We start from the raw sequence: 111093 nt of genomic DNA, 5'->3' as shown, positions 1-111093 counted from the left end.
CAACCTAACTGGAACATTTTTAGAAAAAAACTATATATATATTATATTACATATTACATATTACTTATATAACAATATAAGTAGGTACTAAACTAAAAGCTTGCTCTCTTCGATTTTTTTAATTCAGTATTTATTTATTTTTTTAATATACAATATTCTTGTTTATTCGATCATCAGATACATATTATCTAAAATTATGTATTATATTATAATAATGCTATGTTAACAGTTATGTTAAAAAAATTAAGCACACAATTCTTTCGTGAATATTTAATTTTTTTTCATACAATAAAAATATCGTCAATATACCAAGTGAATCTCGGAAGCAGATAAATGTTACATCATTTTCAACATTTTTTTTTATTTATTACTTTCCTATATAGGTATTATTTCGTTTGATGATCTCACACGTTTAATTATAAATTTTATACATTTCGCGAAATATCCTGTAAAATTAAACGAAATTTAGAAATATTTCAATTATATTTTTGTAACTAATATCTAAGTAAATAAGTAGATAGCAATTTTTTTATGCGTTCGTCATGTAGATAAACTGTATTTTTAATTATATCATACGCCTAATAATTTTTAGATAGGTATTAAAAATTAATCTATTATATAAATATTTTTTCTTCTTTTAGTATTGAATTATCCAGTTTTTTTTTTTTTTTTTGCTCAACTCCAAAATACAATTTAAATTAAAAAAATGTTTTGCATTTTAAATATAAAGAACCTATTGTATATTAAAGTTTTAAGATTTTTTCGTTTGCTCGAAAAATGTTATCAGTCTTAAATCCTATATTACTTCTCTACTCTACGAGTTTAACAATGTTATATAGATGACTGATATTGTCACGACTATTATTTACGATTTTCCAACATCTGTTTTACTTTTATCGTTTCTAAAAGGTAGAACCACTGTGTTATGGTTCATGCCATTATACCATTTCATGTTTATCAATGGCTGAATTAAAATTACAAAATAATAATAAATTACTTATAATACACGTATATTATCAGTATTCATCGCTAAATGAATATATTTTTTTTTTGAGAAATCGAGGATTAAAATATATTATTGTCATTTATTAAATGTTATAATACATTTTAATAACAATTATATTGATTAAAATGAAAAAAGTTATTTTAATAATTTAACGATAATCATTTACCAGTTATTACTAATTTTTGTGTATGTGTTTGGAGGGGATGATTGCTCCCTTGACATTATATAGTAGCGATAAGTATATCATTTTGTGCTCTAATTTATCGTATATTACTATCATAAATAATTTTTAAATTCATTATGCTTAAATATTATTTATGGTGTGCATTTTATATAATTATTAACATGAGTAATTAAAATATTTATTTTGTATTGGTATAATTAAACTCACACACATTATAATATAAATAGAACTAACTAAATATATATTGTTCAATAATTTTACATTTCTAAAGAACTTAAGAACTGCTTTGTGCTAATTACGTCACGTAATGATTAATTATCGTTCAAATATTTGAATGGTAAAAAGACCTCCGCCACTATATTTTTAGACACAATAATATGTTAAATATAATTGTTATATTTGCCCTCTTTCTTCCAAGGGTTAAAAAAAAAATAATAATTACACCACTAATTTTAATAATTTTAACATATTATATAAAAATATATCTATTAAATTAATATAACATTGTTTTCACGGATAGAGAGCGCACTAAGTTAGTTAAACAACTGATTCTGAAAGTAATTTCAGTAGTCCGTGTGATATCGCTTATAACATAGCCCGTCGCCTAAGTGCGTAACCATAATAACTTTAATCGTGGGCGCAGGGTATATTGTAAAGCGCTATTGGGCATTGTTTGCGATGTTGAAAAAATTTTTGTGCAGGTGGAAATACATTTTTATATTGTTGCTAATGTTATAACGATAATATTACGGATGAGGAGGTTAGTGAAATGGCTCGAAAATTATATTTTTCAAATATCAAAAACCACCAATGTCATAATTTTGTGGGAATTATGTATTTTAGTGAAGTGATTTTCAAATTTTAAATATTACATGTTAAATTATTTTACCAATTTTATGTATTACCTATTTCTCGAAAGTCTATTAGGTACCTTTTTGATACTTGCTTACACCAAAAATAGACATAGTTTCCATGTACTTGTAAGTTGTATGATTTAGACGATTTAGTATTATGTATATTGTACCACTATTTAGTATTTATATGGGTTATAAATATAGGTAATATTATAATAGGTAGCGGGCCTTGGTTTCTTTAGATTCAATTAGAGTAATTCCACCGATAATTATTTTACAAATCGTCAGCTTTCTACTCATGGTACTGGTATTTTGTATTCATATTTGAAGTACAATATTAGTTTGAAAGTGTACCTAATATATAACGTAATGTTTATATTATTCAAATATACAGAAACATTATGGTAAGTACCTATATGTATAATATATATTATATATTATATATAATAAATAAAATATTTAGAAATGGTTTTTTATTATTTTAGATATTTGACGTAGTTTTAAAAATAATGTGTTTTCGTTATTTCTATGTCTTATCTATGCTCAAGATATATGAACTCAGACTCATGGAAATGAAATAATAAGTAATCGTTTAAATATTATTTAACAAATACAGCATACCTAACCTTTAATCATAGAAATAGTTTGCTGTTTAAGGGCTACATAATATGTATATCATTTCGGTTTTAGACACAGTAATTTATTTAACGTAAGTAGATAAGATAAAAATAAAAAACACTAATTTTATTAATCAATTTTTGAAACCCATACCTATTATCATAATATAAAACAGAGATATTTTTCTTATGATTATTCTACGTTTTCACTTTTCGACACATGTTTTTTCAAATTTAATATCCGGAGTAGAATAGTTTTTTTGAAACGTGATTGTATAAATATTTAAATAACGGTTTATTTATTATTTATACTCGCTTAGATTTTATTCAAAATAAATAAAATGTTATGGATACCGATATATCAAGCATATTATTGTATGTCTTCACGTATCTAAATTATAGATGTTAATGTTATAACTTGTTGGTTTAATATAATATAATATTAAATTTATACTTAAAATTCTATTGTTTTAATTACCTATAAATAAATCAAAACAAGTCTAAATAGGTATCTTAAAAACTGCATAGAGAAAAAAAATTATTTTTAAAGTAACTGTAGATAATGTCGCAATTATCAAATATTAATATTTTTCGATTTAAAATTTAAAAAAATACTTAAAATTATTTAACAAGGAATCGTTGATTCACGAGTGAATATAAATATCGAGATAAATTCAACTTCAGACACACATAAAAAATATTTAAGGAATTATGTTCAATTTATTTTATAATTATTGTAAAAAAACTTGTATTCAATTTTAAAACTTAAAGAATCAATACTTTACATCTTATAATTAAAAAATAATAATAATTAGAAAATGCTGGTGATTTTCAGATTTTGAAAGAATTTTAATTGTAAACAACTATAAAAAATATTGTAAGAATATAATTTTGTTATTTTTTAATTGATATATAAACATTATAAACAACTTAGCCATAAATCCTTTAATAGCAAAAATAAAATACAAAATACCTATAAATACCATTAAAAGAACCAACAAATTTAATGAAAAATATTTCATAATATTAAGTAAAAGATAGTGTTATGAAAATTCTGTGAAAATTTTAAGTTTTTCTTTTATTAGTTATAATAAAAAGACGAAATCAAGTTTGTTGAAACCGATAAATTGTATAGCGTGAATTTTTACATTCCCATTTTTTCTAAATATTTTTATTTATTATTTTTTAAATACTAGAAATTTTTACTTTTGGCTCTCAAAGTACTAAATAGATCCAATTTCCTATCAGAAAATATTCTCTAAGTTAAAAATAAAACATTTTGAGAGTTTTAAAATATGGGGAAAATACAAAAAACCACACACAATTTTAAAAATGTACACTATATATTATGTAATTTCATAGTATGAACTAAAATTGTGATTAAAAAAATGAACTAAGATGTATTTGAAAAATTCCAAACCAATAACCCTTTTTCAAACGTATTATGGATTAACATTGTAATATAACGAAGTCTTAAAAAATAAAACAAAATGTAATCATGTGAAAATCTAAAATAAGCAATCAGTTTATTATGGTTTATGGAATATAATATATTATACATCCGTCATTCATATGAGTATAATATATAGTATATTGATGATTGTAATAATCTAACTGTTAAAAAAACTAAAAAAACTTCTGTATAATTCAAAAAAACCTAATCAATCCAGCCACAACACTCGTATATTATATTTCGATTCGTACTAAAATAAATTTAGTGAAAATCAGTACATGGTCACTGGTCGTAAATTTCATCGTTTTTTACTATAGATATAAAAACGAATACCAAAAAATGGACCTTTAAAAAAAAAATACTGTGGCAATTAACTGCAAAATAAAAAAAAAATGCGTCATTGTAAACCCAATAGAATCCAATCTGATTGCTCGGAATCTAATAAATATACCACGTCCACTGGATTTGCAGAATTCCGGCAGAATGACGTGGTTAAACGAAGTATAGACGATATAATGCGGCGAGGTACGCCAGTCGATCAATAAATGTGATAATATTATTATGACGTAATAACTACATTTTTGTGTAATAATATATCGGCGAGATTATTTATACACCTTCGTCGCTTTCCGTCCATTCCGTTTGTGCAATTGGCAAATAATATACACATTGTTGTAATACCTACCAACAGATTCCTATCGGTCCATAAGTCTAACACTAAACAAATATTAGAGATGTAAGTGCAATAAATTGACAGGGAAAATTTTTTTTACTACTTAAAATGTGAATTCTTTAAATTAGCTGTAATTGATTATATAATTTATGAAACAACTTTTGGCGGATGACATAAACTACCACCAAATACTTGTATCAAAATTGTTTTATGAATATTAACTAATTATGGTGTACTAATAATGATTACCAGTTGCTACTAATTATTACCTACTGATTATAATTTAAATACTTCGATAAAAACACTTACCTTGTTTTTGTCTCATATAAACTATAAATAAAATAGTAGTAAAGGGTTCGAACCAAGTTTCGCGTTTTCACAAATTTGTCATAATTGTTTTCAAGTAAGTTTTCCAAATTTTAACTAATAAATACCCCATTTTCCAGTCGATTTGTCGAATTAAAAGATTAAAAGTATAGTATCGATCAACATATTATGTATAAATGTACTGTATGATTAACAAGTATATACAACGATACAACGTAAAACAAAACTTTAATTGTTATTTTTAATATTTTCCTCCCTTTTTAAGAGAAGTATTCAACAAATAAATATACCCGTATATAATAATATTACATAATATTGATGCAACTTAGTAGTTTGATGATGTTTTACTGGCCGAAATTAAAATCAACATAAATATATTAGCCTAAAATAGGATATTTTAATATTAAATAAACAAATTCTTACCTACATCTAAAAACACCATCAACATTTTGAACACATAAATAAGTATAAATAGTTTGTATTGTTTATAAATTTAATTTAACCTTTTTAATTAAAGTAATAGAATAAATTGTTGATGAAATTCAATATACCTACATATTATATAAGTATAAAATACGACACTGTAAAATACAAATAAGAATTAAAACTGATATTTTTTTTAAACTTTCTTATAATTTGAAGATTCAATGCGAAAAAAAATATTCTATAAATATTTTATATAATAGCTATATCCATTGGCATACTCACGAGGGTAGAATTGTTGTCAATACAATAAATTGTTTTCTTACGTTATATTTTTATTTTATAAAAAAAACTACAGTGAACGATCACATGAATTTTCCATCACAGAAAATCTCGATAGTTATTTTTACTGCCAAGTTCAAATTATTAGAGTATTAGATGAATTGAATAAACAAATAAATAAGAAAATTTAATATAAGAAATTGCTATTTACTATTAATTAAAATTATGTAATAATATTTTAGATATCTTTATTTTTACAAAACATCGCTGTTGGTTTGTCACCCAGTAACTTCATATATCATCTACTAGGTAAAAAAGTTGTTTTTTAAAACATTAATGTTTACAAGTATATTAGTTAAAATATCCTCTTGCGTAGGTACTTTGTTGTATAATCGCTTGTCGCGTGATAAACTTCCACAACAAAGGCGTGAAAAATCACAGAATACTTCTGCTGTGCATATTATGTAAGTGTTTATAATATATTGCTTATGAGTTATGACGATTTGATAACTAAAGTATTTCTTTTAAGCTTATGTTAAGGGTTTTTTAGGATGGACAAAAAAAGGAAACAACGAATACCTTTTGGTTACAGAGTTTTATTTTTATCATTAATTATTTTCATATATTTATGCGACCGTTTTTTATTTTTTTTTTATTTTTTTTTTTGTTCATAATTTAAATTTTTTAACAAAATTTACAATATACCTAAATAATGCTTGATACACCTAGCATAATCACTGGTATATTTACACATAATATAGTGCAACACTTATGTACCACTTAAAGGTTACAAGTCTACGGAAAAAAAATTCCTACCAAAATATCTTTAATATGCAAATAAATATGAGCAGAAGGTAGTAATATTATATTATAATAATACAATTTATAACAAATTATGTATGTATCTAAAATTATACCAAAATTAATTTTGTTTTTTAAAATCGTAACATAGATAATTTCCTTTCCCTGCACTCAAGATTTAATAAGTATTTTTCATATAAAAAAACATGATGTTCATCGTCTGTATCTTATTGATGAATACTATTAACTATTAAAAAGAAACGAAGATTATTTGTTTATAAAGCTATATAAGGAATGTTTTGAATGGAGCTTGATTTTAAAATATCAATCATAGATTAGTTTAACCATTATTATTTGAAATTTAGAATAAAAACCTTATTTCTTTACTTAGATTTATGATCAGTTTATCAGTTGGATAAAATATACCCTAATTAGAGCTCAGACTTATATGTATTAAAAAAAAACCAAAATATGTAAATATATATATAACAAAAAAATGCTTTATATGTGATAAAAAATAAAAATATAGAAGGTTATAAAAGTTAAAAAAAAAAAACTAAAAATCACTTTATAAATAACAAAAAAATAAGACAATTATTATAAAATTAAAAATTATTCTTTTTGATCTTGAAAGCAATATGATACCATATACATATTTAACATTTCGAAATTGAATGTTTTACGATTTTTAACATTGATTTATACAAACTAAAGGAACGTTTAACTCCGGTAATTGGTGCAAATTTCATTTTTACAATGACCAAAACAGTAAGTTTTATTTAAATTAAATTACCTAGTTACATTTAAAAAACGTATTTACATATAAATCTGAGCCCTAATCCTGACATATTATACTTTCCTAGAATATAATTAATTCATCTATGAAACAACGCGTTTCGTACAAAATACCTCTCATGAAGATTTTACAAGATTTGTCCTTTTTATACGTATATTATTGTTATAAAAAGGTAATGCTATTTACATGCAACAAACCATTTTTAGTAGCCTAGCACACTCCGCGTGAACAAAAATTTTAGTCCAGTAATATCAACTGCGTGCAGAAACTTGTATAATATTCTTGTCGTGACATATGAGTTTAAACACAAATTAATAGAAACCAATTTTAAAAGAATAAAAAAGTCAACTGTATAATTAAAATTGTCTCCAAAAAGTCAATATTTATAGTTTTTTTCTTCCAAAAATTAGTAAAAATTAAATGATTATCATAGCTGGTAGTTGTAAGAAATGCATCATCTTAGTTTTAAAATTTAATTCTGAAACTAAATTTATCTAACGACCAGAAATCATTATTTTATTTAAATTAATTTAGTGTTTGAATTTTTGCAGGTGTATTTTAAATTATTTTAGTGTTACATATTATTATTACATTTTTAAAATAAAAATTATGGCAGAAAAAACTAAAAAAAAGTTGACGTTAAACAATGATTCAAATTCATATTTCAAATAAGCTATATTGATTATGAGAAATGTATATATTTTTTAATAAATGACAATAGAAGTAAATAAAAAAAAAAAATTACCAATAAAAATATGTCAGTTATTTGCATTTTGAAAGCACGATTAAAATACGACTTGTTAGTTGTCACAAAGTTATAAATCGATATTTCAAGCATGGCGTGAAATGTAGTAACTCTGAATAAAGCTATACAATATGGCGTGTGCATATTTTCGGAGAATACTTTTAGTCCAATAGTAAAACTTAAAAGACTCTTTCAGTGCTTATTTAAAATTGAACGTTTTTTAAACCGTGAACAGAAAATTTTTAAATTCCTTAGAAAGAGTTCAAAAAAATGATGAAGAATAACAAAATAAAAATCCTGTGAAAAGATTCTAAGTCCATGCATATTCGACGTAATCTTGATTATTTTTGGATAAAGTACGGGTTACACTCAGAATCGTTTTGCAAATACGACAATTTATCATTGAAGTTAAATGTATAATAAACATACTATGAGGTTCCTTCTATAGCAGTATCTCTATTTTATTTTTACAAACCTAATTCGAATCGAATCCTTTTCAACGCCCGATACGCGTACGATTCAAATAATTATAACAAATGAACAAATGCGTAAATCGTATCTGCAGCTAAAACGACGGAACACAGTAGTTTTAGAACTTATGTATGCCATGATTTATTTTCATTCAAACTTTGTATTAAAATCAACATACGATTTCGTACACAAAGTGCCGGAATTACAAGTCTAAGAACGGCGGACAGTCTCAGTGGACAATAACTAATGACAATGATTTATGTCCTGACTTAACTTAAATAAATATATATTTATTACATGAATACATTTGGATATAACATGGAAATTATACAGCTAGTGTACAATACCTTGTTAAATTCTATTACTTGTGATAATATGATAATTATCTTATAGTAATATACCTAGTATAATAATTTATATGACTTTATATGGTATAAAGTAAAAATAATAATTCATCATAAGAAAATTAACAAGAGAATTTGATTTATGATCCAAATGAAAAAATCAAAAACTCCAAAATCTAAAGGTAATGCATTTAAGACCATATCAAGAGTACGTACCATCATGAAGAGTCACCAGATATAGAAAATATAGGATTATACCGGCATTGCACGTTGTCACTAAAGCAATTTCTGTAAGAATAGAATATTTTTTTATTTCAATTTTCAATTGGATTATACTACTTATTAACTTCTGTGATTAATTTTATTATTTCATTATTAAACGGTGTCTACTTAACATATTATAATAATGGTCATTTCTTAGTAAACTTTTAGTTTATTGCATTATTAAAGTTTCTATACAATTTTGAGTTTATTTTAAAGGATAATTTTAAGTATTAGAGATTATTAAATTATAGATATAATTAATCATACATTACAATGGTATATAGGTACCTAGGTATTTTTTTTAAATTAGATAAACAATAAGACATTAATTAGGCAAGTATAAAAATACATTTAAATGTATATTTACAGTTGAAATTCTTAAAAAGTGAATTTTAATATTGATACTTTAGAAAAAGTATTTATTTTTTATTTTTTTTTTTAGAAAATATACAATGCAACCTTACAAAATAATTAAATATGGCAAGAAAATAAAATATAACAATTTTTAAGTAACCCTTTGTTGGTACTTCAACTATAAATTTATAAATGTTAATACTTTTACATTTTTATTTGTATGTTTATTAATTTATACATTATGACACCAGATTCTCATGTCGCTTTGGCCAATTTCCCGAATTTGTTATTGTATTAAAGTTTAGGAGGATTATATTTAATCTTTGTTTTGAAACTGGTTTATTTATGAGAAACAATTATTATTGTATTTTAGGAGTTATTTATACAAAAAACTGGTACAAGATGCTCTTAAAGGACAAAGACACTTAAAATATAATGATCTTGCCAAAGCTGTGGAAGAAAATGAAAATATGGATTTCCTTAGAGGTAAATTTATTTTCATTTATGTTTTATAAGTAATTTTTTCACAATAATGAATTGTAGATACTAAAAATGAGGGTTTTATTTAGATTATCCTAATTATAAATTTTTATAAAAAGTGAAACCAAGTTGACGTTTTATTACTTATAAAAATGAAAAGGGATGCATGGGAGGTCAAACAGTAGTTTTTTCAGATTTTAAAATTGTTTAGCATGCAGTATTTTATAATTACATGACCATTCAAATCTGTAAAAAATGTATCCGTAATTTGCCAGTTAATGATTCCTGTTCTATAATTAAAAAAACAAATGCACGTTTGTCTGAAACTTCAAGGCGTTTAGACTACTGAATCAATTGACTCCTAATTTTTGTACATAATATTCTATTCATTGAGATTTTGGATGTTTTCTTAGCTATGTTGAGCTCAATACTTTTAAGATAATTCACTCATGAATTTCATTTTAGCATTATTTTCTACCCATATACACCAGTGTTTAAGCTTTGTGAAGGCCAATGTTATTGCTATAAATAAGTGGTGTAATATACAATAAATAGACTTTTCTTGATATTTCTTAAAAAAAGTTTTGAATATTTTATGAACATTTTACTTAATGTGTGATATCTTACTGCTTTTATTCCGAGCTTTATTTTGTTATGTATTGTCATTAAACGGCCTTACTGTAGTCAATTACCGGGATACTGGTAGGTTCCTGGTGATATAACTTAGGATTGTCATTGGCCTGACAACTATATTACATAATTTTTTTATAATAATTAGGTAGTTTTTACTTTTTAAAACACTAAAAAAAATATATTAGTATATCTAATACATTTTGCCAGCCTGAATGTTTATCTTTTGGTGATGGTTAGATTCTGGTTTTAGCAATATCATATCACTTACATTATGATTTACTTATATAATATTTTATGTTTACACAATTATGTTTTATTGTTATAATAGTTGATGCTTAAATATGCTATAATAATAAGCTTTACAATTAAAATATAAAATTAATTAACATGAGAATATACCTATTTTGTTTTCTAGAGGTTTTACCAAAAAAAATTACCATGGCTGAATACTATAAATTGGTTGGCAAGGAATCCTCAGAAGTTGGCGAGGACAATGATAACGGTTTCAAACAGCACATTCTTCAACATCTTCAATGTTATCAGACAATTGATATATATTTTATTCAGTTGTATAATTTATACAGTTAACTAACAGTATATTGTTTTATTTTTTTTTTTTTTTTTAATTTTTCCATTTATAAATCATTGTATAAGTATTTTAATATTAAAGTATTAATTTTAAGTTACTAATCGTGAATGTTTTTTTCTCTAAATCGTTTTACAAATACCAGTTTTGAGTTGTTTTCCATATACTTTGATAGTAAATCATGATCATGCTTTAACTTTCCATCACAACTCAACCAATACGTTTTCCATATTCGTCTCCAACTGGTTTTTGCTCTTTCATCAGCTCTTTTTAAATGTAATGTAATTTTTCTTAGAATGCTGTTTTTCAAGTCTGCCACTTTTGCTCCATTCTTCTGTACCTAAAAATATCAGTGATCATAAATTATAAAATGCAATTTTTTTTACCTAAACACAAGAATGGTAGATCAGAACTGCGAAGTATCCACATACCGCACTCCTTTTCTATTATTTAAACTTTAAATGATAGGTACCTATTTATAAAGTTATATTTTATAAACTATTCGTCCGAATTTCGATTTTTATGTTTTTAAATACTCCAAAAATAGTTTTTTTTTTTAAAAGTTGTTTCATTTTGCCTGTAAATTAAACGAAAAAAAACATATTTTCAAAAACTTTAATAAGATTTTAAAATAATGAGTATTTTAGATTAAATAATCGTCCTGTTCATTATATATATATATTTATATGGTTTCCAATGTCCATTACTGGTTATAAAAATAAAATAATCACCGTTAGGGTTACTGCAGCTTTAGATACAATTGATTTTTTTATACCTAAAAATTGATCTTATTTTTCTTTTGTATACCTATCTCGTGTATCAAAAATGAAAAGTATTAATATTTTATATCCAGCGCGACGGTAGTGGTGCGAAGCTAAGTAAAAAAAAAAAAAGAAAAAGTGTAGTAGCCACGAACGTATAATAACAGGAGCAAAAGCTTTACCATTGAAACACTGTCTTAATTTATGTTTATCCATTTTCCAGCCGACCAGCCCTGTAGGGAAAACGGCTGAACATATAAAGTCGTAAAGGGTATCAATCGATCAGAAATATTGCGCAGATGGGAATAGAGGGTTTCGCAAACAGATATGTTAGATGGTTCATAAGTTATAACCAAAATTGTTCAATTACTTTTAAGATCGATTTTGCGCACGTAACGAAATATATATTATGTCCCCCGATCCGTCGCTTATCCATTCCCTCTACTCTCATCGCAACGGTGGTGGAGGCGACGGCACGGTCTCTCGGATATCGGTGAAAATAATAATAATATAATAATATATAAGAATATAAAATATAATGTATAATAATAATAATTATATATTTATATATAATATAATAATATTATAATGCCAATGATGCTAACTGAATTATTATTACTAGGTACCTAATATAGTAGTATGTAATATGCTAATATGCATATTATGTAATAATAATAATAATAATAATATTTATTTGCAAAAATAGGTATAAAATACACAAAATACAAGCTCGGTAAGCAATATGCAACACTCCCTATAAGCATAGCTTGAAATGGGAGAGTAGAGTTTAGTTTAAAGTTAGTTTTACATGTTATTAGGTCATAGAAGGATAAAAAGAATATAACATTAGTAATAAATTTACGAAATAAGTAATAATAATTTGAACAAAAATAAGTATTTGCTTAAATATTACCAAAGTCTAGAGTATACAAAAAAAATTTTAATTCCTTAACATTATTAAAGTTAAATAAATTTATATTCAATTTTTTACACAAATTTTGTCCTACCATTAGTGTACCTTGCGAACCAAAAGTAGTATTACTACTTGAAACAATATTTATGTTGCTTTTATATCTAGTACTTTAATTATGATTCACTTTGGTCAATAAATGCCTATGTTTATATACTAGCAATAATACATTAATAAAAAATATTTTATTAAAGTATTGTACGTCCAATTCATTAAAGACAAGCTTAGTACTAAAGGATTTTGGTTTTGGATGTTCTTTTATTTATGTAGAAATCGAGACATAGTGTATTTGGTATCTTAGTTGTAGAGACATAAATAATAGTAACTGCGCCAAGCTAAGTAAAATTATTATTTACACTCAATAAATATACATAGTACATTAAATACAAACAGTTATAAATACATCTACATTAATGAACTTATGAAATTACTTAGCAAATTTTTGATATCACAGCATTAATAATTTAAGTGATTTTTTTTACTTAGCGATATTTTTACACGGAGTCTTTTTGATGAGATACGTTATTAATTATGAAAAATACTATAGTGGTTACTTATTTGTATTTATTTAAGTAAACTTCTACGTCTGCCAAATAATTAAACAATTTGTTGACTAAGTATTTAACATTACAATTGATCTTATTTGTCGTCATAAGTATTTTTAATATTATAAAATGGCATTTTACTTTGATTCCATATTATATCTGCACGTTTTTTAAAGATTTAATCATTACTAAATTTATTTTTTTTGAACTTGCCTTTTTTTTACTCGGAGTTATTACGAAGTGTTTTTGGTGTGATTTAAAAACGTGAATATTAAATTTAATATTGCATAGAAATTTAAATAACAATTTTAGATCATTGCTAAATTTCTTACTATTAAATTAACTGTGACAATGTGTACCTATGTACCTAACAACGGTTAATATTAAGATTGAGTTATAATACTACTTTTAAAAACTATAAATGAAGAAAACGATTGTGAACTTTTTCTATGCATTGAATATATGGTTATTTAAGTATGAAGACCTAACAACTGAATTATTATATTCAAGACTCAAGGACAGAAATAAAAATTTTTAATGTATTATGGTTTGTAAAAACCTTAAAATTTATTGTAATGAAGCTTAATATTAAAAAAAAAAGTATTGATAATATATTATATACTACATAGTTGGTGTTAATTAAAAGAAAAATTTAATTCGAAGAAAGGTAACACTAATATAAGAAAACGTCATCTCTATGTAATAACTAACGAGTGATTGACAATATTATAGTTGTGGTGTATTTGACTACGCGAACTCGAGAATGTTATTCTTCGCACTCTTAAAAATATTAAGGTCGCATCAAATTAACTGAAATATTGAAATCGTCTTGTTATAATATGTATTTAAGTTAATATAGAACCACAGATGTATTATAAGTAGAACAGTGGTGGTGCTCAATCTGTGAAGGTTAGGTGATTTCGTTACGAAATCTAAAATAAAATATGGAAATTTTACAATCTAATACCAATCTATTAACGTGCAATAGTTAAGAATGTTATACGTATATATAGATAAAACTAAATAACTATATTAACTAACTTGTATATTTTAATCTAAGTATATAATACAATATACATACCCAATTTTAATGTTATATCTGAAAACTATTATAAGAATTCATACTATCTACTGTCTACAATAATTTGGTTGATTTACAAATTTTTATTGATTATTCGACCTAATGGTCTGTAATTGCATTATGCACATTGCACATATTTAAAAATATGTCTACATTCTGATGAATATTTATTTCTGTATTTATTACTAGTTAATTATATAAATTACCTATATTAATACCTATTTGACAAAGAAATCATAGTAAACATTTGAATTTATGTTTTGACTTACCTATATAAGCAAATGCACATAATACCTATATTATATGTTATACATACATTTACACACATTCACTTCACAACTAGCAGTGAATTAGAGTGTTTACTTACCTACTTCTCTAATTTCATATCACGAACAATAATTACTAAATTCACAAATAAATATTAAATCGATGTTTGGTACATCGCCAGTTTTCCTCTTCATATCTGAAATAATAAAATATACTCTAATTACATATTATAATTTTATGACTGTAGCAAAGGCAAATCTTTTCTTATCCTTATCGGGAATATTCTAGCAATATTTCGAATAATATGTTTGGCAGCTTCTATTTTATTAGGATGAGTTGGCCTATAATTTCTAAGATGAAAATATTAATAGTATCATAAAAATAAATAATAAATGTACAAACTGAACATTGCGTATTTATTATCTATTAGTTATTTCATTAAGTTTTTTACTTTTTTGAATAACAACATACTTTTCAATTTTATGTTTTGAATCAGAGTATTTTTTAGAGTATTTTAATACAACAACTTGAAATTCAAAAAGTATAGCTTATGTATGTATTTATGAGTATTTAAAGTTTAGTAAACAGAGAAATATAGACCAACATTTTGTGGGGTATTTCCTTACCTCTCCACTATGCTTACAAAAACTTTAAATAGTGATCTCATATAATATTACTCATTCGATTTTCAAAATTGTTCCATTGATTATTCTTAAGAATATTATATCAAAAATGGATGCCATTTAAAAAAGTAGAAACTTAAAAACATTAAAATTATAAATTTTCTTCTTAAATATTATTTTATTTTAACTGGAAGCTGCAGTATAAAAAAAAAAATAAAAAAAATAAAAAATTATTAATTATGTATAAAAAATTGTTTTCAAAAACATTAGATAATAGATTATGGAATATGAGTGTTGTTTGATAAAAGAATCGCCATATGTATTATGAAACTGAAAAAATACAAATAACAAGCGCAGGTTTCGTTTTCCCGTTCGACACTTATATAATATAATAGTAGAGGTATATTAAGCCACTCTACGCGAATTTTGTCCCCCAAAACAAGACGCACGTAGAAAATCTATAATATAACATTTATTCTACAATTATTTTAGGTACAGAAATCGAACGTTTTATATTAGTATATATTATATATAATATTTAAAAAATAAATAATATGGTTTGAACTTTTAACGCGCTACATTTCGACCTTGACGTGCGCATTAAGCATACAATACCATAGGTATAGTGTTTGCAGAATGTGTCTGAATGAATTGACTAGGTATATCTAAATGATCAATACAGTTAAATCTTCCAAATACGTGCTCCATATTCATATAATATAGTATCGATGTACATTGTACATATATCGTTCGATCACCGCATATATGTCGGCGAATTTACAGTCATATAAGTGTATAACGAATATATAATATAAATTATTATGCGTTCGTCCGTGCAATGTCAGCAACACGGTATTATTATGAAGACCGAAATCGTACGGTGTCGAAGCCTGTATGTACTAACAGGTGACTGGCGAGTAGCGACAAACAAAAGGTATATTATTAAATAATGATATTGTTTTGTGTATGACACGTAACTCTCCTCTAGGCTCTAATTGACAAAACATGTCGTCTATACCTGCATAACCACACGCTAAGAACATTGGCACTGGTTGCGATATATTTATAATTAATAATACACCATTTTCATTTTCACCGGCCCACATGCCAAGCGATTTAATTATTTGATTTTCGGCCGATTGATTATTTTATTTTATAGCACCATCAAGCATCGCGTGGGGAACGATGTGCGAAACTGCAGATCCGTCGTCGTCGTGCACGCTGTCAGGACTGGGGAACGGCAATGTCATCGCGATCAATCACGAACGACTCAAAGACTTGACGGACGAAGTGTTCAACGAGGTTCTGAAAAAAAACAGCGTATTGTGAGACATTACCGAACAACGTGACATTGGGAGAAGTCTATTTACAAATCGCAGTCGAACACGACCGAACGATAACCGTGCACATGGAACGTTTTGACGGCATTTTCATCCCGATCGTTGTCAGTATAATATATTATTAATGTAACATAAAGGTCTCGAAATTGACAAAAATAAATATCGTGTTTAGGTAAAAAATTGCATTTTATAATTTATGATCACTGATATTTTTAGGTACAGAAGAATGGAGCAAAAGTGGCAGACTTGAAAAACAGCATTCTAAGAAAAATTACATTACATTTAAAAAGAGCTGATGAAAGAGCAAAAACCAGTTGGAGACGAATATGGAAAACGTATTGGTTGAGTTGTGATGGAAAGTTAAAGCATGATCATGATTTACTATCAAAGTATATGGAAAACAACTCAAAACTGGTATTTGTAAAACGATTTAGAGAAAAAAACATTCACGATTAGTAACTTAAAATTAATACTTTAATATTAAAATACTTATACAATGATTTATAAATGGAAAAATTAAAAAAAAAAAAAATAAAACAATGTATACTGTTAGTTAACTGTATAAATTATACAACTGAATAAAATATATATCAATTGTCTGATAACATTGAAGATGTTGAAGAATGTGCTGTTTGAGAACCGTTATCATTGTCCTCGCCAACTTCTGAGGATTCCTTGCCAACCAATTTATAGTATTCAGCCATGGTAATTTTTTTTGGTAAAACCTCTAGAAAACAAAATAGGTATATTCTCATGTTAATTAATTTTATATTTTAATTGTAAAGCTTATTTATTATAGCATATTTTAAGCATCAACTATTATAACAATAAAACATAATTGTGTAAACATAAAATATTATATAAGTAAATCATAATGTAAGTGATATGATATTGCTAAAACCAGAATCTAACCATCACCAAAAGATAAACATTCAGGCTGGCAAAATGTATTAGATATACTAATATATTTTTTTTAAGTGTTAAAAAAGTAAAAACTACCTAATTATTATAAAAAAATTATGTAATATAGTTGTCAGGCCAATGACAATCCTAAGTTATATCACCAGGAACCTACCAGTATCCCGGTAATTGACTACAGTAAGGCCGTTTAATGACAATACATAACAAAATAAAGCTCGGATTAAAAGCAGTAAGATATCACACATTAAGTAAAATGTTCATAAAATATTCAAAACTTTTTTTAAGAAATATCAAGAAAAGTCTATTTATTGTATATTTACACCACTTATTTATAGCAATAACATTGGCCTTCACAAAGCTTAAACACTGGTGTATATGGGTAGAAAAATAATGCTAAAATGAAATTCATGAGTGAATTATCTTAAAAGTATTGAGCTCAACATAGCTAAGAAAACATCCAAAATCTCAATGAATAGAATATTATGTACAAAAATTAGGAGTCAATTGATTCAGTAGTCTAAACGCCTTGAAGTTTCAGACAAACGTGCATTTGTTTTTTTAATTATAGAACAGGAATCATTAACTGGCAAATTACGGATACATTTTTTACAGATTTGAATGGTCATGTAATTATAAAATACTGCATGCTAAACAATTTTAAAATCTGAAAAAACTACTGTTTGACCTCCCATGCATCCCTTTTCATTTTTATAAGTAATAAAACGTCAACTTTGGTTTCACTTTTTATAAAAATTATAATTAGGATAATCTAAATAAAACCCTCATTTTTAGTATCTACAATTCATTATTGTGAAAAAATTACTTATAAAACATAAATGAAAATAAAATTTACCTCTAAGGAAATCCATATTTTCATTTTCTTCCACAGCTTTGGCAAGATCATTATATTTTAAGTGTCTTTGTCCTTTAAGAGCATCTTGTACCAGTTTTTGTATAAATAACTCCTAAAATACAATAAATAATTGTTTCTCATAAATAAACCAGTTTCAAAACAAAGATTAAATATAATCCTAAACTTTAATACAATAACAAATTCGGGAAATTGGCCAAAGCGACATGAGAATCTGGTGTCATAATGTATAAATTAATAAACATACAAATAAAAATGTAAAAGTATTAACATTTATAAATTTTATAGTTGAAGTACCAACAAAGGGTTACTTAAAAATTGTTATATTTTATTTTCTTGCCATATTCTAATTATTTTGTAAGGTTGCATTGTATATTTTCTAAAAAAAAAAATAAAAAATAAATACTTTTTCTAAAGTATCAATATTAAAATTCACTTTTTAAGAATTTCAACTGTAAATATACATTTAAATGTATTTTTATACTTGCCTAATTTAATGTCTTATTGTTTATCTAATTTAAAAATAATACCTAGGTACCTATATACCATTGTAATGTATGATTAATTATATCTATAATTTAATAATACTCTAATACTTAAAATTATCCTTTAAAATAAACTCAAAATTGTATAGAAACTTTAATAATGCAATAAACTAAAAGTTTAACTAAGAAATGACCATTATTATAATATGTTAAGTAGACACCGTTATAATAATGAAATAATAAAATTAATCACAGAAGTTAATAAGTAGTATAATCCAATTGAAATATTGAAATAAAAATATTCTATTCTTACAGTTGCTTTAGTGACAACGTGCAATGCCGGTAATCCTATATTTTCTATATCTGGTGTACTCTTCATGATGGTACGTACTCTTGATATGGGTAAATGCATACCTTTAGATTTTGGAGTTTTTGATTTATTTTCATTTGGATCATTTTGGTCTGTACTAGTACTGGGATCTAAAATAAAATACATATTTAATGCAAAAAAAAAAAAATGTTATATAAATACAAAAGTAGTACTCACTGTTCAAAGCTGACATAATTAATGATTTAAAACAACTTTAAGTACTCAGAATTAGTAAATAAAAACTAGTATGAATTTTGATAAACGATTGTTTTTGAAAATGTTTTCAAGTAATAGCAAGTAACAATCTTTAAAAGTTCAAAATTGTATGCTTAGACGTACAGTAATGATGCAGCTTTATAATGGTCATAAACTTAATGAATGAACTATAACCTACATAAGATATGATGTAATAAGTTTATAACCACGTTTTCCTTATTTCATCCAAACGCTCATGTTTTGTTTACACAAATTGATAACAACGGTCGTTCAATATCAGAATAATAATAAATGATAACACCGATATATTATCAGAGAGAATATAGAATAAGGGTACGTTATTATCATGAATATTAGAGTAAAGACACCGATCTATACAAATTAAAGTGGCCCCTGATGTATAACATCCGCCAGAGAGCGCTGCAGAACTCAGTTATAATGTTGTAACATTAGAAGCATAGGAAATTATGTGATATTTTGTTATTTTGTCCTAAACTATTCAATTTGTGAACAAATATTATAAAATATAATTCAAAGAACAGATTTATTTTAATAAGAACAATATAAATTTACACTAAAAGATATTTAATATATTAATTATTTGAAATAATATTAATGTATCTAAGACTAAGTACTTAAATTTATTTTTTCCTAATATATGATTTTATTATATAATGTATTATTTTATTTAATCTTTTTCTTATTTATATATAACTTGGTTACAAATTTATAATGATCTATAATGTTTTAATTGTTGATCATTTATAATTACTAAAGAAGAAAATTTAGTCCAAACAATAGCGTGATAAAAATAATACAAACATCATAACTACATTTATTTTTCAAAACCAAAAGCATGGCAATTTTTGACATGTTTTGATATAAAATATAGTAAACATTATCATAATACTATACTACTATGATAATTATTTTATAAATTCTATTTATATTAACACCAAATATTTGTTTACCTTAAATCAATATACCATGTTGTAAATTCATGTTTTCTGATTATATATCTGTAAAAAATATTTAAATTGCAAAGAAAAATGCATGATTACTTTTTATATTAAGCCATTAATAATGCATTTGCAATTAACATATAATACAGGGTGCGGCATAAGTCGGTTCCCCAATTAACACAACAAATTAAATATGTATATTGTATATAGATTTATTAGATATTATAATAATAAATTAATTATTAATAACAATAATAATCAGTTTTTCGATAACAAAACAGCGGGAACCGACTTATGCCGCACCCTGTATAACTCTAAATGGTTTTAAAGAAAAACATATAAATATTAAATACTTAACATAAACTGAAAAAAAAATAGAATTTTTAAGTTTAAATATAAACATAAGAAAAGTATTTTTTATATATTTGAATAAAAAGGTTAAAATAAAGTATTTAAAACAACATAATAATAATAATTATCCAAATACTCACGTTTAATTCTAGTAATTAAAATGTATTGTGAAGAATCGTTAATTATAATCACATTAAATGCCTCACAAGTTACTACTATATTTTAATTTGTTTTATAATGAAAGTAATATTTACAATATTCCATCATAAACGTATCTGCCGGTATTTTTATGTTGGTTTAATAATAATGATGAGTGTATGCGCCCAACTAGAGGGGCTACCCGAAGGACCACTCCGCGACGTCCGAGAGCGAATAAAATAATAAGAGTGAATGGGGGGCGTGGATAGGCAACTTCATATACCCGATGCCTTGTTATAACCAGGTAGGCAATCTGAGGTGCACTATGACAACGACGTCATGGACAGGAGAGGATACACAAGGGAAATAGGATATGTCAATTTAGTTATTAGGGAGGAGCTCTGTGGGCGATTCGATTTGGTGTAATGACCACAGAGCTTACATGACTAGGCAAAACAATTAAAAACTACTTAAAATTAAGCGGAGTCTGGAGGCAGTGGGCAACACTCGAGGAACCTGATGATCTGCCGACCTGAGCGGCCTCCCATACACCGCCGCGAGTGCTGTCGGTCTTACGCGGATGTGAGCAACACGATGATCAGCCGGAGGTGTCCTACGTGATGTTGGTGACGACACCAGAACAACTAACCAAGACAACTAACGTAGACAGATATGCCGTATGTAGGAATGTAGGACTAACCTTCAGTGAGAGTCGGCGTGGCGACAAGTCGGGTGGTGAATAAAATAATAACGCACCAATGTTTGGACGCCTGATTGGCAAAAAAGAGTATAATAAATTCGAGCCGCACTGGCAACGAATAACAATAAAAATACAAGTATAATAATATAACACGTTTTGATAATATTGCGCTCAATGCGACTTAATAAAAAATATTCCAAAAAAACAGAAAAAAGACGCCAATCGCTACAGTAGCGGGCGAACCGAAAAAATTTCGTACGACACAGACAAAAGTAATTACGACAGAGAGAAAAAATAATAATAATAAAGGGCGTTGACCGCAAAATAATAACAATAATAATAATAATAATAATGATATAAAACAAAAGATAATAAAACATATGTGACCAAAGACCGACCAATAATCTTTCACCAGAAAATAATATAATACAAAGAGAATAAATAACAATAATATTATAATAATTACACAACTACATAAATGGAGTGGTGGATGGAGAGGAAGGAAGGTAATTACGATGTTGTCATCGCTCAGACCACCATCCCGCGATAACACATTGATTAGCGCGAACAATGAGTATTATTTTATTAATATAAATAATTTATCACCAAAACCCAACCAAGCACCAACAAGTTGCTTCATCTAATAAATTTCAGATTCTCAAATTAAGATTTCAACTTAAAATGTATTTAATAAAATTAAAAATATTTTAATTGTTATAGGTAAAATTGTATAAACTATATTGAAATACAAAATATTTTACATCACTAAAAAAAAAAACTATTAATTCTACATGACAGAATTATATATTAAAATATGTTAATATGTTTTAGGACAATAATTACATTGGCACCCGGTTTCCTTAGTAATTAATTGATTAAAATATACATATACAGTCATACAGATGTCCTATAAGTCCCGTATCACCCTTATATCTCCATGGGAAATCTATATATTTAAACGCAGTTTTTTTTACAATACTAAATATGGAAATTCTGATTGAATGACATAAAATAAATTTTTTTTTTTTAAATTCAAAAATTCAAAAAAAAATTTTTATGCATTTAAGATTTTTCAATTTTTCAAAAAAAAAAAAAAATATTAAAATTGAATACAAATTGACCAAGTTAGAGCAAGTTATGTTTTTAAATAATTGTAATAAAAAAATCAATATAAATATAATATAATTAAATATATTGATTTTCCATGGAGATATTAAGGGTGATACGGGACTTATGGGACATACTGTATATTAAAATAAAATCATAATATATTACAAAGTTAAATTTAAAACCTAAAAGGAAATTCTATTATACCAGGATGTTCTTCTGCGGATACAAGATCAACCACAAGTCTGAAAAATAATTTATTATTATTAGTGATTAAATTAAAAATATTACTGACGCATAAAAAATATCCATGCATGAGCAATTTTAAACATTATTTATTTAAATGTATATAAAAAAATTAAGTTATTAAAAATAATTTAATGAGTTTTAAAAATAATACATAATTTTTTTTTTTATTATTATTTTGAAATATGATAACTAAAAATATCATACATTTTTAAACTAATAACACAAATAATTTAATTTTAAAATATTATTAAATTAATTATTAAATCCTAATTCATAGAGCATTTAAGTATGTATAACTACATAATTTATTAAATATTTTAATATTTACTTAAGAGCTTTCCCACTGCCTGAATTTGAATTAAAACTTATTTCTTCAGGATGTGACATTAGATGATCAATCAACCACTTCAATCTTTTTCTTACTTGCTAAAAATGTAAAAACAATGATAGTATTATAATTATATTAATTCATTAATGATTAATATACACATTCAGCAATGTTTCTCGTGTAAAATATTATATTAAATGAGTCACTATTAATTATTTGTAAGTATTAATATTGGTTTATCAAATACTGTAGTGTTTTTCTAAATAAATAATTAAATTATTATTTAGGATTTTAAAAATTTACTTAGAAAACAAATAAAAAGGTTATACGATAATAAATAATCACAGAATTACTATTATTTGTATATTTGTCTATCGAATATCAGTTAAATTTACTTTTGGCTCAGTCTTTGCCTTCCTTATTTTTCAATTATCATACTACATCAGAAGCTAGTTCATACAGATTGGCTATATTATATTATGCCCCATCTTGAATATACATCCATGACACAAAACTATAATATAATATACCAAAATAATTAATTATAATATATTAGTTAAAAATATGCATTTGAATAAAAATTATTGTTAAAACCGTCAAATTTAATAAAACTGATGTACCAAACAATTAATAAATAAACTCAATATTAAAATATTTTTGATTGATACCCAATAATAAAATACAAATTAATGTGTTAGATTCATTAATGTAGTATAATTATTAAATCTACAAAATAATTAATAATTGAAAATTATATAATCACCTTAATAAAAACTGCTATTCTATTAGAACAAGTGAAATTTATTTGAGGGTTAAGACTAAAAGTAACTTGGTCAGTTTTTTCACCAGTTATTTTGAGACTTTTTGCAAACAGCACCACAGGAAATGGATAAATCATAGTGGTATCATGCAAAAATATTGAAGTGGTCTTTAGTTTTGTGTGGTATAGTAATAAAGGGCTCTCATAGTAACAATCAATTGAATTCACAGACTTGGGATGAATTTCCACTTTTCCATCTTCAGCAGTAATAAATTTAGAAAATTTATGACCATTTGTTTTAATCTCGGGACTTTAAAATAACAATTATTAGTTTAGAAGTTATATATTATATTGTTTTAAAAACATTTTTTAATTGATTAATTTTACTTACTAAGAAACAGCAATATTGGGACACAAACCAGCAGTTAGAACACATTTCAAAAGCTTAATATTATTTGAATTCTGATTGTACTCAAAAGCTGTATAGGTGGGCGTTTTGATAAATCCAAGATCACATAAATATTTAGCGTATTGAGATTTTAATTCATGCAACATGTTCATTGTATTCAACATTAGGAAATTTTCTTTACAAAACTCCCATGCTTTATTTTCTCGTTTTGCTAATAAAAATTTACTCATAACTCTTGTGACCATAAGATGATCACTTTGATGTCCTTCATCCATTTTTTTTTTAATTTCACAGCATTGATATTCCTTGTTTGTCTAAATAATAAAAAATATTATTAACATACAAGAAAAAATAGAACCAAATAATGTAATTAATAAATTACTTACTGGCATGACAAAAGGATCTTTAAAATTTAAACTAGCAGCAATTGTCATTATTGGACTCAAGCAACTAAACATTGCACCTAAGATAATCATTTTACCTTCAAGTGGCCCGATTGGTAATTTTGCTAGATGAAAACCTAATGGAGTCAAATTTTCTTTTTCGTCTAAAGCATTCAAGTCTATCAATAGCTACAAAACAAATAGTTATTATGGTACATTTAATAGAGTAAAATAAACTATAACATACTTTTAAAGCTACTTCGAGAGTTTTGGTTTCTGGTGGATTCATTACTTTCTCCAAGAACGGTGTTACCATACCAACTTGTAATATTTTAGCTTGAAGTATTACTTCTTCTAAGCTTGTCCGCATCATTTCAGGTAATACATAATCACTAAATGATCTTTCACGCCCTCTTGTATATAAATGATAACAAATACCAGGTCTCACACGACCTGCTCTGCCCCGACGTTGTCTAGAATTAGCTAAGCTCACCCATTCTTCATTAAGAGTTCCAATGTTGTTTTCTGCATCAAATCCTTTCAACTTCATCCGACCATTATTAATTACATAAACTACATCATCTATAGTAACTGAAGTTTCTGCTATGTTTGTGGATAATATGATCTTACGAACACCTATTATAATTCTAAAATTATACACAAATATACTTAAAGAATTTAAATAATTAAAGCTTACCCGGAGGTGGTGATTCAAAAACAAATTTTTGAGATACAGTAGGTAACATGGAATGCAAAGGAATTAATATATATCGAGCTGCAAAATAAAAAATAGGTAATATATACACATAATTGAATAAAAATAAACTTTAATTCTAAATTTATACAACATTATACTTTACATGTATTTCCAAAGCCTTTATCTTTTAAAATTTTAGTCAGTTTTGATATTTGGTCCCATCCCGAAAGAAACACAAGTATTGCACCATAATCTTTATTATTACAAATGTAATAAATGAGTTCTAAAATTAATTCATAATCTGTGTCTTCAGACATTGGATTTTCCAACCAATTTAATAATGATAAAGGAAATTTATTGAATCTCCTCATTTCACTACAAAATATTTATTATTAAAATATTAACATTGGTTATCTCTTCACAATTAATATACATATAAATACACATCTTCCAAAAGTATACTTACTTTACATAAGGAATTACAAAATCACTAAATGGATCACCAAGCTTTGTTTTGCGAGATTTTTGTGTTTGTTTTTTAGGAAAATATCTAAACCTATAATCAGCAATAATTATCTTACAAATAAATAAAATTATCATGTATTAGCAATTATACAAAATATGAACTAACTTATTTAATGTGTAGATATCTTCTAAGTATAGTTCTTCAACTGGATATGTGAATCCAGGTACATTCAAAGATGGACAATCATTATAATACTTAGAAAATACTGCAGAATTTAATGTTGCACTCATTAATATAACTTTAATATCAGGTCTCTGCATAAATAATATTAAAAAAAAATAATAATAAAATAATTTAAACAAATACCATGCACACAATAATATAATAAACAGATTTATTTAATTACAACAGGTATGATGCTCTTGAGAATAGTTAAAGTAAAATCACTAATGGTATCACGTTCATGTATTTCATCAATAATAATATGTGAATAACAATTTAAAGCTGAATCTCTTTGAATATGTTGAAGTAAAATACCAGTGGTACAAAACAGTATAGATCCATATTCACGTTCCAGTTTTCTAAAATATAATAAATCAATCTACAATTTACTTAACATTATAACCCTGTATCTTAAAAAATAAAGCATTTATAAGTTAATATCTTAGTATTTCACATCTTAGATAAAAATATAATAATATGCTTTATAAAATGTATCATACTTTTCCAGTTTGATTTGATAACCAACACTTGCTTCTCCTACATGCTCAGCTCTTTCATCAGCAACACGTTCAGCCACTGATATAACGCTGATTCTTCTTGGTTGAGTACAAACAATTCTACATGTTGAACCACGGTCAGACATAATAGCATCATCAAGAATGAATTGGGCCATTTGAGTAGTTTTACCACAGCCTATGTAGGATTAAAAAAAAAAAAGAAAAAAAAATTATAATTAAATTTTACACGATGACTGTGTATATTTTTTTGTAAGTTTTCACCCAGTGCACATGTCACTTTTATAAAAATAACACAAATATTTTTTCATGTATGATCATACATTCAAATAGCGTATAAATACATATTTTAAAATGTACGTTTAATAACGCTAAATAATAATAAAATAACATTCAGCAACGTGTATAAACCATTTATTTAAATATACATTGGATGCCAAATAGCGTCAGTACACAGCTAACGTATTAATAAGTAAGTATTGATACTTGATAGTATTAATCTGTTATATTTTATAAATTATAATTCGTAAAAAAGACAATTAACGTAAATTCATATAAAAAAATAAATAGTTATTATAATAATTACCTACCTGTTTCGCCACTTATCAGTATAACTTGATTCTTATGAATCAGTTCTAAAATTTCATCTTTTTTGCTATAAAAAGGCAGTTTCTTTCTGATTTCACACATAGATCTATACTTGACAGTTTCACGTTTATTTTCAAGTTCATTTCTCAAATATGCATTTTTTGATTCATCATTTTGAAGCTTCTAAAATTTATAAATTAGGTAAATATAAATTTTTTTAAATAACCAAAAATATATATATATAACTTATAATACATATTAAAATGTAGAGCACTAATTAAAAGTATAATATTCATTAGTTAATTTCCTATCTAAATTGAATATATTTTTTTATAATTAATCAAATTCTAATAACTGGTACAGTGTCACAGTAGTAATATGAAAGTTCTAATAGGACACTACACACGTATGCATTGTTTTTGTCTTACAAAGACTTAACATAGCAAATGTTCCCATTAGATATACAATTTAAAATTTTAAAATTAAGAGGACGCCACACTGGTCATTTTCAGCCGTAAAAGCATGTCCACGGAATTTTAAAATAACGGCATCAAAAAGTGGTTTTAGAGTAAAAATACCTATAACGAAATTTATAGAAAACAATATTTAGGAGAGAACCTGATTTATGTTATTTTTAAATATTACGTATTCAAAAAGTAAGAGTTAATGTTAAATAAAATGTTTTTGTTCCTTTAATTACGAACTGTATATTTAGATTAATACAAAACCCAAACCATAAGATTCCCTCCAAAATATTGTTCTCTACAAATTTTATAATACCTAGGTATTTTTACTCTAAATCACTTTTTGATGTCATTTTTTTGTGGATATGTTTACGTCGTTACATTTAATTGCTATTAATTGCCATCATGACATTGTGCTACTGGGCGTTGTGACAGCGATCGCGGTTTCCTCCACTACGTCAAAAAGTTAATTTCAATCACGGCTGTCTGGTGCGGTCGTGTGTCGATTATCGACGATGAGCCGACAACAGTAGCTACCAAAAATAGTTCATGCCAATTAAGGTAAATATTAATTTTATTATGTAATAATATATATACAATAATAATAAAATACATAATACATATTATATTATTATTATAATATAATCGTAACTAGCAATATGAATTGTTAGCGACTTAGCATTATATGTATAACTGAAAAATAACTGCAAATGTAGGTTAGGTTATCTAAAATGTGGTGGTGAAAAAACATACCTTTGCACCACCAGAAATTATTGAAATTGTATACCTATAAATTATAATATTATTTTCAAAAGCAAAACAAAATATAGGTATCTTTTAAATTTTTTTTTTTTATGTACCTATTATACCTAAATAAAGGTCATAATAAAGGTATAATAATTTATATATATAAATAGGTATAACATTGTAATTTTCGTGCATGTATTATACCTTATTAATTAAATTATTATCTCTATTTATAATCTAAAATTGTAAAACCATTATAGATAATTAAATTATCTATGGTAACCATAGAGTTCTATCTTATTATGTCGGGATGTATTTTATAGTGTCACAGAATATGACGTTATTACTTATTTTATGGTATTCTATTTTTCTCAACATTGTACATGCCATAATGTGTTATCCCTGGATCATTGTTCATTAATTTCTCAAAATTCAAATATCAGATGACAGCAAGTGGTATTGAACATTTTTAATATTAACTTATAGATCATATATACGTTTGAAGTTTACAATACATTTAGTCGTTTGATTTATGTTAATTATTCTTCAGACTTATATTTTTGTGCCAGTTGGTTTTATTCAAAATGAGTGAACCAAAAAAAAGAAAAACAATCCAAGATTTTTTTTAAAACAGTCTAGTGATAATAAGTTATTCAAAATATTCAAAATTTAAAAAAATTAAATAATTTATATTCATATAAAATATTAAGTAATATAATAAATCAAGTAGAGCAAGAGCATAATAAATTATCTCAGAATCTTATTCCTAGTTCCAGTTCTCAAGATGCTGGTAAGAACTTAATAAAAATAAATCTAAACATGAAATTAATGTTTCATATAGGTACTCCTTTTAAGTTTTTATATTTTGAATATTTGTTTTTTTTTCTAGAATAATTAAAAGTAAAATAACTGAATAATGAATACAATTGAAAATATTATAATACATTAATATCTATATGATGTAGCTTATCATGTAAAATCTAGTTAATGGAATTAAAAATGTTTTTTAATTAATCATATACTTAAATTCTTAATGTAGAGCTAAGATTAAATTTTTATGTTGCATTAATTAATTATACATATAATGTGTATACTACGTGTGTTAATTTTGTTGTTTTGTATATAATATTTTTGTGCATAGGTAGTTTTATTGTACAATATTATGAGGTATTTTGTGTATGTTTCACTGTTTAAATGGTCTAAAAGTATGTTCAGTAAGGTATATTTAACCATATACTGATTTATCAAATTGTTGATGTTTTGTAACCTGTTAATACCTAAAATATAGTTGTAATATCTATTGTATAAACCTATTAATTAAGAATAACTAGGTAATCAATAAAAAAGTAAATACTGTCATAAGTCATTCTCATTGTAGTTAAAAAAAAAAAAATCAAAAATCGTTAGTCACAATTTTTTTTTATAAGTGTTTGAAGTTCAAATTTTAACGAAATATTTCAAATTCACGAAAATTTACAAATAATTTTGTAGTTGAAAATTCATAAAACTTTTTGTATTTATATCTAAGGTTAAGGTTAGGTTAGGTAAGATTGATAAAAAAAAATATAACATTAAATTAAAATAATTAATTAAAAAAAATAAATAAATAATTAAATAATTAATTTTAATAATATTTAATATTTTGACCCTATGTTTTCCATAGATTTTTCTTCAATAAATTTAGAGAGAACTCGAAGCGTCATTACAGGAAAAATGTTATATCTAAGCGTTTGAATATAAAGTTTATAAGAAATTGCATAGCAATAACAATTTATGCTCAAACGATTCAAAAAGTATAAGTCGTAGATAATTGAAAATTTCCCCAGTTATTTAGAGTCATTTTTTTTACATAATTTAATTTTCAAAATATTACACTTATTTTAATGCTCTTTATAGGCATTTGAAATATTTGTTTTTGTTTATTGTTTTTTTATAAACATCGATAAAAATTTTTTGGGCCGAATCAAAATACTTGAAAATTTAATACAAAGTTCCTTATAAGTTAGTCTTATAATGATTAAAAAATTATAAGAATACAAAGGCACAATTTTTTTTTATTAACATTTGAAATTCAAATATTGACAAAAATTTGTCAAAATCATGAATATTTACAAATTATTTTGTAGTTTTGTAGGTATAATTCATAAAAATTGTTGTATAAGTAGCTCAGAGTTGAAGATTTAATACAAGATTTTCAATAAGCTTGGCTTACAAAGAACTTAAATTTTGGTGTATTCAAGCCATTAAAACATAAACCACTTTTGTCACCAACCACTATAAATTATATCCTAGGCAGTAGGCTGACAAATCATTTCTGATCAGAATTGTTTTTCGTATACAATGATACTTATCATTACATTCAAATTTAAGACATCCATTATAGTGACCTACTATACAGCCCAGCATTACTCACTTGACTACTCTTTTTTAAAAGTTCATATTTTTAATTTTTAATACATTTTAAAATATTCATAATTTGTTTAAAATTAAAATATAAAAACTAATATTTTTATTTTTTTTATTTTTGACAATAGATTAATTTTATTTGGTTTATTCTAGTATAAAAAATAACAGGATGAAATGGGTTATTTAGAATGCATAATTTTTAATACAGTGTTTTGTAAGATGAAGATAAAATGTAATCTATAACGAGAACATTATTGAGCTTATTATGTTAGTGATGTGAAATCAGTATTTCTTAGATAATATCCCTAACTTACAATATATTTTACTACAAACTAAAGTTTTTTGAACATTTTTTCTTAGAAAATTAAAATGCAAAATTTTTACTCTATTGTGGCCTTTGAAACAATTTGTAAATACTTTTACTCCTTGATATTAAAAGGATAGTCATATACAACACTTAGTCCTAAATCATTATATTAAAATAAGTTAGATTTATATGTTATGAGTACTATGATAATCACAAAAAAATTACATACAGTCAACTCTCGATAACTCGAAATTCTCAATATCTCGAATAATTAATATTCCCTTCCAAATAACAATAACACTTAATGTTAAAATAATTTTGTTAACTCGAAAATTAATTTGATAAATTTTCGATATCTCAAATTTAGTACTAAAAATAGTTTATCAAGGCGATTATTTTTCATTTATGACTTGTTTTGTAAAACCTGACCATTAGAGTTAACTAAATATTTGTAACTTATACCTTGGTAACTTCATACAACAGATTTCAGTTTAGTTTTATGTCGCCTGTTTGTTTAATCATTTGTTGTGTGTATAACAGTGTTGATACAATGGTTATTATGGTTCAAAATTAACAACATTATCACTTCTAGAAAAATGAACTTGCTTAACATTATAGAAAAATGCGAAAAGAAAAACCCTAAAATAGCCAAAGATTTTGTAATTCCAGCAAGTACGTTGTCTACAATACTAAAAAAATAAAGATGTTATTTTAAAAATCTATAATTTAAAGTTAATAAGTTAACAAATTAAATTTTTAACTTTATTTAAACCCGGCAACTTAGAAAAAAATGAAACTAAGAGAATACTCTGATATAGAATTCTATTTATTAAAATGGGTTCAACAATGTCTTGATAGAAAAATGAGAATGTAAGAAAAATTTTTTATTTTTTTTTATTTCTTAAATGTAAAAATTATTTAAAAATAAAAACATACTTTTTAAAAGTTTTTGATAACTCGAAATGTTTGGAATTTTTTTTCCCCTCTTGAATTTCGAGTTATCGAGAGTCAACTGTAAAATTTTACGCAAAGCCTATGGCTGATTCTATATATTATGTAAAAAATTTCAGAGATTCTATTACTAACTGTAATCAAATAAACTCTGGCAGCCACATAGTAATCAATATGACATATATTAAATTAAATATTACATTGTTTAAAATTTTGAAACATACCATATTACTTTGAATAGACGCGACAAGATTTTTTTCCATGGATCCAGTAATGTTATCTAAAAATTTTCTTTTGAAATTTGAATCTTCCAGTTTTTTATATCTATCAATTATGTACTCAGCATTTTCATCTACATCTTCATCTTTTAATGTCAAAAGATTTAAAGCCCTATAATTTCATTAATTCATAAGTAATAACAATTGAATTATTTAACAAAAACTACATTAAGCACTAAGCAAGCTTACTTATGATTGCTGTGAACTTTTTTATTCAGTTTTGAATTTGATATAACAGACGGTTTAATATTTTCATCAATAATTGGCATTTCTTCTTCAAGTTGTTGAAATTGCATTTCCATACGACTAATTTCTTCAATTCCTAACTTAATAAACTAAAAAAAAAAATAATTTCTTAAATTCAATTTTATTTTTACTAAGTATTACAATTAGCTACGACAATTAGGTATTAGAGAGAAACATAAGGGAACATTAATAATAATAAATATAAGTTATACAAGAAAATAAAGAGGAGAATATTAAACTAAATTAAAAAGCATGTATGGTTAAAAAATGATGATCTATCAAGTATGATATTTTTGGTGTCAAAAGGAATAATAGATGATAACAATGTTATGACAAACTAGAGCAGGTGGTAAGATTAGAAATATCATAAACCATAACGTCATTGTAGAGTGTACAGAGAAATATACTAAAACTTCAGCTTCAAAAGTTTAATCATTTTTAATAAAAACTTACACATTTTCCTTTTTCTTTTTGTTGTTTTTTCTTTATGGATTTTTGCCATAAGCGATTATATTCTTTATGCCACATATCTAATTCATGACCTGTTAAACCAGGAGGTGGCTTGATTTTAGGTCTTGTCATATCAATTATTTCTTTATCCTCTATCATACTTGCTTGTTTACGAGCATGCCATGAGTCTATAATAATTAAATAATATAATATAAAAATGTAATACAGGTAATCAATTAAAATTATATTATACCAATATTTCTTCCTTTCAAATTAGGAGGATGAAATGATCTTGAATTTTGTTCATCATTCATATTTGACGGCCCACTATTGTCCAAAAAGAAATCATCATCATCATCACCACGATTACTTTTAGATTGCTGTCTAGGTACTTTATTTTTATCTAAAATATCAAATAATAGTACTTGCAAAAAATAAATTATATATATATTATCCTTATAGTATTATTTTTCAGTTATATTGCTGAACATAGGTAATTGTAACTAAAAATAATTTGTAATGTTCGTATAGATTAGCGTTTCCTAAACTTTTTCTCTGCTGAGCCCCTTAAAAATAGTAAAAATTATTGCTATTTTCGTTTTTATACAATATACTATATAGTATATAGTATTTTTAATTTACGTCCATGGACCCCCTCTGGTATACGTGTGGACCAAAGTTTGAGAAACGCTGTTATAGATTATTAAAAGCCTAATAGTAATAAATCAAAATTTCAATATACCTACTATACCTAACTAGAATATTACCAACCAGAGTAATAGTTTATATAACACAATCTTAATAAACATAGAGATTTAGTTTATGTTCTAAAGAAGAAAAACCTTATATAATTTTGTAAAGTAAATATTGAATAATTATTAACTTGCATGAAATTGAAATGTTTATTATTACAATAATTAAAAATTAAATTGAAATCATTACAAAGATAAACATTAACACGAGGAACTATCCAATATTACCTTTAGGTCCAGTTTTCTTATTAATTTTAAAAGGTTTCATTGGCTGCATGATGATGTAAATGTTTAACAGTCAATTATTTTGTTATTATTATTATTATTATATGAGTAGTTTTAATAGTATAATCACATTTTCTGGTACAAACAGTTAATAATTACAATTCATTTTAACATCTAAGAATAGACAATAGTTAATAAAGTTCCACCAGTAGTTTAACGTTAAGCAAACTGTATACTGTGTATATTCACTGTATACTAAACTTAGGTATATATTAAAATAAATAAGAAACTATTAAACATTAAACAATAGATAAAGTTAAGAGATCAAAAATGTTCTTTGTTCTTCCTATCTCCAACGATCTATATAATAAAACGCCAAGTAGTTCGCCCGTTTCTCGATTGGGGGGGCTCTTGCTGTACTAAGCGCAGTTCCGAAAACTGAAAAAAGACTTCGCTGTGGTCGCTGCGGCCTGTCGTAATCAAAACGATAACATTGTGGCGATACGACCGATACGTCCTAACGTACACCGTCACATGTTTCACCCCGCCTTAGCACCGGCACTGTTGGGCGTTGGTTATGCAGCCTCACGGATTCGGTCATAGTCGTGAACGGTCGAAAACGTTATAAGAAAACGTCACTTTTCCGCCGTCCTGTTTTCCCGCTCATTAACTCATTTTGTATCAGTTGACACTTTGACAATTTGTTATGAAGTAATATCGTTTTGTTTCTTCGCGCGTTTTAAAGCATTTGGTAAAAAAAATCAAATCTTTGGTTTAGATGTAATGATATAAGTACTATTAAAGAGAGGTGACTTTGTGGTGGTAAAGAACAAAATGTATTGATGTAAGATATTGGTGAAATAGCATGAAAAACATTTCGTCGAATTACGTATAAAAAAATAATAAACACATCTTTTAGTATTATAAAGATTGTGATATCATAAAATTAAAGGCAAGTAAATTGATTTTAAATATCTACATTTATTTTGTTTCAATAAATTATTCACTTGGCTAGAAATCATTTTGAGTTGAAATGTCAATTATAATATTTTACATTTTTATGAAATTTTAACGTCTTTTGTTTATTTAGTTTTCGTGATATAGTGTACATTTCATGTAAAATATAATATATTAATATATATATATATATACATATATATAATAATTTCTTGTCAATTAATTTATTATTCAAACAAAATATGTGTGCTTAAATCAATAATACCTAGCATTTAGTTATGACTATCACACCTTTATGGTGCTTAAAGGTCTGATTTTTTTTTTACTTAGCTGTTTTTTTCCATGTTGTTTGACAAAGTCGAAACTTTTATTGTGGTATCCACGGGTATTCATATTAGTATTAATATATTTCAAAACGTTATCTCACAGACATTCGCCACTTCGCCAGTCAAAATTATGAACAACAAATGAGCTACATTGATTGGTTCAATGGTTGTTGTGATATAAATAAATAAATGGTAAGAATATTTGAAAGTGTATTTTTATTGATTTGATAGTTTATTATAAATGATATTATTCTGTTGATTATAGGCCTATAATAGTATTGATCTTATAATATGAACATACCACATACGAGGACTTGGATGGCACCGGGTCTTATCCGAACTCACTAGATATGTTTAATTTCTTCCTTATTATTATTATGTTTTTTTTTGGCTTAACATTTTTAATACCTACATGTTTTGTATTTATTATAGGATATCAGAGCACGTAGCAATATCGATGTTTACTAGGACAATACAGTTTTTGATTCAATAAATTATTGTAACATATATGTACCTATTTATATTGTTTTGTTATTCTCGTTTGCTTAACCTTTAGTCTTTACATATATCTTCGACCATGGGTTGGGTTGTTTCTAGACTATATTTGTACCAAACAGTACAATGTTCGTGTACTTTGATTTGGGTATCCGGTATATATTATAAAAATACATACATATATATTGGGTGTGTAAATAGGAAAACCTATAGGTGAATTGGTGAGTATTTAAAGTGTATGTTGCTTTGAGAAACGTTAACAGTGTATTTTGTAGTTGGATTTATATGATTTGTGTATTGAATAATATATAATATATAAATCATAAAGGAATCATCTGTACTTAATCAATGGATCGTGATCTTCCTATATATTCATATATAGATATATATAATTAACACAGTAATAACATTTTATATTTTTTTACTTCAAATTATGCAAATTCTATTAAACATTAATTCTGCTGTCAATGTTAGGACATATTTATTTTTTTATTATGCAACATTTAATATCATGTAGGGAAATAAATTTGGTAAACTCAAGTACCTATTGTATATTTCACCCATAGTATAGTTATATAATATATAGATAAGAAACCCAGACAAATACACAAAAATTATACATAACATTTTTCTGTGTTAAGATTTATATTATATATTATTTTGAATATAAGTACTTAATTATGTATAATTCTACATTTTTAAACTTTTGAAAAAATGTAATAAATTATAATTTATATTGTTATATCATTAAAAAAATAAGCACCTTCCTAATGAAACACAAATACACAATATTATATATTGTATTAATACAGGGGTTCCCAATCTTTTTCGACTCCGGCATCCTTAGTCATTTTCTAAAAATCCAGAGGTACCCTATAGACTACTTTCATTTTATTTAGCAGTGCATAAGTATAAACAAAAGTAGTAAGATGTAGGTATATAGTATATTCACATATTATATTTCATAAAACAATATTTTACATTGAAAATTAACTATATATTTTTATTTTTTAATATTATTGCATAAATAATATAATAAAAATATATTTCAATTAATTTTGTGGAACTCTTAATAAAGTTTGCGGCATCCCGGTTGGGAATCTGTATTAATACTAAGAAAAAGTATATAAGACTGGAGTAATATTTTTAAATACGGCGCTATATTTATATAGATCATGTATTCATGTATGAGCGTTACAATATTTAATTGTTTAAATAAATTTGTTACAATAAAATAGTGTATATTCTATAGATAGTAGTTTAACATTTAACATAACATTATAGTAGGTACACAGTAACATTCTTTAATGTTTTATTGTTTATATATTATTCAAAAATTTGACGTAAGGTTAGTGAATAAATTTTGAATAACTTAGGTGAGTAAATACATTGCACTGCATAGCAGACTGCAGACAAACACACAAACAAATAATTTAGATACATTTTTCTGAGATTGAATTTATGTTTTATTAATTAAAAATACACTATAAATGTTTTAGTTTCCTATATATTACTAGGCTATTCATGAGCGGATATAAATATAAAAAACCTGATAAACAATTAAATGCAAATGCTATTGCCTACATTTTTTTTTATCAATGATGAGTTTTTTGAAATAACTTATTGTTAATATTTAATAAATATATTCATTATTCATACATTTTATTCTATTAAATATTTTAGTATAATTATACAAGATTTATATATGTTTAGTAGATGACAGATGTATAAATCATTAAGGAATTATTCGTAGATACATAATTTATTATGAATTAAATATTTAATAAACTGTGGTCTTTTAATATGGGTTATCATTTGAAAATCAAAAGTTGGTAGTGGTTTACCTAATAAATATGAGGGTGAAAATAATAAACAATTATATAAATCTAGAACAGCGTAGATCTAAAATTTTGAAAAAAGTGAATACTTTTTGAGTTGATGAGTTTTACGCTTAAGAAGACGTCATATCCGTATGTGGTAAGTGTTGTCTCCGTCTTACACACGTACGGCATAAAAAAAAATGCGTTTACGTAGATTGAATAGAATTCGCTCAATTTTTGTTTTAGAGAAAATATACCTATAATAAAATTGGATTGTGGCAATATTTCTATGGGAAAGACACTGCGGTTTTTTCCATTATTATCAATATAACGTTCATTATAATATCCTTTAGAAATAGTGAAAATGTGAACATTTGTAAATGACCTTTAACTTTTAAAAATTTTAATTTTTTTTTTTTAAAATGCAGAGTATAGCCCTCAGAAATATTGTTACAATTCAAATTTATAATTAGTATATATTTACTCTAGAAACAAAATTGAGCGAGCTCTACTCAGTCTGCAAACGCGTTACGCATTAGTTAGGTTACGCGTTAGTGCGTTACGCAAACTGCTGTAACGCGTTTTTTCTATACGTGTGTAAGACGGAGACAACACATGCGAATATGATGATATCCTCTTAATGAACCACTCTGTATATCCTATATGAATAACATGACAAAAACATATTATGTTTTAATAATGCAAATGCTATTAAACAATATTTCTGCTGTCAACATTGGGTTATATTTCTTTTGATATTAAGCAACATTTTAACATCATGTAAGGAGATAAATTTGGTAGGTAAACTCAAGTACCTATTGTATATTTCACACATAGTATAATTTTATAATATAGGTGATAAATCCAGACAAATACATTAAATTATATGCAACATTTTTCTGTATTAAACTGTATAGGTATATACTATATATATATTGCATATAGGTAAAATTCTACAGTTTCAAATTTTTGATAAAGTTTTATTAAATTATATTTTAATATAATTTTCATTCGCATTTTCTCGGTCACCTGTTGGTCAACCGAACATTTCACATAGAAGTCAATTTGTTCTCCGACGAATTCTACAATAGAAACAGTTTTTCATTTTCCAAGAAGTTCTTATTTAAAATTTTAAAATTTTAATTTAAAATTTTCGACAGAATAAAATTATACAACTGCAGTAAAATATACAAACAAAAATATAGCTAAAAAATAAATATATTAATTTATTGAAATACATCAGTAATAAACTGATTGTCATATAACATGTATAATTGAAATTAAAATTTAAGTTATTTATTTATTTTTGGCGTACATCAATCATTATTTTAGTAATACAATTTATAATCCTCATTCAATGGTAGAAATATGTGTATTATTATATACTACGACTACATATTGTTTTAAAATTTTCGAATATAAATGATTGGCGAACGTACCTAAATATAGTATATTGTACCATAAGATTGTATATCTTATAAACTTCGGTTTTTTTCGGAAATGTAATATTTTAATATTCTTTAATTTTTTCATATTTTCCGAAGTTTTGGGAAAAAAACGGTTTTTTTCCGATATTTTCCCAAAATTTTCTGGAAATTTTCCGGCATTTTGATCCCTAAATATAATAAAGCAACACATACCACTAAGTCCCGCGCACGCTTATGACATCACCTGAACAAGGTCACAGCCCACAGGGTTAAAAGACACACTAACTGCATAAATATTAATGGACTATTAGATTATTAAGATTATAGACCGAATATTTTGGTTTCCTAACAACAATTATATTACAAACAATTCTTCCAAGTTCTAATTAACTTTTATTCAAAAATTTGGAAATTGTGCATTGCAACAACAATATTTAAGAAGAATTAATCTTCTCCGTTACTGGGCTGTGTATGATATTTATTTTTTTTCTGGATATAATATAATGATATTATTATTTTGGAGGGAAAGACTTCCATAAATTATCTAGTATCTACGTTTTTTGTAAGCAAAATGAATGTTATCGTAAAATTTTTACAACCGTTATCAAAGGGAAGAACGACACGTCTGCGCAACAATAACGACGCATCTTATTGTATCTTGAAATCGGGTTATCTCGCGTCTCACACTGATACACTGCGTTGGTTTGTTTTGCCGTAGTCTCTATTGACTATAATTGTCTCTAGTCTGCAGTTAGGTCTCATTACAGTGCGCCGTACGACGTCGTTTATGCACTCTAAGTTTCGACATTATTGTAAGTATGACATTTTAAGCGTTTAGATCGTCCTGTACGCACACACATTTACGCATATGACATTAACACTATAATATTGTTTAGTGGATGCAGTTGTGGCGCACTAACGTACATCATAACCTCTAACCTTTCTCCATCGGGGTCTCGAACATTTTTGCTCTTTAAACGTAAAGTTTCTTCAGCCTAATAATGTCTCAGCCTTCGATTGTTCTCGAACACATAAAGCCAACACAAGCCCAAATAGCTAAGTTTATTAACAAGTAAGTATAGATTTTCTAAACATAAAATACAGCATGTTCGTATTAATCCTATTATATACCATGTATAACAAAATTATGTTGTCGAACTTAAAAAGCTAAATATCAACAAGCGGAAATATTGAAATTTACTCGCAAGTGAGTATACATTTTCAAAACATAATATGCAGCATGTTTTAATAGGACTAATACGGTCAAAGTCTTCATATTTTCGTTTTCTTATTGATAAGGGGCTATCCAAAAATCAACGTGCAATATGTTACAACTTACAATTCAATAATTACGAGTACCTCACTCTTCAGTGATTTTTTTAACCAAGTAAATTATTCTCTTATAATTTGTCAACTTTCAACCGTTTTCGTTCAGTATTGTTCTATAATAGTAGTTCTTAACCTTTTTCGAATGATGGAACACATAATATTTTATAAGGTTTTCGCGCAACACACCGTAAAATAAAACAGTAATTATATTATTTTTTTAATATACTAAACAATAAATGTGTAGCATAAAACAGTTTGTAAATATGTTAGCAAAACGTCTTATATCTTTGTATTTTGTTTTAAAAGACAAAATGTTAAAAGAATGAAGCTAGGAATACTAAATAAAAATTTTTTTCACTGATTTTAAAATTTTTTTGGAACACTTATACCAAGTCCACGGAACACTGGTTTAGAACCACTGTTCTATAAGTTTCTGTAACAACATGGAGAAATATAATTTTATCTTTTGCCACCTATGAGGTGTGAAGTGTAATTTTTTTTTTTTTGTGAACCGATAGAAATGGCACAGGTCAAATTCATCGTCAGTTGTATATTGTGTACAGTTATACAATTATTATATATTTCAGAAAATCTTGTTGAAAGATTTGTCATGTGCTATACTTGGGACAGTTTTGAAATTTAAGCTTGCATAACTTCTAAACCAAGATAGCTACAATCTTGAATTTGATATCAAAAGTTTACTCTTTGACACCTTTATGGTTTTAAAAATTTTAGTGCTACCTAATTATATATTTTTATTTTTGTCCCAAGTTGTATTCAGGGTGCTACAACTTAGACCAGTCTACTAAGAATGCTTAAAAATCATGTTTCCAATACCAATTACAACTTGGGACAAATACAGGGCTATCCCAAAATTAACCTTTTTTTCTATTTTTTTTTTCATAGTTGAGTTATTTGAATTAATAATAACTATAAATATTTATTATTTTAACGAGTGGGGTTAGTAAAACAAAAAAAAGTTCACCTAATAAAGTATAATAATTTATAATATGTAATTCTTATTTGGCAATCATTAAACAATTGAATGCAACTTAAAAATAAATGGCATACATTTTTGAATATTCTCTATTTAAACAGATGACTAAATTTTCTTTTCATACAGAAATTTTGTCTAATTTGTATGTTTTTTAGATTCTGAACGAAGTGATGAATGTATTGATTTTACAATGTGTGTTTTTTTTTTTTTTTTTTTTGTTTTTTTTTTTTGTGTCTGTGTACAGCATAACTAGTCGAAATAATGCTCCAATTTCAAAGTATGGGGGTGGTTTCCGATGTAAAAGTGAATATCCTTGGTGCATTATAGAGGTAAAAAGTTAACATTTTCCAACAGTTTTCAAAAAAATCGAGAAAAACAAAAAAAAAATGACGGAAAAACGGCAATTTTTAAGCAAAACCAGTTTTCGACCAAATCGATTTTTTTTTATGGTTGTAATTCAAAAACTAATCACTGAAAATACTTGAAATTTTCACCAAATGTTAATGTCAGTGGTATCCGTATATAGTTAAATTTTCAAAAAATTTTGACTTTTTTTGAGTTATTTATAGACCACTGAAATTTTCGATTTTTTTGAAAAAATTTTTTTAAAGTGTCGATAAAAAATTTTTGGATGACCAAAAAGTTTTGAAAATTTAATACAAGGTTCCTTATGAGTTGTTTTTAATGTAGCTAAAAAAAATTAAAAATCGTTAGTCACAATTTTTTTTTATAAGCGTTTTTAGTTCAAATTTTTACGAAATCTGTCGAAAACGCGAAAATTTGCAAGTAATTTTGAAGTTGAAAAATCATAAAATTTTTTTCTTTTATAACTAAGTTTTGAAAATTTGGTACAAGGTTCTCCATACATTTTTCTTCAAATATCTGTAAAAAAAACTCTACCGGATTCAGGCAAAAAAATTTTATGAGTGTTTGAAATTTAAATTTTTACAAAAACCGCGTTAAATAACAGTTTAGCCTCAAACGATTTTTGGTATTTGTTATTATTCAAAAAGTATAAGTCGTAGATACTTGAAAATTTTACCAGTTATTAAGATTCGCGTTTTCTTTACGTGATTTAAATTTCAAAATATTTTGACTTTTTTTGAGCTATTTATAGACAACTGAAATTTTCAATTTTTCTGAAAAAATATTTTTGAAGTGTCGATAAAATTTTTTTGGCCCTATCAAAATACTTGAAAATTTAATACAAAGTTCCTCATAAGTTATTCTTATAGTGATTAAAAACTTATAAGAATACATAGGCACAATTTTTTTTTATTAGCATTTGAAGTTCAAATATTTACAAAATTCGTCAAAAGCATGAATATTTGCAAATTATTTGAAGTTGAAAAATCATAAAATTTTTTTCTTTTATAACTAAGTTTTGAAAATTTGGTACAAGGTTCTCCATACATTTTTCTTCAATATCTGTAAAAAAAACTCTACCGGATTCAGGCAAAAAAATTTTATGAGTGTTTGAAATTTAAATTTTTACAAAAACCGCGTTAAATAACAGTTTAGCCTCAAACGATTTTTGGTATTTGTTATTATTCAAAAAGTATAAGTCGTAGATACTTGAAAATTTTACCAGTTATTAAGATTCGCGTTTTCTTTACGTGATTTAAATTTCAAAATATTTTGACTTTTTTTGAGCTATTTATAGACAACTGAAATTTTCAATTTTTCTGAAAAAATATTTTTGAAGTGTCGATAAAATTTTTTTGGCCCTATCAAAATACTTGAAAATTTAATACAAAGTTCCTCATAAGTTATTCTTATAGTGATTAAAAACTTATAAGAATACATAGGCACAATTTTTTTTTATTAGCATTTGAAGTTCAAATATTTACAAAATTCGTCAAAAGCATGAATATTTGCAAATTATTTGAAGTTGAAAAATCATAAAATTTTTTGTGTTTATAACTAAGGATTAAAAATACAACACTAAGTTTTCCATAAGTTTTCCTTCAAGTAGCTATAGAGAAAACTCGAAGCATCATTATAGGAAAAATTTTAAGTGCGTTTGAATTTTAAATTTTAACGAAATCGCGTAACGATAACGATTTATCCTCAAACGATTTTAAATATTTTTTATTATTCAAAAACTATAAGTCGTAGATACTTGAAAATTTTACCAGTTATTAAGATTAGCGTTTTCTTTACGTGATTTAATTTTCAAAATATTTTTTAATATAAGCTGGTTTTTTTAAACCACTTTTTTCACCAACCACTAGAAATTATATCCTAGGCTGACAAATCATCTTCGTTCAGAATCGTTTTTCGTATACAATGATAACTATCATTGGATTCAAATTTAACACTCCTATAATATATAATAATGATCCATACGGCACCTAATGTACAGCAGAGCGGTACTCACTTGCCCACTTTTTTTACTTAAAGTAGCTATTTTTCTTAATTATTTCAATACGTGATATTTTGTCCTTAATGTATAATTTTTACCCAATACTGTATTTTACTTTAAATGGCTATTGGGCTCTGAGTCTTTTCTGTTTTTATAACGAAGAATTTTAGTCATTATAAACTATTTGTAATTATGATATTATTTTAATTTTTAAAGCTATTTCTTTAAACAACTTTAAAACTGCACGTAATTCAAATATCACATAAAAAAAATAATATATATTTAACTGAAAAAGATGCTAGAATAATTTCACAGTTATATTGAAATATCCAATAATGTATAAATATAATCGATTCTCAACCAGATAGATGTTTCCCTTCCTCTCAAGGAAGTATGACAAGATCCCTGGGGAGGTAAGTTTATTTGAAAAGAAAACATTTATATACCTAGTTCAATCTTACTCTGGTGAGGGGACGTGACATCATAAAATATTATGAAAGAAGGCATGTAACTCAAAAGGTTGATAATCCTTGATGTATATAATATTGCTTAAAAGCTTTGTTAAAGCCTATAAATTTATAAGAATTTTTATTCTAACAATAAAAGTAAATAAATTTAAAAAATTTAAATTCATTATAATATGACACATTATTTTAAATTGTACAGCTCAAATGTTTTAAATATTATTACTTATAAAATGGTACGCGCACCTACTTATTGGTACTTATAATTATAACAATATTTATTATTAATGGTTGATAAATAATATTATAGTTTAATATTTATAGTATAATATGGGTAATTAGTCAACAATTCTCCCAAGTTTATATGTATATAATAAACAATTTTTCCCAATTAACTTTTATTCCAAAATTTGGAAATTGTGTATTGCAACAACAATATTTAAGAAGAATTAATCCTCTCCGCTACTGAGCTGTGTATGATATTTACTTTTTTTCGGGATACGATTTAATAATATTATATTTTGGAGGAGACTTTCTAGTTTATCTACGTTTTCTGTGAGCAAAATGGATATTATCATAAAAAATTTTCTGATAACGCCGGGCGATTATAACCGTTATCAAAGGGAAGAACGACGCGCCTGCATAACAATAACGATGCATCTTTATCATGAAATCGGGTTATTTCGCGTCTCGCACTGATACACTGCGTAGGTTTGTTTTGCCGTAGTCTCAACTGTCTCTAGTTTGCAGTTGCCAGTTATGAGTTAGGTCTCATACTCTTATTACAGTGCGCCGTACGACGTCGTTTATGCATTCGACAGTGTCGACATTATTGTGAGTACGGCATTTTAAGCGTTCAGATCATCCTTTAGACACATATTTTCGCATAAAACATTAATACTATTGTATTATTTAGTAGTTACAGTTGTGGCGCAGTGACGTTCATTCTAATTCATAATCGTATAGGCATTTTGGTTTTTGTTGGCGTCTCAAACATTTTTTTGTGTACCTAAACCAAACTTGTCGATTTCATAATGTCCGAACCTTTGGTTGTTGTCGAACTTAATAAACTTACACCAGCGGAAATAACGAAATTTACTAGCAAGTGAGTATACATTTTCAAAACATAATATACATCATGTTTATAATAGGACTAATACGGTTCAAGTCTTCAGATATTAATTAATAATAAAAATATAATCTTTATAAAATATAACTATATGATTTGGATTTATTGAGTATACAGTAAGTATAGAGTGTATTACTACACTCAAAACAAATTTTTGTAATTAATCTATTTTGAACAATTATATTGTCCTCTATCATTGAAAATCATGTAATATTCAAACCCCCAAAATATACAAAAATAAAATTTCATATTTGAATTCTCCTTACTATAAAATGTAGCTGTATATCACTCTGCTAAGTTTTACATCACCTATGATGAATATGCAATACTAATAGTCCCAAACCTAACTTATAAGTTATAAGACATCGTTGTTTGTTTTTGAGATAGCTCTAGTAGTTATGAGTCTTATTATACACTCATTGTTTTTAAACTTATGAATGCATTGTAACAAAACCTTTTACTAACAAAATTGTTACCATTGTTAACCATAACATTTGATTTTGAATTCTGAGCGATTGAGATTCATTCTTTCTCTTTTTATCACAATGGCCAAAATTTGCATAATATAGTAGTGATTATGAATGTGAAGGGAATGTAGTATTCATAAATTTTATACCTTTGTGTTTACCAGTACGAATTGAAGTCCATAATTAATAAATACTGTATTACCCTTATACTATAAACGTAGGTATTATCTAGGGTGTGGGACTTTTAACACTAAAAATTGTAACATATGCACTGTTCTATGACTTAATAAATTTAAAAACATGAACTAAAAATGAAAATTAAAGCATTTAAAAATGATCTCACAAAAAGGATTTATAAGATAAAAAAAAAAAAAATGTTATTGGACATTTTAATACCATTTAATATCGAATTTAATGACTGAAAAATCTCTTAAAAATTGTTTTTGAATATTTTGAAATAAAAAATAGATACGTATTTTAATATATGTATAAATTATAAGTAAGTATTTTTTAAAAATGTATAGTTGTATCATACAATAAATTAGATTATTTTCTTCATTTGTCTAATGAAAATGAATGTAGCCTGAACATAAGCATAAACAGATGTCTTTTAATAAATAAACAAGTGAATTTGTATAACTTGATTGTTTTTGATTGTTTCAAACTGCTATTGTTGAGTATTAAAAATCACGTTGAACTGTAAAATTGTTGTGATGTATAGTACTACTACGCTCAAAACAAATTTTTGTAATTAATAGTACAATATTTCAAGTGTTACATTTTGAATATTATTCATATATTATTAAAAATGGTAGATATGCTTGAATATAATAAAGAGAAATTAAAAACATGCAAAATAAAATGTTGCATATCATTGAACATTGTTTTATGCTTAACTACATCAATGATAAATATGAAAATGCTTTAAGTCCAGAACCCTGCTAATAAAATATAACTATGGTTTATTTGACATTTTTTTGTTACATTTTAATGTTTCAGAAAGCAAAAAAAGCAAAGAAAATATAAATCAAAAAAGAAGCTACGCATTGAAAAAAATATGTAAGTTAATATTAAAGTATAATTTTAGATTCTGAGTTGAGAAATGAACCAATTGATGTTAACAATAATATATTTCTTTCAAATGTTAAATTTTTGATGAAAATTAATTTAACCTATTGTAACACAATTAAAAAAATATTATCTTATATGCTTAGAAGTATAAGGTAACAAATAATCTCCTCTCAGATTAATTTCTTGTATTCCAAAATTTATAATCATTAAAATCAAATTTAATACATACATCACAGTGACCCATTAGACACCTACTGTACAGTATAAAGGTAACCCAATTTCCCAAGTGACCTTTTTATACTTGCACTTAACAAAAAAGGTTTTTTTTTAAAATTTAATTGATTTAGAAGGGTACAAAAACAGGAATCGTCAATACAATCTAATGAGGTTATTCCGAGTGAGATGACCATCGAACAAACAGTTGATGAAAATAATGGAATGGATGAGTAAGTCAATAATGAAATTTAATTTTTTTTACTTGTAACTATTTTAACTAAAAAGGTTTTTTTTAACATTTAATTGATTTAGAAGCGTACAAAAAGAAGAAACGCCAATCCAACCTATTAAGCTCATTTCTTGTGTGAATATCAAACAGGAAATGCATAATAACGACTACATGATGGACAATGGGTATGTAAATGTTGAAAAAGATTTTTTTTTACAATTTGTATTATTAAATTAAGTCACAATAACTCAAATCTCTTCAACTCAAAAAATTTAACTACTTGAATTTATTTTGATCTCCTAGAAGTTATCATAACATTGAATGTAATATATGTCTTTTCAATTTGAATATAAATTTGTGATAAATAGCTCAATTGAAGTACAGTGTACTATCGATAACTCAAAATTAACAGGAAAAATAAATTGTCTTACATACAATTTTGAAGGTATTAAAATTTTTTTTAGCAATTTGATGTTAATCTAGCAGTTTTCATTAAAGAAATAAATTAATGTACAAACCTACATATTCTATACTTATAAAACCATGGTTTTTTTTCTTTTAAATCTTTTGTAACATTTATGTGCAGATTTTCATCATAGAAAAAATTTAATTTATATTTCATTACATTATTCAAATTTTTGACTTAATTTCAACAACTTCAAGTCAGGTATCTTGAATAATACATTTCTCAAAGTAAATTTTTGTAGTTTGTACCCCTTCTACTTTTGAGTGATTTTGAATCAATCGTATCTATACAATATATACATACATTAAAATCTAAATTTTTAGGTTCTTAAAAGCTAAATATATGATGCTATTATGTTCTAAAAAAAATCTAATTTATTCTCTAAATATTTTTTAAACTTGTAAATATGCAAATTATATGATATATTTTTTATTACTTTAATAAAAACAACAAATAACCATTATGCACCATTCCTTTGGTAACAGTTAAATTATATTTATAATACAATCACCACAGATATATTTATTTGTATTTCTATATTATTTATTCTATTTATCTTTGACAATCATAGAAGTAGAGTCACAGAATGAGCACCATTACCAATTTGATTACAAAAAAGGAGATGATTGATTGTTTTTTACTTTTTTGTTTATTCTTAAATTAAACTTTTTTTCTAAAAAAAAAAAAAATTAACTCGAGTAATGATGAACAATTAATATGATTTTTTATGAACAATATTAGAATATATTCTAAAATATGAAAAATAGGTTAAATATTCTCTAAAGTACAGAATATACTTTAATATGCAAAATAAACTGCATTATTGCTAATAAAAATATGTAAAACCTATAGATCATCAGCTCTCTAGAGTCTAGATATTAGTATGTTGATGTTAAAAAATTATTTGTATACTTGCTATTCATTTTTACTAGAAGTTTTGTTTATTTATCTGTTTGATTTTATTGATTTAGAACCCAATCCATGGATAATATGTCTAATGTCTCCAACGACTTTGATCCTAATATAGTTATAAAACAAGAAGTCGAGGATGAAGATCATGGTTACACAACCAATTATAATGACGTGTATGATAATTATAAAATATAACTGTTATACTTGTACAATTTTTAATTTTAAAGTTTTTTTTATATATATTTTTGTATGGATTTAGTGAAGAAGAAGATGACAATATGTTTGATGATTCATCAAACAATTTTATTCCTGGTATATTTAATCGAGAAATGCAAAATGATAACATGGGAAACTATATGCATATACCGTATGTTAATGTTGAATTATTATTATTATACTTTCACTGTCTTTACTATAAAAGTTTCTTTTTACTTTATTGATTTAGTGCTCAAGGAAATATGTTTGGTCAATCGAACAACTTTATTCCTAATTTTAATTATGGACAAGGACATAATGTTGTAAACATGAAAATGGTTTTGTAAGTTAACGCAGAAAAATAAATTTTATACAATATACATCTTTGCTAAAAAGTTTTATTTTACTTTCATTGAATTTTAGACCACACTATATGTATAATTCCAATGGCGAAATTCTTCCTGTTACCTTTCATAACAATGACAACGAGTGGATCAATAAGTATGTTAATGCTGGAATATTATTTTTATACATGTACTACTTTACTATAAGAATTTATTTTATTGATTTAGTGCACAAGGTGATATGTACAATCCATCAAACAATCTCATTCCTAACATCGTACACGGACAAGGCTTTCAGAACAATGATTATGTGGGAAACAATATGTAAGTTAATATTGAAATATAATTCGTATACTTCCACTTTCTTTATTACAAAAGTTTTTTAATTTTATTAATTTAGATCATACCAAAATGGATTTATAACTAGCTCATCAAACGGTTATGTTCCTTATATACCAATCAAACAAGAAGTTCTCGAAGAATGAGATCTGTACAAATGTTAATATTTAAATACAATTGTTGTTCTTATATTTAAATAAATGTATTATATTGTTATTATATTATATAATATTATAATATTATTATAAAAAAGTTTACTTGAAAAATAAATAATTTAATGATCAAAATATTTTATACTTAAATATTTAGAATACAGATAATAATAATTAAAAAGAAAACTAATAATAATAATTTGACTTCTTTTTTTTTATTATAATTATATTTTATTCATTAATAAAATATAAATAGTCATAAATACTGTGCAACCTCAATAAGTAAAAATTCAAAGTGTAGTTATTATAGTTTTAAATTATTATTTTGTTATTAATTTATGAAAATTTAAGTATAGGGTATTATTTGAAAATCATAAGTTGATAATGGTATACCTAATAAATGTAAGAGCGAAAATAGGGAAGATTCCTACAATTCTAGAACAGTGTGGATTTTAAATTTTAAAAAAAATAGTTTGAAAATAGTCAATACTTTTTAATAAAAAAAATCACCCTGTATAGTAGTGTTAATTCTAAGGTTTTTTTTTTTTTTAATCAGCCCTTGTTAATAGAACCCAGATAAATATTGCATCAGTTTTTGTAATGGAATTTTTCATATCTCTTCTAATCCATTATGTTCTATTAAATCCGTTTACTCTATACTTGGATCATTATTTCCAGAAGTAAACAAGTTATAAACACTAAAGTAACAATACTATAAAAATAACATATACATTTTTTTTCTAATTATTAAACTATAATAAATATAATTTAGATGCTTTTTGATAGTGCATTTTTCTATATTTTTTATGCCATTAAAATTCCAACCCTAATTATAAATATAATACGAACATGCGGCGGTAAACTGTTTAACTGTGATTTTCTTTATCATTATTCGGTATTACGTATTCTTAGAAATCCCAAACTCCAAAAAGTTGGTTCTTGCCTACAATTTCTAATAATAATCATAGTTTGGTAGATGCATTTTTTTTAACCAATGGTAGTTTATATTTTTAAAATTATAAATATTAATCATGTATGTACTAGGTAGGAAGGTATATTAAATAATTTTCTTATTTCAAATAATTTCTGATCTATTCCTATTGAAACTACAGAACTACTATTTGTTTGTCTTATGTTATAAATATAACAATAAATTATATAAAATTAATTTTGCAAAAATTAATAATCAAATGTGTATATAGATTTTTAAATAAGCCATATGCCAATATAAGACTAATTGTGCTTTAGAATAAAACCAGTAAAACTAAAAGTCCTCGTTTTATATCACACACATATTGTAACTTTTATCATAAACTTCAAACTGTAATTCAACCTACTATTAGATACTAGTCTGATTTTAATTTATCAACATAATTAAGTTATAATGATCAGCTACTAAATTAACTGTAAGAACGTTAATGAGTACAAATTAATCATATTCTGTTTTAGATAGTAAAGATAATCCATTTGAAAATTTAAACTAAAAGACCTTATTTCATATCATAATTATGTATGAAAATGTACTTATTCTAATTTGAATCATTAATATTGTTCATTCAATTTCATCTCATATGCATCTAAAAAGATTGAGAATTCTTGATATGTATAATATTGCCTAAGTATTTTGTTATAGCTTATTAATTAATAAGAATTTATTGTAATAATTAAAATATATCAATTTTAAAATTTTAAATTCATCATTATATGACATATTATTTTAAATTTTACATTTCAAATGTGTTAAATATTTTTATTTCTAACATATAATAAACATGAATTTAATTATTATTATAAATTAATATTCTGTGTTTAGTCATAACCTATGGTTGATATTATTGGTTGCAAACATTTAAAAAATATAATTAAGTACATGACGATAACATGTACTTTTAAATGTTTCCTTCATTTTGCCATAATTTTGATCGGTTTTTTCACAACTTCTACATGCTTAATAAAAGTAAAAAATTATGATAGGTGCATAAAAATAACAAAATATATTTAATCATTAGCCAAATTCCTGTCTATTAATTTTATCATACCTCACCATATTAAAAAAAAAAATTAACTATCATTAACATTAATGTCTTTAATGTAAATACATATTTACATTAAAGACTTGTAGTTTATCAAATTTGAGCTGCAAAAACTATTAACACTGCAGTTTTAAAGATTTATATTAATTAAATATTTTATGCATATAATATGCTGAGACGTATTGAAGCCTTAATATGCTGAGACGTATTGAAGCCTTCAGTGGATCAGATATATGAAGATGAGACTCCATGGTAACAGTTTTTGTTTTTCCATAATCCTGGCTCAAATCTTCATATATTTTTTAATGTTGTGAAAAATATATGAGGGACATTAACTTTGATTGGCCATGAGAAAAAATCTGTTAAGCATCCTACTACTAATCAAAAGAAAGAACAAAAGATATTATTGCCACAAAGAAAACTATTACTACGATAATTATTATTTACATTAATTGTTTACATATTATTGCATAGTTGAATCATCAATAATTATAATTGTTTTTGAAATTATACATGTCTATTGGTCGAGAATAAAAACACTATTGAATTCACCAGTAAAGCTGTTATATTGGGAGCAGTAACTTTAATAAAAGATATTTAAATTAATAATTAATATTTTAAATTAATATTCTCAAAGGGTATAACATTTTATTTAAAAATAATACACTATAATATTATGTTGTATATATAGGGGTGTTGTAACATCAGCAGCTGCATTCTGTAATACTACTAAGTTTGTAAAACGTTTAATGAATCGTGATGTTAAAGTTTTTAAAGTTGAGTCTGATTTTGTTACTTAAAGTCAATAAGTAATCAAACTTAATTTAAATCTTAGGTCACGTAGTCGCCTACTTAGCTGGTTTTAGTCTTTCTTAACTCAAAATGTGCCTATTTCATTAAAGATTGAAAATTAATTTTTTTTCTGTTTTATATTACATTAGTTCAAATTTTAATGATTTTAGTTATTCTAAGTCAACAATCTCCACGTAATTTGTCATACGTCTACTTTTTTTAATGATAATAATATATAGTGGCGGCTCGTGCATGTGTGCGGTCACACTCCTACAGAAATTAACAATTTATAGAAAAAAACATGTATTTAAAAAATAAATAGAAATATATTTTAGTACATAGTATATTATACACAAACAATTTAACATCTCTAGTGAACTGCAAGTTTGTGACGTCCATTCAGAGTTTCAGCCACGATTAAAGATCGATTAAAGATATCTTTAATCATGGTTTCAGCGGACCACTGACGTTTTGCTCTGGATTCTTGATAACGAATTTTGATTTTGATTATCAATGTAGGATTTTGCTCGTGTTTTCTGTATTACTAACTTTGTGTTCACGCGCCGTCGCGCCGTAGTATACGTTAATGTTTTTAGGAAGTATGGCTAACAAAAATTTAAAATATATGAAAAAAGGCATGCGACGACGCTCTACAAATCCTAAAAAAAAAAATTCCGGATTTGAACGATTTTATTCGAGGAAATAGTAAAAAGCGTATACTTATTAGCAGTGTTTGATTTAGGAAAAATTGAAAGGAATACATATGAATACTTTTTAAAAAGAAGATGTACTTTGTCTCTCTACACCTCCCCACAATTGAAGAACTCCCATTTGTATTGTAAACATTGTTTCAGATTTTACCTGAATTGTGTGTATTTTATTATTTGTACAATGTAACAATATATGTATTAAATAAAGTCAAGTATGCAGCTAGTAGTTGAGTATATGAATGTTCTAAGCTACACCAATTTCCAATTAACATTTGTTGTTTTTTTGTTGTCGGTTTTTAAGATAGCAGTCAATTATCACTTGTCTGCGGACAGTCCCACTCATTAGTTTATTATGTTACTTTTTTTTTAACTCAGGAAATATTAACTGAAGAATTTTGTATTATATATACTAGCCTTAAGTATTAACTTAAACATTTAATATATTTTGATAGTGGAAACGCCTATAAAAATTATTTTAGATCTATCGGAATCGTTTTCCATTTGTTTATCTGACTAATCATAATTAGTAGTTGTCAAATATAAAATGTATACATTTTTTTTTATCAAACTTTGATAATGTTTTTGTTTTAATCTGTGTAATGAGATAATATTTGTCATGATTATTTTATTTTATTTTTTTTAATGTCAAGTTAACATGAAATTGTTAGGCCTCTTGCTTTATGGATTTATCCATGTTTAAAAACTGTTTTCTAGTATAATTAAAAATATATAATTTTTGCTATTATTTATTTATATTTTTTAATAGACGTTTAAGTTAGAGTGAGATCCAAATACCAATCTGTCATTCCAGAGCTTTTACCACACTCGGGTACATTTTGCTATGAATATAGTTATTTTATAGTTTTATGCATTCCATATTGATATTCTTATGATTATTAAATGTCAGAAGTTTATTAATTACAGAGAAGTGTACGGAGCTTCAAGAATCACTTTTAGTTTGGTTACCATCAAACAATTTTGCAGAAGTTGATGAATGTATTAATAATTCATCTATATTTTTATTTTAAGAAAATTTATTTTTTACAGTAAATTATTACACATTTTTATCGCATACAAAACATGACTGAACAAATAATTTATTTGAAGATTTACCAGAGTATATCAAAATTATAAATTGGTGAAATTAAAAAAAAAAATAATTTGAGTTTGCATTCAATAAGTTTGGGAAAGATTTTGAATAAATGAAAAAATCAGTAATTTAAATATGATTAAAATTAATTATTTAACTCTTCTGTTTTTCTAAATCATTTATTTAGATTCCTGATAAATCATTAAATCAATTATGTGGTATTATTATCTACGAAAAAAGAACACTGCATAGTGCATGGTATAGTATTGTAGTAGTTGAATAATTTAATAAATTGAAACATTCTTGTAAAAACAGACTTCAAAATGTAAATAGTGGGAAATCCAATTCAGCTAAGCTTAATAATGAGGTAAATTTAAAATAAATTATTAATTCACAATAATCATATAAATTGTTATAATTGGTTAGTTAGATGAGATTCTCACAAGGGCATTTTAAATTTTTGAAGAATTATGTTGGACTTAAACATAGGTGAAGTATATGGAAGCCAGGGTTAGTTGTTTTTGTTTTGTTTGGTATATTTTAATCATAAGGTATAACCTTTTGTTTAAAATGACACTTAAATGTTTAATTGATGGTTACAGTGAGTTTGTTTTTCTTTTGCGGCTGTACTTCTTTCAATAATTCAGTAAAGTAATCAATTGTTTTTTTATAATAATCTCTAACATTAGTATTTTTGTCATTAGTGGCTAATGACAGTTCTTCTTGAGCTCTAACAGTGTGCTAACAATCTTTTTTTGTAATTGTTATTGGAAAATGTCTCTTGTCTTTTATCATGCCTTTTAATTTTCTTTTGTTAGTATTTAATAAAAAAATTGTTGTTTACAAATTTATATAAATTACTTTTATTTTTTTTTATTTATAACAGACTTCCGAGGAGGGGATTTAGGTACTTCATTAATTATACATTGGGATTATTTGGTCATTTATGTGAACAGAAGCAAGGATAGTGATGTGTACTATGGTAGATCTGTTGTATAAACATAGTAAAATCGTGGAAAGGATAATATTTTGAGAGGATCTGTTTTTATAGGATGTGAGTTGGGAATTTTTTTTCACATCATAACAATTTTTTGTTTTCAGTTTTGTTCTAGACTTCAAGCATATCATAATATCCTAATATCATAATTACATAGACTCTAATCAAAAAACTAGTCATCAAACTAGAAATTTTTAAAAAACTAACTATGTATTGAATATAATTTAAACTATAAAAAATTAATACAAACCTCGGTGATAAGTTTCAATGAGATGAAAAACACTTATTCAAGATAATTGTTTGCTTCGACTTCAATGTTACGGATTTTAGTTGTTAAAATGTCTCTCTCTATATCTGTAGTCACTCTTGTCTTTTTAGTTTTGGACTTGAGATAATTTACAAAAATATTTGTCTATTAATTGTATATCATCGTACAAATAAAAATTAGAACAAATAGGAGACTTCCATACTTTGTTAAATTATATACCAATATAATATTGGTATCACTGCAAGAAAATACTAAATTTTATGAAGATTACAAAGATATCAAAAAAAATATAATTAAAAAATATGTAACTGATAAAAAAACAGCTTCATAATAGTATCAGAATGAAATTTAGTTTATTAATTATTAAGAGTTTTAATTTTAATTTTTGAACATATTGATTTTATTCAGCCCTGGAAGGTAATATAGTTAAACTATGCCTGTGGTACTAAAAGGGTTAAAGATATCTTTAATCTTGTTGTTGAATGGTACTGTATGAGGCCATACAAGACTCCGCATATGGGCGCAGAACACACTCTGTGTGTTCGTCTCAAGTATACGGAATAAAGAACCAAAACGAAAATAATATAATCAGAAAATTAGTATCATTACAATTCGCAAAACATAATACACAATTTATTTGTTGTTTTAGGGTATTATCAAGTACTAAATACATATATATATATATATATATAGATAATTATACATTAATTTTGTCCAACCTATTACAAAAGTATTTATTTATTTTTTCTAATTCATATAGGACACAGCTACTATAGGTTTTACAATACGATGTATATATTATATAAATTATAAATATAATCATATAATAATATTATAATACATAGTGTGTTAAAAATGTATACAAAATATGATCATAATAAATAATAATCGTAAATTATGTGATATAATATGAGTTATGAATTTATGATCACTGTATATAAAAGTTAGTTTAGTTTATCATTAGATATATGGATATGTAATCTAACCATGCTGTACTACAATGGTTCCGCTCCTTACTACTTTCCGATAGAGCATCGTCGTGACGTTAACAAAATATATTTTTTTGAATACTACAGTACAGGGGTCTCTAAACTTTTTTATTTAAGGGCCACAAAAAATATCATCATCTCTTGGCAGGCCAAAAGTTTATACATACAATAACATAAAATAATATAACACATACAATTTTTAGTTTTAAAATATTAGATATCTCCTCATATATTTACCATTCTATGGGGGCCGAGGGCCGGTTTAAATTTGTTCGAGGGCCATAGTTAGAGACCCCTGCTATAATACATTGACATTACATCAAGTTTGCAATAGAACATTTGTTCTTGTGTACAGAGACCAGTATACGGTACCCAGCACAACTTTTACATTATTCTACCATACAAAGAAACATAATATTACTATTGAAGATAAATATTATAATAATTTTTATAATTAGTTAGTTTTTACATTAGTAACACATTTTAATATAAGAATTTTATTGCTCAAATTAATAAAAACAAGTTTTTATTAGCAATAAGTTTTATTAAGGTGTAAGGAAGAAACTAAAATATAGTAACTTGTAATATTTATATAGCTAATAATGAAATTAAATAAATACTTTTATTACATTTTAATAAAAATTTTTAAAATTATTAAAATTAATATAAAACTTACTAATAGTGATACAAATATAGTAGTAAAATATTAGCTTATAAAAGCTAACCAAAAACTAATAATTACCATAGTTTAATATTAATTAATATTTCCTAATCTAAAATATCAAAGAAATTAATTTTGCTTTATATAGTTATACATATTATTGAATATTGAACTATATCAATTTAATTTAATATCAATGCAAATTATTTATTAATTTTTTTTAACTATGAAAAAGATTTATGTATATTTAGATGTCTCATAGAAGACTTGTTTTAAAAACAATTAAAAGATAAGAACCAGAATTGAATATTAACTTATAAATAAATACAAATTTATAATTACTTACTACTTATAAATTATTTTATTTTTTTAAAAAGTTAAATTTTATACAATATTTAAAATGTAAATAAGATATAAAGTAACCACAATTTTTGATTAAGCTAAAATAATAAGATACTTAAAGCTAGATTAAAGCATGTTTAGAAGCCTATGAATTTACCTATTCGTGATTATAAATTAAATATTAGTTTTTATGTCTTCAAAAATAACTTATTAATTAATGAGAAACAAAATTACTTTTTATAACAAAAAATTTATCTCTCTAAAAATCGAATTTTTAATTTGGTCCCTTGAATTTTGAATTATCAAGTGACTGCTACAATTACAAACTAATTGATTAATAATATCAAAGAATTAAATAAATTTTAAAATTAATTAGTAAATTCCTTTGCATTAGGAGGATTTAAAAATGTTCGGTGTTTTCATCAACACCATTTATTTGAAATTTAAACTTAGGAATAAATTTTAAGAAGTTCGAAGTACTTGGACCATTCTAGTACAATATTCTATTCTTCTTGTTTTTCCTAAAAATAAAATCAATAAATAAATATATAATAATTTGTTAGGTCTTCAAATTGTTCACTCACCAAATTATTTAAAGTTGACTTTTTATGATCTCTTTGAATGTGTTGAACATATTGGTCTCCGTTGTAGTAACGATTGTTACATTCCTGACATCTATAAAGCTGCATTTTCTTTTGCCGTACCTAAATTAAATTTAATCTTAACACGGTTTATAATTTATACATGAGATTAAATAAAATGCATGTTCTTTAAAAGAACACTACACAAGCATATTATATTGTCTCAGTCTTATAAATATCCAACATGGTAAATTTTCAAACAGTAGAAGTAATTTTATGTTTAGCTTAAATATTATAGTGAATGAGCGCTATTATATTTGCCTAATATCAAAATTAAAGATAAGATCATTAATTTTGTTCACTTGTCGACTCTTACAGTATTTTAATTTTTTTTTTTTGGGGGGGGGGGGGGGTAAATCGACGACCGGGAGGGAACCGCTTTCGCATTGCTTCCTCCCAATTTTTTAAGTCTATAAAAAGTTAAAATTAAAATTGACAAGTAATTTAGATATATTTATTACAGTTAATATATGGGTAATGTAATGTAGACATTGAGCGCCAAGCGCTTAATGGAAAAAATCATAGGGGTGTTATCCAGCACACTTATAATTGCAATATACTATATTATACATAATAAAGATATATTGTTTCATAGAAAAACTGCATAGGTAGTAATGAAAGCTTATAAGAAGGGTCTGAGAGTTAATGCTCTAAAAATTACCAAAATATGCATAGCCTTGTACACTTAAAAACACTGCTATATGTATTTACATTTTTTATAATTTATAAACATAATTAAAAAAATAATTTAATACTACAAATTTTATTTCAATTTTGTTGATGGTAGTAAAATAAATATTATTTTTAAATACATTTGAAAATTGAACAAAAAAATTATAAAAATGATTAAATGAAAATATATATATGTATATTTTTTTTAAATTAAAGATAAATAAAAAAATTCAATTTAAGTAATTATTTTTACTTATACCAAAATATTGTATTTTGATTTGTATTGGTAATAATTTATCAAATTTAGATATAGCTGATTCAGAAATTTCTTGGCCCATTTAGTAAAAATGCATAAATGCAATTACAGGCCCACTTATCAGTGTTCATAGAAAAATATAACAAACAAAACAAAATAAAAATATATAAATACTACAAAAATATTTATCGACCGCAGATTAAATATATAGCAAAATTACATTTTTTCTGATTCTTACCGGAGTTAATATTCTAGTAGCATTTTCACTAATGGATTCTCCAGGTTGTATTGCATTTGAATGAGTTGGCATCGGTACTTGTTGTGGTGTAGGTACTTGTTCTAGCATAGGTACTTGTTGTGGTTTATGTCGTACATGTGCAAATTCAATTTTTCTTTTAACATTATTAATAAGAATGTTAGGAGATTTATTTAGTTTCAAAGGAGTTGATACTTTTGGAGGTCTTTCATCATTCAAATCTTCTTGTCTACTTTCACAACCTAAATTAAAGATAAACAAAAATATTTTAAATAAAACAAAATAAAAATATATAAATACAACAAAAATATTTATCGACCGCAGATTAAATATATAGCAAAAGTACATTTTTTCTAATTCTTACCGGAGTTAATATTCTAGTAGCATTTTCACTAATAATGGATTCTCCAGGTTGTATTGCATTTGAATGAGTTGGCATTGGTACTTGTTGTGGAATCTGTACTTGTTGCGGAATCTGTACTTGTTGTGGTGTAAGTACTTGTTGTGGTTTATGTCGTATATGTAAAAATTCAATTCCTCGGTTAATATCATTAATAAGGATGTTAGGAGGTTCATTTAGTTTCAAAGGATTTGATACTTTTGGAGGAGGACTTTCATCACTCAAATCTTTCTTGTCTACTTTCACAACCTAAGTTAAAGATAAACAAAAATGTATTTCATAAAAGCGCAGATAGATTAGGTATTTGTAGTAATATAAATACCTGATCATCTTTATCAGGAATTAATAATCCATGCTTCTTTTTTACGATTGTTAACACTGCGTTTTTAACAAGTTTCAAATCTCTTTCCAATTGTTCAACTCGGTTCAACAGTGATGCACAATTTTTACACGCGTAATCATTTTCGTTAAGAATAACCACAAAATATTCTTCTCCTAAAACACCGGCAAAAATTTCTGGTAATGATTTATTACTCAGTTTTGCATGAGTGGTAGTTAACTGTACACGATTATTATAATTTAATTCTGTATCACAAATGAAACAAAGATCCGTCGTATCTATAAAAAAAAAAAAAGTTACCTATTTTAGCTATATTTTTTCAAGTGACATTTAGTGACATATTGTTTATAATTAATGAAATATCAAAAGAAAGCATTAGGTATTCAACAATTAATATACATTTAAAACGTTTAATTCATACCCATTTTTGTTTTATACTATATTAAAAATGACACAATATAGCAAAAATGACGACGACAACGACGACGTGCACCAGGTCAAACTTTACTGTTATTTCGTTGGAGCCTGTTAATGACTATTGACTAGGCGTATCGAAATACGCGAATGAACGAATCGCTGAACGACGGCTATCAGTGACGAACGAGTGAACGACGATTGTAATTTGTAGGCACGAGAGCGATATTCATCAATGAAACGGCAATCACTCGGAGCGAACGCGGATATTAAACAGCACAAAATATACTAGAGAGTGGGAACAAAAAACACACTCACACACACTCGGAACGGCGTCGTCGATGACTTGCAGCTGTTTGTACTGAATGTACTAACTACTGACGTATGGACTGTGTGGAGACGACGCCGACGACGCCTAGATACCAGCGGTACCGCAACCAAAGTGCGCGTCTGATACCACGAGTGGCGGCAAGCCGGAAACACATACCGCGTCGACGACGTGGTCGATCAAGGAGTTCAGCATCACGTCAATTCTTCCCCAAAACCATTTACCACCGTCCCGTATTTCGACACGACTGTACTCAGTAAGTTGTAGTCGGTACAGTGTGCGCACAGAGATTTAAAATCTCTGAGTATACTGCATCGAAGCGTACCGACGGTCGTCGTCGTCGCGCGTCGACCGTCAGTAATGATAATATGTCACTCCGCCAGGTCGCACTGTGCATATCAAAACTTACGATATTATGTCTGCTATTACTTTTGATTTTCTATATTTTCTTCTACACTGCTATACTTACATTGTTATTACTGCTTATTTTTTTTTAATAGATTTCAATTTGTTCTCCGTAAAATCCTAATTCAGACGTACACCCGAAAATACATAAACTATATGTTAATGAATGTATTAAATGATAACTATAATAATATAATTTATTATGTACGTAAAATTCGCGTAGGTACCTTTACAGCAATGTTTCAAAAGAAATTAATTGTAAATTTGTTTTGTGCACCAGAGACTCCAAACATGAAATTTGATTTTGCTATTTTTCTCACATGGATTTTTAGCTTTTAGTGCTATTTTTTTTTTTTGTGTCATTTTCGGCTGATCTGCTAGGTAGGTATATTAATATAACTTTTATGTCGTATTTTTATAAATCTAATTTATATTATATGGTATGAAACTATGAAAAATAGAAAAGTTAGTTTTTTATCTTAATAAACATTTGGTCATTCAGTGTAACTCAGATAAAATAATTTGGCATACTATTTAATTAATAAATAATAATTACTTGAATTGTATTATTATCTCCAGATAATTTTGAATAGTTGCCATATTCGAAAAAGCGTTTTTATTTTATAATTAAGTGAATCAACAAATTCAAGTAATATTAATATTTAAAAAAAAATATATTTATAATATACATTTTTTATTGTTTACAATTTTTTTATTTTATTTTTTTAATGCATTAATTTAAAAATATTAGTTTTTTAATTTGTGAACAGAATATATTTTTATTTTTGCTATTTTTCATGTTTTCAGGGCGTATTATAGCGCATATTTTAGTAATTTTTAGTGCTATAAAATCCGAGAACATAATATAATATATATACTCATATGCCGGGTTTTTTTTTCGAGTATATCCATCCGATCGATTGACCAACATTGAAAATCAAATAAAGAATCGCTATATATTATATTTATTTATCTGCACACCCTCTTTTCATACTCACGACCACGGAGTAGGTATATAATATAACGTGTATGTATATATATATATATATATGTGTGTGTGTGTGTGTGAGAGAGAGTGTGTATGAACCATTGTGTTTATCGAACGGTGTTGGTGGCAGCTGTAGCCCATATTCACGCAGGAAAGAAATAACTGCATACACATAGTAGTGTATGTTACAGGGGTCGGAAACCTGTGGTTCCTTTATATGAAATCCGTGACTCTCTGAAAAATACATTAATATCGATACTATGGTAAATAATTTAAAACACGTTTATTATACAATTATGAATAATATGGTCATTTTTTATTACATATTACAATATGTATCTCATTCTTTTAAATAATATTAAAATATTAATATTTAATATTCTTATATTATAAAATATTATGTACAGATTACTATTACAAGGTATAAAGTATTTGGCAGTACAATGTTAAACGGACCATTTGAAATCGTTATAGTGAAAGCAGTTGAACATCTGCAAGACGTGTCTTTGAATAAAGACATTCTCTTTTGTATGATATACATATATATACAGCATTAAACTGTATAGTCTCTATTATTCTCAGAGTTGAACGTGAAACGAACAAAAAAAAAACACAGCAACCCCTAACATTATTCTACACAATTTTTTACAAAACGTGGGTTAGGTCTCTCTCTCTATATATACATATATAATATATATATTGCCTTCACATATGTTTCTATAACGAATCAAATGGTCAGTTTAACATTGTAACGCCAAATACTTTATACCTTGTAATAGTAATCGCACCAAAAACACTTCGTTATAACTCCGTGTAATAAAAAAGCTAAGTTAAAAAAAAAAAATTTAGTAATGATTAAATCTTTAAAAGACGTGATATAATATGGAAATTAAGTAAAATGCCATTTTATAATATTACAAATACCTATGATGACAATTATAAGATCAATTGTAATGTTAAATACTTAGTCAACATATTGTTGATACATTATTAATTACTGTAAAATATAATGTAGTGGTTAGGTACTTAATTGTATTAATTTAAGTATACTTCTACGTCCTGCCAAATAGTTAAACATAATATGTTGACTAAGTATTTAACATTATAATTGATCTTATTTGTCATCATAGGTATTTGTAATATTATAAAATGGCATTTTACTTTATTTCCATATTATATCACGTCTTTTAAAGATTTAATCATTTTAACATTTTTTTTTAACTTAGCTTTTTCTTACACGGTGTTATAACGAAGTGTTTTTCTTGTGATATCAACTATTTTTAATGTTGATGTGTTAATTATCTAGTTTTCTATAACAATAATAATAATAACAATAATAATCGTTAATAACCGCTGGCCTCCTGACTATTTTTTTTGCCATAATTATAATGTAGACATCTTTTCCACCTCGAGGCCAGCGTTCAATACTTGTTGATATATCGTTGCATCTAATCCATTTCTTATTGTGTCTAATAATTGACGTATAATGGGCTTGAGACATAAATGGACCATGATGGAAAATCACAGAATTTAGAATATATGACTGACCATCGACCTAATTATAGTTGCAACTAATAGTCACGAAACGGTTTGTTTTTGCAATTGTCAGTTGTCACCATAGACTATAGAGTAATAATATCGTCCGTGCGTTGTCGTAGTGAATCTAGGAAAAAAAAGCCCCGGAAAAAAAAGCCCCAGAAAAAAAATACGGTAAAAAAAGCCCCGTCATAGGAAAAAAAAGCCCCGTACCTACGAAATACATATTACTTTTTTATAATAGTGTACATTTTATAATTTTAAATTTTTAAACAATATACCTATCTATATTATTATATAATATTTTACACTATATAGGTATAAATATACATTCGGAATATAAAAGATTAAAGCATAGGTACAGCCACGGTCTTAGAAGATATCTTCTAAGACCGTGGGTACAGCAGTAAAAGTAGGTAATTTATTGTCATTTGACTTTATCTTATAAATGATGAAAGTATTATATTTTATTGTAGACACTATCTGGGTATGGTAGGTTAGGTAAAATGAAAATGGAAGTTGCGGCAGACCAAGCAAAATTGGCGTTAAGTAATGTAGGAGATTATGGTAGTACAAAACTTGGTACAAAAAAATTAACCGAAAACCGCTTAAAAAATGTATGCATGCAAATCAAAAATAATGATATAAGTATATTAGATTTTCTTATGACTGTTAGCCACAACATTAGAAAGCAATGCTACTAAATTTTTTACCTTTAAACATTTTTTAAAATATAAACAAACAACAAACTACAATTAATAATGTATTTTTAACTGTGATATAATTAATTTATATTTATATTTATTTTAATAATATGTATTCATCTTATTTACATTTTTACATTAAAAAAAAAAAAAAAAAAAATGGTTATGGATATTATGATTATAATTAATTGTATAAATCATAATATGGTATAGGGTTTTTTTTTCCTATGACGGGGCTTTTTTTACCGTATTTTTTTTCCGTGGCTTTTTTTTCCGAGTACCGTCGTAGTATATCGTCGCTGCCGCCACCGCCGCGATGAGAGTATTGGGAATGGATAAGCGGCGGGTCGGGGGATATTTACGATATTTTCGTTCCTCGACCCACCGCTCATCCGTCCCCACTGTTCCGTACGCAAAATCGGTCTTAAAAGTACTTAACATTTTTGCTTATAACTTACAAACTATCTAACCAATCTGCTAGCGAATTCCTCTGTTCCCACCTGCACAATATTTCTGATCGATTGATACCTTATACTAGTTTATATGTTCAGCCGTTTGCCCTGTAGAGCTTGGCAAAGAATTGACATAAATTAGGACGATTTTTCAATGTTAAAACTCGGTGTCCTGTTATTATACGTTAGTGGCTACTCCGCTATTTTTTTTTTTACTTAGCTTCGCGCCACTATCGTCGCGCTGGATCTGTACATAATATCTTATAATATAAGAATATTAAATATTAATGTGTATACAATTTGTATATATTCAATATATAGAGAGGAAAAGAAAGGGAAAATTTAACTAGCAGTAAAACTTACCGTATATTTCCTTCCAAATAGCACGGAATAAGTTATTATATATTTGATAATTTAATGTGTAAGTAAGACATATATTAGCCCATATATTGGCACATACTCGCGACTGATCAGCACATACACACAAATAATAATATTATAGCTGTATATTAGATTCTGAACGAAGTGATGAATGTATTGATTTTACAATGTGTGTTTTTTTTTTTTTTTTTTGTGTCTGTGTACAGCATAACTAGTCGAAATAATGCTCCAATTTCAAACTATGGGGGTGGTTTCCGATGTAAAAGTGAATATCCTTGGTGCATTATAGAGGTAAAAAGTAAACATTTTCCAACAGTTTTCAAAAAAATCGAGAAAAACAAAAAAAAAAATGACGGAAAAACGGGAATTTTTACGAAAATCCAGTTTTCGACCGAATCGATTTTTTTATATGGTTGTAATTCAAAAACTAATCACTGTAAATACTTGAAATTTTCACCAAATGTTTATGTTAGTGTTATCTATATACAGTTAAATTTTTAAAAAAATTTGACTTTTTGAGTTATTTATAGACAATTGAAATTTTCAATTTTTCTAAGTATTTTTTTTTTTCAATAACGATAAAAATTTTTTGGCTGACCAGAAAATCTTGAAAATTTAATACAAGGTTTCATATAAGTTGTTCTTAAAGTGTTAAAAAAAAATCCGAAATCGTTAGTCACAATTTTTTTTTTATAAGTGCTTAAAGTTCGAATTTATACGAAATATGTCAAAATTGCGAAAATTTGCAAATAATTTTGTGGTTGGAAAATCGTAAAAATTTTTTCTTTTATAATTAAGTTTTGAAAATTTGGTACATGGTTCTCCATAAATTTTTCTTCAAATATCTGTAAAAAAAAAGTCTACCGGATTCAGACAAAAAATTTTTATGAGTGTTTGAATTTTAAATTTTTACAAAACCGCGTTAAATAACGGTTTAGCCTCAAACGATTTTAAATATTTGTTATTATTCAAAAAGTATAAGTCGTAGATACTTGAAAATTTTACCAGTTATTTAAATTGGCATTTTCTTTACATGATTTAATTTTCAAAATATTTTGAGTTTTTTTGAGCTATTTATAGACAACTGAAATTTTCAATTTTTCTGAAAAAAATTTTTTGAAGTGTCGATAAAATTTTTTGGCCCTATCAAAATACTTGAAAATTTTATACAAAGTTCTTCATATATTATTCTTATAGTGATTAAAAATTATAAGAATACATAGGCACATTTTTTTTTTATTAGCATTTGAAGTTCAAATTTTGACAAAAATTCGTCAAAATCATGAATATTTGCAAATTATTTTGTAGTTTAAAATGATACCTATCATTGCATTCAAATGTAACCTACCCTAGTCTGAGGTCCACCCCACCTCCTAATGTACAGCAGAGCGGTACCCACTTGCCTGCTTTTTGTTTATTTTATTTTTGTCTAATATTATAATTATTTTGTTATTGTGAGTAATATACTATATTTTAATTACGTAACGACGCGGTTTCAGCAGTCTTCTGTATAATATGATTATTATTATTTAAGTTTTTTTCTACAACCAGTGAACACTCTCACCGTCGTTATTAGCATAATATGGTTCCGGCATAGATAGTAAAAACACAATTTAACAATAGGTAATAAGGACTAAAAAAACTAGCGAACTAAAGATGAGGCTAACCGCTAACATAAATGTAAAAGATTAAAATAAAAATAAAAATAAAAGATTACAGCAGAATGAAAAAGTAAATAACTCAAAATTAATATCACACACTTAAATCTATTATATACCATTAGATTTAAAATTTAATTTTTCCTTATTTTAATTTTACTTAATAATTTATAAGTTTATTTGAGATTTATGTAATCTTATTGTATAATATAATAATAGTGAATTAAATTATATCTTTTTTTTTTATTCTGCTAATAAAACACTCAATACTGATCATACACTTAAAATAACCATTAGTTTTAAAATGTAATTCTTCCTTACTATAATATTACTTAGGTAATGCATGATAAGTTTATTTGAGATTTAAAAAAAATATAAAACCCTATTGTATAATATAATAACAGTGAATTAAATAATTTATTTGTTTATTTTGCTAGTAAAACACTCAATATAGATCTCACACACGTATCCATAATTTAGAATATCTATGTTTGGATTACAATATAATAATAATATGGTGTTACAAGTGATAACTGTAAATGATAATAACGCGTAAATATTATATTAAACAAAACACTGCAGACATTAAAAATAAAAAAATTAATAATTATATTCTTAGATTTTTGAGACTGTACCAGATCGTTTACAATATAAATATATATAAATATATTATTTTAATATACTTTTAAAAATAAAACTAAACATTTAATCAGAGTAATATAAAAAAAAATATTAAATGAATGTATTCTTTTATTAAATATTACAATTTACAATTCACAATACTTATTAGCATCATGCGGTGAAACAAATCTGTAAACAAACTTTAATCTTTATCTATTGATTGGCTTTCAAAAATTGGAATTAATTTATTTCGACAATTACATTATATTCGACTCCTCTATATCTCTATATCTCTATATGCTGTCAACCGTAAAAGATTTTAAAAATAAGTGAATAAATATAAAATATAAAAACCACTAAATATACAATTATATGCAAAATAAAATTCAGCTACAGATACATTTGGACAAGTACCTAACGGCAAAATGGCAAAAAAAAACCCAAATAAGCATTAAGCAGTAATGAAGAATGATATTTTTTATAATATACGCACGAATAAAACCATTAACATCATAATATTATAATACTTAAAATGCTAACAACTGTATTATATAATCTATACTTTTTAATTAGGAAAACAAACTTGATTAATAGTTTAATTTTGGACATGGATAAATTATATCGAAACACTTGTTTGTAATTTATTTATAAAAATAAAAGTAAAGTTATTTTAAACGAAATATCCATATAGAAAGTTATGGATAAGAGCAGAACTAAGGTAGTTATATACTATAGTAAAGTTTCACTCTGCTTTCTGTTATTCTTGAAAATAATTTGTAGTTTGTTATATATTTTACAACCGTCTATACGTCTATGACATAAGTAGGTACACATAACAAAAAAATACATGTTTGTATAGTCTAGCGTCTAGGGTGATCTAACCGTATAGAAGAAAAAAAATGATTTTTGAAATTTACTCACAGCATATTTTCATTGAATCACGGTAAAAAAAAATCCCGACGTAAAAGGTCTCACATTTAATAATATAAACTTGATTTTTGGTATTAGTGTTGTTCGCGTCGGGAACGTTCTACTATATAGCCCGTGAGCCCGGTTGCTTATATGTTATTTATTACGCGCACAATCTTATGTACACATGTACATATACATACTTAAATATCTTTATCAAACGAACTAACATATTGGATGATGTTGCTGGTGTAGTGATGTATTGCCGAAAGAAATATATTATCCATGTAGTGAATAATATAATATAATAAAACAGTATAATTGTCAATGTATGTTTAGAATTTATTATAAAATAAGGAATAATTAATTATGGCCCTTAGGACCCAACTAACAATTTATAATAAAGTCTACGGCCCTTCTGGTTCAACATATAAAAATAATAATAATATTTGCCTGTATGGCATGACCGAATAATAAATAAATTGGTAAAAATAAATAATAATAATAACTTACAAATTAGTCGGTACACCGCTGGCCAGTTGCTACCAATCGACTATAATAGATACATAAAAAATCAAAAAATCGTATTTACAATAAGTGGCTATAAGGCAATAAGTGGCTATCATGAGCCATAGTATAACATAATATAAATAAAAAGTATAATTTTACTATAACTCGCTAATACTACTGTATATTCTGTTATAATATAACAGAATACAATTTCACTTACCTACTATAGTAGTCTATACCTCGCTATATTGCAGAGCTTATAGTGTGCTAATATAATAATATAAAATAACAAAATACAATTTAAGTATTTAACTAAAACCTTACTATTGTAGCTCGCTATATGGCAGAGCTTATAACGATAATATTAAAAAAAATAGAAACACGGAAGTATCTATTTAAGATGATAAATTCACTTTTTATACTACATAATTTTATATTCAGTTTAGACGGACGGCCCACTGATCTACCCGGTAGTTGGGAAAAAAAATCCCCAGTAGCTTTATATATTACGTCAACGGAACTTACAAGTCTTACAAATCCACAATAACGGAGTACGGTACAACTCGCTTTCTACGACATCCGCCAATATTTTTACCACACATGTGGAACGTTTACAATGTCACAAAAGAAGGCTATGGTCGGATCAACAACGTGTCAGAAGGGTTCAACAAAAATTAAAAAATATTGTAAGAATTAAACATCCTAATTTATATATATTTATCGAATCAATACAGATGTGCAATGCGTCTGCAACGACTGCATTGATACAAAAACAAAATGAAATAATAAATGTACCGAAAATACTTAGTTTTAAGGAAAAGGAACTACAGTCATTTTGTACAACATTTAAATATAATAACCATAATGACATTTTATATTATTTAAAAAAAATAAGTCAGTTGACCTAAAAATGTATTCATTTATTCATTTTTACGAAATTTAATATGATATAATATAATTGTGATTTATTTAAATTTTGACTATTTGTAATTATATTGTGTGAATATTGAGTATGTATTTGTAATTTTGTAATATTGTCATTTAAAATTAAAGTACTTATCAAAATATGCTGGGGGGCAAACGTCCTATGTCTAATAACTCTCTAAACGAAACGTCTTATCTTAAAAATTGCCGGGGAGCGTAATTTGAAAACGTGTCATGGTCGGCTCATTTAACTGGCCTCCTCCGCAATCGCAATGTATACATCAATATTATTATCATTTAAAACCTTATCAACTGTTAACAATCTGTGTTCAGTAAATTGATAATAATTTAGGAACACTTTTTTGACATATTATATTATTTATAATTGTTATATTAAAACGTTTTGTTTTGACGCTTTCTTAGCATGGGCAAGTTTTTAAAATATTTTTTATTTATTTTGTGTATATTTTGATTGTACACACAATACCTATATAATAATATTATATACTAATATATTATATTTGTTTGTTTTCTTTTTTGGATTCTAGCAGTAATGAGAATGTATGTACACTTCACATTTTTATTTTTTTTTAATTATGTTAATTGTAATGATTTTATTCAAAATTTTATTATCCTTTATATGTAATATAAATTATTGTATAATATACTAAATATTGTATTCATGTATTTGGGCTCTTGCCCGTATTTAAAAAAAAAAATAATATATGTAATGTCTATAATAATTGTTTTATGAATTTTTAAAAGTTGAAATTTGAATTGTTTTAATATGTTTACCTATATTTCCTTTTATTGTCATTTGTTTATTTATATACATTGTAATTTGAATGTAAATTTATGTTTTTTGAAATTGTTATATGAATGTTTTTAATAAAAATTATATATATGTTTAAAAATGTATTGTTTTTTATGTTTACCTATATTATGTTTGTTGAACAGAATAGATTAATATAGTAATACAGACATGTATAAGTTAAATTAATAAACAAGTTTTAATACTGTGAATAATAAATAAATAATAATAAACAAATAGTAGGTACCTACATGGCTACATAAACAACAAATTATATTACAATATAATAATAATAAAAAAGTGTATACAACACATATTAAAAATATATTTATAAATTTACAATATGTCAGTATAATATGATTGTCAATAACTAAATAGTGTGATGCAATGAATAACACTACATAGGTACAATAATATTAGTAAATTAAAAATTCCAAACATCAAAAATACATTGCCTTATAGTTATTAAGATTGTTTTGTGAGTTTTCATGTTTTGTATTGGATCGGGCTACTTTATATTCTATAATACTATAACTTTGATGAGTAAGTAAATTGATTTATTTTATAGAAGTTTGATTGTGACGAATGTCAACAGATATTCAAACATAACTCCTCTTTAAAAAGACACATGATTTATTCAAAAAATAGTGACGAATTAGTAAATACATTTGAAAATGCACTTAAAAATGAATTTGTATTAAAATATCCAAAATTTGAATATTATTTACAAAAATTATATGAAAGAAAAGAGCAGTGGGCATTGTGTTTTCGAAAAGGTCTTATAACTAGAGGTCAAAATACAAACAATATAAGTGAGGCTGGTATGAAGATCGTGAAAGATATTATTCTTCAGAGAACTAAGGCTTATTCTCCAGTGCAATTGTTTTATTTTATTATAAATGACTTAGATACCTTTTACGAAATGAAACTCTTGGATATAGCTGCTATTAGACCACCGCAATACCTACAAAATAAATATAGTCTTACAAAAGCACAAAAAAAATATTTACGGTACAAACCTGTGAATACAAATTCTATGCTTTTTGATGTTACAAATATACAACACAATACTGAATATCTAGTGGATTTAGATCTTGGCATTTGTACATGTCCTCGTGGCAATACAGGGTTTCCATGTAAACACCAATTATTCATAGCTCAGAAACTAAATATAGATCTAAGCATTTGTTTACCTATGACAGAGGACATGAAAAAAAAATTACATTTATTAGCATCTGGGAATTCAGATATCGAGAGTGGATGGTATGGTTCGGTTACAGACATGAATTGTTGAATATAATAAGAATATAGATGAAAATTGCACACAAGCAGGTACAAGTAATCAAATAAATCAGAAAATGGACTCTAAGATTAATATTGAACAAATAGATGATTATGGGGAAATAATGAATAGTTTCAATAAAACTATAGAAGATATGAAGAAAAAATTTGACACAGATAAGACATACTTCTTACCGGTTATAAAATCATTTGTAAATTCCTACCAAAAAAATGTTAAAACACATGCTAGTCTTACCTCAGCAATGGAGACGTTTGGTAAGTACTCGGGATTAAGTCATACTTCCAAAAAACCTAAATTAGTCAGCAACAAAAATATTGCCACACAGCCAACCGCTCGATCAAGAAGAGTAACTCAAATTGCAGGAAGAAAAACATTAACTGCGGGCAGATGTCCTAAATGGAAAAACGTGACCGAGCATGGGTATAGTAGTAATAAACTTTCTTCCAGCCAATTACCTCGAAAACCATTTAACCCTTCACAATTGCCTACAAAAACAAAAAAAATGCCACATTCTTTAAATGTTTGTATAGAAGCAAATAAATCTGTAGGATCCATACACAATGCTAAATGAATATTTTACTTTTACTTTTTATTTATACTGACTGATTGAATTATTTATTTTGATTGAATTTATTTTGACTATTTTGATTATTACACTTTTTTATTTTTGACCAATAACTAATATGATTATAATTTTATTTATACTTTCTATTTAATATATTTTATGTATTGTAGTCTATTGGGTCTTACCAAAATTAAATTTATTAATTATTGATTTTTTACTTTTTACTTATATTTTAGTATTTTTGACTGATTATATTATTTGACTAATATTATGATTATAATACTGATTGTTTTTATTTTTTATTTTTACTGATTGAATTTATTTTATATTTACTTTAATGGAGTTAAAAGAGGTATTTTTGACTAATAAGTAAGGTTACTTTTATTATATTTATACAATTCATGTACACTTTTTTAATAATATTAATTTTATTCTTTCAGTCCATGTATGTAACTTAACCTATTATAGTTCAACTAGAACAATGCCTGTCAATAATCAAAGAAATCAAATCAAAACTCAAGTATTTACATCTTAAGTCTTATTATTTTACCCTTAACGCTTCCATTTGAAACTTCATGCCACTTCTCTAGATCATGAAGAATTATATTTCTCCAATCTGGTTTCCAAGACAGTACTGTCTTTATTATTTTATTGTCACTTCCAAGCATTATGTTAAACTTTCTCCTCCACATACTAGTGTTTTCATTTAGGATCTAATTTGTTTAGGTTCACATATCATACTCTATATCTTGTTAACTTTCGTTTTATTAGACAACACAGATTTGAAAAAAACTATTATTATTTTATATACTACTTCTTTAATACTAATTTAAAACGTCAAAATAAAAATGTGAAGTGTACATAAATACACAAAATAAATAAAAAATATTTTAAAAACTTGCCCATGCTAAGAAAGCGTCAAAACAAAACGTTTTAATATAACAATTATAATATGTCAAAAAAGTATTCCTAAATTATTATCAATTTACTGAACACAGATTGTTAACAGTTGATAAGGTTTTAAATGATAATAATAGTGATATATATTGCGATTGCGGAGGGAGCCAGTTAAATGAGCCGACCACGACACGTTTTCAAATTACGCGGGGAGGTTAGGTTAAGTTAGGTTAGGTTACGCCGGCGGGGGCGAAACGTCGCGTAATATCACTAATAATTTATAATCCAAGATCAGTTAGATTCATCATGGCTTTTAAGTTTTAGTTGAAACCAATTCAGGATATTCTTCTCTAAATCAATGGACTACATATCCAGCTTAAAACTGTAACTCATTTCTACCAAATATATCTTGTGCAGTAGCAGATGAAGAAATATTTTCATTATAACCTAAAAACTAAAACACAAACAAAAAAGTAAGTTTTGAAAATAATAGATTTTATGTGTTATTAGATATGAGTAACATTTATATTATTTATGTATTTTTGTTTTTTTTTTTAAGAGACGATTGAGGAACATCTAGTTCATTCTTAATTGTAATTGCTTCAACAGTTGGTGATATATTAGAAGTCAATTCTATGGTACTTTTGAGTCATGCAATACTTCAATAGACAAAACTGATGAATCGGTGAACTGTAAAAAGTATATTTGAATATTTGCCAAGAACATAACAGCATATTCTGCAAGTGATAGCTAGTATGTAAGTGTTTCAATGTTTTAATGTCTAAGATTTTGTTATCGCAACTACTAACGGTAGTTATCAAACAATCAAACCGGAAAGTTCATTTAATTTTATTGTACCATTAAATTAATTAATTTTTCATGCAACACAAGCTAATTACTTAATATATCCATGTGACATATTATAATGTAGTGTACCTATTATGTTTTACACACCAAACCAGCTGAATATAGTGTATTCAAATTTCTAGTTGATTTCTTACTGGCTACTATATTTCAATTTTTATTCATTTTTAATTTAAGTATTTCAATATATGTAATATAGGTTAATTGGAAATAACTATTTATTAAAACTTTCTTTAACATTAAAAATACATATAATTTATATTCAATAATAGAAAATTAAAATACTAATTTTTAAATATTTTTTCAGTCTGATTGAAATGTCGCGCTTAAACAATAATAAAACACTCAAAGATCAATTAATCGAAGAGCTAAATAATAGTTCAGATTCAGAAGATATTGATGATGACATTTCTGTTGGAAGTTTTGAATTTTCTGATACAAAGAGTATGAGCGATGTACATGACAATGATAGCAGAATACAAACGAGGCTATTTATGAAACAACGAAATCAAAAAATTCTTCGGCGTTTAGCAAATAAAAATGATACACTTTTAAAACCTAAAATCAAATCAGTTTCAAATAATTTAGAAAAATTTACTTTAAATCACAATGTTGAACCAAAAACTGCATCTAGTACTGAATTATTAAGCTCCAAACTTGAACCAACCAAGGTTACAAACCGTAAAACTAGATCATATGTTCAGAAAAAACAATTGAAATCTGTGATAGCTATTAAAGAAAAAAATCTTGATGTTTTGAAAGATGTTGACAAAAAAAAAAAAAAAGCCAGAACAAGTGTTACTCTCAATCAACTTCAACCAAACATTAAAGTAAATATACAAGCTGAACTACCTATATCAAATGTTGAATTAAAACCAACACCTATTCCTACCATTGACAAAAAAGACCCTGAACCTCCTCAACCTGTGTTTAAAACACTCAAAGATCAATTAATCGAAGAGCTAAATAATAGTTCAGGTTCAGAAGATTTTGATGATGACATTTCTGTTGGAAGTAATGAGTTTTCTGTTATACATAGTATGAGCGATGTACATGACAATGATAGTAGCAATTTAATCCCTGTTGGAGTAGATAATCATTATGAAAACAAACAACCACCAGACAGTGATAAAAGTAAAAAGAATTAGAGATATCTATTACACAGATCAAGAAATAATTCAAGCACAAAAAAAACACGAGATCACATAGCCCAAAATTTTGATATTCTAATAAAGGCCTGCAGTAATTTGAAGACAAATAGATGTAAACTATCAAAGCCGATTATTCTTTTGGCTGCTAAAAAAGAATGTAGATTGTTAAAAAGTCTTGAGAGTAAATAAATTAAAAAAAAAAAAAATATTGTACAAAGCAAATGCTATTTTAAAAAATAGGGGCACAGAGTTAACAGAATAACACACATTTTAACTGATTGTATATAGCTGGACAAGCCACGGAAATATGGTAATTTTGTTAATGTATTATGTATATATCACAATGCGCAGAATGTACCAATTATTCTGACCATTTAATTATTTATTATGTTTGGTAGGTACCTATATAAAAAATTAATATTAATATATTATTTTAGTAATAGTTTATAGACATTATAAAATATGTATTATTTTATTTTATCTGTATGTTTTGTATACATAATACAATATGTTCATTTGTTGTTTGTAGGTATTATGTGTTTCTAATAACTACTACTTTTTTCTGTTTGTACACTTACATATTATATTAACGCCAAATACTAAATTAATGTGTGTATTCTAAATGTAATTTTTTATCGTGTCACAAATATGTGTTTAAAATCTGTGTATAACAAATCTGTTGTACTAAAAGCTCATCTTCATTTGATGTTATTTTAATTGATTTGTTTTCATATTATCTCACAAATTATTTTTAACCTTAACATTCCAGCATTGATTTTAATTTTGATTTATAAGTTATAAGTTTATAATGTATGTGATGTTTAGCAATTATAAGTCTTTTATTGTGAATATTGTGTTTTAAACTCAAATATTGATTCTGAATTTGTCATTTTATTAATTGATTGCATGGTTTTTAATACTTATATTAAACAATTTCTCTTTAATACAATATTATTGTTTTATATGTTACCTTCTAGAAAACTATTATCTGCTGTAAATTATAATTCAAACAAAAATAAATTCTTCATTTGTTTTTACTATGTAATTAATTATCAAGAAAATATCATAATATGATCAATGATCATACAAATTTGTTACATTTATGAATAATTGTATCAATATAGTAGTTAGGTATATTACATTTTTTGTTGATATGACTGACATCTTAACAAAATGTATAGAATAAATGTTTCTAGATTTTAATGTTTTTGAACATTGAATTATAGTATAAAATAAAAACAAATATGATACATAGTCATCACAGGCAGGTTATGCGGACCTAAATTTCTGGAGTGCCTGTAAATTTTTTTTTTTATTATTTGGAATTTAGACCCTTAGTAAATTATTATACATAGGTCAGGTATTTTAATTTTGTTAAAAAAAAAAAAAATAATAAAAAATATATTTAATAATAATTATTATTATTTTTTTAAATTTATTTTTATAATATAATTTAATTTATTATAATTTTAAAATATTAAAATACAATACAATTACAAATTCTAATATTTTCTCAATTCAATTACATGACTGACTAAAATGGATATATTCATTTAAGTTTAAGAGGACGTCACACTCGCATGTCTTACACACATTGACACATACGACATCGTAAATTTTCTTTTATCCGTTTCAATAGTGTGCTTTTAGTTTTGATATTAGAGTGAATTGATCTTTGACCTATTATAAAACTTTTAGGTAAGAAAATTATCTGAGTTATCTTGTTGGATTTTTAGGATATTTTAATTTTTAAGTGAAGTATGAGCATTATCACATATTATCAAATATTTAATACTTTCACATTCACACAACTCACTGAGAAATTAAAACTAGAAACAAAAAAAATAAAAAACAATTATATTCTAAGATTCTTGAAATAGTACATATATGGCCCACAATTATTTTCTTAACGATCTCATCGTGAGTTAAAATTATGATTTATGAATCATCAAAGTGAACAGAATATTTTTTGACTCGTCAGTTTGTCACCAGTGACCAGGACAGTGTTTATATGATGTGCATTGTGCACCAATTGATCTTGTTAAGTCATTGAATATATTATTATAGTTATTTGCGATTTGTATTTTTCATACTACAATATGATGGGGTTAGTTTGCGAATTCATATTGATTTATAGAAATGATATTGTGACGAGCCAAGTATGAGCAACCGTAAAGGCATGTACGGAATAGTAAAAATATTTCGAAATGTAGGTACTTTAATTGTTTATTTAGTTTCTGATAAATTATATTGTACCGCCGTCGTTGATTATATGCAGAGGCGTGTCCAGCGGGTAGGCTTGGTAGGCCCGGGCCTACCCTGATTTTTAACCTTTAAGTATACCCAAAAAATGCATTTTAAAATTATATTTATATATTATAACAAGGCCTGTCCTAAATTTTGGTCCTAGACACGCCTCTGACGATCGTATATGCCTATAATAGTAGATTGCTTTTATATTACATTTGGAGAAACCTTACCGTTTTATAATAAAGGAGTGATTATACATACACATACGGACGTAGATTGCATCAAGTTTTTTCCCAACTCACCATGTTTAATTTCCTTATTCTTCTGTATTTTTAGGCCTAACATTTTTAATACCCACATATTTTTATAAGATACTAGTTGACGACGCGCACTTCGTTGCTCGTTAAAAATTCTAACTCTATAATAATATGATTCAAACTTTGTTTAATTTGTTTTTAATATTCGGTTCAACGGTGTTTAAAACTTAGACATTATCATTGACCATTTTGAATCTCAAAAAACTTGTGCAAGCGCCACTTTAAAATGCGAATTTTGTAAAATGCTTTCTCATTGCATACTAAATGCGTGATACTAAACTGTATAAATCGCAAGCCTCGATCTATGATCTATCATTGTACAAGCTCTACGTTTATCACTAATTATCAGTCGGTGAATTAGTCAGGTTATATTAATTATATTATAGTCATTCCGATCGTCGTTGCCCGCGAGACGTTTGTGATTATGCGATCAGTATATTATGTATATGTATCAGGTAGGCAATTTACCCAAGGTGGATCGTGGGCCCCTCGAAATTTGTACGTAAGTTTACAATTTCTAACCCTTATCAGTTATCAATTTTTTCTACTACGGTGGATAAGAATGATAAGATACAATAATATGCTATCTCGTGGTTTTGATATAGTTGGTAAAACAATCTGACTTATTTTATTATTATTTTTTTTTTAAACTTATTTTTACTTTTTTTAACTATTTAAATAATTAACTCTTTTTGTAGTTTTCTCTTGTGATTGCTCATCTGGACACCAAGTACTTGCGTTAGAAAACAAATCATAAAAATCGGTCCTGTAGAACTTCAGATATAACCGTCATAAGAAATCGCCTCACGTTTTAATAAATGTATATATAAAGATAAAGATTTTTTCGATTTTTTTTCCAAAATGTGTGTTTAAAAGCACTGAACACTATAGTCTTATTCCAAAATTCTCGCAAATCATTATTTTGGAAGTTATATCTTACCATAGGTTACGATTTTACGCATGTATGCGCCAAACGCGTTATACTTTGCTTTCCTACGTTTTCGTATTGGGTTGTCGTCTATTATTAATTATGTTTTTATTTTGTTATTATTAAGATTATTATAATTATTCCACCTGATTTGTGCGTCAGTAACGCAGATTCTTATATTACAATTGAACGATACAGAACGCTGTATACTTTGCTTTTTTACGTTTTCGTATTAGATTGTCGCCAATTATTAATTATGTTAATTTTAACAACACTTTTTACCCTGTGACCTACATGAGGTGGTTTTGCATAATAAATCGAAGGATATTTTCGATTTGTGCGGAGCGAAGCATCGGCGCCGAGGAGCGTAGCGATGAGTGCCGATATACGCGCAGTCACCGCCGAGGCATATTGTGATAATCAATTTCTTCGAATTTTTAAATAGCAAGTACGATAACTAAAATCTATGCGTATTTCCATCTATTTTTAAAAATATACAATTAAAAAAAAAATGATGTTTTTATCGTAGATATCACGTATTTTAAAGAAATTAATGTTTATAGTTTTTTTGGTATTTTTTGGTATAACTTCCAAAATAATATTTAGCGAGAATTTACAAACACATTTTTAATCAGTTACCAGTCAATACCTAAATACACTTAAAAGTATTATTTCCAATATTATGTTCATATTAGGTAGATGACAGTATGATTATATATTTAGTACCTACTACTAAGTGCCAGTTTTTAAAAACTATATAGATCCACTTTCAAATTTTAGATGGTGCAAATACATCACCTTAAGTTTGTTTTCTGAAATTATTTATTATTAAAATAACAATTTATTTTTAAATTTTACAATATAATAATATAATATTAACTTCTTTCTTAATTATTGTAAAGTGTTGAAATAATTGATATTTTTTAAAATATCAAAATTGTTATACAAGGCCAACTGATAATCATAGAAAATTACTAAGGACTAATAAAAAACTCTATAATTATTTTTTGCAGTTATTTGAATATGATTGTTTGTCATATTGAATTCTTGTGTTTTTTTCCAGGATTTCTGCCACATTATATATTTGATAGGTACCTAATAAATAAGAGAAATAAACGTGATTATATTACGTGTTATTAATTATATCATAATTTATATTTTGTAGATACGTATTGTCTACATACTAATCGCATTAATAAATCATTAAGTATGAAGTTTTAATTTAATGAACTCATACTCATTGTTCACGCCAATATGGCAATTTTTCGTTTTCTGTTGTGCATTGTTTTATGTTATCATTTTCATGTGCACGAAACGGTGCGTTCCACAGTTGTTGCAGGTTTGTCGGCGGAGTCTTATACTCTTATCAGGCTTTCGTGTGCGACCGGCCAGCTGTGGAATCATTATTAGTGTTTCTAATTTCTATAATATCGGTTATGTTCAAAACTTAAAGTTTTTCATTTAGTCATGCTTTCAGTGTCACAAAGTTCTTAGTTTTTCCATTGTTTATTATTTAGTGTGGTGACACTGAAAGACCGTTCATTTAAGTTTTTTGTTTGTTCCGTTCGTTACATGTAAAAGTCAAACACTTCACTTTTGTCCGCTGTCCAGTCAGCTTGTGTTTTACCATTTTTATGTTCTGGTTGCAGTCGTCCCATAGTATGTACTATGTATTTATTTGAGTAAATAGATGTAAAATCGCTTAAATCGATGTACCTTATAGGATATTAGTATAAAATTTAGCTGCAGTATTGTAGTATGGTTAACGTTTTCTTGGTGTGAAAATGGATACATATTTCATTAAACGTTTACATCTATAATTACATGAATAATGACCAAAACAAAATAATATCTATTTATGTTTAAAAGTTCAATGTCATCTTTAGAACTAAGTACACAGAAAAATAGAAAATCAAATATTGCAAGACAGTGTAGGTAATGATCGCTGTGCAGACACATGCGATCGTTTACAACTTATTAATTATTTAAACGAGTAACGACGACCACATTTCGTGGTTGAGCTTGAGTCGTTGGTGAGATGGGTAGTTCATAAATTAAAACACTTTAAGTTTTAATTTTAATATAGACAATTTCTTTATTAAGTTTAAACAACAAATACAAAGTGAAAACAGCTTACTGCCATATTATAATTACTAACTTGGAAGGACCGTTAACTTGCGTCAATATGGCTGTGACGAAGTCCTCGATGTGCAGTCGAGCTATAGTCTTACAATAAAGATAACTAATACCTATAGCAAGTCAGGGGATATTTTCGATTTGTGGAGCGGAATGATGGTGCCGAGGAGTGTCGCGACGAGTGCCGATCCACGGGTAATCACATTTTTGGTTTCAATTTTTTAATCAATTTTTGAGTTTTTAAATAGTAAGTACTGTAATTAAAATCTTTTTGCATATTTCTTTCCATCATAAAAACATAGAATGAAAAAAAATCAAAAAGTAGTTTTTTTGATGTTTTTTCGTGGATTATTTTTGACGTAATTATTTTTATAGTGTTTTATATTTTTTTTGGTATAACTTTTTAAGTAAAAACATGCAAGAATTTTCGAATAAGACTTTTGTGTTCAGTGTAAAACACGCATTTTGGAAAAAAAATGAAAAAATTGCGTGCGTACTAAACTGCATTTGTTCTACAATAGCACGTGTAACGTTATAATATTATATTTTGGAGGGGTTAACTATGTTAACTATGTTATTTGTAAACAAAGTGGAGGTAACAATTATTCTGATAACGCTCGGAGATTACAACCGTTATCAAAATGTAAAACGGACGCGACTGACGCTATCATAACAATTCACGCTTATTATCGTGAAATCGGGAAAACATAGGTACATTACGTTACTTAAATTGGCCGTAGTCCGTGTGTGAAGTCATGATAAAACTAACAAGGTATGTCGGTAGCATGGTTTAAGATAGAGTTTTCTATCTGCCACGTAATTTTGATGTTAGTCATTAGAAGAAACGATAAAATATATTTTCTTTTCTAAGGATTAGGAATACAAACAAAATCTTAAATCGTGCATATAGGTATTATAATTTATAATCCAAGATCAGTTAGATTCATCATGGCTTTTAGTTGATACCAATTCAGGATATTCTTCTCTAAATCGATGGACTACATATCCAGCTTAAAACTGTAACTCATTTCTACCAAATATATCTCGTGCAGTAGCAGATGAAGAAATATTTTCATCATAACCTAAAAACTAAAACTCAAACAAAAAAGTAAGTTTTGAAAATAAAAGATTTTATGTGTTATTAGGTATGAGTAACATGTATATTATTTATGTATTTTTGTTTTTTTTTTTTTTTTAAGAGACGATTGAGGAACATCTAGTTCATTCTCAATTGTAATTGCTTCAACAGTTGGTGATATATTAGAAGTCAATTCTATGGTACTTTCGAGTCATGCAATACTTCAATAGACAAAACTGATGAATCGGTGAACTGTAAAAAGTATATTTGAATATTTGCCAAGAACATAACAGCATAATCTGCAAGTGATAGCTAGTATGTAAGTGTTTCAATGTTTTTATGTCTAAGATTTTGTTATCGCAACTACTAACGGTAGTTATCAAACAATCAAACCGGAAAGTTCATTTAATTCTATTGTACCATTAAATTAATTAATTTTTCATGCAACACACGCTAAGTACTTAATATATCCATGTGACATATTATAATGTAGTGTACCTATTATGTTTTACACACCAAACCGGCTGAATATAGTGTATTCAAATTTCTAGTTGATTTCTTACTGGCTACTATATTTCATTTTTATTCATTTTTAATTTAGTATTTCAATATATGTATTATAGGTAAATTGGAAATAACTATTTATTAAAACTTTCTTTAACATTAAACATACATATAATTTATATTCAATAATAGAAAATTAAAATACTAATTTTTAAATATTTTTTCAGTCCGATTGAAATGTTGCGCTTAAACAATGATAGCAAAATACAAATGAGGCTAAATATTCAACGACATCGACAAAAACTTCTTCAGTGTTTAGAAAATAGTAATGATACATTTTTAAAACCTAAAATCAAATCAGTTTCAAATAATTTAGAAAAATTTACTTTAAATCATAATGTTGAACCAAAAACTGCATTTAGTACTGAATTATTAAGCTCCAAACTTGAACCAACTAAGGTTACAAACCGTAAAACTAGATCATATGTTCAGAAAAAACAATTGAAATCTGTGATAGCTATTAAAGAAAAAAATCTTGATGTTTTGAAAGATGTTGACAAAAAAAAAAAAAAAACCAGAACAAGTGTTACTCTCAATCAACTTCAACCAAACATTAAAGTAAATATACAAGCTAAACTACCTATATCAAATGTTAAATTAAAACCAACACCTATTTGTACCATTGATAAGAAAGACCCTGAACCTCCTCAACCTGTGATTAAAAAACTCAAAGATCTGTTAATCGAAGAGCTAAATAATAGTTCAGGTTCAGAAGATATTGATGATGACATTTCTGTTGGAAGTAATGAGTTTTCTGTTACGTATAGTATGAGCGATGTACATGACAATGATAGCAGCAATTTAATCCCTGTTGGAGTAGAAAAACATTATGAACACAAACAACCGCCGGACAGTGATGAAAGTAAAAAGGATTGTAAGTATCTATATTTTTGTTTGTAAATAAAATACAATGGCGTGCACAATTTTCCAATAGTAGATATGAACTTTTGATCATACTCTGTCCATGTTATAGCAAAAAGAAATATATACATATATTTGTATTATCTTGCAGGCACTTAGTTGTAATATAATTATAATAATATGTCATAAATCTAGAATAAAGGGAATTAGTATGTTATCATTTTTTAGAATTAAATTTGCATAAATTAATATTATAAATTCAAGTCTCATGAGTATCTGTTAGTTGTTTGAATTGGTAATTTGTGTTATTTTGATAATACCACATGATGGTTGGCTGAGTAGACTTCTAAAAAAATGTGAATGCATGTTTACACTATTTATAAATAGTAAATATAGTAACATAGCATTTTTTTTCCCAATTACTAATATTTTGTTGCATTTTTTATGATAAATGTTAATGTATTTGTTGAAATTTTCCATGATTATATTATTAAAGGATTAATGCATTAGTTTGTAGAGGTTCACCGTTGAACCTTATCTTTCATCATTATTTGATGTCAAAACTTAAACCCATTATGAACAGTTTAAAAAAAAAAATTTATTCAACATAAACTTCATAATAAATTTTAAGTATGCGGCACAACTGTGGTAATTTTGAACAAATTTAAATCACAGAACGATTTGACGTATATATCTATTTTATTGTTGTGTATTGCACATAATTATACAATGTTCACAAACTCAATTCAAACACTAACAAAATAGCTTGGACTCAATTCAATACTTTTCATGTAAATTATTTTATGATTATAGTAAATAAATGGGCTTTCATTGCTTTATCGTATATTTGATTGTTAATCAATTTTCCTTAATTGAATTATTAAAATCACATTTAAAAAAATATCTATTATAAATATGAATTTTAATTTTAACAATAAATTATGAGAAATCATAAAAGAGGCAAAGGAGTTGGATAAAATAGGATATGCTCATCTACCACATATGCATGCTCTTAATAGTATAAATTATATAATTATTTTGTCACTAACTGCATTTTATTTTATTCTTAAAGCTTCATGTTATAGCTGTGACAGTGATATCGCTCAATCTGACAACAACCACCCAGCTACCAGAAAGAAAAGTCTAACCAGAAATTCTAGAGAGCCTTGTAAGAGATTTAAAACTTCCCGAGATAGAAATACTCATAATACCATAGAACAAGAATCTCGAAAACATGTTTCCCTAGGTTTTGTTATTCTAAGAGAAAACCTCAGTTATTTGAGGACAAATAGACGTATAGCATCAAAGCTGAGTATTCTTTTGGCTGCTAAAAAAGAATGTAAATTGTTAAGACATTTTGAAAGTAGATTGATTGAAGAAAAAAAATTATTGCAAAAAGCAAATTATATTTTTAAGAAAAGGATAGCAGAGTTAACAGAGATGACTAAATAACAGACATTTTAACTGATTGTGTATAGCTGGACAAGCCAGGGAAATATTATGGTAATTTTGTAAATGTATATATTACAATGCGCAGAATTTACTAATTATTCTGTCCAACTAATTATTTATTATGTTTGGTATATAAAAAATTTAATTTATATATTGTATATTGTATATATTATTTTACTAATAGCTCATAGACATTATAAATATACTATTATATTTTATCTATAAATTGTGTATACATAACACAATGTGTATATTAATTGTTGTTTGTATTATGGGTTTCTAATTACTATTAGTTTTTTCTTTGTTTGTCTATCTAATAGGACCGGATTTAGGAGAGGGCTGAGTGGGCTGCAGCCCAGGAGCCCCCACAATTTTATGATATTTAAATTAGGATACAGAAAAAATATTTTATTTATATTTACACATATTTAATTAAATAATATTGAACTTTTTATGGACATTTAAAAATTTTTATTTTACTAACTAAATAATAGATGTATTCACATTTATTAACAATGAACGTTCTCTAAAAATCTAGATAAGATATAAATATTATTTAATAAGTAAAAAAATATATTTCCTTGTTTATGTGTTAGGGGCCCCCACATATATTCCGCCCAGGAGCCACCACATACCTAAGTCCGTCCTTGATACCTATTGATATGTACTAACACCAAATAATATTTTGTCAAATATTAAATTAATTTTTTAAAAAATTTGGTCAGATTTATTTGTGTATTCTCAACGTAATTCTTTATCGTGTCACAAATATGTGTTTAAAATCTGTGTATATATTTCTAAAAGCTCAATTTCATTTTATGTTATTTTAATTGATTTGTTTTTATATTATCTCACAAATTATTTTTAACTTTAATATTTCATCAATGATTTTAATTTTAGTTATAAGTTTATAAGGTATGTGATATTTTGTAATTATAAGTATTTTTTGTGAATATTGTGTATTTTAACTCAAATTTTGGTTCTGAATTCATCCTTTTATTAATTGATTAGGTACATGGTTTTTTAAACTTATATCAAATAATTCCTTTTCATTACTATATTCTTATTAATTTTATGTATTCATCTTATATATTAGGTACTTTCTAGAAAACTATTATCCGCTGTAAACTATAATTCAAACAAAAATAAGTTCTATATTTGTTTTTACTATGTACCTAATTAATTATCAAGATAAATATCAAAATATGATCAATATAATATTATTATCATAGAAATTTGTTACATTTATGAATACCGACCTAACCTAATTGTATCAATATTGTAGTTAAGTATACTACATTTTCTGTCGATATGATCACAGAACAATATATGATATAACTGACAACTTAACAAAATTTATTGAATGAAAGTTTTTAGATATACTATGGCATAGTAAATTTTCTTTCACCCGTTTCAAAAGTATGCTTTTAGTTTTGATGTTAGAGTCAATTGACCTATTATCAAACTTTTAGGTAAGAACATTATCTGTGTTCTCTCATTTAAATTGTTAAGTGAACTATGAGTATTTTCCAATGTATTTAATATTTTACACTCACAACTCGCTTAAAAATTAAAACAAGAAACAAGCAAAATAAAAAAAAAATTATTTTCTAAGATTTTTGAGACAGTACAATAATTTTCATCGCGAGTCGAAATTATGAACTGCCAAAATCAACACTATATTTTTCGACTGGCAGTCGTTAGTTCGTAACCAGCGGCCAGAACAATGTTTAATGTTCATGATGTGGATCGTGTTAAAAGTTAAAAGTCATTGAGTGTAGTGTATACCTATTATTATAATTGTTAGTGATTTGGATTTTTCATACTAGGTACAATTCCATGGATTTGTTTGTAAATTTGTGTTGATTTATAGAGAAGATATTGTGACGAACCACATAGAGCAACCGTAAACGGATGTTGTGATGTAGAGGTGAAATATTATAAATGGCACGATAGAAATATTATGATATTAATATTATTTTTATCACGATAAATGGTAAAAATATTTCTAAATGTATTTTATTGTTTATTTAGTTTCTGATAAATGATATTGTATCGCCATCGCCCGTCGTTGATTAATAGACCTATAATAATGCCATAGAACAATAATAATAAATTGATTTTATTATATATAATTATATAAATGATATTGTAAATCATTTTTGAATATTATAGTTAACAGTAGAGCAGATGACTTGTAGCTCTATAAATGCACTATATATACAAGCACCTAAACCTTAAAACATTTTTTAGCGATTTAATTTAAAAGTGGTATTAATAAAATATTAAAATAAATAGCATTTAAAACAATTCAAAATAATCACTTAGGTAGTTTAAAACCATTTTATACAGTTGCTAAATAAACAAAATACATTTTTCTCAATTTTCTAAATTAAACCGTCTCTTTTATTTCTATTGATTGACTTTTTGTTAGTTTAAAAATTGGAAAAATACGGCACTGGAATGAGTGTAGGTCTACACTACAATCGCTTGATCTTATATTTTTATAGAAATAAAATCAAACTAAAACCTGACAAATATCAAGTGTTTAAGTAATGTCAAGGAGTTAAGAATCGTTTTTTTCTTATTTATTTAATAATATTATCGTTTCATTGAATTTAAATTTAACATATAAGTAACCTATGTAATCATTAATCAACCACGACACAAAGGCTGTAGGTACTATCATAATATTATACATCAAAGCTACTTTCTTGGTATTTATTTATTTTGTTTTATTTTGTCACTGCTGGCTACTTTCAATACTAATGATATGGTTTCCAATGTTTATTTTTAATCTTTATTTCGATACTGGTATAAACTATAAGCATAATTAATATGACTTAATGTTTAAGAATTATTTACGTTATTTATTACACACATATTATTTTTGACTAAGGCTTTGATAAAATGGACAGTTGTAAGTAGAAAAAAACTTGTTATAAATATATATATATATATAATTATATGATTGAAACTGCAGTTTTAATTGTATTAAAAATATAATAATATATCTATGTAAGTATTAAATGTCTCCTTACCTGCTGTGTTCACATTAGCAGAACAGATAAGATAGTTATTATAATCCGAGCTGAGAATTGAATGCAACAAAAAACCCGAAAGTATACATACAACGATAAATTGAAAATAGAGAGATACTTACTAAAAATATCATCAATAGGCAAATATGTTAAAATAAGTAAAATAATGCAGTTAACTAAGTATAAATGAATAATAAATTTGTAAAATAACCCACAATATGATATGGCTTGAATGGTATCGATAAAAGATATGTTTATCGTTAAAACAAAAAAAAAGAATAGTCAAGTGAGTAACGCTCTGCTGTATAATAGGTCACTATAATGGATGTATTAAATTTGAATTCAGTGATAGGCATCATTGTGTTATACGAAAAACGATTCTGAACAAAAATGATTTGTTAGCATAGGATATATTTTCCAATGGGTGGTGAAAAAAGTGGCTTATGTTTTAATGACCTGTATATCCCGACATTTAAGTTCTTTTATAATATTATTGTAAGTCAAATTTATGAAAAATCTTGTATTAAATTTTCAACTCTTAGCTACTAATACAACATTTTTTATAAATTTTAACTAGGTACAAAATAATTTGCAAATATTCATGATTTTGAACTTCAAATGCTAATAAAAAAAATTGTGTCCATGTATTCTTATAATTTTAAATCACTATAAGACTAATTTATGAGGAACTTTTAATTAAAATTTCAAGTATTTTGACTCAGTCAAAAAAATTTAATTGATATTTATAAAAAAAAAAAAACTATAAATAAAAACGAATATTTCAAATGCCTATAAATAGACTTAAAATAAGCGAAATATTTTGAAAATTAAATTATATAAAGAAAATGTCAATCTAAATAACTGGTTAAATTTTCAAGTAGGTACGGCTTTAAACTTTTTGAATAATAACAAATATTGAAAACCGTTTGAAGATAAATTGTTATCGTTAAGCAATTTCGTAAAAATTTCATATTCAAACGCTCATAACATTTTTCCTGTAATGACTCTTCAAGTTTTCACTTTAGCGATTTTGATATATTTCGTAAAAAATTAAACTTAAAACGCTTATATAAAAAATTGTGACTAACGATTTTTGATTTTTTTTTAACTACAATAAGAACCATTTATACTCTTGTATTAAATTTTCAAGTTTTTTTGGGTACCCAAGATTTTTTATCGACACTTCAAAAGAAATTTCTTAGAAAAATCGGAAATTTCAGTTGTCTATAAATAATTAAAAAAAAAGCCAAAATATTTTGAAAATTTAGCAGTATATAGACAACACTAATATAAACATTTGGTAAAAACTTCAAGTATTTACAATGATTCGTTTTTACAGAGTTACAACCATATAAAAAAATAATTTTGTCGAATATATTTTAATTTTTTTGAAAACTGTTGGAAAATTCTTTTTTTTGACCGCTATAATACACCAAGGATATTCGCTTTGCCATCGGAAACCACCCCCGAAGTTTGAAATTTAAGCATTATTTTAAAAAGTTATGCTGTACACAGACACAAAAAAAAAACACACTTAATTGTAAAATCAATACATTTATCACTTCGTTCAGAATCTAAAATTGTATTAGAAATTTATAACAAATATAAACACAATATAAATTAATAAAGATGATGTATAAAATTTTTTTTTCCAAGAATGAATAAAAAATAGATCGATTATAATATGATTACGGGGTTATGGATTTCATTGAACTTATATACTACTATATTAGATTCTATACAACCTAATACCATTAGAATATAATCAACACAGGGTTTAAAAAAAAAAAATGTTATTTTACTTAAAAATAATATTAATATCATGCATTTTTTAAAATTATTTTATACTAAGAAAACTAAGTATATATTAATGTAAATATTATATTAATATAACGTTTCAAAATGTTAAGCCAATTTATAATTTATTCATTTATAAAAATGATAATTACTATCAATGACTTAAATAATTCGTTATACCTACATTTCAGATCCATCCTACACAAACTCAATACGATTGACTCTTCTAAAAGGTAAGAATCTTCATTTATATAACATCTGCCATATATTTTAATGATTTATATGTATCTCCATTATACATTACAGTTTGCATCAAAATAATATATTATAAAAGTAATTAAACAATTACATATAGTAGTTAAGTAATAGCATTGAGTATAGATATACTATCTATACTCAATGGTAATAGCCAATAGGTACCAATTGCTGCATGCAATATGGTGCGTATTTATTACTTTAATTTTAAATTAAAGTTATTAGTTATTTATAAATAGTAGGTACATAATATAATTCTATATTTCTACAAAATTATTTAGTTAATTTAAAAATATGATTATCAATCGGAATATTATAATTGTGTAATTAATTAAATTTAAATCATTAATACAGTATATAGATATGTGAATTCAGTATTTGATAATTTATTGATTTCAATTATTGTGAAATTAAAATAAGAAATCAATATCAATGTATAATTGGAAATTTATTTTTAGTATAGAATATTCGTGGTGCATAAAAGTGAATAGTTTAAGTATAGATAGGTGCTTATATTAGTTATATTTATTTGTTGTTATAGGTCAAGATGACGTTAAAATATATACCGATCAGATTGATGCATTGGTAAAAGATTTTCATGAAAACGGTCCTGGTTCTGTAGACGAAAATTTAGATTTGGGTCTACAAATGCTAGAAGTAAGATTCTATTAGATGCTCGAAATCTGACTTGGTATAAAAATAAAACTTTATAGGTAACATCATAATAATGTCCTAAAGGTAAATTTTAGAGTCTTTTTAGTGGTAAAATTCGTTTTTTATTTAATGGCTGTTTTGTATTATGAAAAGTATACAAAGTATACTTAATTGATATACTTAACTTAATAAATGTTAGGTTTATTGAAAAATATTGTTCACAATTAAAAAAATAAATGTAGGTACTTGTATATACTTAATAGTTACCAAACTATATGAATGTGTACTTATATGTTGATCTATTTTTTTCCATCATACATTTTTCCAAGGCTGGGAAATTACGACTTAACGAGTTAAAAATTAAAATTAAGTGAATATTAAATAAGTTACTTAAATTCGTTAATTGTTCGGAACTAATTTATAATTTAATTAATTAATTTTTTATTTTATAAAAATATTAACTTAAAATTAGGTAATATTTCATTCAGAAGTTTTAAATTTAAGTAACATTTTTATAGTAGGAAGTATTGGTTTTCTTTTTCGTACCGCTGCACACGAGAAGGTCGGTTTCCCATTTCTGACTTTGGAGATATATTGGATATACCATATCATATAAATCATAAGCCATATAAATATTAAATATAGTTAAAAAAAAATGGATATTTTATAAATAGTAAAATGTATAGATAATTATAAAATATTTGAGTTTGTCATTGGTAATATGATTAAGATGTAGGAATGGGAAATTGTAGGAGTTGCATATTGTTTTATACACAACAGTCCAAGGTATGAAATATACAATGATAACTAGGGCTAGGATTTATATGCATTTGCATGTTTTTTTCTTAAGTCCAAATTTAATGGTTGTCAGATTTGTCCACGATTTGGCTTATTCTCGTTTAAATAGAACCAAATTCTTTTTGCATATTTTGAACACAATGCATATAATCGCATATTTTACAGACTTTTGGAATTTTGATTTTTTTTAACTTAAATTTTAAAATTTTTATAATTTATTGTTAATTTTAAATGGTGTTCTTTTCATAAAATCGATAGTTTTTGGTTTATCCATTGAATTAGGTATTGTAAATATAGAGTATTAATGTTATCTATCTAAGATATCGATATTAATTTAACTCCAGGAAAAATCGCGTTATTTAAATATGGACCAATAACCTTGTGTGATGCGGGAAGGAGTTTTAGTCAGTATAAATCTATTTTACGTTCAAATCGCCGGATGTTCGTATTTGAAAATTATTGAAATAACACATAATAGTAGCATGTAATAATAATATAATATAAACTAATATTTATTGTAAATGTGATTATAATATAAACTAATATTTAATATTTTAATGTAATAATAATAAATTTTGAATTATGATAAATAATAATATTCTAGAAATAATAAAAATTTGTTTTTGCATATTTTTTCATGTTTTGGTAAATAAAATGCATATTTTACAATTTTTTATTACATATAAATCCTAGCCCTAATGATAACTTTAACAATCGAAAATCGAAAATGCATATTTAGCATATTATTTCGTCAAATTTAGGGAAGTGCAAATTATTTTATTAATTTTTATACAGAAACTGGATTTTGCATTATTACGAATATTATCTATAACATTTTGACTGTTTTAGAATAAGCTATGGTGCAATTGAAAAGTTGTAACGATAGGTTAGGTTAACAGAAATATAATTGCTCTCCATCGTCTTCAGTTTTTTGACAATACATTTTATTTTAGGCGTATATTATAAATCATTGTAATCGATAACACCGACTTTTGTACTAGACACACTAACTTATAATGCAGCCATGAAGTAATATATTATTATTATTGATGGTGTTTGATTGTACGATTATTATAATGTCTATAACTTATAATTAGGACTCGAGAGTTGTAGGAGTTGCGTATTGTTTTATGCGTTCTCGGTTTATAGCAAACCAAGCTAGAAACCGAACAATACGGTGGTTAGTTTAAAAAAATTTCATTAATTTTATGAAAAAAGTGCATATTATATTTTAACGATTTTCATTCGTATAATAAATTAACTTAATATTTTCTTTAAACCGAATATAAAACTCAATATAATTCTTCGTAAGTATTTATTTTATTGTTATCAAATGTTTGTTTGTAATCTATATATCGCTACAATATAAGCCGAATTATTATTTTATAAGTTATCGACTTGGTGTATCTTAAATTTGTTTATTGTTTATTCGTTACCTAGTAAATTTGTTGCACACGATTAAGATTAACGTTTTACAGTATTTTTTAAAATATTTAACAATTTAAAAATGTTATGTTTTTTTTTTCGAAATTTAGAACAATTTTTTTGTATATTTAACATCACTTTTGTATGCATATTTATGCATATTTTGCCTGTTTCAACTTCTATAACTTCTGAGCCCTAGTAATAAGTATTATACATGTCGGTCATCTCTTTATACTCTTATACTTATAAATAAAATAATAATAATACTTTAAAGTTAATTATAATTTATAAGCTAATAATTAATTAACATATCAGTTTTTACACTAAACAATATTTTTGTAAGCCATTAGTGTCATTTCCAAATATTATTTTCATGTTTGTGTTTAGCGTAGGTAACAAAATAATAACTACTTATAAATTGCTTTTAATTAATTTTTATTTTATGCAATAAATGATAGCCAAGAAAAAATTTTTTAGTATAACTTTGAAATAAAAGTACCTAAGTCAAATATATATTTTTTTTGATCATAAAAAAAATTATCTTTTAGTGCATTACTTAAATTTTGTATACATTTTTAAAGATAATGCATGTTTAAGCATATATTTTATAAATGTATAAAATGTCTATGAATATGTAAATATAAAATATATATCCCAAACATTGAAGTATAAATACACATGTGTTATAGTTGTACTTTTTTGCTAGAATTAATTGTTTTACGTAAATAGCAATTTTATGCATCTTATAGTTTTACATAAGCACAAAACTCCAAGCTTGAAAAAATATCTAAACATTCAGCTATTTTGTATAGGTAGGTATACTATTATTCTTATTGGTTTAAAATCAAATTTTATTTTTAAATAAGTTAATCATGTTATCGTATAATTTTCAATTTAATGGAGTTCTGAAAAATATGTTAATTGTCTTTCAACAAACTTATTTTGTTCGTATTAACTTAATTTAATGAGTTAATCAACTACTTCGTTAAAACTTGCCCAGTCTTGCATTTTACTACCTTTCTATAAAAAAAATTTGCCATTTAATACCAATTTATGTATAATATATATATGTATATATATTATGCATCGTAATATATTAGGAATACGATGAAAAATTCAAAGTATTACTTGCCGATAAAGATGTAATGAAAAACACATCGGCATTGTTTGAAATGCCGCAAGAATCTTACACGCTTCTCGACGTTACATACCAAGAGTATCATTGTTTATGCTCAATTTATGATTTATATTCACGTCAAAAAAGCGCAAGAGATGAATGGTCTAAAATGCTGTGGTCAGAGTTACAACCACAGTTATTATTAGAGGGCATGGACAGTTTTATTAAAGAGCTTAAACAAATTCCCAAAGCATGTCGTTCAGTACCTGTTGGTATGGTCTTAGATATGCAAATGAAGAAATTTAAAAATGCCATTCCATTATTTATTGAGCTTAAGAACGATGCAATGAAAGAAATGCATTGGAAAAAGTTAATGGACCAAACCGGTAATTACATGATGCTCATATAAGCCAAAAACTATTAAATATTTATACGATTTTTTTCTATTTTTTTGAAAGGTCAATATTTCGATATGAATCCTGAAGTATTAACGTTAGAAAATATTTTTAATATGGATTTAGCTCGATACAAAGACACATGCTTGGAAATCGTTGCAAATTCAGTAAAAGAACTGAGCATTGAACGCAGTATCAATGACGTTGAAAAAGTATCTATTTATTTTATATTGTTAACAACACCAAAAATTAATTTATATTAACTAAATGTCATAAAATGTATTTAGTAGTGAATGCTAAAATACATAAATTATGAAAAACTGCAGAATTTTATTAAATAAAAAAAAACATACATTTTATTTGTTTGTTATTATCATATTATATTATAAAAAACAAAATAATTTGTTATTTATTATGTCTCTGGATAAATAGATTATTCATTTTTATTTTTTTTTGTGGTGATTAACTAAAATTTTAATACTGAAAATTATCATTATTTTTATAAACAAATATGATGAAATTATTTAGATTAGCTCTATGATACCTAGATATCCAAGTAATGTGTAATTAATTTTATTTGGATTATTTTGAATTTCAAGTTGACACATACATAAAACAATAATTTGTTTTTATGTACGTAACTAACTTTAACTATTTCTGTCATTAGACTTGGGAAATTATGAATTTAACTATTATTGAGTATATAAAAAATGATACATTCCGAGGAATAATTTTGGGAGATTTATCAGAAATTTTTCCATTACTTGAAGATAATATAATGACTCTTCAAAGCATGGCTGGTTCTCAGTACATAAAATATTATTACATTTATATACATTTTTATCAACCTAACCTAACTCATATGTTTTAAATATTATGTAGGTTTATTGGTCCATTTCGATCAGTAGTAGATAAATGGGATAAAGATCTAACATTTATAATCAATACTCTTACCATATGGAATTTAGTGCAATTGAAATGGATGTATTTAGAAGAAATATTTCTTGATGAAAAATTTCGAATACAACTGCCCGATGAAGCACTGAAATTTGATGGCCTGAATCATAAATTTAAAGATATTATGAAAAACACATTAAAAAATCCAAAAATAATTATGTTAAGTAAAATGCCGGAACTGTTTGTGGAACTAACAAGTTTATTTGAAGGATTAGAAACATGTCAAAAAATGTTGAATAAATATTTAGAAACGAAACGAAACTCTTTTCCAAGGTTCTATTTTTTATCTGATAACGAACTACTATTAGTTTTGGGTAATACTAATCCTAATTGTGTTCAAGAACATATTGTAAAGATGTATGATAATGTGGGAAGCTTAATTTTTGTAAATGATTCTCGTAATAATACATTAGTAAGCGGTATGATTTCGTGTGAAAAGGAAATAATGCCATTCAAGGGTCAAGTGATGGTCGATGAATCAGTTGAAATTTGGATGTATAGCGTGTTAATAGAAATGTGGAGATCTAATAAGTATTTAATAAAAAAATCAATATTTGATTACGGACATACGACTGGATCTAGATGTGAATGGATGATGAACTTTCAAGGACAGATGTGTTTGGCTGCAAATAGCGTATGGTGGACAGCAGAAGTTGAAAACGTTTTTTGGAAAATAAAAAAAGTAAATAATAAAATAGGTATATTGTTAATTTTAAAATAATAGTTTCATTGTTTTAGGGGAATATAAATGCAATGAAAAGTTATTTGGAAAAATTAAATCAGCAGATGGATGAATTGATTATACAAGTGAGGGGGGAATTAACATCAAATGATCGAAAAAAATTTAACACGGTCATAATCGTCGATGTTCACGCCAGAGATGTAATTGAAAATTTAGTTCGAGATGGCATTATAAAAAGTCAAGAATTTGAGTGGGAGAGTCAGTTAAGATTTTACTGGAGAAAAGATGTTGATAATTTAATCATCGATCAGTGTTCAGGGACATTTTCTTATGGATATGACTACATGGGATTAAATGGACGTTTGGTTATAACACCGTTAACAGATCGAATTTATTTGACAATAACTCAAGCACTTTCAATGCAATTAGGTTGTGCTCCTACAGGTATATTAAAATAAAACTAAATAAAACCTCTTAAATATTTCGTTAAAAGTTTAATTTTGTTTTTTAGGTCCTGCTGGTACTGGGAAAACTGAAACAGTTAAGGATTTAGCGAAGGCATTAGGCATATTATGTATGGTTACAAATTGTGGAGAAGGAATGGACTTTGAAGCGTTTGGTATGATATTGGATGGATTATGTCAATGTGGAGCTTGGGGTTGTTTTGATGAATTTAATCGAATCGATATTTCGGTTTTGTCTGTCATTTCGACGCAAATGGGCACAATTAGAAACGCATTGGTCGAAAAAAAAGAAATGTTTTTTGTAAGAAATATCTAATTATTTAAGTATTTCTTTGGCATAACATAATTCGTGTAATTTAGTTTAGGGGTAGAGATTCCATCATCGATAATAAGGTTGGGATATTTATTACGATGAATCCTGGTTACGCAGGTCGTACCGAATTACCAGAAACTGTGAAAACATTATTCAGACCGGTCATATGTGTACTTCCCGATTTAGAACTAATTTGCTTAATTATGTTATTTTCGGAAGGATTTTTAAATGCTAAAGTATTAGCAAAAAAAATGGCAGTATTATATAGCCTAGCTCGTGAACAATTATCAAAACAATCACATTACGACTTTGGCTTGAGAGCATTAAAATCTGTGCTTGTTATCGCTGGCGAGTTAAAACGAAATGCACCAGATCTTGATGAAAATGTGGTACTCATGAGAGCGTTGAGGTTAATAAATTCTTGAAAATGAGAATTAATTTTAAATTATCAGCCTTTTATTATATATTATAATTATATTTATTATGTATTAAATATTAATTATGAAGTATTTTCATAATTAAATTTGTATTAGATAGAATAATATACTACAGAAGTTATTTTATTTTTAGAGACATGAACTTGCCTAAATTTGTATATGACGACGTGCCACTGTTTTTGGGACTTATTACGGATTTATTTCCCGGTCTTAAGTGTCATCGAATTACGTATCCTCAATTGAATAATGCGATCGAAGAAGAGTTACGAAAAAAAAATTATTTACCATTAGAAAATCAGGTTACATATTTTAATTGTAATATTTAAGTTATAAAAATCATTAATTATTAAATGACTCCTAGTTTTATTATATATTTCGAAATTAATTATTTTTTTAGATGGATAAAGTTACACAATTATATGAAACGATGATGACAAGACATTCAACTATGATCGTAGGTCCTACCGGAGGTGGAAAAACTGTAGTTATTAATACGCTAGTTAGTGCGCAGACTTCTCTTGGATTACCAACAACACTATTTACACTGAATCCTAAAGTACGCATTTAAAAATTATTTATATAATTCTTAATATATTTTAAAATAAAACAAAATTACAGGCTTGTACAGTAGTTGAACTTTATGGTTTTTTTAATCTCGTCACTAGAGATTGGACTGATGGACTTCTTTCAAATATATTTCGTGAAATTAACAAACCTATACCAGAAGATAAACAAGAAAGAAGGTATATACTATTTGACGGTGATGTAGATGCTTTATGGATAGAAAATATGAACTCAGTTATGGATGATAACAAACTTTTAACATTAGCAAATGGCGAACGTATACGATTGTTACCTCATTGCGCGTTATTATTTGAAGTAAATACTTTATTTTAACATAATTTATATGAATATTTAATACAACAATTATCTTTAGGTAGGTGATTTAAGGTATGCTTCGCCTGCTACGGTCTCCAGAGCCGGTATGGTATACGTAGATCCTAAAAACCTGGGCTTCATTCCATACTGGAGTAAATTCTTATTAAATAGAAGATTTATTGATAGAGAACCTCTAAATATATTATTTGAAAAATATGTACCGGTTATTTTGACTCGCATATTTGATGGTAACTACGGATTCGAAATGTTCAGTCCCCTAAAGTTAATCATATATCAGACTAAATTAAATTTGGTATGTATTATAAAATTGTTTTATAGGTAATTACATGCATTTATAAATAAACTATGTTTGTAATATTTTAATGATAAATTCGTGTTTAGGTTACCCAGATGTGTTACATTTTAGATGCAGTATTAAACACTGATACGGATCAAATCACTGAAATATCGACGAATAATTCACTAAGCTTACACGATGAATCATCTAAAGCTGTTGAAGTAACTGATGAAATGGAAGCAATATTCATTTCAGCTATTTATTCTTCATTAGGAGCACCAATAGAGGGCAATTCTCGATTAATATTTGACGAATTCGTAAAAAAAATTACAGGATTCATTAAAATGGACGATTCTCCATCAAAAAGAGCTTCTTATAGTAAGTGATTTATTTAATTTCTTATTGGGCATACAAATAATATATTATTTTTCCAATTAACTCAAAATATGTTTTATATTACTTTTCAACCATTAGAACATGTTTGAAAAGTATGTCTTATATAATAGTTATAGATACTATATATATTATATAATTAAATAGATTTTAGAAAAATAGCGCTTTGGAATAATACTTTTATTCTGTATTTAATTTATGTTAACTCAAAGAAACAAAGTAAAAAAGGTTCTAGTTGTTAAAAATGATAAAAAACTTAAATTTTTGGTGTACCATAATTGCACACGCGTCGTTGCTATTTTTAATATATTCTAACCCCGTATACAAGGTTTTTTCAACGACCTAACTCCATTTACGTTCGTACCGGGGCAGCAGGGTGTGCTCTATCTGCCCCATGAATGGTTTAAATCGATTTAAGGGGTCCATATTGGGCCGTCGTAAAATGCTGAATAAAAAATAAGGAAATTACTCAAAAAGTGTATTGAATCACCAATCTAATCGTTTCTTTGTTTAAATATGTCCATCTTTATAAAATATTCCAACACAGACTACTATTCTTATTAGTTATTATTAATATACAAGCCATACAGATATAACATTTTTAAAATATACAAATAAATAAAAACATGTAAAATGTTGGAAAATAAACATGTAATCCAGAATTTTGTATACCATTTTACACGAAATAAGTATTTGATTATTCTACAGCTCTTTTTAAAATAACCTAACAGTTTTCGTTAAAATGTATACAAAAAGTATAAAAATAATATTTATGAGTAATTTTTTAGTAATTCTATATTTTGATAATTTATTTTAGTGGAGTTTAAGCTACATTTTTATGTTAGCTAAACACATTTAATAAAATATTTTTAATTAGTTTTTTTATAAAATAGGAGTTATTTATCGGTAGATGTAGTTATTTTCGTTCCAAAACTCTTTCAAAAATCTTTTATTTTAAAATATAAATAAATAAATTAAATTTGTTATTTCCTCTTTGCTTATATAGAACATTTGAACAAACAATCTAGTACAAAAACAATTCGATTTAATTTTATAATATGTCTAATATTAACTAGGTTAAAAACCTAATTATTATTAACATAATTTTATATAGGTGCCTTGTTTATGTAAATTTTTTTTTATACAAAATGTCTAATGTATAACATAAAAAAAAATTAAACGTTAAATATAAATTATTAATTAACTTAAACCATCATAATATTAAAAACATTAAAATGTTTTTTCTAAATACTATTAGACGTCAGTACACTATAAATGTATTTAAACAGAATTCATCCCTTGTCACGAAGAAACCTGGTATGAATATTATTTGGATATTGAGAAACAAATTTGGGTACCATGGAACACGCTTGTACCTAATTATGAGCATAATCCAAATATTAAATTCAACGAAATACTAGTGCCAACTGTTGATTCTACTCGAGTCACATGGTTACTAAATCTCATGACTGACGTAAAACGCCCAGTGATTTTAATTGGGGAAACAGGAACATCAAAAACAGCAACAATGCAAAACTTCTTAAGATCGCTAGACACTAATCAATTTGTACTTGTTGCTTGATCAAACGTTACTACATGTATATTTGTATTTGTATTTTATTTGTTTATAGATGCAAACAAATTTAAATTTTTCTTCTAGAACAACTTCTTTAGATGTACAAATGATCTTAGAAGCAAATGTTGCCAAACGAAACAAAAACATATATGGACCACCAATTGGTAAAAAACTAGTTTGCTTCGTGGATGATATGAATATGCCTCAAATTGACACATATGGTACTCAACAACCAATAGCACTATTGAAATTATTTTTAGAATCAGGAGGAATGTATGATCGTGGTAAAGATTTAATATGGAAGTCATTAATTGAAATTTGTAAGTCAATTTTCCATCCAAGTTATGTCCAAGTAAAGTTTATTGTCTAAACATTATTTTTTTTTATTTTTAAGATTTATATGCAGCTATGGGTAAACCTGGTAGTGGTAGAAATGAAGTAGATCCAAGATTTATTTCAATGTTCTCAGTTTATTGCATGGCATTTCCTTCAGATGATACAATAAATCATATTTTTAATTCAATACTTACGGGGCATACGCAAAATTTTAACGAAGAGGTCAAAAAAATTGTTCCGATCATCTTAGAAATGACTTTGAGATTATACAAGGTTAATTTAATTTATACTAATATAATTTATAAGCCTAAAATAACTTTTTTTTAGATTACTTTAGCAGAACTTCCACCCACTCCTAATAAGTTCCATTACATATTTAACCTTCGGGATTTGAGTAGGATAATAAATGGAATGCTTTTCACAAACCCGATAATATTTGATAATGTTTTGAGTTTTGTCAGAGTATGGAGAAATGAATTTACTCGTGTAATATGTGACAGATTTAACAGCGAGCAGGTAGTTTAGGTATTTATCTATTAAGTACTAGAAAATATATTTTGACTATTCAAAGGATGAAGAATTAATAACAATGCGAATAGAAGAAACGTTATTAATTTTTTTCCCAAACGAAAAGGATGAAGTTTTAACAAATCCATTAATTTTTGGTGATTTTAAAGACGCTTTAAATGAAGATGTCACTATTAAGCTATATGAAGATTATCAAACGTATGAAGCTGTACTGAAAATGTTTATTGAAGTAACATAAAGTCAGCAATCATAAAAATACAGTCTAAGTAAAATCATAATTTTAGATTTTGGCAGAATATAATGAGCAAAATCAAAAAATTGATATGGTATTATTCAACATGGCATTAGAGCATTTAACTAGAATTCACAGAGTATTGAAAATGGATACAGGGCACATTATGCTCATTGGTGTAGGTGGAAGTGGTAAATCATTGATGACTAAATTAGCAGCTTTTACTGCCGGTATAATGTTTGATAAAAAGTTTTTTTGTTTAAGCAATATTATTATTTTTTTTTATCTGTCTTTTTACTTTTTAGGATGTGAAATATTTTCTATTATTATAAGCCGAGGATACAATGAAGCTGCATTTAAAGAAGATTTAAAAAAACTTTTTATGATGTTAGGCGTTGAAAATAAACGTTTAGTGTTTTTTTTAACTCAGACTCAAATTTCCGAAGAAAGTATGTATATCTAAAATCATAATGAATTATTACAATATATATTTATGTTTGATATACATTAGTTTAATAAAACCAATTAATGAATTATTTAAGGTTTTTTGGAAATAATCAATAACATATTAATGGTTGGAACAGTACAAGCATTGTATACCGAAGATGAAAAAGCGGGAATAGCAAATGATCTCAGAAAAACTGCTAGTAATGCTGGTTATGAGAATACTAAGTAAATTAATCATACGAATAAAGAAAATAATGAAAAATTTAATATACATAAATGAAGAAAATATAAATAAACTTGGTAGCTATTTATTATTATACTGATTGCAGGGATGGTGGTTGGACATATTTCTTAAAAACATGCACAAATAATCTTCATGTAGTACTCTCTATGTCACCTGGAGATGAACTTAGAGAAAGATGTCGAAATTTTCCCGGCTTAGTAAATAAAACATATATTGATTGGATTTTTCCATGGCCAGATCAGGCTCTGCTTGCTGTTGCACAATCATTCATAAACCAAGTATGTGATACTTATAAATTAAATATTTTTTATAACTAAACGATTGATACTTTTAAGGCGCAATCAATACCCCAAGATTACAAATCAATCATAACTAATCATATTGTTTATACACATAAAACTATGAGTGTTTATACTAATGATTTTTTGGTAAAATTAAAACGCAAAAATTATTTGACTCCCACACATTATCTAGATTTTATAAATGTATATTTAAATTTAATTGATGAAAAATCTACTATTATTGCACGTCAAGTAATTATAAGTATTCAGTATTATAAACTTCTAGTAGTAGATACTTTCACTGTACATTTTTAAAAATATTTTAATATATAGTGTGAAAGATTATTGGTTGGTCTACGAAAAATTGATGAAGCTACAGAACAATTAATAATACTTAATGAACAGTTAGAAATACAAAAAGTTGTTGTAGCCGAGAAAACATTAGCGTGTGAAATTATTTTACAGGAAATTTCAGAAGGTAATGTAGAAACTAATTTTAAATGATTTATTTTTTAAAAATAGTAACGAGTACTTACAAATGTTTACCTACAACATTGTGTCTTTACTGCTGAACCCTGTAATAGCCAGATGTTTTAAAATAAATTATAAGTCATCCAAACTCTATGATCTCTTAAAATGTGTTGAAATATTAAGTCTACCTACTATGGTGACGTTGGTTAACGGAACGGAGATAGCATTTATTTAGATATTAAATTATTATATTTCATATATTCTTTTTGTTTTCACACAGGTTCTAAAATAGCAAATATAAAAAAAGAATTCGTTGTAGAAAAGACAAATGAAAGTAAAGAAGCTGGTAAATTAATAGCTGTTGAGAAAGATGAAGCTCAAGAAATACTAAGCCAAGCATTACCAGCATTAATCTCTGCAAAGGAAGCGTTAAACAATTTAAATAAAAACGATATAACAGAAATTAGATCATTCGCAACACCACCAGAACCTGTACAAGTTGTGACTGAATGCGTGGCCTTAATTCTTGGTTATAAAGAAGTTAATTGGAAAGTTTCCAAGCAAATGATGTCTGATCCAAAATTTTTAAACACATTGAAAGGATTAAATGCAGACGAAATTACTCCAAAACTTCAATCTCAAGTCAGGGCAAAACTTAAGGTATGATCATTAGGGTATTATACCAAAGATATTATAGACTGATGTAACATACATATTACTATTATTATAAACAGACATCTAAAAAAATTGCCATTATGCAAGATATCAGTAAAGCAGGATATGGATTATTGTGTTTTGTTGATGCTGTTCTAAAATACTGTGTTGTGTTTAAAGAAGTTAAACCAAAACAAGATAAACTGAAAGAACTCGAAAAAGACCACGAACTAGTTCGTAATAGCTTTAAATTTTATAAAAGTTGTAATTTTATAGGGTCAGAACCAACCAAAAAGTTCTATTACAATTTATCGAATTAGCCGATAGAATAATTATTAGTTATTGTAAAACAATCTGTTATATCATTTTCCGCAATGAATATCAAACCCAAAAATTAACAAAGTTATTCTACTTCAAGTTTTGTAATTTTGTTTGTTCTAAGCCAAACTTAAAGTATAAAAAACGGTGATGTAAATAAAGTTCAGTTAAGGATCAAAAAGTTTTAATGATGGACTATTTTAACTGTAAATGTATTTTTTTTTCACTTGGTTAGAACCGAGGTTAGAACATTACGTAGGAAAAGTATGTTAACAAACATAATATTTTGTAATGTTTTTATAATATTTAATCCCTGGAATTGAAGTCATTTATTTAATTTAACTCTGTTTTTAAAGAAAAAAATTTTATTTAGATCATTATGATTTATTTGAAGATTTGTTATCCTAATTTTTCTCTTAACGTTCTTAAGAACTTTTTTAATAATACGTATATTTGGTTATATGTATATTATAGATAATTGATAACTTGACCTATGTATCTATAAGCAATTGGATTATTAAAACTAAATTAGAACCTTCTGGTTCTGTGACCATGATTTACATATAATTAACATTTGTTTACCATATTTTTTTAAATTTATCATTTAGGTAACTAAGCAGCTCGTTCATCTCAATAATGAATTAAATGACATAATGCTTACACTAAATAAATTGAATGAAAAGTATAAAAATGCAATGACTGAGCGTGCAATTATTCAAGAAGAAAAAGATCTCATGGAACGTAGATTAATTGCAGCTGATAAATTGATTTCAGGGTTAAGTTCAGAGAATACTCGATGGAAGAACGATTTAGTCGACTTGGAAGAGTATAAGAAAAAAATTTTTGGAAATTGTTTAATGAGTTCGTCATTCTTAGCTTATACGGCACCATTTTCGTATGAGTTTCGAGTTGATATGTTATTCAATAATTGGTTTCCAAATATAATAGAAAATAAAATACCCATAACTAATCCATTTAAAATTGAAGTAGAACTTACTGACGAAGTTATGATTTCGACGTAATCATTTGATAATAATAATCTTATTTTATTTATTTTTTTATTTTTTTTTTTTTTTAAAATATTATTTTATAGGTGGAACTCAGAAGGACTGCCATCTGATGATTTATCAATTCAAAATGGTATTCTTACTACGAGGGCGAGTAGATTTCCATTGTGTGTGGATCCACAGCAACAGGTAATATAGCCGGTACTTAAATAAATATTAATAATTAAAGTTTGGATTAAAAAATAACAGGCATTGAATTGGATTAAGCAAAAAGAAGAACCAAATAGTCTAAAAACATTGTCATTTAGCGATTCGGATTATTTGAAACACGTTGAAAATGCTATTATTTATGGAACACCCGTACTTTTTCAAGATGTGGAATACATAGATTCAATAATTGAAAATGTCTTAGAAAAAAATATAAAAAGTTAATAACGATTATATTATTCAAATGTTCATGAGAATACATTAATTATTTGTTTAGATATTGCTGGTCGAAAGTTTGTATTTTTGGGTAACAAAGAAGTAGATTATGATGAAAAATTTCGTATTTATCTAACTACAAAAATAGCAAATCCGTTTTTTTCTCCATCGATTTATACAAAAGCAACTGTTATAAATTGCTTAATCACACAAAAAGTTATATATATTTATACTATAATTTAATAAATAGTGTTTAAAATAATTATTATTCTTAGGGACTTGAAGATCAATTATTGGGAAGTGTAGTAAAAAATGAAAGACCCGATTTAGAACAACAAAGTGATGAATTGGTTATGGAAATCAGCTCAAATAAAAGTCTATTAAAAAATCTTGAGGATTCTCTGCTTCGTGAATTGGCCACATCGTCAGGAAATATATTAGATAACATAGAACTTATAGAAACACTAGAAGAAACGAAATTGAAAGCAAGCGAAGTTCTTGAAAAATTATCGTTAGCAACTACTACTGCAATTAAAATCGACGTACTTCGAAACCAATTTCGTTCAGCTGCAACCAGAGGAGCTATATTGTTCTTTGTGCTGTCGGATATGAGTTCAATTAATGCAATGTATCAGAATTCGCTTTCTAGTTACCAAAACGTGTTTAAAACGTCTCTGAAAAAAGCGATGCCTCACAAGAAATTAAATACAAGACTAATGAACATTATTAATACTTTTACTGAAAACTTGTATAGATACGGCTGTACAGGTTATTTTTTGAATTATTCATTGTAAATCAAAAACAAATAATGATTACATTAATTTAATTTTTGAATTTAGGTATTTTTGAAAGGCATAAACTTTTATTTTCATTTCAAATCGCAGTGAAACTTCAAATAAGCACAGATAATGTATCCAAATCTCAACTTGATTTTTTCATCAAAGGAAATGTTACATTAGATAAAAATCCAGAATACATAAATCCTATTAGTTGGTTGTCACCACAGAACTGGAAAGATATTGTTAAATTAACTAAAGAATTTCCAGAAATATTCCCTAATTTGAGTGAGAGTGTAATAAATAATACTACGGATTGGAAAATCTGGCATGATCTAGAAACGCCAGAATCTACAGACCCACCTTATCCATTTTCTGAATTACACGAACCATTTTATAAGCTCATGTTATTACGGTGTTTTCGAGTAGATCGCACCTATCAAGCTATTAGCAATTATATAGCCTTAGTTATGAGCGAAATGTACATTACCACAGCAACTATTGATTATGATGTGATATACGCCCAAACTGAACCGCAAAATCCGGGATTGTTTATTTTAAGCCCTGGGTCCGATCCAACCCCTGATCTGGTAAAACTCGCTGGTCGATGTGGAATTGCATCAAATCAATTTGAATTCCTATCACTTGGACAAGGACAGGAACAAGTAAATACTTAAAAATGTATTATTAATCGGAAGTTTCTACTAAAATTGAATATTTCAGATTGCACTAAAGTTTTTGAGTTTAGCAATGAATGATGGTCATTGGTTAATGTTGCAAAATTGTCATTTACTGATAAATTTTCTATATGACCTTGAAAAGATATTGGATAGAACAAACAAAATTCATCCAGATTTTAGGCTATGGCTAGCTACTGAAGCCACTCCTTTTTTCCCTGTATCAATATTACAAAGATCTTTAAAAGGTAAATAGTTTACATTAGTTTAAAGTTCAATTCAATATATTTAATTTATTAAATGTTTTAGTGGTTACTGAGCCACCCAATGGACTGAAATTAAATATTAGAAACACTTATACTAAATTAAAACAAGATACATTGGATGAATGTGAGCACCCAGCATACAAATCATTAATATATGTGCTTGCATTTTTCCACGCAGTTATTCAAGTAAATAAATTTAAGCTATAAAAATGTTTTTATTAATAAGTTTGATTATTGCAGGAGAGAAAAAAGTACGATAAAATTGGTTGGAATATCGCTTATGATTTTAGCGAATCAGACTTTTCAGTTTGCGTGAAAATTCTGGTTAATTATTTAAATAAAACTTTAAATGATGGTATAGATGCGCCATTGCCATGGGATACATTGAGATATTTAATTGGAAATGTAATGTATGGTGGTCGTGTTATTGATAGTTATGACCAGAGAATTGTAAATACGTTTATGGAAAAATATTTTGGGGAATTTGTACTTGATCAATTTCAAACATTTTACTTCTATCACGATAAAAATGTTCAGTATGAATTACCGACGGCTGAATTTAAACAAGATTATTTAAGTTTGTCTTCGTGTAACATAGTGCCATGCCGCATATATATAATATAATATTACTTATAGACTCAATTGATGAATTACCTATTGTTTGTGGACCGGAAGTACTCGGTTTGCATTTTAATGCTGAGATGGGATATTTTACAAAAGTGTCAAAAAATATGTGGGATAATTTACTCAGATTACAACCACAGGCTGGTTAGTCACGAATTCATTTTTTAGAACAAATATCGAAATTAATGCAATATTGTAAATACCTATGCATTTGCGTTTAGAATCATCTAGCGTTGGAGAGGGCCGTGAAGAATTAATAGATGCTGTAGCTGATGATATATTACAAAAATTACCTGATCTGTTCGTCATCAGTAATGTCAAAAAAATGTATGAACAAAACTTTACACCCAGTACTGTTGTCTTGCTCCAAGAATTAGAAAGATTCAATATACTAATAAAAAAAATTAGGGTCACATTAACATTGCTACGAAAAGTTAGTACTATTTGTATACAATTTCGCGTAAATAAGAGAAATCTAGAAATTAATTTGAATTATATCATAAGGCTCTATTGGGTGAAATTGGATTGGATTCTATTTTAGAAAGCGTTTCTTCATCTCTGTATAACGGACAAATACCAACTGCTTGGACGAAGCTGGCACCACAAACTTGTAAAAGCCTCGGTGGATGGATGGAACATTTCGTTTCAAGAACTGAACAGTATACAGAGTGGGTATGTTATTATTTTACTATAAAATAATAATAAAATGTAGTTAATGATTCGTTACATTAACGTTACAGAGCTCAATTGGAGAGCCTCTAGTTATATGGCTAGCTGGTCTTCACGTCCCTGAATCATATTTGACAGCGATTGTGCAGATGGCGTGCAGAGCGAATGGATGGCCATTAGATCATTCTACTTTATATACAACAGTTACTGAATATATAGATAAAGACGATATCGAAAGTTCACCAAATACGGTAAAATCCATATAAATAAGGCATATCGCACTATTGAAATTACCATGAATATATATATATGTTCATTGTTCATACATTTTATTGTTCTATAACAACCCTTCCACTAAATGTTTACTTTAGTTTACTTTATCACTACAATAATATAAATAAACATTTTAATAAAGTAGGTAATAAAAATTAATTATAACGATAAATTTTAATTTTAGGGTTGTTATATAAGTGGAATATTTATGGAAGGAGCGCATTGGGATATGAACGAACAGTGTTTAGCTGTCTCAAAAACAAATGTATTAATCGAAAACCTACCAATCGTCTTAATTGTTCCCACCGAAGCTACTAAGCTGAAATTACTAGTAACATACATTATTATATCGTTTGTATAAAAACAACTCAAGTACTGGCTGTAGTGTCTAATACAATTACAATTATCAAAGACCAGTTAGGTTAGGTCATATAACATAACAGAATAGACGGTCAATTAGCTAATAGATATCCATACTTACCCACGTGATGTTATCATTGAATACATTCAGCATAATATAAGTTTATGTTATGCGTGATAATGTAACTCAATGGTCGCCAACCTTTTCAAACAAGTGAGCTGCATTTAGCATTTTAATTTTAACGTGCAAAAAAAAAAAAAAATAAAAGGTCTAAGCGCCTAAAAATAATATTATATTATTTCTTCATAGTAATGCTAATCTAATATTCTAATAGCCAATAGGACATGAGAAAAAGTAAAAAAGTCTAATTATTTATTACGCGATCGACCGATAATAGTAAAATTAATTTTTATAACGATCGACCTATTTCCTAGAAAAATCGACTAGAGTTGGCGACCCCTGTAACCAATATCCAATATCAAGAATACCACGGGAAAAAGAAATTTCAAATTTTCAAGGCCAGTGGAAATATTTTTCATACAACAAAGGACTTTATTATGGATAGCTGTCTATTCTATTATATTCTGTGACTAGACACCAGCTTATTATTTTTAATTAATAGATATCATATTATTCAGTCACTTTAAAAGTATTGTGTGATACCAAAGTTTTTCTTTCTATTTTCAGAACACTATTCGTACTCCGGTATACACTACATCACTCCGACGAAATGCAATGGGTATCGGTTTAGTATTTGAAGCAGACTTAAAAACATACATTCATAACAGTTTTTGGATTTTACAAGGGGTTTGTTTATTATTGAATGACGATTAATGATTATCAAACGATTTTTTTTTGTTTAAATGTTATAATTTTATCATGTTATAAAAATTAAAATAATTCGACCAACATGAATCATGATTTTCTGAATTTGTAGTATTAATTAGTATATAAAAATCATTCTTTAGAGGACATCATACTCACGTGTTTTGTTTATATTAGATTAAACCTTAATCTTTTAAATCTTTTTAATAATTTTTATAACAATCAATATTTAAAATAAAATAATATTATACCTGTAGTATAACAATTTATTGTGTCTGTCTACTTCCAATTTACCATTTATACGGACAACAAAGTAAATCATATTTTATAATATTATGAATACACATTAATACATTATACAGAAAAGTATTTAACATTTAAACATTTTTTTCCCGTATAGTTTTCAAAGAATTTTTCGGTATATGTTACACACATTTAATTTTGAATTATTGGGCAATTAAAATATCTTCACTATCAGTATGGTTATTTTTCCACGTATATTTTTTATGGACAATTTAAACTTGGCCGCTTTTAAGGGTTGTCTTGTGTCCGTAATCAGAGATTTCACTGTAGTAGTTAAATAGTTATGAGTTATGACATTA

General features: G+C 26.0%; 6 protein-coding genes, 2 long non-coding RNA genes and 1 pseudogene across 16 annotated transcripts; 5 read left to right on the top strand and 4 right to left on the bottom strand.

Moving 5' to 3' along the window:
* Nucleotides 1-16528: 16528 nt before the first annotated feature.
* Nucleotides 16529-17336, top strand: LOC114131277 (uncharacterized; annotated as a pseudogene).
* A 46-nt stretch (nt 17337-17382) lies between these two features.
* LOC114131281 (chromatin accessibility complex protein 1-like) lies at nt 17383-22889 on the bottom strand. Of its 2 annotated transcripts, XM_050207412.1 has the most exons (5): nt 21895-22889; nt 20715-20762; nt 19471-19637; nt 18655-18766; nt 17383-17607 (listed from the first exon to the last, which is right to left on the bottom strand). In XM_050207412.1, exons 3-5 carry the CDS (start codon nt 19567-19569, stop codon nt 17471-17473), a joined length of 348 nt encoding a protein of 115 aa, XP_050063369.1. In that variant the 5' UTR covers nt 19570-19637; nt 20715-20762; nt 21895-22889; the 3' UTR covers nt 17383-17470. The 2 variants fall into 2 exon arrangements, with proteins under 2 accessions (XP_050063369.1, XP_027852260.2); XM_027996459.2 differs by lacking the exons at nt 20715-20762; nt 21895-22889 and adding an exon at nt 19705-20246.
* A 140-nt stretch (nt 22890-23029) lies between these two features.
* Nucleotides 23030-35397, bottom strand: LOC114131280 (ATP-dependent DNA/RNA helicase DHX36-like). 2 transcript variants are annotated; one of them, XR_007606113.1, is made up of 19 exons: nt 34448-35397; nt 33721-33870; nt 33471-33655; nt 32961-33106; nt 32718-32883; nt 27621-27801; nt 27016-27208; nt 26700-26874; nt 26459-26607; nt 26294-26383; nt 25991-26202; nt 25828-25905; nt 25378-25766; nt 25134-25319; nt 24730-25061; nt 24342-24648; nt 23974-24092; nt 23579-23676; nt 23207-23246 (listed from the first exon to the last, which is right to left on the bottom strand). XR_007606113.1 is itself a non-coding variant. In XM_027996458.2 (18 exons), the coding sequence occupies exons 1-18, from the start codon at nt 34494-34496 to the stop codon at nt 23180-23182; spliced, it is 3153 nt and encodes a 1050-aa protein (XP_027852259.2). In that variant the 5' UTR covers nt 34497-34957; the 3' UTR covers nt 23030-23179. The 2 variants fall into 2 exon arrangements, 1 of the variants encoding a protein (XP_027852259.2); XM_027996458.2 differs by lacking the exon at nt 23974-24092 and having other exon boundaries at nt 23030-23246; nt 34448-34957.
* A 268-nt stretch (nt 35398-35665) lies between these two features.
* Nucleotides 35666-36161, top strand: LOC126552702 (uncharacterized). Its single transcript, XR_007606119.1, has 2 exons — nt 35666-35919; nt 35993-36161. It is a non-coding gene; the product is annotated as an uncharacterized LOC126552702 (long non-coding RNA).
* Nucleotides 36162-40113: 3952 nt separating this feature from the next.
* LOC114131278 (putative mediator of RNA polymerase II transcription subunit 26) lies at nt 40114-50343 on the top strand. Of its 6 annotated transcripts, none has more exons than XM_050207578.1 (11): nt 40114-40281; nt 40366-40541; nt 47220-47279; nt 47642-47737; nt 47820-47921; nt 49174-49287; nt 49374-49481; nt 49560-49652; nt 49733-49810; nt 49882-49977; nt 50054-50343. In XM_050207578.1, exons 2-11 carry the CDS (start codon nt 40471-40473, stop codon nt 50136-50138), a joined length of 903 nt encoding a protein of 300 aa, XP_050063535.1. In that variant the 5' UTR covers nt 40114-40281; nt 40366-40470; the 3' UTR covers nt 50139-50343. The 6 variants fall into 6 exon arrangements, with proteins under 6 accessions (XP_050063535.1, XP_050063531.1, XP_050063533.1 ...); XM_050207574.1 differs by having other exon boundaries at nt 47639-47737; XM_050207576.1 differs by lacking the exon at nt 40114-40281 and adding an exon at nt 45541-45729 and having other exon boundaries at nt 40401-40541; nt 47639-47737.
* Nucleotides 50344-58124: 7781 nt separating this feature from the next.
* LOC114122078 (uncharacterized) lies at nt 58125-61626 on the bottom strand. Of its 2 annotated transcripts, none has more exons than XM_050207699.1 (5): nt 61013-61626; nt 60574-60869; nt 60216-60500; nt 58611-58730; nt 58125-58547 (listed from the first exon to the last, which is right to left on the bottom strand). In XM_050207699.1, the coding sequence occupies exons 1-5, from the start codon at nt 61014-61016 to the stop codon at nt 58530-58532; spliced, it is 723 nt and encodes a 240-aa protein (XP_050063656.1). In that variant the 5' UTR covers nt 61017-61626; the 3' UTR covers nt 58125-58529. The 2 variants fall into 2 exon arrangements, 1 of the variants encoding a protein (XP_050063656.1); XR_007606187.1 differs by lacking the exon at nt 58125-58547 and adding an exon at nt 59834-60093 and having other exon boundaries at nt 58610-58730; nt 61013-61546.
* A 9902-nt stretch (nt 61627-71528) lies between these two features.
* LOC126551801 (uncharacterized) lies at nt 71529-73252 on the bottom strand. Its single transcript, XR_007605684.1, has 3 exons — nt 72770-73252; nt 72252-72425; nt 71529-72196 (listed from the first exon to the last, which is right to left on the bottom strand). It is a non-coding gene; the product is annotated as an uncharacterized LOC126551801 (long non-coding RNA).
* Nucleotides 73253-80899: 7647 nt separating this feature from the next.
* Nucleotides 80900-86399, top strand: LOC114122077 (uncharacterized). The gene is made up of 4 exons (XM_050206177.1): nt 80900-82751; nt 82843-83040; nt 83453-84159; nt 85219-86399. The coding sequence occupies exons 3-4, from the start codon at nt 83463-83465 to the stop codon at nt 85596-85598; spliced, it is 1077 nt and encodes a 358-aa protein (XP_050062134.1). The 5' UTR covers nt 80900-82751; nt 82843-83040; nt 83453-83462; the 3' UTR covers nt 85599-86399.
* Nucleotides 86400-88420: 2021 nt separating this feature from the next.
* LOC114122076 (dynein axonemal heavy chain 10) lies at nt 88421-110566 on the top strand. The gene is made up of 43 exons (XM_050207635.1): nt 88421-88518; nt 90628-90669; nt 91233-91348; nt 94669-95071; nt 95144-95292; nt 95748-95887; nt 95963-96719; nt 96776-97163; nt 97231-97484; nt 97544-97905; nt 98067-98232; nt 98331-98489; nt 98552-98812; nt 98871-99125; nt 99215-99488; nt 100793-101070; nt 101135-101399; nt 101474-101688; nt 101743-101931; nt 101987-102172; nt 102228-102405; nt 102481-102624; nt 102718-102847; nt 102952-103144; nt 103202-103399; nt 103481-103625; nt 103899-104278; nt 104353-104505; nt 105199-105608; nt 105684-105786; nt 105847-106024; nt 106082-106236; nt 106296-106788; nt 106860-107461; nt 107520-107721; nt 107783-107925; nt 107980-108316; nt 108376-108507; nt 108585-108796; nt 108868-109035; nt 109104-109283; nt 109490-109636; nt 110354-110566. Exons 1-43 carry the CDS (start codon nt 88509-88511, stop codon nt 110498-110500), a joined length of 9999 nt encoding a protein of 3332 aa, XP_050063592.1. The 5' UTR covers nt 88421-88508; the 3' UTR covers nt 110501-110566.
* The last annotated feature ends 527 nt before the right edge of the window (nt 110567-111093 follow it).

This window comes from Aphis gossypii, chromosome X (assembly GCF_020184175.1).
Source record: "Aphis gossypii isolate Hap1 chromosome X, ASM2018417v2, whole genome shotgun sequence".
In the NCBI taxonomy this organism is placed as follows: Eukaryota; Metazoa; Arthropoda; class Insecta; order Hemiptera; family Aphididae; genus Aphis; species Aphis gossypii.
The sequence above is the reverse complement of the archived record's forward strand: the minus strand, read 5'-3'. Positions and strand labels throughout refer to the sequence as shown.

What these genes read in the sequence shown, in the direction of transcription:
- LOC114122076 (XM_050207635.1), top strand. An exon ending in CGCTAGACACTAATCAATTT is followed by an intron (nt 101,071 to 101,134) that starts GTACTTGTTGCT and finishes ATTTGTTTATAG; the next exon opens with ATGCAAACAAATTTAAATTT. An exon ending in GTATAGATACGGCTGTACAG is followed by an intron (nt 106,789 to 106,859) that starts GTTATTTTTTGA and finishes TTTTGAATTTAG; the next exon opens with GTATTTTTGAAAGGCATAAA.
- LOC114122077 (XM_050206177.1), top strand. Translation starts at nt 83,463, where the DNA reads ATGTTGCGCTTAAACAATGATAGCAAAATACAAATGAGGCTAAATATT. An exon ending in TGATGAAAGTAAAAAGGATT is followed by an intron (nt 84,160 to 85,218) that starts GTAAGTATCTAT and finishes TTATTCTTAAAG; the next exon opens with CTTCATGTTATAGCTGTGAC.
- LOC114122078 (XM_050207699.1), bottom strand. An exon ending in TTCCTGATAAAGATGATCAG is followed by an intron (nt 60,501 to 60,573) that starts GTATTTATATTA and finishes TCTTTAACTTAG; the next exon opens with GTTGTGAAAGTAGACAAGAA. An exon ending in CTACTAGAATATTAACTCCG is followed by an intron (nt 58,731 to 60,215) that starts GTAAGAATTAGA and finishes AATTTAATTTAG; the next exon opens with GTACGGCAAAAGAAAATGCA.
- LOC114131280 (XM_027996458.2), bottom strand. Translation starts at nt 34,496, where the DNA reads ATGCAGCCAATGAAACCTTTTAAAATTAATAAGAAAACTGGACCTAAA. An exon ending in TTTGAAAGGAAGAAATATTG is followed by an intron (nt 33,656 to 33,720) that starts GTATAATATAAT and finishes TAATTATTATAG; the next exon opens with ACTCATGGCATGCTCGTAAA. An exon ending in CCCAATATTGCTGTTTCTTA is followed by an intron (nt 24,649 to 24,729) that starts GTAAGTAAAATT and finishes GTTATTTTAAAG; the next exon opens with TCCCGAGATTAAAACAAATG.
- LOC114131278 (XM_050207574.1), top strand. Translation starts at nt 40,471, where the DNA reads ATGTCTCAGCCTTCGATTGTTCTCGAACACATAAAGCCAACACAAGCC. An exon ending in GACTACATGATGGACAATGG is followed by an intron (nt 47,922 to 49,173) that starts GTATGTAAATGT and finishes TTATTGATTTAG; the next exon opens with AACCCAATCCATGGATAATA. An exon ending in GATTATGTGGGAAACAATAT is followed by an intron (nt 49,978 to 50,053) that starts GTAAGTTAATAT and finishes TTATTAATTTAG; the next exon opens with ATCATACCAAAATGGATTTA.
- LOC114131281 (XM_027996459.2), bottom strand. An exon ending in ACGTTGTCACTAAAGCAACT is followed by an intron (nt 18,767 to 19,470) that starts GTAAGAATAGAA and finishes ATTGTATTTTAG; the next exon opens with GAGTTATTTATACAAAAACT. An exon ending in AAATATGGATTTCCTTAGAG is followed by an intron (nt 17,608 to 18,654) that starts GTAAATTTTATT and finishes TTTGTTTTCTAG; the next exon opens with AGGTTTTACCAAAAAAAATT.